A 118,174-nucleotide genomic window follows, 5' to 3' on the forward strand; every position below is an offset into this window, starting at 1 on the left:
ACTACCTTCCCAGTGCCCCAGGCAAGCACCTAGTTTGCCTGCCTTCCCCCCCTCCCGCCGCTACTGCCCCATGCCACCACCGCTGCCGCCACCAGTCCCTCCATTCCCTTCCACGCCCCCGCACCTCTCCCCTCCCTGCCGTGGCTCCGGACCCCCCGTCTCCCCACTCCCCGCCGCACCTCCTCCTCCCCCCTCCCTTCGGACTCTTTCCCACCCACCCCATGCCAATTTCAATGCCAGAGCCGGCTCTAGCGCTGCGTTCCAGCTCTCTAAAGCCCCCCCTCTCCAGCCAAACACTCGAATCACAGGCAAAACCACACCGCGGGGCCGGGACATGCTCACCGTCCCTCAGAAACAGCGTCCTGAAAGGGCGACCCCCACTGCCTCCTCCCTTCCACACTTCCTGGATGGGAGAGGAGGCAGCGGGGGTTGCCCTTTCAGGACACTGCTCCTGAGAGACGGTGAGCGCATCCCGGCCCCACGGCTCAGTTTTACCCACGATTCAAGTGTTCAGCCAGGGGGGCTTTAGAGAGCCAGAACATGGTGCTAGAGCTGGTTCCAGCGTTGAAATTGGCGCAGGGTGGGTGGGAAAGTGTCCGAGGGGAGGGGGGAGGCGCGGTGGGGGGACAGAGCCATGGTGGAGAGGGGGGGCACTTGGGGGGCGCCAGGCAGCGAGTCTGCCTAGGACGCCATAGGGCGTCGGGCTGCCTCTGTGCAGATCACACGTAATCCAATCGAGCTATTGTCATTCATTTGCTATTACAGCTGATAAAGTCACCTTTATAAAGTTTATATCTCCCCTACCTCATGTTACATTTTATGGCATGCATGGTCCAGCCCAAGAAAGTGACATTTTTGTCAGATCTGGCCGTAATAACAAATGAGTTTGACAGCTCTGCACTAGAAGGAGGAGTGAAAGCCAGAGAAGGTCAATGCTGTGACTGAAGGCAAATTTTATCTTGCAGAAAGTATAGAGGGCAGAATCAAGCTTAGACTGTATCATTTCAGAAAACTCTGGGTAATTAAATATTCTTTGGAATCCCTGCTTTGGGTGCCTCTGTCTTCTGAGATTAGCTGGGTGGCAACTCAGGAGAGAGCCTTCCTGGTCATGGCACCAAAACTCTGGAAGTGTCTCTCTGTGGTGATTCATCTGTCCCTTCCTGTTGCTACCTTCCCCCAATGAGTGAAGACTTTTTTGGTTCATTTGGCATTTTCTCAACAGTCCCTCTTTCCTAAGCAGGGTTTTTTTATGTATTCTGTTTTGCATGTATTTTAAGTATTTATAATCCTTTTGAAATTGTTTTAATGATGTATGTTTGGGAGGGGCATTGATTTTAATGGTTTTATAGTGACATTATGTATGTTTTAAATTGATAACCACTTTGGTGGCCCTTGTAAAGGCAGAAAGCCAGGATATTGATTTTTGTAAAAAGAAAAAAGAGGATTCTTTTGTCTAACAAAACATCTGTGAAAATAAAAAATTACTATGCAAAGAGAAATGACCTGTTAATTGTTTTCTGTATGCAATATTTTTTTTAACATGGAAGCGTATCTAAGAATGAGATTCCTTTAACTGCAGTCTGAATTGGTACAATGCAAGAAAGACATGTCATTTTTTTTTGCAAGTAGCCTTGAATAGAGAAGGTCTGAAGGAAGGAAAATGGCTAGTCAGTTCCCTTCCTCTCTATCCCTTTCTATTCCTTCCTCTACTGCTACTTGTTATTCATTTGTCAGTCTGCTGGTTTCCAGTCACAGAGCCCCTACTCTGTTGCAACCTGCAGGAATCCTCTAGGGGAGGGTATGCAAGTTGCTGCAAGCACTTAGGCAAACTGCCTCTGATAACTGTCAACAAATCAGGGGCCTGTATGTGATATCCAACTAGCTCACATGCCCTGTTGAACTCTGGTGTGAAGAACAACACAATAGGGTATTTGTAAAAGCAAGGTAAAATAGTTGCTGTGGGGCACCCATTTATAGTATTTGGCATTAAATCTCTGAGTATCTTTCTATCAGATACATGCCTCATATGCAGATTTGTGTTGGGGAGGTCATTTGAAGTACCTTTTCAGCATTTCTAGTCTTCCATTCATGCTAATATCATAAATAAATGCATCTCTTCTACCTAAACCGAGTGTAAGAAACAGATGGTTTAATGTAGCTTTTGTGGTTTCCTAGCCTCTCTGAAAGTATTGTGAATATTCATATTTCAGTAAACCCTTAGCTTCTGGGATCTTAAAATGACAAAGTGCATTAGTTGATGCATTTTGGCAAGTCAGGTTTCTTCCCACACACACACACTCACACCTTCTCTAAGTCATGTGTATGCTCTGAGGTAGCCTCATAGCACATTTCCAGGCTAAATAAAACGTATTTTATTGTTAGTGCTTCGATCCAGCTCTCGTAGTACAGTATCGCACATTTGGGTTTAGGGTAAGAAGGTATTTTCTCCCTGCTGAGAGAGGAAGGATTGGCATGAACATGTATGTGAAGAAAGAGGGATTTTAAAGTTTGAAAAAAGACACACAGAAACCAAACTGTGAATTGGCTGAAGGTAAATCCCATCAAGACATGAAGTGCTGGTAAAATATAATCCAGATTGAGGTTCCTGCAGGAGTTTACTGTTTTTGAAAAGTAGCAATGGCAATAAACATTTACCTTTTAATATTTGCCTTAATATATAATCCTGAAACAGTGCACCTAGATGAAAATTCTTTTAAAAGAAAGAAAGTCAGTGTCAGCAAGGAAGTTCATGTCAACAATACTTTTCTGAGTGGCAGCTAGACCTTTGAGATCTGGGACAGCCTGGAATCTATGAAGCCCTAACAAAAACAGGGACATCCACAAGTGTGACAGAATAGTTCTTGATGAAGGTGCCTCCATCAAACACCTGGCCAGTGCTGGTATCCATCCATTTCTCACCTTCCCTAGGCAGAAAGATGTCTCTTTGACTTTGTCCTTGTTCTGTTATTGGGGCAACAAGTACCTAAATTTAAAAGGGGGAAAAAATTGAAGTCATATGCCATGATCACTTCTAGGGTTGAACAAGTTTATGGCAGCAGTGAAGTGGAAATCATTTCAGGTCAGAAAACAATTGTACCAGTTTTAATGTTGTGAGAACAAAATTAAAATAAAGAATATTCTTGCTTTCATGTAGTCCCATAGCATGCTAATGGCAGTGGAGTATTTTGAAATAGGGAACTTTATGATTTGTGTAAGGGCCATTCCTTTGTAAATATTTGAAGGAAGGGTCAACGGTCTGGCAAACCAACCTTGTCGTGAATTCATCTATAGACTTAGAAGGCAGTCTTAAGCCCCAAGAATGTCACCTTTCACCTCATTCCTGGAATACACATTTGGGGTAAAAAGCTAAGGTAAACATCTGTTTCCCTACTCTGCATACCTCTAGTAAATGAATAACCACTGTAAAATAAATAGACCACTGTCAGACAGAGACAGACTGGTGCGATGAACCTCAACCCTGAGTTGTGTGACATTCCTACAAGTGGCGCAGCGAGCAGGGACCCCTCTCATCAACGTCTGGCATAGGCCCCTTGAGTGCACTCTGTTCTAAACAACCCCTTTATTGGTGAGTATGGGAGGACAGTTCTCGCAAACCCAGAGCAAATATTTGGAGGAGCTGCGGTTCCTCATCCAAAGTCCAGCGGGTCCATGACTTCTGGCTAACTGAAGACTGTTACAAGAGATCAGTAAGCAATGCCCCTGGTACCTGGAGGGAGGTTCTCTTAAACTTCGGGACTGGGAGAAGATAGGGAAGACCTTTCATACAGAGCCCCGAGCTTCTGTCAAACTGCTGCAGGCCTGGCATCAATGTAGGTATGCAGTAGAGAAAGTTATGCTCGTTTTTAACACAAGCCAGCTCTCCAAAGATTGTCCCCTAAAATACACTGGTGTCCAACTTGTGCCCCCTGCCCCTCCTCTTCTTCCTCCTCCTTTCCCCCCTCCTCTGCCAACGGATCCACTCGAGGGCCCACCACCTAATGCCTCGGGACAAATGGTCTGTGAAGTTTTGGAGAAGGAACTTGATCAGGCTAAATTGGAAAATGTTCCAGAATCGGCAGAAATATTGTCTCTTTGCCCTGTAAATTTGACAGGGAAAGAGTTGCCGGTCCTTTTATCGGTATGCCCAGTAACATATGCACAGAATGAGAATAGGCAACAGGTTGTTAACTATACTGCGTTGCCCCACTCTGTTTTGAGTGAAATTCAAAAGGCTATCAGAGACATGGGCATAAGGGGAACCGATGTGCAAAGTCTTTTAGAAGGAATCTCTAATGGATACACTGTGATTCCTCAAGACTGCAAAAATATGGTGGGGATGATGTTAACTCCTGGACAGTATGAGGTATGGGACCGTGAATATTGTAATTTGGCTAATGCTCAAGGGTGTGGCTCCAATGGGACTTATACTGCTGAACAATTATATGGATCTGGACAGTTCAGTACTATTGAAGCACAAGCTGTGCTCCCTGTTGCAATCCTTGCTATTGTATCTAAATGTGCTTTACAGGCCTTTGCCAAGGTACCTACAGGAGGGCGGCCAGCCCATAGTTTTGCAACTGTCTGTCAAAAGCCACAAGAGCCCTATTTAGACTTTATCAACCATCTTCAGGCAGCAATCAGAAGACAGGTTGATAACCCTGACGCAGCAGGAGAATTGATGATGAAATTGGCCAAGGAAAATGCTAATTTGGATTCAGAAAGAGCCCCGTGGCGCAGAGTGTTAAAGCTGCAGTACTGCAGTCTTAAGCTCTGCTCACAGCCTGAGTTTGATCCTGGTGGAAGCTAATTTCAGGTAGCTGCCTCAAGGTTACTCAGCCTTCCATCCTTCCTAGGTTGGTCAAATGAGTACACAGTTTGCTGTGGGAAAAGTGTAAAAGACACACTTTACTTTGTAACAGCGCTCAGTGCAGCAGGCTGAAAGTGCTAGAAAAATGGCCTTTCAACTCTATTTACAAAGGCCTTTCAACTTAATAGTTGACACCTTATATGCATTGAATTTGATTCATCAACTTCCTGGTGCATGTATCACTCTCCAAATTGACCCTCAAATTTGATTGGCTATATTTTTAATCTTGCAGTTTTTAATTTCTTGCTGTGAGTTACTTTTTTCATTGCTCACATTCGAAGCCATTCTAATCTTCCTGGCTTGATTGCTCAGGGCGATGCATGCTGATAAGGTTTAAAAAGTGTTACCTCTCTATTTACTGATCCCTCTCTCTGTCATAGTTATTTTCACCAGAATGCCAAGGCATTTGTCAAACAGTTCTCATTACCTTTTGATCAGGACAGTGGCCCATCCAGTTCCTGCTGGGTTTTTTCTACAAAAAAAAAAAGTCCTGGTTTTGCCCAAATAACAGAACGTCACCTGGAATTCAGTGGCCTGATGACATAACTTCCTGTGTGATGCCAAGAATGTGGCCTAGGCCTGCTTTTTTCTACTAGTAAGTCCCCCTGCTAGCCAGCCGTTCAGTGGCTGGGGGGTAGGGCCTGGCAGCAGGGGAACCTCACCTCGACAGGGTGGGAGGGTCGGGTCTGGCAACCCTAAATTCATCCTTCAAAACAGCATTTTCCCCCAGAGGAACTGATGTCTGGAAATCAATTGTAGTTCTGGGAGGTCTTCAGGATCCACCTGGAGGTCATACTCCTGAAGGTTATTTATTTCACAGTTCTATCCTGCCCTTCCTGAAATGGGTTCAGGGCAGGTCACGTCAAGAATAAAACAATTACATAAATTATAAAACAACTAACTAAAACATAAAACCAAACAGATCAATTTGCTGGTTAAAAGTTCAGATGGAGGCCATTTCAAAACCTGGTCCCTGGCTGAGCAAATAAAGTTGTCCAGTGGCTGCTGTTTAGGGTTGCCAAGTTCAATTTAAAAAATATCTGAGGCCTTTGGGTGTGGAGCCAGGAGACTTTGGGGGTGCTGTCAGGAGACATTGGGGGTGGAGCCATAAGCAAAGTTGTGACAAGTACAATTGAACTCCAAAGGGAGTTCTGGCCATCACATTTAAGGGCACCACATACCTTTTTAATGCCTTCCCTACATTAGAAATAATGAAGGATGGGGCACCTTCTTTTGAGGCTCATAGAATTGGACCCCCTGGTTCAATCTTTTTGACACTTGGAGAGCATTTTGAGGAGACCCATCAGATGCTATGCTGAACATTTGGTACCTCTACCTCAAAAAAAACGCCCCTTCAGAGCTTCAGATAACCTGGGATTAATTCTCCATTATACCCTATGGTCCAGCAGACATTTCCGTCCCTCCCCCCCCCCCAGTTCTGATGACCCTGAAGCTCCGGAGGGCCTCCAAACTGGGGATCCCCTGCCCCCACCTGGGAATTGGCACCTCTACACACGAGTTGCTGAACTTCCAAGTTTTTCACAGTAACACAGGGCAACCAAAGGTTCAAGTTTACCTTCACACTATGCAAACGACCTTTGCAAAGATGGTGCAACAAACTGAGGGTCTGGGCTCCTTTTACAGCCATGTTGTTCTGCCTGCTCCCCACACCCTGCTCCCCTTGAGCCTTAAAGACGCAGACACACCATCCAAAAAGGAAGGCTTTCCAATAGAGAATGAAGTCTCCGAAGGTGGAAAGTCGCATGATGGCTGTGGAGGCAGGGTTTACCCCTGCCGGCCAGCTGACTGGGGGTGGGAAGGAGCCTGAGAAAGTGGGAGAACCCCCGCTGGGACCTGGAGATTGGCAAGCCTACTGCTGTTGGACCTGACCCCAATGAATGGCAGCTTATCTGTGATGGCTACAACTTGACGCCCCACAATTTGTTTGAGCCCAGTGGTAGCCTCCACTCAACTTGTGCGACTTCACCAGGCCTGACAGTGGCCCTCACAAAACTCACCAGAGTGACTTACTTCTGCATAAGTTTTGCAACTTGGGCAAACATTTCCCAGGGGAAAGCTGACATGCGGAGGGAAACAGGAAGCTGATAGCCAGTGTGATGTAGTGGTTAGAATGCCATTGTATGATTTCAGAGACCAAGGTTGACATCCTCATTTTGCCATTCAGCCTAATTTACTTCACAGTGGCAGAGCAGAGATTTTGGGAAATGGAGGAAAGGAGAATGATGTAAGCTGCTTTGAGTCCCTATAGGGTAGAAAGTTTTTCTATAAATGAAGTAAATAAATCATAAATAAAGTTCCTTTTGTGTGTTTATGTTTGTGGAGGGCAGATGAAAGAAAGCTTGGCTGGTGAGTGAAAAGGAGTGAAGGAATCAGGGGAGAAGAAGAGGGTATGGGAGCTATCAGAAGAAGAGAAAGAAGAAATAATGGGGGGAAGAGGAAAACAAAATGACCGGGCAAATTTTTGTGGGTTTCCTATATATAAATCCAAATGCCACTGAAAAATAATGAATCTCTGTGTTACTGGTCCTTGAAACTAAAACATTCTGAGGTAGAATTTATTTCTTACCTCATCACCTATGAGGAATTCATTGTCAATTGTAAAGCTGACTGGTTCAGTGGGGCTGAGCCACCACACAGGTCGAAAAACAGGATATCCCAAAGACAGCCATTCCTTGCTATATTTAATGAGAAAAGGCACCACAAAATCCAGATGCTTGTTAATGTAATGCCTGGTGAGATTTAGTACCTGAAAAAAGAGAGTTTAGGACATTATCTCAACAAGTAGAAAATGTAATAGAAAAACAGTTTGATTTATGTTCTCTGAAAGAGAGGAAAGATAACCAAATAATAAATCCTGATGCAGTGATTAACAGACACACTAAAAAGGATATGAAAACAGGGGCAGCAAGGAGAGTAGCTAAGCAAATACAAACTGCATGGAATATTGTTTGAGGTCTGTCCAGCTAGATATAGCAGCAAGTATTTACTTGCAGTGTTGCAATCTAATGTGCAATTAAGAAAAAGAGGGAAGGCAATAGTCAAACGGTAGCTTTCAAATGTCTAGGGTTTTAAAAGCTGTGCTGACTCACTATTAAAAATCAGGAAGGGAAAGCAAAGATTTTGGGGTGCATTTTTTAAAGAGAGAAAAAAAGGCAAGGATAGGTGGCAGGAAAAAAGAAAATTCCAAGAACTTATAAAGATAGGAAAGATTGGAAATATAAAAGGAAATGAAAGAGAATGATTGGAACTACTGAACAACTTGAAAGTAAGATGGAGAAAGAAAACACATAAGAGAGGCAAGAAGCCCATAAAGGAAATGGCAGAGTGGTATTATGATAATAAAGGTGAGACATGCAACTGAATTTAGGACTGAGGCTTCAGGGAACTCAGGAACAATAAATCTTGAGTTTGTGGCTGAAGAAGGTAAAAGATAGGAACTAGGACCAGAAGAAAGGGAAAAGTAAATGCTTGCAATACTAAGGACAATCTTGCAAAATCTGACAGCAGAATCTGCCAAGAAAGAATGAAAGCCCTGATACAAATATGACACATGCACACACACAGCCATTCTGTTAAAGGAAGATATTCTTGATGTCCAGTGAAGAGTGAAAAAGAAAGATGAAAGAGGTTATTTTGTAGAGGGCAAATGATAGATTTTGTTTTAGTCATCTTAAGCTTGGTGGTGATGGTGAGTGACTCACCTGAATGGAAAATGTGAAATGACAAAAATGTTAGCAAAAACAGGAAGAAACAAGATAAACACTGTCAGCAATAGCACATACAAAAAAGCAAACAATACTACCTATATGAATAGCTTAAAAACAGCCTAAAACAGAACCTTGAAGTAGTGAAGAGGCTTTTGGTGCTGCTAAACCTCTATTGGTTTTTTTGTGGAGTCTAAAAGTTTCTATAGTGGAAGTCTTAGAATCACAGAGTTGGAAGGGACCTCCAGGGTCATCTAGTCTAACCCCCTGCACAATGCAGGAAACTCACAAACACCTCCCCCTAAATTCACAAAATCTTCATTGTTCTCAGATGGCCATCTAACGTCTGTTTAAAAATCTCCAAGGAAGGAGAGCCCACTACCTCCTGAGGAAGCCTCTTCCACTGACAAACTGGTCTAACGGTCAGGAAGTTCTTCCTAATGTTGAGTCGGAAACTCTTTTGATTTAATTTCAACCCATTGATTCTGGTCCTACCTTCTGGGGCCACAGGAAACAATTCCACAACATCCTCTATATGACAGCCTTTCACGTACTTGAAGATGGTGATCATATCACTTCTCAGCCACCTCTTCTCCAGGTTAAACATGCCCAGCTCCTTCAACCTTTCTTCATAGGACTTGCTTCTGGTGTAGTCTGCTTCATAGTGTTTGGGGAAAGCATGCTTTGCAACACAGACGTTATTTAGAGAATTGTGGAGAAGCAACAGTTCTAAGCTGACATAGTTTGGAGAGGAGACATACCCAATGAATAAAATGATGACTTTAAACTGAACGCAGCTCACTCGTTGCAAACACAAACCGGTGCAAAAATAGCTACCATTTTACACACACAACAGCATCCTCTCAGCAAATAACTGTGGGGCCTGACAAACCAAGGATCAAGGATTCAGGCCAAAACTCTATGGCATTACTGAGTCCCCAGAGAGTTGTATCGACACACAACCTGATGTTAAAGGGACATGTTACTGCTATAAGGTTAGCTGCGTTCAGTTTAAAGTCATCATTTTATCTATTGGGTACGTCTCCTCTCCAAACTATGTCAGCTTAGAACTGTTGCTTCTCCACAATTCTCTAAATAACGTCTGTGTTGCAAAGCATGCTTTCCCCAAACACTATGAAGCAGACTACACCAGAAGCATAGGCTGACCCCTCTTTTTCCCCCACATAGAAAACATCTGGCATTCGTTGGATGGGTGGATCCCTAGCCTCCCATCAGGGACAGTTGCCTCAGTCCCCCATAGGAAACAGCCAGTATTCATTGTGTGTGTGTGTGTGTGTGTGTGTGGGAGGGCAGCTGTCACTTTGGTATGTGGCTTGATGATTATAAGGTACCACTATCTACTACTGTTAGCTCTCCTCACATCCAGCTGGTGACAGCAGCATCATGGGTCTGAGAGGCAATGTGGACCATTTTCTCCCACTGCTGATTGACAAAACCCAAGCCTTTGTACTAGTACTACTGGTGACCTGAAGCAAACTGAGAGTGGGCAGCACCTCCCAACTGTGCTGCTTCAAGATACTCCTTGCATTGGTTTGGTGGAGAACCAGCCCTTCTGAGAACTTTTCTGCAGAATCTGACCCTATGAGGAGTTTCAGTTTATTGACATTATTATTGGATGTGCTTTCAATTTGAATCCTATAGTAGCTCTGTAATAGTCACTCTCAAACTTTTTGAAGCCTGTTGCTCAATAATGCTCTACATGAATACACACATACAAAATAAAAACTAAACATGAAAAATAAATTATAAAGTCGTGGTGTTAACCAAAGTGAGATTACTGCATATTGTATTGGGGAGGGGAAAGCTAGAGGTATATTATTCTTTACTTAGCTTTTTGTACTTTTATATTTTTTTCTAAGACTGAAAAAACACAACCTTTGAAGGGATGCTAACAGAAAAGAAAATACAAAATTGCTTCAAATAATCCAAAGGAATTACCAGTTAAATAAGAGCAAAAACACTGTCATAGAAACCCAAGTAAGAGACAATGCAAAATGCACACTGGTCAGGTTTTGCAAAAACATGATAAGAACAAGGATGGATAGAGAGCAGATCTTGAAGTTTAGATAAAAGAGTTCTTTTATCTTCCTTCCTACTAAACAATGGCAGTGATTGCTTGGTTAGATCATCAGCTACATTTCACGTAATTGTATTCTGTCTCAAAGAGATCCTCCCTTTGTTATGACTTTTGTTCATTGGTTGCACACGCCAGGAATTGTTTTAAATGAAGACAATCTAGCCTTTAACCAAGACTGTCTGTTGGATCCAAAAGAGAACAAATACTTCTAACTGATCACTCCCCCCCCCCCATGGATCTATGGCTGTAAACTCCAAACAGGGAAATTCCTGGAGATTTGGGATGAAGCAGGCCTGTAGCCAGGATTTCTTTTGTTAGGAGGTATTTAAGTTTCTTAGGGGCACCTAGCTTAATGGTGATTAAATTAGTTAATCAGGCTTTTTTAATTTAATTAATGACATCTCATGGAAAACCCCTGTTGCAAAAGTAAAAGCGCCTTCTACTTGTACAAATACAATCTGGTGTCCAAACCTGATAGTGCCAGTAGTGACTGGCAAATATATATAAATCTTTCCAAGTTTATTCATTTGCTGAAGGAATTAGAGTGACAGGGAATCCTTCAGAGATCTCTTAGTAAAAGAAGGATTAATTGGGGGGGGGGGGGAGATTTGCTTGGTTGTGACACTAGCAGAAAATGCATGCTAGAATAAAATATGAAAATGCACTTACCCAGTTATTGCAGCAAACCCATGGGGGTGTGCTGAAGGACATCACTGGAAGGAAAGTCACAATTTGGAGCCACCTAATATACAGTTCTTCATCAGTCAGAAGTTCATTTCCTAGTGTCCCTCCTGTACAGCACATAAACAGGGGGAGGAATTGATGTAGTTATCCTCAAGTGGGTAAATAGCGGCTCTCCGTGGTCATTTCAGGTAGAGAAAACAGTGGGCAAGGTTTATGTCATCTCTCCCCACATGCCATGGTCCTGATCTGAACTGAACCCTACACACCTGACCTGGCATTCTTGGGACTGACCCAGGGACAGACCGAGAAAGTTAAGCCCTCATATAACACTAATGCATATAATAGGAGAAACAAGCCAAATTGGAAATTGGCAACTTGCCAGCTTGGCAGGCTGGAATCTTTTGGCCAAACCAAACAGTTGGGCTCTGAGGAAGCAGTAACAATTACTTGCAGGCAGGCCTCGGATTCAGTGGGAGCTCACAGGAGCACAGCTCCTGAACCTTTCTGAGAGTTCCACCTCCTCCTGCCCACCTTGTCCATTGAATAGTAGGTGCAGCTGCATGACAATCCCTGGATGAGTTCCACCACCTATTTTTCTACAAATCACTATCTGATTACCTTGATTGCAGGTAATCAGATAGTGGGGAGGTTTATAAAGTGTTTGATTTTAATTTTTTTTAACCTCTTAGATTACAGTTGACTAACAAAAATAACAGTTTTTCTAGTGGACTAAGAAAAAGCATTGTGGGTTACTGACTTTTCTAGACATTTGGAAAGGTGCTTTAGCAGCCATCATCTTGATATAATCTTGAAACATCTGGAGCCTTGCATAGCATAGATACAACTTTACAGTCTGTCCACATTCAAATACAACCCTAATAATTTCAAAGCCACTGATATTGCTAGAAACATAAAAGAGTTCAGACACTGAATGTAGCTGTCTTCTACATTCAACAGCGCTGTTGCTTGCAATGCATCCCACTCTTGATGATTTTTGTCATTTAACATTTTTTTTAAATCACTTTGGCATGAAAACTCTTTATCTGGTTTAGTGCATCCATAAGGTGGATGGTGATATTAATACTGTTTAGTTTTATCAGAGCAGAAAAGTGATAGAGAGAACCAAGTAATGTTAACTAGTGTATAAGGAATGCCCACTGTAAATGTGAGCAGATTCCCTGTGAAATACTAGATAATGCCTGGCAGGGTACATGATGCTGGTTTTAAAAGGAGACATTATTAAAAACCTTGCCATAGGCATCAAGAATCCTGCTGAAATGAAAATTGCTTTCCAAAACAGAATATTTTGTTCTGATAACAGCCTTGTGTTTTATTATAAGTGATAGCTCATTGTGGGAACAAGGAACACATGGGCTTTATCTTCTCAGCACGGAAACCACAATTCTGTATCCGGTTCTTATGGTTCATTTAAATTGTTTTGAAAAACTATTAAAATAATTTTCAAGAGGCATTTCCATGTTAGTCTAAGATGACTTTTAGAATGGGTAGGTGGGAATTCGGATATGCGTGCGATGACATTGCCATGGTATCTAGTTGTGCTTCTTGGTGGTACAAAGGGGGAGAAGAATGTCACACAATTTCTCCTTCCCATTTATGGTTTGGGATGGGTGGGGTCAGCACACCGCATAGAACCGGGAATATCGATATATATTTTCCTATAAATCCAGAGGTACTATCCAGCTGAAGTCAAGCAAATGTAAGTTGTATTGATTTCAGTGGGAGAGTTAAGTGTTTACAAGCAAAGCACTTGCTTAACTCTTTTCCTTTGAAACAAATTAGATTTATACTTGCTTAACTGTGAATGGATTGTGGACCCAGGTTTGTTGCTTAGGTATTTGAAAATATACAGTGACCATTAAAGACTTATTCTTTTAAAATGAACTACATGACACTATGGAAAAGGCAGTATGGACACAGAAACTCTTAAGGAACACAGGCTGAAGAACTGGGTCAAATAGGAGTGATGAGAGCTGAAGTTCTAAATCTACTGGGGAAATTAAAATCAGTAAGTGTCCAGGTCCTGATGACATATACCTGAGACATCTTAGGGAACTCAAATGTGAAATTGCTGCTCTACTATTCCACACGTATAATTTAACTAAAACCAGCTAATGTGGAACAGTGCAGAATAGCAAATTATACGTGCAGAATAGCAAATGAAGAGTAGCAAATGTTCTGGTTATTTTTTAAAGGATCCAGAGGGGAACTAGGAAATTACAAGATAGGTAGCCAGAAGACAGCCTGCAGCCAGATAACTTTCACTGGGGAGCACTTCTGATGTCACAAAAATAATTAATATAAATAAAGGGGCAACAGGAACCCTACACTGCCAAGGCCTCAAGGGGTTCCCATTTGGGGACAGATTGGATCTTACTTGTGTTCTTTGTGCTTTGGAAGCCCACAATAAAAAGCAGTTTACAGCTGTCAGTTAGGCTTACACACTCTTTCTTTAGATAGCAAATCTTGTACAATCTTATACCTGCAAGATTCTAAATTTGTTTAAGCATAGCAGCTATGATTTTATATTCTCAACCTTTGTTATAGATCTCTAAATACTATCCACTCAATCTTTTGTTAAAGATCTTTAACCAAGCTTTCGGCTAACCTCCCCAGAACAGCCCATTGGCTTTCTAAGGGGGCAGCAACACCGGGAAATTTTTAAGGCTTATTGCCCCCACCTTCTTTCCTTGCTTTGTGCAGGATGCAACTTCTCTTCAGCCACAGAAGTGGCACTGTTGGAAGGCTCCTAATGGAGCTGGATGGGCTGCCATTTGCAGTGGCCTCACTGTACTTGCGCCAGCCCAGCCACCCCAGGTCACATGATCTGGGATGACTGGGCTAGTGAAGGCAAAGTGCGGTCACTGCTGCAAAGCTGAATCAGTCCTTGTGGTCTGCTCACTGCAGGGGCAGGGCTGGAGTGGGCCATTCCACTTGCTGGTTGCCCCAGGCTCCCAGGGGCAGTGAGCCAGTCCTTGTGGTGTGCTGGCTGCAGGCTGACTTCTGGCTGTGGCGGCAGCACTTCGGAGAGCCAGGCTGTGAAAAAGAGACAGCAGCTCAAGCAGATTCAGGAGGGATGGGGAGAGGAGAGGAAAACTGGGAGGGAGGGAGCAGGGTACATGTGGGAGGGGTCATCACTCACAAATCCCCAGCCCCACGGAGCCTGTTCCAGGAAAATTAGTGGAAATTGTAATCAAACATAGAAATATTAGACATAAAGGAATAAAGCCTGTTGAGGCAAAATCAGTATAGCTTCTGCAAAGGTAACTTCTGTCTCACCTTTTGAAGTTCTTTGAGAAAATGAACAAGCATGTAGATAGCAGTGACCCAGTAGACATTATGACTGATTTCACACTAGGTTTGTTCGGGGTGGAGAGCCCTTTTGCTCCTGGTGCTTCTTTCCATTTTTGCACAAGCTGCCATAGAGCTGTGAGTTGGTGTGCCACTTTTCTGTGGCAAGCAAGATCCTCTTACAAGCAGTTTCTGCTTGCTGCGGAAAAGTGGCATGCCAACTCACAGCTCTGCAGCAGCTTGTGCAAAAACTGAGAGAAGCACCAGGGGTAAAAGGGCTCTCCACCCGGAACAAGCCCTAGTGCAAAATCGATCTATAATCCTCAGCCCCGGCGCATGGGGTTCTGGCACTCGAGGCAGAACCCCAATGCACGCCTCCTCAGGAGAAAAGTTTTCACACATGTGCGGTATGATGACATCACCCAGAGATGATGTCATTGCTCTGGGCACTCGGCGCTTTGCTTCCCCAATGCCCTCAGAGGATGCCGGGGAAGGGAAGCACCACTCTTCCTCGGCTCTGAGGGATTGGGGGAGCTCCGGGACAGCAAGAGTGGGGAGGGGTGCCCGTCCCTGCTGGGAGCTGGAACCCTAGGCAATCACCTAGTTTGCCAACTCCCACGCGCCGGCCCTGTATAGGATATAACATCAGGGGGAGACCTTAGCCTCTATACCATGTTGTTGTCCCTCTTTGTGAAAGAGGATGCTTGACTAGACGGACCACTGGTCTGATCCAGCAGGACTCTTCTTAGGTTTTTAAATCAGGGCTTCCAGTTGTGACAGAACTGGAGAACTTTTAACCTACTGCATGTTGTTCACTGTATCAGTTTCAAAATAATACATATGTAAGAGTGTTTCACTCTTTTGGTACAGTTACAATTAAGTGATCATCAATTACATTTTTAAAAATTAAGTTTTCCTCTTATTCCCCCACTATCCAGGGAGATTTGACTGTCCCTAGAAGCAACTATATGCCAGAAATCAGAATGTAAAGGGTGTGCAAACAACAGCTTAAAAGGACAGAGTGTATATTTTTTAAAATATTTGGTCAAGTTCTGTTTGTACGCAAAGGCCGTGTTCCCACTTACCTTACCCCGGAGCGACGTCCCTCTTCACCGCGCTGCGTCTGCGCGGATTTCGCACAAACTGCTGCGCAGCACCAGGAAGAGCCGCGTAGTCCCAGGGCTTTTGCGTCGCAAATGTAAACTGCTTTTTGGCGGTTTACATTTGCGACGCAAAAGCCCCAGGACTACGCGGCTCTTCCTGGTGCTGCGCAGCAGTTTGTGCGAAATCCACGCAGACGCAGCGCGGTGAAGAGGGACGTCGCTCCGGGGTAAGGTAAGTGGGAAAACGGCCAAAGAGAATGTTCTGATCAACTAACCAAGTTCCCGAAGGTTGAATCACTTCTAAGAACTTTCATTGTTGCCCCTCAACTAATTATTTTGCAAATAGTACTGCTGAGCACAATTTTAGTATCTCTGAAGATGTTCAGGCTCCCATAACTGCCAATAATATTCAAACTTTCTCCACAGTCATGAAGGACAAAAGATTGATTTCTTTTTTTAATGGTGGGGTAGGATGCTAAATTCCTTGCCATAAACTAAATTCTGCACTAGTACAATAAACCTGTTGTTGCAGCTGGGGAAGCAATCTAAAGCTGTCAGGACCTGTTGTTTGTATTAAGGCCATAATCAGTAGTTTAATGCAGCAAAACAGTCTTATCTTACAGACTGGGGTAGATTGAACCACCTAAGAGGCAAATTAATTGCAGCTCAAATATCTTTTTTTCCCTAATAAAATAGATTGTTGGGTATCTATTTGCATTTTAAAAGCTTTTAAAATCTAATTTTTGGCAGCGATGATGGCTTTATTTTTAAAATGTGTTGATTAATCCCTGTTAACTGAATGTTAAATAAACTTAATATGTTATTGAATAGAACTTCAAATGCTGATGTTTCTAAACTTGTGCTTGATGTAGTTAAGGATGTTTTTGAACAGGCAAGCAAATTGTGTACATCCTTCTTTCTGCAGCAACAGAAGAGGTGCAAACTTTATAAAACAGATTCTGATCTGTGAAAGGAAGAGGCCATAAAATAGTATTTACCTACTGCATCTGGAATGAAAAAGTTGTAACCATGAAGACTGTAGTGAAGCACAGATGGAATAATCCCTTTTAAACCAGCGTAGCTCCAGTCAGACTGGAGTGGGTTCATTTGGACAAAGAGTGGTAGGTGGCTAGATCTAAAAGCAACAACAATAACAAAAAGAACAGCAAAACTAGACACACATTCAAATGCTAAGTAACCTTGCCACTTGTAAGGGCATGTCCATATTGCTTCTGGCCCAGCTCTTGCTATAGTGCTGGTGCATGTAACTCAAAGGATGGGCCACATTTCTGAAAAATGAGGGTGTCTTTTCTGGGTGTCCCCCTATGACAACAGGGGGCTACACAGCCCGCAGTGGGTCTGCCACCAGCTGAACAGATGGAAGGGAAACCCTCTCAGACTGAACTACCAGGTGCAGGCAGGCTTGCAAGAAACAGATATCCAAAATTCTTTGCCAAAATAATTTAATTAAGAATAAAAGTGCTGCTGTAGACAGACTACTGGTCATGGAACATGAAGACTCAGATCCATGCACAATGTACTAGGTGACAGTGTGTCTCTCTGTCTCTGTCTAGCTTACTGACAGGTTAATTGTAAAGATAAAATGGGTACAAATTCCAGTAAGGCTGCTGAGCTACCTTATTGCAACACATCATGTGACATAAGCTTTCATGGGCCCATTTTGCCATATGTTGGCGGGGGTGGTGGTGGTTGTTTGTTTGGAAAACAGGATGACACTTTGCAGGCTGCCCTACGGACTTTGAATAACAGATGAGAGACAAATGCAATAAAATATTTTAATTTGTTTGATTTTGATTCTTTTCTTGTTAGGGTACCTAAAAACTGTTCAGATATAATCTAAAGCAGGGGTGTCAAACTCATTTGTCATGAGGGCCAGATCTGACATAAACGAGACCTTGTTGGGCCGAGCCATATCAGCCCGCGCAGCAGAGGTATAAACTTTATAAAGGACATAGACAAACACAATTTAAAAACATTTTTTTTTTCAAAAAAGCCCTTAAAATAAAACCTGCTTAAAGCATTCGCACTTGTTGGTCTTAAAGGTGCTTTCTTTGTATCTCTTCCATGGAATCCAGGGAAGTGGGCAAAGGAAGCTTTGGCTCTTTCCTTCCTTTCCCAGAGGACAAGGAGGGGGAGGAGCCTCAGCCAATAGAAGGAAGAGAGATTTGGCTCAGTAGTTCTGCTGTGGAATTGAGAGAGCCTGGCAAAGCAAGCTCTTCCTCCTCCCCTTCCTCCTCAAGGGAAGAGCCTCAGCCAATGGATAAAATAGAGGTTTTGCTCTGTAGCTCCTGTGCATTTGAGCAAGCTTGGCAAAGCAAATTGTGATGCAGAAGGAAGCAAGAGAGAAGGAAAAGGGAGCAGATGACAGCCAATTGCTCGGGGTCCTGATAGGAGCCCTCTCAGGGCCTGATTTGGCCCTCAGGCTGCATGTTTGACACCCCTGATCTAAAGGCCTGAGCACACCATTAATTGTACTGGCTAAACTGGGATTTTTTTAGTACAATTTCACTCAAAACAGCATGGATGGGGGGAGGGGGGAGCTTTGTGTATTTCAGGTGTGCTGATTCAGCATGCCTGAAACCCTGAAGCCATACAAGAACTGTGCCGGTGATAGTTTGTGTAAATGAGCCTTCTGGATCAGAACAGGTGACACAGTCAAAATTAGCATCTCAAAAACTGACACGATGGGTCAGAACAATGTCAAATAACTTCTCCAACCTATTTCATTAGCCTGCAGCCGTTCAGTTTTGTTCAGTTTGACTGATTTCCTCAGAATACACAGAGAAATCCACATATTTCAATGCAGACTGTGATTTGGCACCAGATGGGGGTGATGTGGATCAGCTGATTCCGCCTGACTGCGCACCTTAATAAGGGATACTCTTGTGCATCTATATATTTTGTAAAAATTGATATTTTGCTAGGGTTCTCTGTTCTTAACATGCCTCTGGTTTTAAAAAAATGATTGTTAAGGGTTATAGGCACTGCAGCTTCAAATTTTTAAAAGCTCTCACATTCTAAAAAGCCCCTCATACAACATATTCTATGAGAACTTTTATTGATCCTCTGTACCCGGTGGAATAGCTGCCTCATGGCGAGGAGGGCATCTGAGGCAGGCAGGAGATGGCAGGTAAGGATGCAGCTCAGCACTGCACGGCTGTACAGCTGCTGACTGGCCAGCCATGTCCTGTAGAGGACACTGTTCTCAATGGACCATGTGAGACACAGCTGGTCAGTCAGCAGCTCTGCACCTGTACAGTATGAGTCCATTGCCTCAGCTATACTGATCAGCCATTTGGTAAAAACATAGACTCCTGCTCTTTGTTTATTGATGTTTTATTAAAATACTCGTATCTCACCTTTCCAGACAAAAAGAAAGAATATGCAAGACAAGTCATATTAAAAATCATATTAGAATCACCCTAAATTAAATTAAACTTTATGAACATATGAACATATGAAGCTGCCTTATACTGAATCAGACCCTCGGTCCATCAAAGTCAGTATTGTCTTCTCAGACTGGCAGCGGCTCTCCAGGGTCTCAAGATGAGGTTTTTCACACTTATTTGCCTGGACCCTTTTTTGGAGATGCCAGGGATTGAACCTGGGACCTTCTGCTTCCCAAGCAGATGCTCTACCACTGAGCCACCATCCCTCCCCTCAACTTTGTTGGTCTTTAAAGTGCCACTGGATTCAAACTTTGTCCTCAAATAAAAGGATTATAGCAAAAGCACAAAATTGGAGTATCATAGAAATATAGAACTGGAAGGGACCTCAGGGATAATCCAGTTCAACCCCTCTGCACAATACAGGAAATTCATGACTACCTCCCACCCACCTGCCCCCCATTCCCTCAGTGACTCCCTGATCTAATATTGATATGTGGTTTTCAATCTTAATACGTTGTTTTTATTGTTGTAAGCTGCCCTGAGCTCACTTGTGGGGTAGGGCGAGATATAAACCGGAAAATTAAATTAAAATCTATGCTCATAGGAAGGTAAAGCCTAGCCAATCTGACCTGGAGGATTCCTTTCTGACCTCAAAATGGCCTTTAGCATTACTTTGAGCCAGTGGAATAACTTGAGAAAAGGCCATGAGAGTCAAGTACTAGCTCATCCCCTCCTGCTCTCTCTCTCTCTCATGATCAGCCTAAATTCACAGACTCAGCATTGCTATCAAATGGCCATCTAGCTTCTGCTCAAAAAACCTTCAAAGAAGGAGAGCCCACAGCCTTCCAAGAAAGCCTGATCCACTAAAGAACTGCTTTGTCAGGAAGTTCTTCATAAGGTTTAGCCAGGGCCAGATCTGGGGAGGGGCAGAGGGGACACCTGCCCAGACACTGTCCAAGGGGGCACTGGGCACCCCCAGAGGGTGGGGGGCAGCAGGACTGTCCTTGCCCCTTTCTCCTTCCCAGGTCCATGCAAGAAGAAAAGTGGGGCAGGGGTGGTATGTTTGCTCCATCCTCGGAGCCTGCCTTCCAAGGTAAGGCAAGCTTTGAGGATAGAGCAAATGCCACGCCGCTCCCCACCCCTTTCTCCTTCCCAAGTCTGTGCACAGACCCAGAAAGAGAAAACTGGGAGGGTGGGCACAACAGCATTTGCTCCATCCTTGGAGCTTGCCTTCTCAAGCTCCGAGGACAGAACAAATGCCACCATGCTGCCCCCCCTGCTCCTTCCTGAGTCTATGCACAGACCCAGGAAGGAGAAAAGGGGCAGGCACCTATGGAGGGGAAGACTGGGTGTGTGTGCTTTGCCCGCTTAGGGGCGGGGGGCACCTTGGCTGAGGCAATGGACACACCACCCACACCATTTTTTGAGTGGGGCACCATTTTTTAGTTTTGCCCTACTAAAAAAAATAGGTAGATCTGGCCCTGGGCTTAGCTGAAAATTCTTTTCATTTCATTTCAAAACGTGGGTTTGGGCCAACTTTCTGGGGCAACAGAAAATAACTGCTCCATCTTCCATATGACAGACCCTCAAGTACTTGAAGATGGCTATCATATCACCTCTTAGTCATCTCTCCAGGTTAAATATACCCAGCTCCTTCAACTTTTCCTCATAGAAGTTGGTCTCCAGACCTCTGACTATCTTCCTTGCCCTCCTCTGGACACGTTCCAGCCTCTCAACATCCTTCTTAGACTGCAGTGCCCACAACTGAACACAATACTCTGTGCGGTCTAATGGGCAGAGTAAAACCATCACTTTGCATGGAAACTATATTTCTCTTAATGCAGCTCAAAATCGTATTTGCCTTTTTAGCTGCTGCATCAGACTGCTGACTCATGTTCAGCATATGGTCTACTAAATCCTAGATCCTTTTTGTAAGTACTGATGCCAATAGTCTCCCTCATCATATAATTATGCATTTTATTTTTTCTACCTAGATGCAGAACTTTACATTTATCTCGGTTGAAATTTTATTTTGTTAGTTTTAGCCCAGTTTTTCAGTCTGTCAGGTTCATCCTATATCTTGATTCTGTCTTCTGCTGCATTTGCTACCCCTCCCAATTTAATATCATCTGAAAATTTAATGAGCAACCCCCCTGCAAATTTAATGAACAACTCAGATCCAAGTCATTAATAAAGATGTTGAACAACACAGGTCCCAGGACAGATCCCTGAGGCACTCCACTTGTCACTCCTCTCCAAGAGGATGAGGAACCATTTACAAGCACTCTTTGGGTGCAGTTTGTCAAACAGTTACAGATCCATCTAACAGCAATAGGATCCAAACCACAGTATATCAACTTGTCAACAAGAACATCATATGGAGCTTTATCAGAAGCCTTACTGAAATCAAGATTAACTATGTCTGCAGCATTCCCCTGATCCAACAAAGTAGTAACTTTCAAAAAAGGAGATAAGGTTAGTCTGACATGATATGACATGTTCTTGAGGAATCTATGCTGGCTCTTAGTAATTACAGACATCCTTTCTAAATGCTCAAGGACTGATTGTTTGATTATTTGTAACCTAAAACCTTACCAGGAATAGACATCAAGCTGATGTGTCAGTAGTTACCTGGATCCTCCTTTTCCCTCTTCTTGAAGATAGATCAATTTTTGCCTGCCTCCAGTCTTCTGGCACCTCACCTGTTCTCTAAGAATTCTCAAAAAGAATGGGCAGAGGCTCTTAAATTACTCCAGCAAGTTTCTTTTGTACCCTCAGGTACAATACATCTGGCCCTGAAAACTTAATTTCATTTAAGGAAATTAGGTGTTTATTTACCATCCCTATGCCTATCCTAGGCTGCAACACCCTTCCGTCATCAGGAATTGAGCTGTTCTGTCCTCTCTTTATCACTTGCCAAAACTTCACTTTCCTCTCCCCATAATGGGCCTACCACTTCCTTTAGCTTTTCTAACACTTCGCCTACAAGCACTGTTTGTATTCATCCTTGTTTATATAGCCCTCCTTCCATTTCCATTCATTTCCTAAATGAGTCTTTTTAAATTCTCTGACCTTTAGAAACCTGGTTATGGAGTCACCCTGGCTTCTTTAGGTTACTCCTGCTTTCCCTTTTGGAATTGTTTGTGATTGAACTTTCAATATCTTGCTTTTGAAACTCCCACTCCTCTTGAACTCCCTTCTCAGGAAGTATTTCAGACCATTGGATTCTACCCAGCATAATTTTTATGTTTGTTAACATTAGCTTTTCTAAAGCTCAACCTATATGTGACTATAAACAGCTTTTCCCTTACCCAAGGATCTTAAATTCAAAAATTACATGGTCACTACTACTTGGGATGCCTACTACTTTCACCTCATCAGCAAGTTCTTCCCTGTTGATGATGATAAAATCCAAGATAGAAGACTTCTAGAAGATGAAGTTGTCAGCAAGACAAGCCAGGAATTTATAAAACCTTTCATTTTTAGCAGAGGACGAATTCCAACAGGTATTCAGGTAATTTAAATTGCCCATGGGCCATGACTACTGTGTGTCATCTCTTTGAGAACTCTGTAATCTGGTCAAGGAGGAATGTCTCATCCAAGTCCTCTGCCTGGTGTGGTGGTCTGTAGCAGACCCGCATCATAATAGCATTATTATTTCTTACCCCTTTTATTTTTACCCAGAGATTCTCAACTGACCTTCCATACTCAGATTCATGTATTTTTTCAAAAGTCTGTATATCCTTGACTTATAATGTAATCCTCCCCCTTCCCTATTTTATCTATTCCTTTTAAACAAGTCATACCCGTCAATCCTATTATTCCAATTTTGAATGTCATCCCACCAAATTTCAGTAATGCTCCATGGTGGATCGAGGCCCTCGGGGTGCTTGTGTGACCTGCTGCTGCTTGCTGCGCTGTCTGGGGGGAGCGCAGGGCCTGGCTGGGCTGAGGAGATGTTGGCATGGTGCCAGGGCCAAGATCCATACAGGATCGAGGCCCTCGGGGTGCTTGTATGGCCTCCTGCCACTTGCTGCACCATCTGGGGGAAGCACAGGGTCTGGCTGGGCCAAGGAGAGAGGTTGGAAGGGCGCTGAGGCCAAGATGGGTGGGTGTGCGGGGCGTAGCTGGAGGTCAGCAGGAAGGGCGCCCTCCCTCCCTGTGGAGTGCAGTGTCAGTAAGAGCAGGGCTGGGCCAGGTGGGGTGGGGGTGGGGGTTACACAGCCATGACAAATGACTAGTTTGCCTGCCTGCCTCTCTCCCCACCACCACCACAGCACCTCTCCTTCCCTTTCTGCCTCCCCCCTTGATCAGTGCCTCTGCACCTTCCTTCCCTTCCCTCCCTTTCTGCCCGCCCCCCATCACCGCCATCGCCCCTTCCCTCCCTTTCTGCATGCTCCCCCAATCACCACCACTGCCCCTTCCCTTCCCTCCCTTTCTGCCCCCCCCCCATTGCTGATGTTCGGCCCTACTGGCTTCAATGCAGCCAGCATCTTATCCCCACGCCTGCTGCCTATTCATGAGTAGCCCAACACCTGCTGCCTACTCACAAGTCGCCCCGAACCTGCCACCTACAGGGCCTACTGTAAGCTCCAGGAGGATTGGCTACATCAGGGGTGTGTGGCCTAATATGGAAAGGAGTTCCTGCTATTAAAAAAGCCATGCCTATAATAACACATCTATACCATTATCCTAGGATCAGATTCAGACAGGCAAAGTTCAAGAAGTAGAAACAATATTATCAACATAAAAAGTTGCAAAATAAACTCCCTACATAGAGAATACATAATGACACGATATACCTCCATGTGATGAAAACCTTCAGTTGCCCGTTTCTACACATTAAGATTCTAATAAAAGGACGTATTCTTCGCCAGGCCAGTTTTCTGGCCTTGCCCACTGTAGCGAAATACAGGGGTGATAAAAAGGCAACTGCTCTGGGATCTTTGCTGAGGGGCACTGGCGCTAATCACCCACCTGTGTGGTGGGGGGAGGTGATTCTAAGGTCCCGTACCATACTTTTGCCCAGGTATCACTGATCACCCCTGGTGAAATAGTAATAACAAGACAGCCTTAGAAATACACATCATTATCAATTGAAAAGAGCAAGAGTCCAGTAGTTCCTTAAAGTCTAACAAGATTTATGGCAGCGTATGAGCTCTCATGATCTTTTGGAAGCTAATGCCCTGCCACAAATTTGGTAGTCTTAAAGGTGCTACTGGGCTTTTGGTCTTTTCTACTGCTACAGATTAATACAGCTACCCTTCCTGACACATCATTATCAGATTTTTTCCTGAGACTCACCTTGCACCAGCACTTATTATTGATGAATTTCCCAATGTAGCCGCTATTAAGGCTAAAATGTAGATATACTTGTCCCCTTTGAGTTCCACAGGGGGTTGAATGGCTTGCTCCATAAACAAGTTGCCCTCGCCACCTTCCAAAACCACATATTCTGCTCCCACTCTCTGTTGCAAGTGTCTCACTCGGTCCATATACCAGAGCACTGCAGCCTGATTGGTTACATTCAGTCGAACGGAAAACTTCCCTTTCCATTTGGTAAGCAATGGTGCCTGCAATTGCAGAGCAGATATCAGAAGAACACAAAAGGAGTACGTTAGCAATTTGTGTACTGATCAGCAAGCAAATTAACACATTATTTTATAATATCACAGTTAGGAATCTTGATAGCAGGAGAGATCTGTCTACTATGTTTTACTTCAACTGATAATTTAACTTGCATTGTAGTTTTGCATCTAAACCATAGTCTTTAGCTGAAATCTCACCTTTTCCATAAAGTCACCTCACAAATCACCTCTAGTTGAGTCACAACTAGACTCAAGGCACTTTAGACATCATGTTAAGCTGAGCCTTTTTATGGACAGGATTCACATTCAGCTTTGTTCCTGCCTCCTCTGTTCTCTCTTTTCACATGGAGCATGATGAAAGAATTGGGGTTTCAAACATGCTCCAGTCACCTGCGACTTACCAATGCAGGTGCCTGGGTTAACCAGAGACTGTCTGTCTCTCTCAAACCAGGATTCTAAACTCAGATTCTAAGCTGTGATTGACAGCACAATCCTAAGGGGGTGGGCTGAAAGTGCTTTGGGAGCAAACTAACTGCTACACCAGCAGAAATGTGAGTTGCACCATTCTAACTCCCTCCCCACCAGCGCAAATGGGACTTGCGCCATTCCCCGGGCATCTCAGCATACGCCCGCCCATGGTTTCTGGTGGAGCAGCACCACGCCGAGTCAGCAGCAGAACTGGGGTGCATGCCACTTCTCCAGCATATGAGGGCAGCCGCAGGGGCATGGCCACCGTTAGTCGGCTCCCTAACGCCTTCCAGCCCAGGAATGCCCCCCGCAAAACATGCAAAGTTACGGCAACGAGAATGCAGGCGTATCCCATAGAAACCCATGGATCCCAAAAACAAAGTTTGCTGCTGCTCCTGGCGCAGCCTTGGAACCCCTTTGGGAGCCAACTAAACGACACAGCAATCCCAGCACGCTCTTGGTGGGACGAGCCTCCTTTGCAGCACCCAATCACAGCACCCACACACACACACACACACACACACAAAGCCTTCCATCCCAGCCCACACAACTCTTTAGGTAGGGCAGGGCATGCAGAATGGGACTCTGCCAGGGAGCTCTGAGTGAATGTCTTAGAGGGCGGGCTTGCATGCTTCTTGGGGAGGGGTGGGGGTAAACTATGAGCCACCTCCGTGAGAGGCTGGACAGGGGAGCCGGAGGGTCTCTTCCTCCCTCGTCCCATGGCACACATCAGAAGGGAGTGCGGGGGGGAAACAATGAAATGGACACTTCGCTAGTGCCTCACACTCTGTGTCCTGCTGCCACTGGGGGAGGAGTTTCTCGCAAGTAGCGGGGGGTGTCAGGGTGAGACTCTGTGTCCATGCCGGGGAGGGCTTCCCTATGGGACTTGATGGCATGCTGAGACTCTGTCTACTTGTTCCAATACATACATTTTTCCTGGTTTCCCTGATTGCAGACTCCTGCACTATGTTTTCCCTGTTTGTTTATGGCTCACAGGGAGGACACATGACTCCCCTCGCCTGCTTGCCATTGACACGAGTCTCTGACAGTGGGTGGGCGCAGCCACAGGAATGGCCAATCCTGCAGCTCCGCACTTCCCCTTCCCTCCCCCCTGCCTCCACCTCAGCAGCGAGCCAGGCTTCTCTCTCTCACGCACACACACCCAGCCTCACATCTGTCCCCTCCCTGTGTTGGTGGGATTTCTCTCCTTTGCCTTTGACCATCTGCCCATGATTGGCTTAGTTCTTTGTCAGGGGGTGGGGTGGGAAAGGCGATCAACCTCTCCGGGGCTGCCTCTTCCCACCCCTGACTGTCATCTGCCACAGCACCTGCACCAGCACTGGCCAATCTGGGGGGGCTGGGCTGGTCCTCCCCTCCTGCTGCATCCACCTCGCCTGTGCACTGGGAGTCCACACTCCAGCAAAGTTGCCACGGCGATGGCCTGACATGCAGTGATCTATGCTTCTTCTCTCCCCCCACCCCTACATCTGAGTGTGCCAAAGCCCTTAGGGAGTCGACAAGCAGCACCTTAGTTACACCACGGCTGGCCACCACAGAAGTCAGGATTGGGCTACCCAAATCCTAGCTGATGAGGTAGGGGATGGGAAACTAATACTAGTGAACCAGGGTGCCTGCATTCATGCATTATGGATAACCAGCAATCCTGTTTTTAACCAGGATCTCTTTATCATGCTCAGCAAAAAGGAGGAAGCAGGAGTGTGGCAAAAGCATGGAGTAATACACAATCAGCACTTTCACACATGCTAAATAATGCAGTTTAATCCATTTAAGTGACTGTTTGCAAGCGGATATTGCCATTTCATGCAGTAAAATCCAGTTGTAAAGCGCACTTGAAAGCACATCATTTAGCGTGTGTGTGGAAGTGCCCAGAGTTGGCTTAATGTTGGTTGAACATGACAACTGAATGCAAAGCTTAGCTTAGCTTCAGGATCTGCACGTGCAAAAATAGCACTGGCCTTTCTTACAGGGATGTGGTAGAGATGACAGCAAGGTAACATATGTAGAGCTCTTTGAACCCTGAGATAATACACTAACTGTTATTATTACACTGGCCATTATTACCTACTTGATTTAAGTGTGTGGCCTCCTGGGACCACACTCGCAGGGCCAGCCTGTGCTGCAGCTCAGCTTCCTGGGTCCTGGCTCGCTGGCTGGGCTTGTGGGGCTGGCTGCACTGTGGCACAGCTTCCTGGAGTTCCTGCTGGGCTTTTTCTAGAAAAAAGTGCCCTGCATAACAGGGACTCTTTATGAGTAAGTGGTCTCAAGATCTTGCTCACTGACAACTCCTCAGATTCTGTTCCATGTGCATAAAATATAATATTTTATAACAAATTTGCATTTTGAAAATAGCTCATAAGGATGCTCCTTAGAACTATCTACATATTATGAGCTATGAACATTTTATTCATAACTGAAAAAATTAAATAAGATAGTCTGCAATATTGCGTTTGGTTATCGATGGCCAAGAGGTTTCTCTTTTTTCAGAACTAGTTCATTGCTACTTTATACTGTACTCAGAGGCCTGAGGCTAGCCAACCACGACCAATGGTTAAGCACAGCAGAGTCTGCTTCACCGATTATTCCTGTCTGTTAAACTTTAACAAACCAAGCAAGCATTATATCTACTGGTTCCTTTTCTCATCAGGAACCTCTAGAAGTAGTCAAGTGAAAGAGACGATATAGGGACTTGTACCGAGTATTCACCAGATTCTGAATGGCGGCTCAGCCAAAAGTGTTCTTTGCTTTCTTGCAGAGACATCTGAAAAGGTTCAGAGTTGATGTTTGCATAAGGAGAGAGAGTTATAGAAAGTTTTAGAGGTTTTAATATGGAGCAGTTCATGGTATGTCTTGGCATATGAAGCCTTCTTCTCATCACTGGTAAATATGTGTGGTCCTGAAAGACGGAAGAAGAGAGCGTACAGTGATTAAGAACTTTCCCACAGGTAATGAGGATGGCAGTATCTGGTAGGTAATACTGAACAGCTAAAGCATCATTACAATGAGCAGACCCTCCTTACGACATAGACATCATGTGCCCAGGGAAGCTATTTCTGCTTGCTACTAGCAGCATTGTATAGTGGGTAGGTTGAATCCTGATTCTGCCAATGAAGCCTGCTGCTTCAATGAAGCTTGAGCAAATCACTCTCAGCCTAATTTGCAGGGATGTTATGAGGCTAAAACAGAGGAGGGAAGAAATTGTATTGGGGTCTCACTGGGGAGAAAAGTGGGATATTAATTAATTAAATAATCTTAACATAAAATCTAACATCAAAAAGCACCAGATTGCTTGAGGTTCTGCACAACATGCATAACTTTAGGTTCTCCTGAAGACTGTTACAGTTGACAGGAGGTCTTTAATTCATGCACTGATCAAGTCCCATCTGTTATTATCAACAATGTAGGAGAGGTATACAATACCAGAGGCTGCAAAAAGGCACAAAGCCATTTGTATTGATAATGGTTACTACACTCATCCAAAAACAGTCAGTTTGTAATTAAAAAATCAACTACAGTGAAAAATCACAAACAGAAACTTAAACAGTGAAATAGTCCGAATAGGTCAATGTAAAAACAATATAAGAGGTCAGACAGCATAAACAGTCCAAAACAGTCAGTTAGGAATCATGGGCATGAACCATGGTTCAAGCACAAAACAGGTGGTTTGTAGTTCATTTTGAAACAGTTCATTTGATTGCATCATTCCTGAACCCCAAAACAAACTGTCTTCCATGGAGGTTCAGGTTGTTCATTAGAGCAGTTCATTCTCCAGACAGCCTGGTGCCAATACAGTCAATTCCTAGGCAACACTAGGGATGGACTTGTGGTGAGCCCTAGAAACACCCAAAGCAGTTGTCCATAGCATGATTGGCAGCTCTGGGAGCCAACCATGGAGCTCCCATTCTGCCCTATGGGAGCAGATGATATACCACATCCTGACTCAGCTGCTTTTGCATTGCAGCACGAAGAGAGAAGAGTTAGTCGTTGTGAGAGCAGGAGAAGAATTGTTTGCTTTGTAGCTGATTTAAGAGAGCTTTGAGGGATTTCCCCCCCCCCCCCGCCGATTTTTTTAAACACCTCTCCTGGCTGGGTTCCTTGCTGTGGTTTCAGGAACCAAACCTAAAGCTAGAGCTGAACTTTCCTGGGGACACTTGCTTTGGTTGCGGCTATAACTCAGATATCCCAAATCCAATCTTTGCCAAACTTGGAGGGTCGATGGAGGAGAGCCTGCTGAAGACTGCCTGTGAGTTTGGCATCCCTAACTCATGAGAAGAAGAAGACTGCAGATTTATACCCTGCTCTTCTCTCTGAATCAGAGACTCAGAGCAGCTTACAATCTCCTATATCTTCTCCCCCCACAACAGACACCCTGTAAGGTGGGTGGGGCTGAGAGGGCTCTCACAGCAGCTGCCTTTTAAAGACAACTCCTTTTAAGGACAACTCCTGTGATAGCTATGGCTAACCCAAGGCCATTCCAGCAGCTGTAAGTGGAGGAGTGGGGAATCAAAACCGGTGCTCCCAGATAAGAGTCCGCGCACTTAACCCCTTCACCAAACTGGCTCTGTTTTCTCACCTCCCAAACCAAACAAACCACAAACCATCAGTGCTGGATTAAACCCTGTGGAGACCCCTAGGCAGTCAAAATCTCATGGGCCCCCTCACAAATTATCTCAGGGTCAGAGCACCCACCCTGCTGCCCATGGCCCCTGCAGCCTGCAGGCACCTTCTTAAAAGCCCCTTTCACTAAGCTGTAGGGGAGAGGCAGAGAGAGGCAAACTTGGTGATGATGCCAGCAGCAGCCACACCAGGCAAGCTGGGCAAAGAGTAGCTCAGTTGCTGGCTGCTCATGCAGACTGGGAGGGCTGCAAGCAGGAGGAAAACTGGGGGGAAATGCCAGCCTGGGGCCCTCAAGGCATGGGGGCTCATAAACCAGTGCCTACTGGGCCTAATTGTTTATCCAACCCTGCAAACCAGTCTGGGAAATGGAAAAGTTTGTGTAAATTCATGGTTCATGCAATCAAATTAACCACAAACCAACACAAACCACCATTTTTCTGGTTTGTACCCCATCCCTATAGTCAATGTATGACCAGTATAAACAGGGACGGTTTGCTGGCTGATTGTCCTGTTTCAATATCTTCTTCTTCAGAACTACTTTGCTATATCTAGTATGCAGCCTTGTTAATCCATAAGAAAGAAAACCAATGACTATAATCAAAATGTTATATACGAATTTACACATTCCACCAAAAGAATTTACTTTTCTATTAGTAACTATAGAAGGAATTACTATGCATAAAACATAAATCTTTAACAAATGCAGTAAAATATAGATCAGTTAGTGAGATTACATATACAAAAAGTGAAATAAATATATGAAAAAATGTACCAGGAAAAGTTAACAAACTCACATATCAGTCCAAAAAGCCACAAATTCAAATTTGCACATGCAATTTGACGACAATGAGGCCAAAATAAGAGCCAGTTGCATCAACCAAACATATTTATGGATTGAGTATCCATTGTTAAAGGGCCAGCAGAACATACAGAAGTAACATATTGCAGTGATATAGGTTGATATGAGGCAGAACCCAAACTAAATACAATGTCCCAAATTATACAAAAGCAGATAGATCCAAGTGGTTATTAAGGCCAGGTGGAGACAGTGACTAAATTCCTTACTAACCTTATGCTGCTCTCATGCTCCTCTTCTCCGTGAGGCTTCCATTGGATTTCACACTATCTGCCCCAGGGCTGAAACTAGCTTCTCCTTTTTCACGCAGCAAACAGAAACTGGTTTTAAGAGGATCTTGTTTGCTGCGCAGAAGAGGTGGAGCGAGTTGCAGCCCTGGGACTGATAATGTGAAATCTGATCGAAGCCCCGCAGAGAAGAGGAGAGAGAGAGCAGGGTAAGCCTAGTGGAAAATCGATCAGTGAGTTCAAAGCCTTTAGCTTTTTGTATATGTAATATGTATATGTTCTATAATGACTGACAGAAACAGCAAGTTTCATAATTCTTTGGGTGGAATGTGTAAACATGTATATAGTACTTTGGCTGTGGTTGCTGGTTTTCTGTTTCTTACCGATTAACCTATTCGGACTGCTTCACTGTTTACACTTTCTGTTTTGGGATTTTTCACTGTAGTTATTTTTTATTTACAAACCGTGTTTGGATTATTGTATTAACCGTTATTGATATGTATGGCTTTGTTCCTTTTTGTAGCCTCTGGTACTGTGTACCCCTTCTTTTTCCAGTTTTCTGAGGTGTTTCCCCCTTCCTCTTTCCATTACCAACAATGTGACAGCATCCTGTGCTGTCTCCAGGGGATGTGGAAAGGATGCATAGAATCTGATCAGTGCCTGGATGAAAAGCCAATGAGAACTCTATATACGGTGCTCCTAGTTTAATTACATGATTCAGAACCAGACAGTTGTTATGGGAAGAGATATTTTCTCACTACAAAGATGGTCACAAGGTTTTGTCCAGTATATGCAGATACTTTATATGATATTTTAAAGTGGAATGTAGGAACTTTGGAACAAATCTGGTAGTATTAAGCGGTGTCAGCTCAGCAATAGTCCTCAATAATCAGTCCTCTCTGTGTAGTTTATTTGATAGACAAAATGCAGCAGCATGACTGTGTGTCAGATCTGTCATCTGACAAGTTAGCCAGATCTTTACACCCTTTCCCCAAACCATTACTTCCTGTCAATGCAAGTTTGCACGCAGGTTTGAATCCCCACCCCTCTACCCCCCGTTAGAATTGGATATCGGCTGTGAGGCCTTCGCGACTCATTTCGCAGATAAAGTCTCAACTCTCTGCCATAATCTCCCAGCAACAAATGACACAGTAGGGGAACTGGAAGTCTGCTGTCTGTCCTCGAGTCCCACATTGGACCACTTCAGCTGTCTCTCTCAGGAGGATGTGGACAGGATCTTGGCTGCAACGAAGCCCACCACCTGTCCTCTGGACCCGTGTCCATCCTGGCTTGTTAAAGCAGGCGGGGATGACATTCACGGGCCTTTAGCTGAGATTGTTAACCTATCCCTGTCATCAGGGGTATTTCCGGCTAAGTTTAAAGAGGCAGTGGTTCACCCACTTCTGAAGAAGCCATCTCTGGACCCACTGGTCCTAGCCAATTATCGCCCAGTCTTGAAATTACTATTTCTGGGCAAGATAATTGAGAAAGCGGTGGCAGAGCAGTTTCAAGCTTTCCTGGAAGATACATCTGTCCTTGATCCCTTTCAGTCTGGCTTCCATCCTGGTCATGGGACAGAAACTGCTCTGGTCACCCTCACAGATGACCTTAGAAGGCATCTGGATCAAGGCAGGTCAGTGCTGCTATTACTTTTTGATCTTTCAGCAACATTTGACGTGGTTGACTATGATCTAATGACCCACCGCCTTACTGACATTGGAGTCCAGGGGGCTGCCTTACAGTGGTTTTCCTCCTTCCTCCGTGGTCGGGGACAAAGGGTGGTGATTGGTGAGCAGACCTCCCTGTGTCACCCACTAGAGTGTGGTGTACTGCAGGGAGCCATTCTCTCGCCAATGATGTTTAACATCTATATGCGCTCCCTTGCCCAGATTGCCAGAGGTTTGGGGCTGGGTTGTCACCAGTATGCAGATGATACCCAGCTGTATCTGTTGATGGATGGTCACCCAGACTCTGTCCCAGACTATCTAACCAGGCCCCTGGAAGCAGTGACCGGTTGGCTGCAACTGAGCCAGCTGAAGCTTAATCCAACTAAGACGGAGGTCCTGTACATAGGTCATGGGGGGCTAAGATCCAGCTCCCCACTCTGGATGGCGCATCTCTTGTGCCAACTCAGAAGGTGAGGAGCTTGGGTGTGATACTGGATGCCACCCTTTCTATGGAGGCCCAGGTCACAGCTGTTGCACGATCTGCCTTTTACCATCTTCGGCAGGCCAAACAACTATCTGGTCCCCCGGGACTTAGCCACAGTGATCCATGCAACAGTCACTTCCAGGATAGACTACTGTAACTCGCTGTATGCAGGCTTGCCCTTGAGGCTGATCCGGAAGCTCCAGCTGGTGCAGAATGCGGCAGCACGATTGCTGTCTGAATCGCCTGTATGACGAGCAGTTGGCCAATTCTGCACAGTTTGCACTGGCTACCAATTGAGTACCGGATCCGCTTCAAGGTTTTAGTACTGACATTTAAAGCCTTGTGTGGCCTGGGACCAGCATACCTGTGGGACCATCTCTCCCCATATGAGCCCTGGAGGTCATTACGATCGGCCAATCAACATATTCTGACCATCCGTGACCCAAGGAACATCCAGCTTGCCTCGACCAGGGCCAGGGCTTTTTTTGGCTCTGGCCCCGACCTGGTGGAATCAGCTCCCTGTGGAGGTTCGGGCCCTCCCAAATTTGTTACCATTCCGGAGGGCCTGTAAGACGGAGCTGTTCCACTGGGCCTATGGCTGAGACAAACAGACATCCTTATCATCTAAACCGCCCCCCCCCCCTGCACTGATTGCTTAAAGCAGATATAGCTGAGATTTTTGAACATCTAGGTTGGGACAAGTATGCCTAATTGATCTGTCCACACTATCCACGCTGCCTTAATTAATGTGAGCTGTGGCTTAATTGTTTTAATTTTAAACTGTTTAAACTATTTTAATTGATTTATTATGTTGGAAGCTGCCCTGAGCTCGCTATGGGAAAGGGCAGCCTATAAATCTGCAGAAATAAATAAATAAATAAATGTCAAGCTGCATGTCAAGCCAGGTGCAAGATAGTCCCTAGAGAGGTTTCCCAAGTCCCCTCCACAGGGCTGAGAGATTACATAAGTGTTACAAACAGTACCATGCAAGCCAAAGCAAAAGCTTCCCTCCTCCCAATTACACAGGGCAGCATAACCCAAGCAGGAAAAGAATGGGGCGGGGGGGGGGGGGAGTTCATGGCAAGGGATCTTGAAAAATGGCCTTGCTGAAATGATTTTGTTGAACTAACCCACTACCTTTTTTATTAATATTTTATTAAGTGTGCATATATCAACATATTTATACATCTCATATTAATACACTTCATTTTTTGCTTATTGTCTTCTACCAATCAAATTGAATACTAACAACAGATAAATAAACTCCTTCCTCTTTATCTTATTTCCTTTCTTTACCTGATCTCACCCAATCCCCATACCACTTATCCTAATTCTTATTTTAATCATAATCATATTCTTTCTTTTTGTTTCCAAAACTTCTTTCCTTCTTTCACGGCCTTCCATCTTTACACACTTAATTTTTTTTAAAACTTTAACTATCTTCTCTCGTGCCTGCATTGGCCCACTACCTTAAGGGTATGTCATCTGTTTTATACATGATGGGGGGATATATAGGAGGAGAGGTGTTCCCTCTAAGCTGAGTTAGCGTGAGCTTGCTCACAGATTTTTAGCCTCCAGTTCACAGTTTTGTCTTAGCTCAGGAAGGAAGACCCCCGAGCACAATAATTTATACAGTAGCTCACAACTTTAATGCCAGTAGCTCACAACTTTAATACCAGTAGCTCACAAAGTAGAATTTTTGCTCACAAGACTCTGAAGCTTAGAGGGAACATTGAGGAAGAAGAGATGAAATTTGATACCACTGTCTGCAGAATTTAAGCTCATTTTTAGAATGCTATATTATTTTTACTATATGAATTAATTGTAACTCTGTATATTTATTGATTGCTGTTACCCACTCTGAGCCCTCTGAAGGAAGGACAGGTTATAAATAAATAATAATAATAAATAATATATTTTAAAAAGGTCAGGGAGCTGCTGTCATGACACTCCTTTTACCTGGTATGGCCCTCAATGAGTCACTTATAAAAGCAACCTGACATTCATGTACATCTTGGAGTGAAGCACATTTGTAAATTTACTTGTTGCCATCCCTGTCTTGCCGTAAACAACTAAGAAGCATTTAATCTATGCAGCCATCACAGTAATAAAAGGAAAGAATACAGTGGCCTAGGAGTTTTAAAGTGGTATCTATAGCCAACAAAAATTTCATGAATAATGTTGGTGGGGGAGGAATTAACATTACTACAGACCTGCAACTGCTTAGGGGTGGCCAAACTTGCTTAATGTAAGAGCCAAATAGGATAAATGTCAGATGTTTGAGAGTCGCAAAACATGAACAAATATTTCACACACATCTTTATTAATACTTTCTTAGCACAGAAAGATATAATACATATGTGTGCACTTTACAACACAACTATGCTAGAAGGAGACTTTTTAAAAAACAAAAGCCGGGAATAACAGGCCCCATAAGACCAGTATAGGGGAAAGGTTAGGGGTTTTTTTGCACTAGTGGGAGAAGTAAGCACAAATGTGCTATATAAATCACTACTATTTGCATCATTATGCACCTCTCTTTGCCTTGACACCTAGGTTAGTAAATACAGCTCCTACAAGAGCTATGAAACTAAGAGAGAACCCTGTGCCTCTTTAAGTCAGTCCCTCCTTCTAGCGGCTCCCTTGGGTCTTGTGCTCTCTTTCCCTGCTCTAGGTCTCCAGGTGACCTCTGTGGTGGAGGAGAAGAGCGTGCAAGCCTGCCTACTTCATTCTCTTTCCCCACTTCATACATAGCAGAAATAATCACCTGCCTGTGGGTCAGTGCTCAGAGGCTGACTGAGGTCTCAATGCTTAGCATGCTTACTTGAGAGTAAGCCTGCATTAAGTTCCTCCTTGGCTTCCAGGAGTCGCACGATATGTGTGAAAGACCTCCTGAGCTGCTGTTTGGTCATTCTGTCCTGCACCAATGGCACATACCTTGTTACATAGTAATGTTGTAAAAGATTCATTGAGCATGATTAGACCCTCCCCCAAATTGTGCCTTTGCAGTTTATTGAAGAAAGATCTTATTCCTCGTTCCATTTTGGCAGCAGACTCCACTGTTCCATGATACCTCCAGACTGGCAGCCTGTATTGGTATAATTAACGAGAGCAGTCTTGTGTTAATAGGTAATAATGTGCTAAGCTGGCAGATTTTGCAAGATGAAGAGAAAAGAATAAACACAAAATTTCTGAATCATACTAGCATTTAACAAATTTCTGTGTAAAATGGGGGGAAAGGGAAGGCAGATAGCCTCTTTTCCTCTAAGAGGATCAGTGATTCCATTTCTTGGGTTCATAGTACAGAAGGTAAAGAAGAATTCGAATCTGAATAAACTGATCAAAAAGGTTCAAATACCTGATCAAAGTCTTCCCACCAGTAGTAAGGGAACTGTCATATTGGACAGCAGACGCTTCTGTTCAGTATTCTATTAACAATGGCAAAGCCAGCTATTTCAAGAAGACTAAGGTGTATAGACCCTGCCTTTCTTATTAATATTAAGCTTTCTGGTAGTCAAAGGCTTTCTAGTTTATAGCCATCTGTTTCTACATGTATCATTTACTATTGCCAATTCTTGCTTTGGAAATTTCTGGAGATTTGAGAGCAGTGCCTCAGGACGGAAGGTAGTTTAGCATTCTACTGTTTCTCCTATACTCTATAGTGTACCATAGAGTCTGTCTTCTGAAGCTGCCATTTCTTCCAGAGTCTGGGAATCAGCTCTAATTCTGGGAGAACTTCAAGCACTATGTAGATCAGAGGTGTCAAACATGCAGTTCGAGGGCCAAATCAGGGCTCCTATCAGGCCCCCAAGCAACTGGCTGTCATCTGCTTCCTTCTCCCTGTATCTTGCTTCCTTCTGCCTAACAGCTTGCTTAGCAAGGCTTGCTCAATTGCACAGGAGCTACAGAGCAAAACCTCTGTTTTCTCCATTGCCTGAGCCTCCTCCCTTGGGGAGGAAGGGGGGGAGAGCTCTTTCAATCACACAGCAGAGCTACTGAGCCAAGCCTCTCTTCCTTCTATATTTCGGATGGCATATAACATCTAATGGGAGAGGGCCGTCACCACATCTGGATCCATAGCGCTTTTATTACTAACTGCCTAGGATCTGTGTGCATGAGAAAGAAAATATTACATGATCTGCCTGAAGTAGCACCATTGCCATTTATCTGATTGTTTTGTTGTTTTATTGTTTTAATATTGTTTTTGTTTACTGACTACTTTATGCTGTTAGCCGCCTTGAGTCTGTACAGAATGGGCGGGATATAAATATAACGTAAATAAATTTTAAAAAATCTCTGCTACCTAATCTTTAACAGGTACACACACGGCCCGGCCCGACATGGCCCAGCCAAACAAGGTCTCATTTATGTCAGATCTGGCCCTCATAACAAACAAGTTCGACACCCCTGATGTAGATGACCCTAGTGTCTCTGGAAGTTCCTCTTTTAACCATTGGTTGTATATACATTTCAGAGTTCTAGCTCTGGCAGTGTGCACACTGCTGTACAGGAAATGAAAGAAGCAGTGATTTATCAGTAGTAGCATTAGTTGTGTATATTTTGCTACTATTGTACAGCTGATGGTTGCACAATGAAATATTCTGCCATGTGCCACAGTAGTTATTACAGTAGTTATTATAGCTACTAATTGTGGTTTTAACTGTATTATGTAAATGTTTTTAAATTGAATCTATGTAAATTACAATGTTGTAAGCCGCCCTGAGACACTTCGGTGAGAAGGGCGGGATATAAGTTCAAATATAAATAAATAAATAAATAAACAAAGAACATGTCAAGAGAGATGTTTAATCACTATTAATTGTTTCAACTAGTGCTAATTACTGTCTCCATTTAGTATAATTAAATTCTTATATTTTTAATATTTAGCAAGAGCTTTATGTAGTAAACTTGTAATGACAGTGCTCACAATGAGGCCCAAACAAGATGATATGCATCGGGTAGTATTACCCCAGCAGTCTTTTAAAAGCAGAAAAAGCAGCTTCAAGAGGTAGACTGGGGCAGGATGGATAATCAACCCTTTGTACTTTTTCTATGTTAACACATCTACTTTTTGTACTTTTTCTCCAGTTCATATCACATACAAATAAACAGTGAAATCACCCCCCCCCCCAAACAGACAGTCACAAAGGGTTTCAAATGTGTGGTGTCTGCAACTCCAAATAGATGCTCAGAACTGCACAAAGGGAAAGTGGCATAAGATGTACAATTTGAAACCGAGAAGCAATGGGTAGGGAAAAGTTACCTATCCCCACCTCTGTTCCTCAAATCCCCTCAAAGTTTTTCTTTTACAAAAATACACTAGAATTGTTACACATTTTACATATAATCATTTCAGTAGCATCTTATATTCTTGAAGCCTCGCCCACAGGGAGCTATTGGGCTGAGTGTTGTCCAGTTATGCCACAAACTTTCTCATCTCTTTCTTACCTCAATAGGTCAGTATCTGGAAGCCCCTGTCGTTGTTTTGAAAGCTGACTTCCCACTTCCTGGTGGGCTGATGTGATGTTTGGACTGACACATACTGTGTATTCCAGGAATGCCACGCTAATGCCAGGGATACTCTCAAGGCAAAAATGTTTGTTCCTCTCTACTGAGAGAGAGATGGGAATATCTGAGGCAATCATAATTGTCACCCCTTTAAAGATAACAAAAGAGAAATGCAACAGTTGAAAGAGTGTTTCTCTTTGTTAGACATTTGACACAAACCATTCCAATTACAATTCCTGATTTACAGTCTGAAAAATTAGGAGGAGGCATAAGCATATGGGTGTTTCTCAAGTAGCTATTTTGTTACAATGTTTTAAATTATAACTATATGTATATGGCTCATCTAATGACCATAATAATAAATATCTATCATCCAAAGTCAGACTCCTCTTTGGGTCATCCTAATTATTTTAGAGAGCAACAAGCTATTAACAGTTAAGCAGATATCTCAGATGAGGCTCAAAGCAGAAATTGGCTCTCTTTTTTCAAAATCACATAAGCCTTGGACACTAGACATATGAACATATGAAGCTGCCTTATACTGAATCAGACCTTTGGTCCATCAAAGTCAGTATTGTCTTCTCAGACTGCCAGTGGCTCTCCAGGGTCTCAAGCTGAGGTTTTTCACACCTATTTGCCTGTTCCACGTGCAGGGCAGGAGAGACAGGCACAAATTAGAAGTCTCAATGTGTGGATGAGACGATGGTGTAAGGAGGAAGGGTTTAAATTTGTTAGGCACTGGGATGCTTTCTGGAACAAGCGGGAGCTGTACAAAAGAGACGGTCTCCACTTGTCCCCGGATGGAACCAGGCTGCTGCCGCTTAAAATCAAAAAGGTGGCAGAGCAGTTTTTAAACTAAATCTTGGGGAAAGCCGACAGGAGATGAAATGTCTCTGGTTCGGGAGGACTCATCTCAAAGAGATGAAGGGTTAGCTGCTATTTTTCTACTGGGTAACGGACCAGAGTTGTCCACTGTGAAAGTGACAAACAATATGGACTGTCTGCCAGAGTCTCGAGGCAGCAGGAGGAAAGTGGCGGGCCTAGCTCGCCTGGGAAATTATAGATGTTTGTATGCAAATGCTAGAAGTGTTTGAAGTAAAACTGGTGAATTGGAATGTTTAGTGTTGGGAGAAAACATAGACATTGTGGGAATTTCAGAAACTTGGTGGAATGAGGAGAATCAATGGGACACGGTGATTCCTAGATATAAGCTATATCGGAAGGATAGGGAGGGAAGGGTTGGAGGCGGGGTGGCTCTGTATGTCAGAGAGGATATACGGTCCAGTAAGACTGAGATCAGAGAATTAGATTCACTTTTAGAAATGCTTTGGGTTGAAATAGAGGGCTCAAAAGGAAATTTAACTATGGGAGTTTGTTATCGCCCACCAAATCAAAAGAGAGAGGACGATTATAATATGATGGAAGGCTTAAAGATAGCAGCTAAACGTAAAAACTGTGTCGTAATAGGTGATTTTAACTACCCGCAGATTGATTGGGTCAATATGTGTTCTGGTCGAGAGAAAGAGATTGAGTTTCTTGATGCTCTCAATGACTGTGCTATGGAGCAGATGGTCTCAGAACCTACCAGGGGTGGGGCGATCCTGGATTTGGTCCTAAGTAATGCCCAAGACTTGGTGAGAGATGTAAAAGTGATTGCGCCACTTGGGAGCAGTGACCATAATGTTATTGATTTCACCGTTTGTATAAATAGGGAGTTGTCCAAAAAGACCGCCACAACCACGTTTAACTTTAAAAGGGGTAAATACACTGAGATGAGGAGGTGTGGAGAAACGCCATCTGAGAGTGTTGGTGCTTCATCCAAAAAGGCAGGGATCAGTAAATCCATTCAGCAGGCTTTGTAGCCTTCCCCTGACTCCCCCCCCTCCCTTCCAGAGCCAAACCAACAACGCTAGGGGGAAAGTCTCCTAGAGAAGCAGGAAGTGCTGTTGTTCTTGCCATGTGCTAGGCAGGAAGAGTTTCTCAGTTGGAAGCCAGCGCTCGAGCGAGCATGTGGTGAGCAATGGAGGCTCCTGCCGGGGAGGCCCCCCAGGCAGGCAGACTAAGTAAGTAATTCAAAAAGGGCAGGGCATGTTTAGATCAGGGCCAACCGGATGCGTTTATAATCAACTTTTCTTTGTTATGCTGTTTGCTGTGCTTTGCTGTGCGGTGCTAACTTTTTAAAGGCAACTGTTTTTGGTTTGTTTTTCTTCCCCTATCCTTTTCCCTTTTAAATAAATGTTTTTTCTGTTTAAAATGCTGGCAGTCAAACTCTGTACCACATAGATCCCCGACCGCTTAGACCACGCTGTTTTTATAAAGGGGGCCCCGGGGAAGGGGGAAGGCATGCAGGTGGATAAGGTGCCAATCCTCCAGGGGTGCCCCAAAGAAGCGCTGAGGTCTCTGTGAAACCCAAGTGCAGGGTGGCAGAGGACCTTGAGGCCTAGCCTCACAGCTGGAGAGGGGGATTGGGAGTCCTGTTCCTCTCAATCTGAACCCCGGGACTGAGCAGGTGGTGGCAGCGAGCCCAAGGGGCAGGAGGAGAGATAGCTCCCTCCAGGAGTTGGCGACTCCATAGGGAGCTGACGGGACCGGGTCTGAAGGCAGAATCGGGCCGGCTCCAGTCTCTTGGCGGCAGCGGTGGGATAAGAACAAACAGAGAACTTGATTGGCCAGGCATTTTTGTTTTTTGATACGTGCAAGCACCCAGAGAAAGCAACAGCGGTTTTGTTTTATTTTCGGGTCAACTGGAGTAGGGAAAGTTTAGTTAGTTGGGATGGAGCGTGCTAAGAAACTGGAAATCCTGAAGATGACAAAGCCACAGCTCCAGGAAGAGTGTGCAAAGCTCGAGCTGGAGTGTGACAACCTGACTGTAGCAGATATGCAAGTCCTCCTGTTGGAGTGTCATCAGCAGGCAGGGGCACCTGCAGAAGGGCACCCCACCCAGTCAGACGCAACCTTGCGGCTACAGATGGAACTGGAGAGAATGCGTATCGAGGCGGACCGAGACCGCAGACGGGAGGAAGCTGAAGTCCGCAGACAGGAGGAACGAGAGAGAGAGGAACGACAAGCAGAGAGGGATGCAGTCCGCAGACGGGAGGAAAGAGAGAGAGAGGAACGACAAGCAGAGAGGGATGCGATCCGCAGACAGGAAGAAGCAGAGATCCGCCGGCAGGAGGAAAGAGAGAAAGCTGAGATCCGCAGACGGGAACAGGAAGAACAACGTCGCCATGAGCTTGAGGTGCTACGTCTGAAAGGTGAACAAAGCAAGAAGGTCAAAGTCACCCCCAAAGACTTTGCAGTGTACAAAGAGGGAGAAGACCCCTCCATATACCTCTCCAACTTTGAGAAGGCAGCCAAACAGTGGGGGATTGCAGAGGAAGAGTATATGTCTTACCTCTGTAGCATCCTGACTGGAGAGCTTTCAGCCATCTATCACAGCATGCCTATGGAAGATGAGGGGATAACTTTTGCAGCCTATAAAGCAACTGTATTTAAAAGGTTTAAGCTGGGGCCAGACCACTTCCGAAAGCAGTTCAGGGGTTTAGCCCCACAGGAATGTAAATCCTATTCTGAATTTGGGGTAAAACTGGGTGATCTGGGGAAGAGATGGGTAGAGGAAGAAAAAGCCCAGGATTTTAAGGCTTTGTTTCAGTTGTTAATTTTAGACCAGTTCTACTTCAAAATTCCCAAAGAGTTGAAATGCCTGGTAAAAGACAGGAAACCTAAAACCATTACAGAGGCCTCAGAACTGGCAGACGAGCTGGTGCAGAACCGAGAGGGGTTGGATTGGATCCCTTCCCAGTTGGGAAGGGGACAAAAGGGGTCCCCAATGGGTGGGAAGGAACACCCGGCACCCAAAAGGGAAGGGAAACCTGCCCAAGAAGAGGGTAGGAAGTCCCCTGATTTGACTAATCAGGATCGGCCCCAGATTCGAACGTGTTACAGCTGTGGCCGGCCTGGGCACCTAAGGTCGGCCTGCCCAGAGCTGCAAGCTGAAACCCCCAGACCCACCACAAAAGCACCAGTCACTCCAAAGGTGAAGGAGGAGTATGTGGCCGTGGTAAGCCATGAATGTCTTTTCACCAGAGTGGAGCCTGCAGAGGCCTGGAGTGATTTTGTTGAACCCATAAGGCTTAAGGACCGGTTGGTTTTGGGATATGCTGACACTGGTTCTTCAGTCACCCTTGTGAGGGCAGATCTGGTGTCAGAAGCTGACATTGTCCCTGATATGGCATTCAGAATCAAGGGGGTTCTGGGACCACCCGCCACGATTCCTGTGGCCCGGATGCCAGTGGAATGGCGAGGATCAGCAGGTCTTATGGAGGTTGGGGTAATGAAGGAACAGACAGTTCCAGTGCTATTGGGTCGGGATTTGTTGGTGGGCCAGTACTCTATCAATGCTGTAACCCACAGCCAAACCCTCAGGGGAAGGTGGGGGGAGGAAGGCAATGTTAGGGAAGCCACCTCACCACCAACCAGGGAGGGGGAGGTAGCCCAGGTTACTGAGGACGAAGAGAGGGCAGTCACCCAGGAGGGGGAGGGCCAGCCTATCTCAAGCCCTGGAGTAGGGTGTTCCCAAGGGGAAGAGGGGTGTAGCTTTCCCCAAGTGCAGCAGGAGGCTGTGGATGTTCCTAGCGAGGAAGGGAACCTGTCTAGCATAGAGGATGTGCAAGCTGAAGAGACCAAGGTGGAGAGTGGAGATTTCACAGGAGGTTCTGAGAGCAGCAAGGCTAATGTGGGCTCAGAGGAGCACATAGCTGAAGGCTTGGGGGAACGGGAGCGGTTCCAGAAGGGGGTCCGGAGCGGCCTTAGGTTGGAACCGGTTCACCAAGTAGCTGTGGATCAGGAAGTGGGATCGTCCGAGACGCTCTCAAAACAGGTCGTCTTGAAGCAGGGCAGACAGGAGTCCTGGGAAGCTGTGGGACCTTCCAGGCAAGAGGGGGGTCAGTTTGGTAGTGCTGAAAAACCAACCGAGGGGACTGAGAACCCAAGCCAAACCCTCAGGGGAAGGTGGGGGGAGGAAGGCAACTTTAGGGAAGCCACCTCACCACCAACCAGGGAGGGGGAGGACCAGCCTGTCTCAAGCCCTGCAGGAGGGTGTGCCCAATGGGAAGAGGGGTGCCAATTTCCGCAAGGGCAGCAGGATGCTGTGGAGTCTTCCAGGCAGGAAGGAGCTCAGTTGGCTGACACTGAAAAACCAACTGAGGGGGCGGAGAACCCAGATCAAACTTTGGCTGAGTGTCCTGGAAACAGTGGGACTAGGGGTGGCTTGAAGGAACAGATGGTAGGAAGTCTGGGGGAGCCAGAAATGTTCCTGTCTGAGGTTCAAAGTGACCCGAGGCTGGAACCACTGTGTGAGTTGGCAAGGGACCAGGAAGTGGAGTTCTCAGAAGTTGAGACAGGGGATAGGGTGATGGTTTCCCTGCCACTTCATACTGGTGAACGGAAAGTGGAATGGGAGGGACCCCATATGATTGTGGATGATCTAGACGATGCTACCTGTGTGGGGGCTATGGAGAGGACAGGAAAGGCAGCTCAAGTGGTGCAGGTGAATATACCACAGCCATTCTCTGAGAGGTCCATGGGGTTGCATATAGGTAGGAAGGAAGGAGACAAAAAGAAGCTGGGACAGCAATTGTTTGGAGCCCCAGAGGTGGTTTTCCGGGAGGTCAGAGTGGACAGAGGGAATATTCCACCAATGAGGGATAAAGAAGAAGCAACTGTGTGGGAACTGGGCAGTTGCCAACCCCATATGTGGGGCCAGGGATTTCCTCCTGTGATGGGCCACTCACCCCAGCAACAGCAGCAACGGAGGGAGAGCACCAAACTCCAGAGGTGGTCCTGGGAGATGGAGGAGTACATCTTAAAGACTGGACATTCCTGCTGCATGCAGCCATGCAACGTTTTGTCCAGAAAGGACATGGGCACCTAGGGTGCGGGACTTTGTGTATTATTGGAGAAATACCTGAATGTTTGTGAAATATTTTGGTTAACGGGTTTCTCCTTGTTTGTTTGGATTCTGCTACGGGGTCACCTCTGTAGGAGGCAACCCCTCCGGCTCAGAATTTAAGGAGGGGGACGTGTGGAGAAACGCCATCTGAGAGTGTTGGTGCTTCATCCAAAAAGGCAGGGATCAGTAAATCCATTCAGCAGGCTTTGTAGCCTTCCCCTGACTCCCCCCCCTCCCTTCCAGAGCCAAACCAACAACGCTAGGGGGAAAGTCTCCTAGAGAAGCAGGAAGTGCTGTTGTTCTTGCCATGTGCTAGGCAGGAAGAGTTTCTCAGTTGGAAGCCAGCGCTCGAGCGAGCATGTGGTGAGCAATGGAGGCTCCTGCCGGGGAGGCCCCCCAGGCAGGCAGACTAAGTAAGTAATTCAAAAAGGGCAGGGCATGTTTAGATCAGGGCCAACCGGATGCGTTTATAATCAACTTTTCTTTGTTATGCTGTTTGCTGTGCTTTGCTGTGCGGTGCTAACTTTTTAAAGGCAACTGTTTTTGGTTTGTTTTTCTTCCCCTATCCTTTTCCCTTTTAAATAAATGTTTTTTCTGTTTAAAATGCTGGCAGTCAAACTCTGTACCACATAGATCCCCGACCGCTTAGACCACGCTGTTTTTATAAAGGGGGCCCCGGGGAAGGGGGAAGGCATGCAGGTGGATAAGGTGCCAATCCTCCAGGGGTGCCCCAAAGAAGCGCTGAGGTCTCTGTGAAACCCAAGTGCAGGGTGGCAGAGGACCTTGAGGCCTAGCCTCACAGCTGGAGAGGGGGATTGGGAGTCCTGTTCCTCTCAATCTGAACCCCGGGACTGAGCAGGTGGTGGCAGCGAGCCCAAGGGGCAGGAGGAGAGATAGCTCCCTCCAGGAGTTGGCGACTCCATAGGGAGCTGACGGGACCGGGTCTGAAGGCAGAATCGGGCCGGTTCCGCCACAGGAGGCATGTGAGGAGGAAACTGAAAGGAAAGGTACATACGGTCAAAACCCTTGGGGAAGCTTGGATGCTATTTAAAACTATAATCCTAGAAGCTCAGATAAAATACATACCACAAGTTAGGAAAGGCACAAACAGGTATAAGAAAAGGCCTGCGTGGTTAACAAACAAAGTAATGGAAGCTGTAAAAGGTAAGAAGGACTCCTTTAAGCGGTGGAAAACCAGTCCAAGTGAGATTAGTAAAAGGGAACACAGGCTGTGGCAAATCAAATGCAAGACTGTGATCAGGCAGGCAAAAAGGGACTATGAGGAGCATATTGCAAAAAACATAAAGACCAACAATAAAACTTTCTTCAAATATATTAGAAGTAGGAAACCAGCCAGGGAGGCAGTGGGGCCCTTGGATGACCATGGGGTAAAAGGATTACTGAAGGAGGATAGGGAAATGGCTGAGAAGCTAAATGAATTTTTTGCCTCCGTCTTCACTGTGGAAGATGAGAACTTTTTGCCCACCCCAGAACCACTAATTTTGGAAGGGGTATTGAAAGACCTGAGTCAGATTGAGGTGACAAAAGAGGAGGTCCTACAACTGATAGACAAATTAAAAACTAATAAGTCACCGGGTCCGGATGGCATACATCCGAGAGTTCTGAAAGAACTCAAAGTTGAACTTGTGGATCTTCTAACAAAAATCTGTAATCTTTCATTGAAATCTGCCTCCATTCCTGAGGACTGGAAGGTAGCAAATGTCACCCCCATCTTTAAAAAAAGCTCCAGAGGAGACCCGGGAAATTACAGGCCAGTCAGTCTGACTTCAATACCGGGAAAGTTGGTAGAAACCATTATCAAGGACAGAATGAGTAGGCATATTGATGAACACGGGTTATTGAGGAAGACTCAGCATGGGTTCTGCAAGGGAAGATCTTGCCTCACTAACCTGTTACATTTCTTTGAGGGGGTGAACAAACATGTGGACAAAGGAGACCCAATAGATGTTGTTTACCTTGACTTCCAGAAAGCTTTTGATAAAGTTCCTCATCAAAGGCTCCTTAGAAAGCTTGAGAGTCATGGAGTAAAAGGACAGGTCCTCTTGTGGATCAAAAACTGGTTGAGTAATAGGAAGCAGAGAGTGAGTATAAGTGGGCAGTCTTCGCAGTGGAGGACGGTAACCAGTGGGGTGCCGCAGGGCTCGGTACTGGGTCCCATGCTCTTTAACTTGTTCATAAATGATTTAGAGTTGGGAGTGAGCAGTGAAGTGGCCAAGTTTGCGGATGACACTAAATTGTTCAGGGTGGTGAGAACCAGAGAGGATTGTGAGGAACTCCAAAGGGATCTGTTGAGGCTGGGTGAGTGGGCGTCAACGTGGCAGATGCGGTTCAATGTGGCCAAGTGCAAAGTAATGCACATTGGGGCCAAGAATCCCAGCTACAAATACAAGTTGATGGGGTGTGAACTGGCAGAGACTGACCAAGAGAGAGATCTTGGGGTCGTGGTAGATAACTCACTGAAAATGTCAAGACAGTGTGCGTTTGCAATAAAAAAGGCCAACGCCATGCTGGGAATTATTAGGAAGGGAATTGAAAACAAATCAGCCAGTATCATAATGCCCCTGTATAAATCGATGGTGCGGTCTCATTTGGAGTACTGTGTGCAGTTCTGGTCGCCGCACCTCAAAAAGGATATTATAGCATTGGAGAAAGTCCAGAGAAGGGCAACTAGAATGATTAAAGGGCTGGAGCACTTTCCCTATGAAGAAAGGTTGAAACGCTTGGGACTGTTTAGCTTGGAGAAACGTCGACTGCGGGGTGACATGATAGAGGTTTACAAGATAATGCATGGGATGGAGAAAGTAGAGAAAGAAGTACTTTTCTCCCTTTCTCACAATACAAGAACTCGTGGGCATTCGATGAAATTGCTGAGCAGACAGGTTAAAATGGATAAAAGGAAGTACTTCTTCACCCAAAGGGTGATTAACATGTGGAATTCACTGCCACAGGAGGTGGTGGCGGCCACAAGTATAGCCACCTTCAAGAAGGGTTTAGATAAAAATATGGAGCACAGGTCCATCAGTGGCTATTAGCCACAGTGTATGTGTGTATATAAAATTTTTTGCCACTGTGTGACACAGAGTGTTGGACTTGATGGGCCGTTGGCCTGATCCAACATGGCTTCTCTTATGTTCTTATGTTCTTATGACCCTTTTTTGGAGTGCCAGGGATTGAACCTGGGACCTTCTGCTTCCCAAGCAGATGCTCTACCACTGAGCCACAGTCCCTCCCCATATAGACATATTAAGAACATAAGAACATAAGAGAAGCCATGTTAGATCAGGCCAATGGCCCATCCAGTCCAACATTCTGTGTCACACAGTGGCCAAATACACACACACACACACACACACACACACACACTGTGGCTAATATTGCTCTTGACTGAGATCACCTAAACATTCTGACTGAAGGAATAATAGGTGTGATCAGGACTTTTCTTGTAGCAGGAACTCCTCTGCATTCCGCCATCATCATACACCATACAATATTTCTTCTGCTTGCTTAGGGGACTAGATCATACACAGTTGCTTCTGCTTGCTTAGGGGTTGGAAGAATTCTCATACCCCTCAGCAAGCAGAAACAACAGGGCACTTTTAGCTCCCAGGATTGAAAGTTAAGCTCAGTTTTACTAATTTTATTGTCTATTAATGTTTTGTGCTATCTAATGTAATTTTTAATTCTTAATGTTTTTATTCATTGTATTTTATTGCTTTGTATTGTTGTAAACCACCCTGAGAGCTTTAGTTATGGGTGATATAGAAATTTGATAAATAATAATAATCTGACCGAGGGGAACACATCAGTACTTTATGCAAAGCTACAAAGGTAGAGGGAGCAAGATGAGGAAAAGCCCATGTTATCTCTGAGTAATCCAGTGCTTTTTTATGCCTCTTCCTTGCCATGCATAAGAAAGAAAGAAAGAAAGAAAGAAAGAAAGAAAGAAAGAAAGAAAGAAAGAAAGAAAGAAAGAAAGAAAGAAAGAAAGAAAGAAAGAACTATTCCTCAAAATGAAAAGAAGCCAACAGACATGTGACATCCAAAGCTTGGATTGTTAGGGATGCCAGCCTTTGCATCGAACCTGAGGATTCCACAGAAGTACAGCTGATCTCTAGACTACAGAGATCAGTTCACCTGGAGAAAATGGATGCTTTGGGGGGGTTGGCTCTGTGGCATTGTATCCCACTGAGGTCCCTGTTTTCCCCAGGCTCCATCTCTAAATCTCCAGAAGTTTCCCAATCTAGATCTAGCAGCCCTACCTCCGCAGGTGGCCATGGAGGACCTGGCAACCCTAATTGCACTTAAAACTGTCACTGCATTGTACTATAGACATACAAGAGTCCCGTTTTAGCTCATTCTGCAGAGCAGTAGCCACTGTGTCCAGAGAAAATTAAATTGTTCTGGTTTTCTTCTTAGCCTTTCATTCAATTGGACTATATTCAAATATTGATTGCCATGACTTAGCTACTTAGGGTTTACAGTGTTCGTAAATCAAATGAGAAAAAGGAGCCTTACCAGTTGATCCCAAAAAATATCGTTCTAAGACAGATCCATAGCCAGTGGGGGTTTGGGTAAGGCTGCTGATAATGAATGGTTGAGCCTCCACATTCACATTGTTCAAAGGCCAATGCTGGGCACTGACACTTGCTCCTCCATACCAGGAAATATTTGTCATGGAAAAACAGTCCTGCCAAATGAATACACGAGAGAAAGGAGGATATACTTTTTAGGAATACTTTCATTTTGCACAAATGAGGGCAAGCCTAGCATTGCCAGTTTGTGATAGTAACCAAAGAGCACTCAAAATACAGCAGCTGGATTCTAAACATTATCTTCTGTGTCAGAACCATAACACTGCTTCGTCTCCATAGGTGATAGTAGTAGATAGGGGTACCCTATCATCATCAAGCCGCATACCAAAGTGACAGCTGCCCTCCCACACACACAAAAAATGAATACCGGCTGTTTCCTATGGGGACTGAGGCAACTGTCCCTGATGGGAGGCTAGTGATCCACTCATCCAACGAATGCCAGATGTTTTCTATGGGGGGAAAAGAGGGGATCAGCCTATGCTTTGGGTGTAGCCTGCTTCATATTGTTTGGGGAAACATCCTAAAATCCAACCCTGGTGGCACCACGGAAACTGGGAAAACACAGAAGAGAAAACTCTACCAGACGTGAAATTATAAAGGGTTGCTGAAGGCAGTGGAATTATCCCAGTCTGAACCAGCTAAGCTCTAATCCTTTTTGATTAAGTCACCAAGAGTTGCTAATCTTGCCATTAAAAAAATCAAGTAGGTAGTACAGAACAATAAATTACTTGAGGGATAATCCATCATTTGAAAATAGCCTTTCTAAATGAAAAGCTCTTTTGGTTCTCTGGGGAATCCTAAATGCTACAACATGGATGCCAAAGTCTGTTGGCAGAGTTGAAAGTTCATCTCTGCATGATTTTAGGATGGAATAGGTTGGCTAAGGCAGGGGTGTCAAATTCATTTGGTACAAGGGCCAGATCTGACACAAATGGGACTTTCTGGGGCCAGGCCATGCATATCATAAAATGTAATGCCAGTTAGTCGAGACATGAACTTTATAAAGGATACAAAGAAGCACAACTAAAGATATTATTTTTACTTAAAATATCAATATGCGTCAAACTCTTGTGATGTTTTGTTTAAAATGGAAAGGTGAGGGAATTGTGGGATTTGGCAATCCAATTTTTAAAATAAAACATCAAAAAAAAGCACAAGGATCATAGCAGAAACTAAAAATATAAACCAAAAATATAAAAACATGAAATGGCTGGGCATTGCAAGCTTCTCACCCTGCCCCCATGTCTACTCAGATTGGCAATGTCTCTTCAGTGTAACATCCCCCTCTTGGCTGTGGGTTCCCAGGTTAGAGTACTCACTAGGCACCAGTTCTAAGGTCCATTCAGCAGAGGCATGCTGGCTCAAAGCATCAACCCTTAATTTGCAGGGTCACACAACTCCAGCAAGGAACGTAAGAACATAAGAGAAGCCATGTTGGATCAGGCCAATGGCCCATCCAGTCCAACACTCTGTGTCACACAGTGGCCAAAAAAATTATATATATTATAATTTTGGCTAATAGCTACTGTGGCTAATAGCTACTGATGGACCTCTGCTCCATATTTTTATCTAACCCCCTCTTGAAGCTGGCCATGCTTGTAGCCATCACCACCTCCTGTGGCAATGAATTCCACATGTTAATCACCCTTTGGGTGAAGAAGTACTTCCTTTTATCCGTTTTAACCCGACTGCTCAGCAATTTCATCAACTGCCCACGAGTTCTTGTATTGTGAGAAATGGAGAAAAGTACTTCTTTCTCTACTTTCTCCATCCCATGCATAATCTTGTAAACCTCTATCATGTCACCCCGCAGTTGACGTTTCTCCAAGCCCCAAGTGTTTTAACCTTTCTTCATAGGGAAAGTGTTCCAATGAACAGCTTCTAACTGGCCATATAAACGCTGAAAAGTGAAACTGAGCTCCACTCCATTAAAATGCATTGCAGCATAGACAAAGCTGCAGGGAGAACACGGAATGGATTTTCCATTAAGGCATCTGTGCCCAGATAGACTACTACCAGAGTCAGGGTCGACCCTAGACTATCTGGCACCCTAGGCAAGGCTAACTTCTGCCCCCCCCCCCCAATAACCAATTTTCAAAAACAGGTGAATTGTGGGGAAAATGAAAAGCATGCCACTTTTCGTACTTGGCATCTTAAATAGCTGTGTCTGCCATGGCTAATCCCACAAACACCTATTGGACTAGTAGCGATTTGGGAAGGACAGGCATCTCTGACAATTTTCAGGTCCTGTGGTGCAAAGTAAAAATCCAATAGATTCAGCAGCCTCTCCCTCTCCAAGTTGACGAAAGGGCATCCCTGAGCATGTGCAGAGTACCTCATGGGTGACCATTGCTGCAGCCGGTCCCAACACATTCAGGATTAAGGGGCAGCATTGGGTCACAGTTAGAGGTGACTATTCAATAGAGGGTAGCTCTCTTAGGGCAGTGAGCTATCTGCTGGTTTCTTTTACACATGTATTCAAGGGAGAGGGAAGGCTTGGAATACCTTTCTTCATGAAAGATGGATGAGGGATGGGGGGGTTGGGATCACAGGCAGAGCTCCAGAGCTCCTCTCTTCTCCCCAGCCATGTGCAAAAAAAGTTTTAAAACTCTTAAACACTTTCTCCCAGCTACACAATAGGAGGATTTCTGTCTTGCAAAACTTAAATGACTTTCTCAAGAGTAAATCTTCCTGGGATCCAGTTGCAGCTGCAGCAAGGCTTTTGTCTAATGTTGCATCCCTGAACACCCCCCCCCTTTATTCATTCAGAAGCAACCCCCCCCCCTTGCCTGGCCTCTCAGCTGCTTTAACCCTTGCAGAGCTGCAGACGAAAGAAAGAAGAGGCTTTTCCTGCCCTCCTGTTTCAGAGCAATGCCCAGAAGACCTCGGTGGACTGGACTTCAGCATGGCTGCTGCCATGGCAGGTGGGAGGGCTTGGGACACCTTTCTTTGCCTGGTAACAACTAACAAGCAGTAGCAATCCTACCTACTCGATCTGTTGGCTATGCTATGCAAATCAATGAAGGACCATGAACAACCACCCCCCTCCAGCTTTTAAAGGGCTATCCCGCCCCTTGCAAATTTTTCAGGAGGGGAAGTGTAATGTACTGAGTGATGAGAGGTGTTGAAGGCAACATGCTTCATTAGCGAGTACGTCACAAGGCAAGGCAACATGGGCCAGGTCCCGATTATATACATACCCCAGAGCAACCCTCGGTCTGGCCAGGTCCAATCCTGGCCAGTTAAACTTCCCACCACAGATCTTGATTGGCGGACTTTTCTGAATAAACATATTTAAGATTGGGCTGTAAATTATTATTTTTATTATTAATTCCATTTATATTGTTGTTGTTTTTTCTCAAAGCAGCTCATATAGGATATCTAGGAGGTCTCCCATCCAGATACTGAGGTGCATACCTGCTTAGCTTCAGCACAGTCCCTGTCAGTCCAGTGGTCATTAAATTGACGTAAACCCATCATGATTCAAGCCTTCTTTGGACTATTTTAATATCTACTCATTTATCTTCAGCAAGGACAGTGTTAAAGAGGATATATTTGATCCCAAGAAGATCATTATCTACCACTCTGGGACTAAAACAAGCTATTTGGGAAATAAGGATTAAAATTTGGAACTAACTACAACTTTCTAAAGTTAAGAAAAAGGGAAGGGGGTAATTTTGGGACTATTACGATCTAAGAAGCCAAGTTAAAAGTAAAAAAAAAAAAACCACTTATGTTTGGAATACTTGTGGTTTCTACAAAAAACCCCATCGTCACAGAGTTGCTGCACTGGAAGACCTCACAGGAAGTGGCGTAAACATGGCGAGAATACCTGATCATAGAGAACAGGACTTCGTGGCAAGAAAAGCAGGAAGTAAAACAGGAAGAAAAGCAGGAGGGAGCCATTGAAAGAAGGTAAGTCTTCAACTTCCTGGATCCCTCTAGGACTAATTAACCATAAAAAAACTTCAACGGCCATTAGAGAAAGGTCAAAAATTGAAAAAATTTTAAGGAAGAATGGGACTTTAAAACTTGGTGGAGCCGGCAGATATTGTTATAATAAGGTGAAACACATTGGACTATATAATTAGAATTAATTTTGGTGGGCCCAAAGAGAAAAGGAAAAAAAGTTTTAAAAAGGAGCCAGGAAAAATCGCAGACACCATTTTGAATAAATTGAAACTTTTAAAATTAATATCTGGAGCTAGGAAGCTCCTATAACGGCAATTTTGGGCTCATTGGAAAGGGCGTGTTTCAAGCTATCAGAATCTGTGTTTCAATTTTGATTTGAAGAGACCAACATTGGAACCTATATTTATAATGGGAGGACAGTAATGTCTGAACATAAGGGGGGAGTGAAGCTTTGTCCGAGGGCCAGGTCTTTGGAAGAGATAAAGATGGCCAAAGTAAATGAACAACTTGAAGCCATGGAGGCCAGATTGGTCAAAGTGCTGAAAGAATTAATAACTGAAAATATTAAAGAATTAAGACATTAAATCAAGTGCAGAAGCAGTGAAGACAGAAATTAAAAAAGAAATTGAGGATCTCCGAAAAGACTCACAAGCAACATTAAATAAAGTGCATATAGTTGAAAATAAAGTAAAAGATCAAGATTCCATGATTACTAAGTTGTAGGAGAAAGTAGTTCTACAAGACTGTAAGATAATGGAGAACCAGGTACGTCTGAGAGGAGTTCCTGAAAATGAGGAATTTGAGTTGAAGACATATATAATAGGAATAATTGCTGAATTTTTGGAGATGGCGCCTGACCAATCTAGCTATTCCTATGACTATATATATAGGGTCAATTCAATGAATGCCCCCCCCCCCCAAAAAAAGCTACCAAGAGATGTGGCAGTAAGATTTGTATCAAGAGACATGGTTGGAAAACTTCTAAGTAAACAATTCGAAAAAGCAATGGAGGTAGAAGGAAGCAGAGTAAGAATTATGAAAGAGTGGCCAAGAAAGGTCATAAATGACAGAAGATTGTACAAGAAACTAACTGATAAACTACGAGACAAAGGTTTGAGATACAGATGGCTATTACCAGAAGGTCTAAGCTTTGAATTGGAAGGAAAGAGGATTGCAATTAACAATGTCCAAGACGAGAGGAGATTTTTTGAGGAACATAGGGACTTTGGGGATACAGAATAAGTGAAGAATCATTATGGATTACAAATTATTATTTTGGAATGTAAATGGACTAAATTCACCACAAAAAAGAAAGGCTACATTTCATTGGATTAAAAAGCAAAAATGTAATATAATTTGTTTACAAGAAGTGCATATCAAACAAATGGATTACAAATTTTTATGGAACAAGCAATTGGGTACAGAATTTTTTTCATTGGCTAAAGAAAAAAAAAGGGGAGTGATTTTTTACATAAAACAAGAACTTAACCCAAAACTGGTTTTTAAAGATGATAATGGAAGATATGTAGCAGTGGCAGTGTCATTAAATGACAAAAAGACATTGTTAGTGGGATTGTATGCCTCAAATGGGGCAAAGGACTCTTTAAAGAAATTATACAGCAATTGGACCAAGTGGTATATGAACAAATAATGGTGATGGGAGATTTTAATGGAACAGTTAAAATATTTTAGACAGATCTAGAAAAAGAAACAAAGAAAAGAAATTACCAAAGTCTTTTTTTGACTTAGTGAATCAAAAAAGTTTGGAAGACATTTGGAGGAAATTTAATCCTAAGGAGCATGATTACACCTTTTTTTCAGCAAGACATAATTCTTTCTCAAGGATTGATATGTTATGGGCTACAAAAGATCTTGGACTTATGATGAAAAAAATAGAAATTCTTCCTAAAGTGGGGGCAGAACATAACCCAATAATGTGGTCGGCAAAGTATGCCAAAAAGACTAGGAGGTGGAGGATAAGTGAAGATTTACTACAGAAAGTAGATATAGTGGTATCTCTAGAAAAAGAAACTAAAGCTTTCTTCCAAATAAATGAAAAAGAGGACATACAATTTCAAATGGTGTGGGATGTGTATAAAGCTGTAATAAGAGGCATTTTAATTACATTGAATAATAAAGACAAAAGAGCAAAAGAGAAACAAATGTTGGATATCCAAAAAGAGATTGCTAACAAGGAAAAGGAACTTAGAAAGTGACCAAGGAAAAAGAAAATTATAAGGGAGATTACAATATTACAGAACCAGCTAAGACATCTGCTAAATAAAGAAATAGAATGGAATCTTAAAAGATTGCAACAGAAATCTTTTGAAGGAGCAAATAAACCTACAAAATACCTGGCTTGGCAAATGAAAAAAAAGAGAGTAAATTTATTAACAAAATTGTATCAGATGGCAAAAATATTGTGGACCAGGCAGGAATTAAAAGGGAATTTTATAAATATTATGCTAAGTTGTTCCAATGTCAAAAGGTGGAGCAGAGTAAAATAAATGTTTATTTACAGAAAATACAAGTAAATCCCTTAACAGAAAACATGCAAAAGGTATTAAATGAACCAATTGGAAAAATAGAAGTTGAAGCAGCAATAAACTCAATGAAGCTGGGAAAAGCACTGGGTCCAGATGGCTTTACAGCAAAATTTTACAAAGTCCTTGCAGAGTACCAAAACTGCAAAAAACTGATGAATATAATAAGAACTGATGGGAAAGTGCCAAATACATGGAAGGAAGCAGTAATTTCATTGATACCGAAAGAAGATAGAGATGCCACGAATGTAAAAAACTACAGACCAATTTCATTACTCAATAATGACTATAAAATATATGCTAGGATACTAGCAAAAAGACTCAAACAGCATTTGAATAATTTCATTAAAGATGAGCAAGCAGGATTTCTTCTCAGGAGACAAATTAGAGACAATATTAGAACAGTTATAGATGTTGTTGAATATTATGAGAAGCACCCTGAAAAAGAAGTGGCATTATTCTTTGCTGATGCAGAGAAGGCCTTTGATAATGTGAATTGGGATTTTGTTTGCAGTGATGGAGAAATTGGGACTAGGGGAAAATTTTATAAGAATGGTCAAGGCGATATATACTGAACAACAAGCAAGACTTTGTATAAATGCAGATTTGATGGAAAAAATGATAATCAGCAAAGGTACGAAACAAGGTTGCCCTTTATCTCCAATGATATTTATAATGACTTTAGAGATTTTGCTCATGCAAATAAGAGAAAATAAGGAGATAGAGGGATTGAAATTGGAAGGTATTTCTTATAAATACAGAGCATTTGCTGATGATGTAAGGTTTATCAATGAAAATCCTATTTGTGTAATACCATTGCTGCTTCATAAGATACAAGAATATATAGAGTTGGCAGGTTTTTATATAAACAAAGAAAAATCGAAAATTTTATGAAAAATATGACAAAGAATCAACAGGAAGAATTACAACGTGTAGCTGAGTGTGGAGTTGTTCCAAAAGTAAAGTATCTGGGTGTGGAAATTACTATGAAAAATATAGATTTGTATAAAAACAACTACGAGAAGCTTTGGTGCAAGATTGATGGAGATTTGTTAAAATGGAATAAATTGAACTTGTCTTTACGGGGCAGAATTTCTGCAATCAAAATGAATGTTCTACCAAGAATTATGTTTTTATTTCAGACAATTCCAATTGTGAAGGATTACAAACAATTTAGTAAATGGCAAAAGAAGATCTCAGAATTTGTGTGGGCTGGGAAAAAACCAAGAAATAAAATGAAAATTTTGACTGATGGAAAAGAAAGGGGAGGTTTCCAATTGCCTGATTTCGTGTAAAAACAATTTTTATTATTCTACAACATATTATATCACTATTTCATTTACTTCTCTCAAATAAAAGTCAATATGTTGCATCACATTTTCCACCTCCCCTCCTCCCTTTCAAGACTTCCCCAGTGTTACTTACAATATAAAAGCAATAAAGGTAATTTAACATTTTAAGAAAAACTATTTAAAAAGAAAAAAGGAACTTATACTTCTTTATGGTTATTACCTCATTCGATTAATGATCCAATATATTACTAAATTAAGTCATATTATCTATCTTATTATAATCTTTTAAGAAAGAACAAAATATTTTCTCATACTCTCATTTTAACTATCATTCTTTTCCCAGTAAATTAAAAATAGCTAATAACTTATCCATTATCAAATATCACCAAGTGTCCTTTCACTCTGCAATTGCCTGATTTAAAGCTATACCACGATGCAGTGTGCTTGGTGTGGATTAAAGAATGGATGACGTTATTAAACAGAAAACTACTGACACTTGAAGGTCAAGGAAATATTTTTGGTTGGCATGCTTATATGTATTATGGGAAAAATAATATGGACGGGTTTTTTCACATCATTATATAAAAAGAAACTTGTTGAATACATGGTTAAAATACAAAAGATATGGGGATGAGAGAAAACGGCTCTGGATTGTGCCAACGGAAGTAATAAAGTTATTTTCAGATATCTCTGAAGTGAAGTGGTTGTCATATAAACAATTGTTAAAGATGCATGATGAGAAAGTTGAACTAAAATCGGTAGAAGAATTGGACTATAAATATAATTGGTTTCAAATGCAACAAATTAAGAGCTTGGTGGAACAGGACATTAAAAATGAAAGTATAAGACAAGAACAAACAATTGGAAAGAATGCTGTTTGGTGGTAATGACAAATTGAAATCAAGAATTTATAAACTGTTATTGAAATGGTCTACGGAAGATGAAATAGTTAAATCTCAAATGATAAAATGGGCAATTAATATAAACAAAGAAATACAAATGGAGTCATGGGAACACTTGTGGAAGAACTCTATGAAGATATCTACATGTTATAACATTAAAGAGAACTGCTTTAAAATGCTATATAGATGGTATATGACACCTAAGAAATTGGCAAAAATGAGTAATCAGATGTCAGACAGATGTTGGAAATGTAAAAAGCATTAAGGTTCTTTTTACCACACGTGGTGGACATGTGAAAAGGCAAGACAATATTGGCAAATGATTCAGAAAGAAATATCAAAGATTTTAGGTTATGATGTTAAGAAATCTCCAGACGTATTTTTGTTGGGATTACAAATGGAAAGTTTTCCGAAATCAGATAGAACTATTGTGCGGTATCCACTTTCAGCTGCAAGGATATTATATGCACAGCTATGGAAGCAAGATAAAAAACTAGAAAAATGGGACTGGATTTTAAAAGTTATGTCTTGGAGTGAAATGGACAAACTTACAAGAATCTTAAAGGACTATGGTATGGAGAAGTTTAAGATGGATTGGGAGAAATTTCAAATATATGTTGAAAAACATTGGAAAGTAAAGGGACACTTAGTGATGTTTGAAAACATTTGAATGGTTATAAAGAAAAGAAGAAATGGTTTTTCTTTTGGTTTTTGGTTTTTTACTGGATTAATAGTATCTTTTTCTTTTGATAAAGGTTAAGAGATTAGAGTATAAGGTTTTTTAAGAGTTATTGTATTTTAGCAATTTAAGTAAACACCAGCGGGAGTCAAAAAAAGGGGGATGGAAGGGGTGAAAAGTAATGTATTGGTATTATTCTTGCATAAGTGCTTTCTTTGATGGTTTTTCTTTATATAAATATTATTACAATACATTGCAATAATAAAAGTGATTTTTACAAAAAAAAAAGGCATTTTCGTCTCCTAAGTAGCAGGATCAACAAAGGGTTTACCTCCCACATGATTGCACAATCACTAGAGAATCGCTTGAGGCCATTTATGTGAAAGCCCAGAAACATTTCAAAGGGGATTTGGGAATGTTTGAAGATATAAGCATTAGCAGTTATTCATCTCCTTTGCCTAGTAAAGCTTGTCAGCTCCTAGTCCCATTTCTGTGATGACTGTCACACAATTGAACAAAAGTAAAAGTGAGGATAGAGAGAAGGATTTAGTCTCAAAGGGCTAATTTCAGGTTTCCTTTTTCTAATAGCTAAAATGAGTTACTGAAACATACTATTGGTCTGAAGCAGCAGAACATTATATTTGAGGAAGTGTGCATGCAAACGAAAGCTCAGTTGGTCTTAAACAGGGCTGGTGCATCTGAGTAGCCCAGGTAGGCACCTGTCTAGGGCGCCACCTGGCCATGGGAGTGGGGCAGCCCTGCCATGCATGCCTTGGAGTGCCCATGCCACCCCACCATTCTCGGGAAGGTGAAAGCAGCAGGGCAGTGTGGGCCGTGGCGGTGCATGCACTCCTCAGGGCTGAGTGGAGGCTCCTGGGAGGCTCTGCAGAGGGCATTGCATATGCACCACGCATCCACTCTTGCCTTCTCCGGGTCTGTGCTTGGAAGCACAGACCCGGGGAAGGCAAGAGTGACTGGGCAGTGTGTGCGCTCCCTGGAACTTGTCTTTCCCAGGGAAGCCAGGCTTCATGAAGGGCACACACTGCCTAGCTGCTTTTGCCTTTCCCGGGTCTGTGCTTCCAAAGCACAGACCCAGGGAAGGCCAGAGTGGTGGGCCAACGCATGGTGCACTTGGAGGCACCTCCCTTGCCATGCCTCCCGCACCGCCTCACCCTGGCACCGGGCCTGGTCTTAAAGGTGCCACTGGACTCAAACTTTGTTCTGAAAAAATACTATATACTACTGGACTCAATCAGTGATTGATTTCTAATACAAAAATACTACCTTCTTTTCTAAGGCGTCAGATGGAAACACTGGAACTCTCTGAGCTTGTGTTGCTTACATATAAAGATCAACAGTGGAACACCATCAAAGGAATGCAGAGGCTGAACATACAAGAGTCTTTCAAAGCATACCACAGAGCCAATACAAATTGCTATGTGGATGCCCTGAGGGCAGGCCTCATTTTGGATAGGTGCTCACAGGAGCGGAGCTCTGGAACCTCTAAATTTCATTATGCTCTTTCTTTCTCCCCGCCCCCCAAATACTTGCTTCTGGGCTCCATTGTTCAAACCCCCTGTGAGAATTTTGCTGAACTCTAAGATCTGACAAACTTTCTAATATTTCCCCCTACAAAAATGGGGAAATAACCAAAACATATAAAGTAGACAGGTGGAAATCTTCATCATGCCACTGTGGGCCACATAGGAGAAAGTCATTTTAAAAGTATGGTGGGAGTAAGGTTTTATTATGACAATTAGAATTCAAGCAGCATTTTAAAGTAGATGCTGAGCTGATATAATTTAGTACACCTTCCAATTATGTCAGGGGTGGGTGGCATATGCAAATAAGTTGTGCTAGAGTTCTGGCACATCTTTTTCTATTAAATAACCCCTGGGTGTATGTCCCTGCAGGGCTTAAGGGGACAGACATTTATTTAGTACATACTTATCTCACCCACTATGGTGTCCTCTGCTTCTCCATTGTAATCTGTATGCGCACTAAACAGTGTAGTTATACTAGATGTCTGCTGTCCCTAATGTTTTAAATGGTTTAAATGTCTTAAAATTTTAAATGTATTAATTATTTTAACTGTTTTTATGCTTAAATTCTATTTATGTGAAACTTTGTGTTGTGAGCCGCCCTGAGCCACTTGTTGGGAAGGGCGGGATATAAATCATTAAATAAATAAACAAACAAACAAATAAATAAATAAATAAATAAATAAATAAATAAATAAGTAAGTAAGTAAGTAAATAAGTAAGAGCACAGACATGCTTTGCACGTCTACACTGCAGCACAGAAGGGTTTAACGGAGGATGCCATCTACTGTCAGCATGAATCAGATGCAAACTCACCTCAAACGTCCAATTCAGTGCTAAATTACATGCTGTGTGGAAACAGCTTAGCATCCATTAAATGTATCTTTTAGAAAAGGAGATATGGTTTCCTAAGCAGATGCAGATGTACGGCCCGGAATTCAAGAAAAATACTAATTTTTGAAACTACTTTTACACAGCTTAATTTCTTTCCTTCCCACTTTTTGACCAAAGCTTGAGATAGACAATAGTTTGTTCAGTTAGTTTAGTTTAGTTTATTGCTATCACAGACATTGACCAGAACATTTTAGTCATTTAAAAGTACCTTATTAAAATCCCTCCAAGAATCTGCATGTTAACATTTGATAGTTTGTTCAGAGTTTTGGAGCCAGTATGAGTCTATGTTATGGAGTATTTAATGAACACTCAACCTGTTACTGCTTCAGGTAAACATGTTTTGCAGGTTTTTGAAACCTGAGGGATGGGATGCCAGGAACCATATGAGTGGGGAGTTGGAGATCTGCCACAGGAGGAGAAAATCAGTGAAAATCTTTCCTTTTGAGCAAGTAGAAATTTTCTAGTGGATTCAAATTATTATGTGTCTCCAGTGTTATTTTCCCTTTCCTGATATAACATTCTTTTATATGGATGTTGCTCTTCATTCTGAGCCTGCTAATGTAGTAAGAGAAAAGAATAGTAGGTAATTGGCATCATAAAGCAAAATTTTATTTTGCTTATTTTAATCAATCAACACCATATACTGGAGTGCTCTTTTATTTTCAGTTATTAGTCTCTGTGGCAGGGCTGTCACTAGGCAAGGACTATGGGGGTGGCACCCTCTCCCAAATCTGCCAGTCATACCCTCTCCTTGTCCTCCTACCACCTTATCCTCTGGATTAAACTTTGTTAATTAAATTAGCATCCCCTGATGCACCCTCCAGAAACAAATCCTAGATACAAGTCTGGGGCCTAAAAATGCTTTCCCATAATAATACTAAGTTCAGCAAGTTCCTTTCAAGTGTCTGGGACTTGCGTTTGAAAACTTAAAAGGGATTTTCGAAACCCTGACCTATGAAGAAGTCTGGCCTCAGTACGGGACTTGGATTTGGACATGGTGTAATAATGCCTTATGCTTCTAAAAACCCAGGCAAACTCTAGCCTTTGTTATCGTGGAAGAATTTGACCCAATGTCATCGTTATGCTTAAAAGTATAGATTTAATTTGAGTTGTTCATAGTATCCTTGTCTACTGTGTGGCTTCTTTTTTTCTGTATCTGGTTTTTACAGGATCATCAAATGGGAAATGATCACTTATGGAAAACATATTGACTATGCAGATTTTGCATTTATTTCAAGTATTCCAGCATATCAGTGAATTCAAATAAATCAGACATATGCAATACATATAGAGGCACAATAGATAGGCAAGAAAGATGGGCAGACTTCCCATTGATTCAAAAGCTACTTTAGTGAAAGATGCTTATATTAGTTTACATTTCCCATGTTTACAATTCAGATGAGACCTACATTCACTGGAATGCTAATTTCATTTTCATTTTCTTTTTTCTATTACTCCTAGTTTATGAATCCTGGACTGAAGGGAATTCTTTGGTGTAATTGGTGAAAACAACCTTATGTCCAAGTTCTTTTGGGGTCACAGTCTTAAATAGGATTCCAATTTGTTACCTGTCAGTATGACTGGTTTTTATTATGTGAACCTCTCCAAGCACTGAAGTAGGCAATGCTAAAAATCCAGATAGTAGACAAGTTTATATGCCTCCCTGTACAGTTATTCCTGTCAAATATTTTCATACTGATGAAAATCATCAGTATGAAATCATAAAGCATTTACCAAAGATCCCCTTGATTTCAATTGAAAGCTTCCAAATATGTAGTTAAGATTGCAGTTCAAATTTTACGCCCTAAAGATAATGCTGCTGCAGAGAGATTTGTTATTTCCATAGTTACGTCAAAGCAATTTTTAAACCTCAGGAAATAGGCTTGTGACGGAACTGCCGTCATCTCACAAGTAACTGGGAGAACAGCATGGCAAATGACCTGTTATTTTTGGATACCATTGTGATTTTATATATTTATTTAGTTTTCTTTAAATGATGTGGATCTTCCACTGTATGGTTAACCACTCAACACTGCCACACTGCAGCTACAGTTGAACTATCATTTAATTGTGGATCTCTTGTTTTATTGTTTTATTTATTCCTGTATGAGAAAACAATCTCATAGTTACCATTACACCCTGGAGATGCTCAGAGAAGTTATGTAGGAAAATTCCACTGTATTGTCTTTAACAGGATTTTCACAAAATGGGAACACAAATATCTCAGTCTTCTAGAATTACTGCAAAAGCTACATTTAATATGTTTGTTATAATTAGCATATCCAAAGTCTATTTGCAAGATATTTATTTTGCTTGTATCAGCATCAGCACAGCATTTAATAAAAGTTCTGTCCTTTAGAGCTTTCAGATTGTTTTGTGAAATAAACAAAGGCTGCATTTACTTACCTTTAATTTAACCTGGCAATGCTGAGGGGTCCAGTTTATGCTGTAGCACTCTGTGTTGGAAGAAAGGCTGGACTCCAAGGAAATCTTCAGGTTCGCTGTCCCATCCCAGGTATAGCAGAATTCTGTTTTGTTTAGCCCACACAAATTCTTCACAAAAGGCACCTCTACATCCTGGAAGCTGCGCACATTAATCTCCAACAAGTTTTTCTCACCTTTCAGAGTCTGCAAGATGAGGGAGTGTGTTTTTCGCTCCCATATGAGACCGCTCGTGTTTCCTCTTAGAATCCAGTTCTTGTTTGGCTGATCCACCACTTGCCAGTAAATAATCCCAATGGTCATCATAAAGAATACAGCCACCCCAAGGCAGGCAACCCCTCCTTTCCAGGTCTCGTTCATTTCTTTCAGCCTGGCATCCCAAGCCACCTCTGGGATTGCACTTGGGTGCCTGGGACGATTGTGAGGCATTTTATCGCATGCAGGACTAAAGAGGATTTAGCAAAGAATGTTAGGGCACAAAGCCCTCCCTTTACGAGCTTTGCAGGAAGTTTTGTTCAAAATTTATTTTTTCTCCCCCTGCTGTCCATGAAGTCCTTCATACTGTCCCACCCATGGGGAAAAGAAAAAGGAGGAGGAGGAGGAGAAAGGTAACAATATTCAATGTTTTTTTCTAGCACTTCTCACTGTATTATTCAAAAAGAAACTTAAGTCTGGGAAAGCTATTCCAGCCAACTCTGTGCTGGAAACATAAAGAGAGAGCGCCTGCAAAATATAGCTGCAGCTATGTGGTGTCAGATGCATTTGCCCCTACCAGATTTGTCTCAGGTGCTTGAGCTGTGACATTCCTCTGGCATATCAGACTGTGCCTAATCAGGAATTCTGTCAGTTGCATAACATTTTCTAGGGATGCCAGCCTCCAGGTGGAACTTGGGGATTCCCCAGAATTACAGCTCATCTCCAGACTACAGAGATCAGTTCCCCTGAAGAAAAAGGATGCTTTGGAGGGTGGCATTGTACCCATTTGAATTCCCTGTCCTTCCCAGGCTCTATCCTCAAATTACCAGGAGTTTCCCAACCTGGATCTGGCAACCTTACCTGTCTATCCTCCACCAGTGGCAGGGGACCTGGGAACTCTATTAGGGATAACCAGAATACTATGCAGCAGAGAGTCTGCTCACAGGACAGGTAAGTGGTGGCAACTGAGTTAAAACCTACAAGCTTCGTGTAAGGTTTTAATTTAACCCTTTGAGGCACAAAAGGAGCCCAGCAGAGTTCCCCTTCACTTAAAAAGTATTGCCATTTGTTGACTAAGTTGTTAAATCCAAATTTAAAAATCAACAACACAGTTCTAAATAGAGTTAGTCTTCTATTACCACTGAAATCAATAGGCTTAGAAATGTGTAATTCTATTTAGAACTGCACTGTTAGTAGGGCTTTTTTTCTGGGGGAAACATGGCAGAATGGAGTTCCAGAACCTCTTTGTGAAAACAAAACTCTCAAAAACTGTTTAAAAGTTCATGAAGAGCACCCATATGTTTCTCCTTCATTTTCCTCTTGAGAGCTCCAGCACCTCTTTCTCCAGGTTTAAAAGAAAAGAAAAGGGGGGGGGAGCCCTGACTGTAAGAGAACCCAGATTGCGGTGAGCTGGGTTTGAGCTCTCTGATCCAGCTCGCCTTTGCTGCAATCACACAGCTGCTGCAGAGTGAAAAGCATTTTTAAAGTCCCCAGGAGTCCAGTTCAGCGTGGAATTGTGATGAAAGGCAAGGAAAGACTCCTGCCTTCTCCCCCATGGCATTTTCTCAAACTGAAATGGCCCCTGTGGGGAGTCAGCCGCATTGTACACTGCATAAGGAAACAGCACATTTTACATGTAATAATGATCTGAAAGTTTTGCGTCAATATTTCAAACAGGGATTAAGGAAATCTGAGAACGCATTTTATAACCAAAGACAATGCCAAAAAAAAAAAAAAAGTACATACATGACCCAAAGCCCAGTTAAGACTTCAGAAAATCTCATTGGCCTAACTGCTATTGATCCACTGGGGAATCTGAGTTATTTATAAAATTAAGAAAGTTCTCTGGGTCATCATGGTTACAAAAGAATGCTAGAAGAAAGAAGCCTCCTCTCCTGGGTCCTTTCTGTGTGATTCTCTAGTAAAAGATTCTGTGGTGCACACCATGGTGCATACAGGCTGCAGAATCAGCTTTCCTTGGCAGATTCACTCTTTTATTAAAGCACTGGATACCTCCAATCTGTAGTTGGGGGCCTCAATCCTCAGAATTCTCTTCCACTAAAAATAACTGGCAACAATACCAAAAAGGGTGATTATCAAACCCATTTCTAACTATGGGGGGGGCTCTTTCTGTGCAACCTGTGCTCCAATGAAAAGGTTGGGAAGGAAATTTATTACTAGATACAGTAAACCTAATTTCATTTTCATGGACATGTGGTGAGGGAAGTCTTACCTTGTTATATGCAGTCGTGGTCTGTAATCTGTAGTGGCATTTCACAGAAGGTAGCGGTAATGCTAAAAAGTCCAATGAAAAGCATCGGCAGTTCCTCAGGCAGATTGATCCTGTGTAATCCAAGGCTTCTAAAATACTGCTAGCAAAAACTTGGAAAGCCTCTTGCTGAAAATCAGGAAGCTTAGTGCTGATCTATCAACAACATTTGTGGGTGGATGCCCTTGAACAATCATGCTGCTGTAAGTGGCTTTTCAAAAGTGACGAGAAGCCTTCTGGTGACATCCTAAAGCATGCAGTGATACACAGTGCCAATCTAAGCAGAGTTATACCCTTCTAAATCCATTGAAGTCAATGGGCTTGGAAGGGTATGGTTCTGTTTAGGAGGCACTGACAGACCAGACTCATCAGACACCAGAACAGCAGATTTAAGGTTCTCAGCATCTGGTCAGGTTTGATATAATCCTTATGTTATGTGTAACCCATAACACTACTTTATTTCCATTTTTTAAAGTTACTGTTTAGGGAAATGGCTCCAGTCATTGTGTACCCAGAGAGCAAATGTTCACTAAGTTTGATTTGAAGACACTGCTAATTTCTTTGCAGGTATATGGTGGGCCCCAAACAAGAAGAAGCTTAAAATTAGAATATTACCCAGGGATAATAACAGCACATAGTTTTGTGCATGTATACTTGAAAGTCTCCGGAAGCTGATTAAATATTCATCCAAACATATGTTTGAATTGTTAAGTTTGGGGTTAATTGGCTTGTCCACTCCCAGTGGAAACATAGGTATATTTTCAGAAGTGAAATTTTACTTTTACTTCAGATGATAGCATAATTTCTCAACTGGAAAAAAATACACATATGTAGCGATTTTATTAATAGGTCAAACACATTTATTGATAGGTCAAACGCAGTTATCTGCATTTTATATAATTTATTTTATTTGGTATATGTATGTATATCCTCCCACATCAAGATCCAAAGTAGGTTAAGAACAAATATAGTACAAAATAATAGTTCATTAAATTGTTAAAACATACCATTAAAGCAGATAAACTAGGACCCACATGTATAACATTCAAGATGCCCCATAACTGTCCTCCATAGCTCTATTTGATACAGTCTCTCTTGCCAGGAGACTGTAAAGGTAGGTGCCTGAACTGCCCCTTCTAGGAAGCTGTTCCACAGCACTGGGACAGCTACAGCAAAGGCCCAAGTCTGGACTGAAACTACTTGTGTTCTTGAGAAAGATCCAGGTGAGCAACCGTGTTGGTCTGAAGCAGTAGGGCAGAGCAAGAATCAAGTTGCACCTTTAAGATCAACAAAGTTTTATTCAGAATGTAAGCTTTCATGTGCTCTAAGCACATTTCATCAGACAATAGTATGGAATGGCAAGCAATCCCAGTTTGGTGTAGTGGTTAAGTATGCGGGCTCTTATCTGGGAGAACTGGGTTTGATTCTCCACTCCTCCACTTGCAGCTGCTGGAATGGCCTTGGGTCAGCCATAGCTCTGGCAGAGGTTGTCCTTGAAAGGGCAGCTTCTAGAAGAGCTCTCTCAGCCCCACCTACCTCATAGGGTGTCTGTCGTGGGGGAGGAAGATAAAAGAGATTGTAAGCTGCTCTGATTCACAGAGAAGGGCGGGGTATAGATCTGCAATTCTTCTTTTTCTTCTTCTAAATATAGAGAAAGTGGGCAAAGAGTTAGTATACAGAGTCATGGCAAAGTTTTTTAGCAGATTAAAAGAATCACAAGTTGGGGTCTGGTGTTTGTTTGTTTTAGTTTTAACTGGACTGAAACAACAATGAAGGGTACTATAAAGCAGATTGATGTCCATGTACTAAATCCATTTAGTATCCTGGGTGTGAAGTGCAATAAATGAGAGTCTGTTGTAATGTTTTTGTTGTTCAGTCTCTGGGTTAAAATGAGGGCATAGGTTTCTCAGAGGTTTGATTTAAACATGTAACACACACACAAATGTAATTCCAGTTTGCCATTAGAAAAAAGAATACATTAAAATATAGTGGAAGATGGGTTAGTATATATAATGAGATAAACAGCCAGTATCCCTATTTGAATATGTCAATACAAAGGGTGTTTTCGCACTCACCTTCAGCCGGCGCCGCGACCCTCTTGACGACGGAGGATCTGTGCTGATTTCCCACACGAAGCGCTGGAGCAACCAGAAGAGCCGCCAATTTCCGGCGCGAAGCCCGCTCAAACGTAAATCGCCAAGAAGCAGGAAAACGCTTGAGCGGGCTTCGCGCCGGAAATTGGCGGCTCTTCTGGTTGCTCCAGCGCTTCGTGTGGGAAATCAGCACAGATCCTCCGTCGTCAAGAGGGTCGCGGCGCCGGCTGAAGGTGAGTGCGAAAACACCCAAAGAACATTATTCAGATACACTGGTCTAAAAGAGAAATACATTGGAATACTGTGAATATATAGCTATTCTTGCAGGGCTGTATTAACAATTAGGCCAAGTAGGCACCGGTCTATGGCCCCAAACTGGTTTGCCTCTCTCTGCCTCTCTCCCACAGCTTTGTCAAAGGGGCTTTTGAGAAGGTACCTGAAGGAGATATTAGGAGATAATTTGCGAGGGGGCCCCTGAGATTTCAACTGCCTAGGGGCCTCCACAGAGTTTAATCTGGCACTGTATACTTGGTGAAAATGGGGTTGGTATATGTAATGAGATTAAAAAAACCAATATCCCTGTTCAGTCCTAGGGAGGTGTTTGTTCCAAGTTTCATAATAATTTGTAATTCAGCAATTTCAGACACCAGTTTGGTGCAGTGGTTAAGTGTGCGGACTCTTATCTGGGAGAACCGGGTTTGATTCCCCACTCCTCCACTTACATCTGCTGGGATGGCCTTGGGCCAGCCATAGCTCTGGCAGAGGTTGTCCTTGAAAGGGCAGCTGCTGTGAGAGCCCTCTCAGCCCCACTCACCTCACAGGGTGTCTGTTGTGGAGGAGGAAGATAAAGGAGATTGTGAGCCGCTCTGAGATTCGGAGAGGAGGGCAGGATATAAATCCAATGTCTTCTTCTCCCATTCCTTTCCTCTTGTGCCCCTCATCATTGATTCACGAATCTTGAGCAGCAGAAAACATGTATTTCTTATATTTTGATGCAAAGGCTAAAAGGACTGAGACAAATGTTGCAATTGCTAGAGTGATCGTAGGATCCTTATCACTGAGTGAAAGGCCCAGGGTTTCTGGAGTATAGGGGTGTGACGGACTAAAACAAAAGGGTGATTTTGCAAAATGGCAGAATCATTTGAAGAGGGGCAGAGAGAAAAGAGTGGCTATGATTGACAGCTCTTTTCCTAGCTTTCCCATTAGTTGGAACACGGTCACAAAGTTCTAAAGGGTGAGTTGGGTTTTGACAGTTGTGGCGGTTTTTAAAAAAAGATATATTCCTGGGAGAGAGACACTTGGGAGGTGTCTCACGGAAGATCTTGAGGGGAGTGCCAAAGAGAGTGTGGTGCCAAAACACAATATTCACCTGAATGTCCAAAAGGTATTTGCTTATTTCCACCCGGCTATTTCCAATAAATGCTGTTATTTCATTTAATTTTCTAATTAACGTCTCCAGTGCCTTTTCTGCTATTCCTGGAGAAAGTGACAGGAAAACCCTTCCTGAACAGGGGTAATTAATAGGGGTCAGTCATAAGGGGCATGATTGGTTGAATAAAGGCTTAATATAGTAATCCCTCATAACCTAAAAAAAATCTGTATTTCAGCAGAGCGTGAAAGGATGTATCAATCCTGTTAAGGTCACAAGGGCAGACTCTATCAGTGTAGGACCTATTCAAAAATCTCCCTTGCAAAACAATTGTAGGTATAATGCACAATCTTGCTAACAAAAAAGCTCTTCAATAACGTGGGATGGTGGGATAGTCAATATAGGAGCGAGGGTAAAGATTTTGGCTAAAATAGACCAAAAAATATGGATGAGCATACTCTGTGGGCTCTCAGGTTCAAAGTACCACAGTTGCTTTTACTGTTTTTTATCCGAGTAGTTTGGTTTTGCCAATCTCAAAAATATCATAAATTAACATTTTGACTTTCATCAGTTTCTCATCCAGGGCTTTCATCCAAGTTGCTCTGTAGGCATCCCAATTTAAAGCAGCTAACAAACGATCTTCAGGAAAGAGCTGTTTTAACCTCAGTTTGAAGGCAAAAAGCCATGCTGTTGCTTCCAAGGATATCTGTCCAAATACTGCTTGTAATACAAAGTTTGACGCACAACAGGGAATATTCAATATTTTCCTTAAGAACTGGGCTAGTGGTTGGTCAATATTATCAGAGATAGCTTTAATCCAAATAGCTGAACCATAAAAAATGAGGGGAACCACTTTAAGATTAAAGACGTGCACTGCTCCAGGAATATACTTCTCTCCCTTATTAGGGTTTGTAGAATCTTTCGGGCTCAAGTGCCATGTTCTACTGGAGAAAGTTTTTCTTCCAAACATTTCGTTCTCAGCTGCGGAGAACATCCTCAGTGGCGTTGCAGCTGGAGCAGGCGCTCTGACCTTCTTGGGGCCAGGGCTGCTGGAGAGCTGCTATTTCTAGGCTGGAGGGGGTGTGGTGAAAGGGCAATTGGTTTGTGGATGTGTCCATTGTTTAATCTCCCTTATTGTGGAAAAATCTACCTATGGCATTACACAAGGCTTTGCTTTATTAAGCGTTGCTCTAAATGGGGGGGGGGGGTGTTTCTAAGGTCTTCTGAGAACAGAATCCCCAAATAGGAAAAGGCCTTGACTTGCTCAATATTGGAACCATTTAATTTAATTTTAATTTAATCTTTCGATTTATACCCCGCCCTATCCCACCAAGCAGGCTCAGGGCAGCTTACAACATTAAAACAGCATTAAACAAACCATATCAAATTAAACAGAATCGTAAGTACAAAATGTCACATAAAATCCAAAGACCATAATCCACACAATTGGCAGCAAACCAAACAACAGCATATAGGCTGGAAGCTTTCAGCAAAAACATGAGCACCTTGATAGTAGGGTTGCTAGACCATTGAGATCAGTTCCATTTTCTGGTCTTGGCGAAAACAAGGATAATAGATTTTGGGTAGTTAATCACCAGACTTTCTTGACAATAACTGGAGAAAGATTGCAAGGCCCTTTTTAGTCCGACCTTGGTTCAGGACAAAATAACGGCATCATCTGCATAAAGCAAAATAGGTAAACCAATCTCAGCTAATTTTGGTGGAATGACGATAATAATCAAAAACTGATGCTATGCCATTTAAATATAAATTGAACAAGAAAGGTGCCAGCAAGCATCTCTAACAACCCCCCTTTTCCAAATTAAATGGATTTGTTAAATTCCCATTGTACCTAGTTTGTACTTGAGCAGTCACATCCAAGTATAAATGCTGAATAAGTCCTTGGGAGCCTTCTGTCCATGGTAGTTTAAGTTTGTTCCATAATCTAGGGCAAATTATGAAGTCAAAGGCCCCCTTGAGGTCAACAAAAGCCGCATATAATCTTCCCCCCTTAAAAGATGAATATTTCTCTCACTCAGGCCAAAAGGTTATATCAAAACTCCCACTCAAGCCAAAAGGTTATATCTGAGGAGGAGGAGGAGAATTCCTGCCCTGTTATACAGAGGGTTTTGTTCTGAGGAGGCCCCAGTCTGTTGTGAAAGAAATCGGATTTAAAGACCTTGGGATATTGAAATGAGCTGTGGATGTCAAAAGAGGGAGAGTTTAGGTACGCAAAGAGAGCATCTCCGGGAAACCTGAAGAGTAATGGGAAACAATATGAAGAAACTACTCAAACACCTCTCACTGTTAAGATCCACAAATAAAAATAAGCTTAAACACCACTATTTTTATTGTTAAAAGAAGTATAGGCTGCATTAACAACAATTTTTAGCTCAGCACTTCTGACTACACCTATTCAACTCCTTCCTGATAAATAAAATTGTTATTTCTGTTTGAATGTTATACTGTCTCAAGTGCCACTTGAAAGGGAAAAAAAACAAGAGCCCTGCTTATCCAGTCAAGTTTCTAGGCTGGGCTAAAAGACAAATTAGATCTTCATGATGGATGAGACAATAACTAAAATCAATAAAAAAATAATTAAATCCACACTACTTGGGGCTGCTTGATCACAGTTGGGAGCTAATTTTTGGTGGGAAAACCTGCCTGATAGTGGGGAAGTGCCAGAGGTCCATCATAGAGGGTGTCATGGACTTCCGGTTTCGGTGACGCGATGGTAGAAGCGGCTCGGACCGGCGTGTCCTGAGCCGCTTCTAGATTGGGCATCCAAGGGGTCTCCCAGAAGGGGGACTCGACTCTAGGACCCAAGAAGGGTCCTAGAAGGCTGGGAGCTTGAGTGGTTGAACGGGGATGCAGTGGAGGCAGCTGCACCCTGATCCCACTCGCTTCTAGCCTCGCTGCTCTGATCGCCATTTTTAAATGGCCAGAGAGTCGACTGCCAGCTTCTTTTTCCCCATTCTGACTTAAGAGATTCTTCAATGGCAACACAAGTTGCATCACTATTAGCAGAACTGTAAGTGTCTTTTCTTTCTTATGCTGACCTTTAAGGCATCTTCGCTGACAAGCAGGAAAAGGGAGAACTGAGGCTGAAGCAGAATTCAAGCGGAGGCAAAAGTTAGAGAGAGCGGGGTGGGGGGGAAACCCTCTCTCCCTCTCCTTCAAGGCTTTCAAAAGTTTCTGCTATTTTGGTGTTCTTATAATACTTGCATGAGGAGAAGCACACCAATTTCTGGATACAGAAGAGACTTGATGACTAAACTTAATTAAGCTGTTTTAAACTTACGTCTGGGGAAAAGATTTGACTTTGGAAAAGTTGTGTATAAACATATGTGGATGTGAAGGGCAGTTGGCTTAAGAAGTAATTTGCAGCCTAAATTGAAGTGCTCTGAATAAACTTATACGAGCCCCAATTTGACTCTTAAACTCTAGTGCATATTGCATATTAACCTATAAAACATAAAAGGATTCTTGGTTGAAAGAAGAACATCTATACCATTTTTAAAGTGGTTTATAATTCCTTGCTATTGGATCTTATCGATATAACCTTTTAATTTTTTTGGGTTTTTTCTTTTCTTAATTTTTGGTTTGAATATTTTTGTTATGTTTTGAATATCTTTGGTCTCGGATTTAATTTTTAATTTTCCCTTTTTTTGCCCATCAAAGTTGGAGTCTTTTTTATTTTTACTGTTTTTTCCTCCTTTTTTGCTGGGATTGTTTGGTTTTATCTTCCCCTTGAATTACTGGTTTAATTTTTAACCTTTGATCTTATTTTTGGGATTACAAATAGGGCATTCAGCCCTGGATTATAAATTTATACTCTGAAGCTGCTGAAAGACCTGACAGTGACTTGGACTGTAAGTGCACTTCCATTGGCAGAGGACTGGCTATAGCGAAGTGTGTTTGTTGTAGTGAACTGAATTGTTGTGGTTTGGTCGTATTAACTGTGTTTTCCTAAAAAGTCTTTGTTTATTATCAGTTAGACTATTATTTGGGGTATGACAAATTGTTGATAGAAACTAATTGTTGATAGAAACTAGAAGGCTGTTTTCCTTTCAAAACTATTTCATAATAAGGACACTGTCTGGCAGAGTTTAGCTTATCTGTTATAAACAGGATTACTGCGTTCCAAAACAAATTTTGAAGAGGCAGCATATATATCAGGTGGCTGTGAGTGTATTTGATTTAATAAGAATGGAAATAAAGCTGCGATTGGTTTAAAAGAAACAGTAAAGAAAAAAGAAAATCGAGGAGGAAAGCCACCAATACCTTCACCTAGCGCTCCATCTGAACCAGGAAAATTTACAACTATGCAAGGAGACATGAAAGAGATGCAAAATACCTTATTGACTGCCATTGCACAACTAACTAGTAAAGTAGAAAATACTGGTGAACAGATGGCAGAGATCAAACAAGAGCTTTTGGAGAATAGCAAGCAGACAGCAGAGACCAACAAAGCCTTAAAAGTATTAGATGTCCAGGTGACCGAGAATATACAAAAGGTGGAACAACTGGAAAAAGAACAGAACATACGAGAATCTAGACTTTTGCAGTTGGAAGTAGAGAAAGCTGCCTATATGTTGAGGTTTCAAAACATACCAGAAGAGAAAAACTGAAGATTTGCAGAAAATACTAAGTGAAGCCTTGGCTGAAATTCTACAGGTGACTCCTCAAAGGATGGAAGAAGAGTTTGATCATGTCAGACGAGTGCCATCAAGTTATACAAGACGGAACAAATTACCTAGCAAAGTGCACTTGAAACTAACAAGAAAGAAGACCAGAGAGGATATTTTGAAGCAAGCAAGAGACAAACCTATGATGATAGCTGGAAACATGGTGAAAATTTTAAGAGAAATACCTTGGCCTATGAGACAAACGAGGAGAGAATACCAACCACTAACAGATTTTCTGAGAGAAAGAGAAATACCCTACACATGGCTTACTTATCAGGAGAATAGGTACAGGATAAATTCTATTTTTAAAGCCCAGAATTTTTTTGTTAGGGTGAAGGAAAAAGAGGGCAAGAAAAAGAAAGATGATGAAGAAGAGCAAGAAAGTTCTGGTGAAGAGAATCCAAATGAAGCATGGAGATACTGGACAAGGCAGCATATCAAAAAAGATAAAAAAAGATAGTGATAATTTCTATTAATGTGAATGGACTCAACTCTCCTGCCAAAAGGAGAAAGGCTTTCAGATATTTGACAAAATTAGAAATGGATATAATTTGTTTGCAAGAAATCCATATTTTGATTAAAGATCAACATCTTTTGAAAAATAAGAAATTTGGTAGCCTATTTACAGCAACAGACAAGAATAAAAAGAAAAGAGGTGCGGCAATATATATATAGGATAAATTCAACCCACAACTTCAGTACGCTTCTGAAGATGGAAGAATTCTATTAGTAGAAATTATAGTGGATAATAAAAAAAAATTATTGGCAAATATTTATGCGCCAAATGATCAACAGGAGAAATTTTTTCTTGTGGATACAGTTACTGATTCTATGCATGCAGATTATCTCACCTACATAATGGTCTTATAAAAATGACAGCCTAGGTGGAAACTGTGCTCCAGAAAAAGATGCTCATTCCAGTCCCCAAAGTGAGAAATTGGAGGAAGCACAAACTCACACATAAACAATTCTGCATAAACCCTAGTTAACCATTATATTCAAAATATGAGATACAGAGCATCAAGGCCGGGGATCAATAGAATCAGTCATAATCAGGCCTCATTTTGGGCAGGCGCTCACAGGAGCAGAGCTCTAGAACCTCTACATTTTATTGTGCTCTGTCTTTCTTCCCCTGCCCACAAATACATGTTTCTGGGCTCCAGAACAAACTTTCTAATATTTTCCCCTACAAAAAAATGGGAAAATAATCAAAACGTATAAAGCAGATAGATAGAAATCTTCATCATGCCATTTGGCCACATAGGAGAAAGTACAGTTTTATTATGACAATTTTAATTCAAGAAGCATTTTAAGATAGATGCTGAACTGTTATAATTTAGTAAACCTTCTGGTGATGCCAGGGGTGTGTGGCATATGCAAATAAGTTGTACTAATGAGCTCTGGCACCTCTTTTCCTATGAAATGACTCCTGGTCACCAATACTTCCTCTAAGCTGTGGAGTCTTGTGAGCAAAAATTCTACTTTGTGAACTACTGGCATTAAAGTTGTAAGCTGCTGCATAAACTAGTTTGCTCTGGGGCCATTTTTCCTGAGCTGAGACAAAAACATTTGAGCTGGAGGCTAAAAAACTGTGAACTAGCTCACACTAATTCACTTTAGAGGGAACACTGCTGGTCACAATCAGGGATCATTTTGTAGAAAAAGAGGTGCCAGAGCTCATTAGCACAACTCATTTGCATATGCCACACACTCCTGAATTACTAAATTATATCAGCTCAGCATCTACCTTAAAATGCTTCTTGAATTATCATTGCCATAATAAAAACTTACTCCCCTTAATACTTTTAAAATTACTTTCTCCTATGTGACTACAGTGGCATGATGATTTCCATCTGTCTGCTTCATATGTTTTGGTTATTTTCCCATTTTTTTGTGGGGGAAAATATTAGAAAGTTTGTCAAATCTTGGAGTTCAGCAAAATTCTCACAGGGGTTTAAACAATGGAGCCCAGAAGCAAGTATTGGGGGAGAGGGGGGTAAGAAAGAATTTGGATTTTTCTTTAGACCCATGGAGTCCCCTAAGTCTGTAGAAAAACCTGTTGGGAGAGAGCATGCCCTCTGTTTGAGGAAATAAGTGTCTGCATGCAGAGGGGACTATTGAGAATTAGATACAAAGATATGGAGAAACATAATGGTTTCCAATTGGTAAAGGTGTCTGACAAAGATTTATTTTATTTTCCTGTCTCTTCAATCTCTATGCAGAACATATCACAAGGAAAGCTCACTTAGATTTAGAGTGAAAATTGGGAGAAGGCACATGAACAATTTGCAACATGTAGATGACACCCACATTACTGGCAGAAAATAGTAAAGACCTGAAATAACTACTGCTGAAAATTAAAGTAGAAAGTTCCGGCTGGATTGGCATCAGGGTGTGTGGCCTAATATACAAATGATTTCCTGTTGGGCTTTCTATAAAAATAACCCCTGTGTAAGCAATGCTGATGTTAGGGGTGTGGCCTAATATGCAAATGAATTCCTGCTGGACTTTTTCTACCAAAAAGCCCTGATTTATACCATAGTATTTCCAATTAGGAATGGGCATGAACCAGCTCACAACTCAAAATTCAGGTTGAACTTGAGCCAGTGCAGGGCTTGGGAACTGAAATTCAGGGTAGACATGCTCCCTAAACATTTACCAGCCTTTGGCCAGTTCAGCTGTTCAGGGCTTCTGTCTCTGTCTGCTGGCTCAGCTGTCTTGGGTTTCCTCATGCAGCCCCTTTAAATGGGGCTATATCATCAATATGTTGATATAGCCCTAGATGAGGGAAAGATTAAAAAGGTAGGTTGGTTGAAGCAGGGAAAAGTAAGAATATGGGGGTTGGCAGAAGGCAGGGGGAAATAAAATTGTTTAAGGAGGGGTATACGGGAGAAAGTGAAGTGCCCCCTGCAAGTCCTTGTGGGGCTCCCACCAGGCAACTGGGCCTGGTGACCACCACTATAAAACTAGACCATAGTTTTTCTGGGCAGAGGCTGCTGAGGGTGGGAAATCTGAAGGGGGGGCAGATTACAATAGGTTTGGTGCCAGGTGGGATGGAGTTAAGGAAGCGGGGAAAGAAGTAGTTGGAAGGAGGAAATAAGATGCCTCCTGCAACTCCTTGCAGGAGAACAAATTTGGAGGAGAGCCAGTTTGGTGTAGTGGCTAAGAGCAGCAGGCTTTAAGCTGGAGACAGGGCCAGCCCTAGACTATCTGGCACCCTAGGCAAGGCTAACCTCCGGTGCCCCCCGCCTCGCTGCCCTGATAACATCACTGGGTCATATGGGGGGGAACCCAATTTGGTGCCCCCAGAAGTCCAGTGCCCTAGGCAATTGCCTAGTTTGCCTAGTGGCAGGGCCCACCCTGGGTGGAGAATGAGGTTTGATTCCCCACTGCTCCATCTACACCTGCTGGTTTGACCTTGGGTCAGTCATAATTCTTTTAGAGCTGTTATCTCAAGAGAAGTTCTTGAAAGAGTCTCAGCCCCACCTACCTCACAGAGTGTTTGTTGTGGGGAGAGGAAGGGAAAGGAGATTGTAAGCCACTCTGAAACTCCCAAGTGAAGGGCGGGGTATAAATCCAATTTCTTCTTCTTGTGGGTCTCCTGCTTGTACTTATGAATAGTCACATTAAGTGATAGAGAGCTAAAGGTATATTTTCTTTGTTCAGTCATTGGTTTGGGTTTGAGAAAACAATTCAATCAGTGCTGCTTATTTTCAGATTGCAAAGCTGATTCCGGATTCCTGAAACCTTTTATTTGAAATTCCTCCAGAGTCTGGAAGATAAGTAAAATATTGTATCCTACCCCAATGTATAATTTGTGAAACACCTTCCTTAGTTGAACATGTTAATGTTTTTCTTGCCTGTCATAAAACAGAGCATATTTATTTAGGAAAGAATTTTCCAAATTTCATTTTATTTTGTTAATTTTTCTTTGAATGGTCCTCAGCATTTAGCTTTTGCTGCCAAGAAAAATGGCTTTCATTTGATCTGATTGAGGAAAAACATTTGGTGGATTTCTCTTATTTTTCACAATTGGGCTGGCCTTTCCCTTCAATCTCATCTCCTGTTTATCTTGGGCAAAATCAGACATATTTTCTTTAAGATGTGATAATTGTTTTTGCTCCCTTCTTGCTTCACAGTGATTTTTTAAATGCAATGAGCAGAGAAGGGAGTTGTAAGCTCCAGACTTTGGATTTTTTCCTGAGGTACACACTCGAATCCAGCAAATCAGATAAAATACTTTTATTATCAATGAGAAGGCAAAATAACCTGGATTAGCAATAATTAGCCAGGCAAGCAAACTTCAACATCTTGTGAAAAACAACAAGGTAATACAATAAAAGCAATAAAATCAGCCAAGACTTACTTAAACTCAAAAGGCAAGGGTGTATCTTGCCCAAAAGATGTGCAATAAGAAAACTTTTCCCCTCTTGGCTTTTATCCTTGGATCAAACTATTAACAGGCTGCGCCCTCCCTCTGTCCAGTCCAGCGGTTAATTAAGATGACTCAGTTATGCAGCTCTTAGGAAGATGAAAGTCAGTTTGCTCCTGCACAGACTTGCAAGGTCATTTAGCTCTTTGCAAGGTCATTTAGCTTTTATCCCTCATTTAGCTCTTTTGAGTTGCTGTTTTGGACTTGAGCCAGTTTGTTCCTTACAGGAGTTCTGGCTGCATAAGCATGGATGATCCTCAGTATGGTGAAAACTCATTTATGGCATATATTTATTTCTCAAATGCCCCCCCCCCCCCGTGATGAGCTCCTACTCTTTTCTCCTGTTTCATTAATTATGTTCACTGTTTCATACCATGTACAAATTATAAATTAGTCAGGTTGGAACTATATCTGCCATGATGCACTTGGGCTTTCTGATAGGCATGTCTTATATGTCTTGACAAGTCTTAAATGATAACCAGGTTCTGAGCTTTTTAAAAAGTTCACATTGGTTAAGTTCAGTGGTTTCCACCAATAAACGGATGGTGAATTATGGCTTCCATAGTGCAGAAGAAAGAGAGACTTAATAAATACCATGGTTTTGCTTAATGATATGGCTGACTAGGGATAGTTGAGGATATTTGTGAGCCCTCATGCACACTGTGTCCATGGGTCTTTCATTATACGTCCCTTCTTTCCTTCCTCTCTTGTGCCTTCCTTCTTTCTATCCATCTGCCATCTTCTCCCCATCTCTCATGCTGGCTGGTTCCATATGGATGTTTCTCCTATAGCTACCAAATTGGAATGCTTTCCTGAGGAGCATCCACACAGTATCCTACCTATGCTATGATCATCCATTCTCCATCCTTACTATGCCGTTTTCCAAACTAGCTTTTCTCCAATCCTTTTGGGAAGAACCAGACCCGTAGCTACAGGAGACCTGGGGGGGCCAGGCAGGTCCACCCAGCCCCCCTTCCACCTGTAGGGCCCCTCTTTTCCCCGCTGCTCTTGCCACCCCACTCTCGCTGCCACGCACTGGCCACCACTGCTCTCCCCACCACTCTTGCTGACCCATTCTCGCCACCACCGCTTTCCCTGCTGCTCTTGCTACCCCACTCTTGCCACCCCGCTCTCCCTGTGCTCTTGTTGCCCTGCTCTCACCACCCCCACTGCTCTCGCAGCACCACTCTCGCCGCCATTGCTCTTGCTGCCACCGCCACTCTCCTTTTTTATTTATATTTTTTTAAAGTGTGTGACATCATTTTGGGCCCCGGGCCCCTCCACCTAAAATTTTATTCCCTGGGCCCTCCCACCTAAAATTTTCTGGCTACAGGCCTTGGAAAAACAGAGTCCAAGTGCATTATCACACTGTCTAGACAAGGAAGGTGCACGTTTTCAGAGGTCCCATACACATCAGCACCATATTTCTTCCATCAGCCCCTTGTGGTCACCGTTTTCCTCACCATGCAACTGGAGGGCTGTGGGGGACTTTTTTTACATTAACTGCTATATCATTGTAGCACTATTTACTTATTTAAAAGACCCTCTAAAAGCCTTCTTGTGCCGCACTAGAGAAAAAGACAACAATAGGTAGTTCCATTGCCACTGTGTATGCCTCTATATTTGCAGCAGCACTGAATACAAAACAGATAATCTTCACTTTCACCATCCTAACACATTGATAAACATTGTAATTTTCTGTCTTCACACTTGACAATGTTTGTGCTGGCTAGCTAAAATGAGTATGAGCTTTCAATAGTCACTGCTCACTTTGCAGTGACTCACAAAAGCTCATACCCAGTTGCAAATTTTGGTAGTCTTTAAGGTGCTACTGGATTCTTGCTTTTTTCTACTGCTACAGACAGATTAACACGGCTACCCATCTTGATCTAAAATGGGTATGAAAGAGTTGTTGCACTTCTTGGAAAATAAAGATCTAGCCACAGTTATCCATGCCCTGATCACATCCAGATGATTACAGCAATGTGCTGTACACAGAATTTGCCTTTGAAAACTATCCAGAAACTTTGTTTCCTGCAAAATGTAGCAGCATAGTAGTTGAAAGATACATCTGTGCAATAAAATATCTTGCCAGTGCTGAAGAAGTGGTATTGGCTGCCAACTCACTTCCAAACACAATTAGAAGTGCTAATTTTGTTGTTGTTCAGTCACATAGTCGAGTCCGACTCTTTGCGACCCCATGGACAAAGTCACGCCAGGCCCTCCTGTCTTCCACCATCCTCCGAAGTCTGCTCAAATTCGTGTTTGTTACATCAGTAACGCTGTCCAGCCATCTCATCTTTTGCCGTCCCCTTCTTCTTTTGCCTTCTGTCTTTCCCAGCATCAGGATCTTCTCAGTGAGTGCTCCTTTCTCATTTGGTGGCTGAAGTATTTGAACTTCAGCTTCAGCATCTGACCTTCCAAGGAACAGCCTGGGTTGATTTCCCTTAGGACTGACTGATTTGATCTTCTTGCAGTCCAAGGGGCTCTCAAGATTCTTCTCCAGCACCACATCTCAAAAGCATCTATTCTTCTGTGCTCTGCCTTCCTTATGGTCCAGCTCTCACAGCCATACATTACTACTGGGAACACTATCGCTTTGACTATACGGACTTTTGTTGGCAGGGTGATGTCTCTACTTTTTATTATACTGCCCAGGTGTCAGAACAGGATATGGAACAACTGAAAAATAGAAAAAGGAGTTCAACAAGTATGTATATTGTCACCCAGCTTATGTAATTTATATGCAGAGTACATCATACGGAATGCTGGACTGGATGAAGCAGAAGCTGGAATTAAGATTGCCGGGAAAAACATCAACAACCTCAGATTTGCAGATGACACCACTCTAATGGCAGAAAGTGAGGAGGACCTAAAGAACCTCTTGTTGAGGGTGAAAGAGGAGAGCACAAAAGTAGGTTTGAAACTCAACATCAAAAAAACTAAGATCACGGCATCTGGCCCCATCGCACCTTGGCAAATAGAAGGGGAAGACATGGAAGTAGTGACAGACTTCACATTTCTGGGATCCAAGATCACTGCAGATGGTGACTGTAGCCATGAAATCAAAAGACGTTTGTTCCTTGGGAGGACAGCTATGGTGAACCTGTGCTGATACCTTTAAAACCTTGTGGACTGGTACCAAGGTACCTGAAGGACTGCCTCCCCCCATATCAATTTGCTTAAACATTAAGATCTGTACTTGAGGCTCTGTTAAATGTGCCCCCATTTACTGAAGTGAGGTTGGCTGCTACAAGGTACAGAGTCTTTTCTTTAGTGACACCTGTTAGCCCTGGACCACCTCTTCCAGCATTAATGGACAGTGTTCAATCTGGCCCTTGGTGTCTGATCCACTGGGACTCTTGGTTATTATTGACTTGTATTATTAAACCCAAATGCATCCTGACTTATTGGATATTTAGGTCGTTTTCGCACTTACCTTATTCCGGAGCGACGTCCCTCTTCACCGCGCAGCTTCTGCACGGATTTCGCGCTACTTGCTCCGCAGAACCCGGAAGTCCCGCGGCTTTTGCGTCGCAAATGTAAACCGCCAAAAACCAGTTTACATTTGCGACGCAAAAGCCGCGGGACCTCCGGGTTCTGCGGAGCAAGTAGTGCAAAATCCATGCAGACGCTGCGCGGTGAAGAGGGACGTTGCTCCGGAATAAGGTCAGTGCGAAAACAACCTTAGTCTTGTTGGACTCTAAGTACTGAGCGAGTGTGCCAGCCCAATATGGACTTTTATCCTGTGTGAACCATGCAGCAGTGCTTTCCAGCCAGACTTCAGACAGTTCCGTTGCCTGCCCCTGCTATTGCTGTGACTGTTTGAGCTTCTCATGTCAAGAAGGACTCCAAATCGCACTTCCCCAGAGAGCTGCCCATTCCTGCAGACTGCAACTGCATTCTTGTCATCCAAAGCCGGCGTCAAGCAGCAGCACTCATAGAAGCCACATTCCTGTGATGTCCTAAAACAACCCAGAGCCCCCGGGCGCAGAGTGTTAAAGCTGCAGTACTGCAGTCCTAAGCTCTGCTCATGACCTGAGTTCGATCCCCAGCTGAAGCTGGGTTTTCAGGTAGCCGGCTTGAGGTTGACTCAGCCTTCCATCCTTCCGAGGTCGGTAAAATGAGTACCCAGCTTGCTGAGGGGAAAGTGTAGATGACTGGGGAAGGCATTGGCAAACCACCCCGTAAAAAGTCTGCCGTGAAAACGCTGTGAAAGCAACGTCATCCCAGAGTTGGAAACAACTGGTGCTTGCACAGGGGACCTTTCCTTCCTAAAACAACAACTCTTGATCCTGCCAAACGCCATTAGGGCAAGGCAAGAGCCACATGTACTCCAGTCATACCATGGAGATGTAAATGAAGAAGCCAGTGGTCAATAATGAGCTCGCTGTCACATCTTCATACCCAACAAAAGACTGTTCCTGCCAATCATCAAAGCAAGCATCTAGCACAATGAAAACACCCCAAAAGATTATTACTGTTGAGGACTTAATCCAGTCATATAGACCTTCTCCAGTGTGTTTGCTCTGGTGTCACAATAGATAGCAATTTGGTGCTAAATTCACCATTCATATTTCTTTGTTTTAGCAATGGTTTGCAATAGGTAAAACCATCAACACCCATTAATCCTGTTGTCAATTTCCTTGGGAGCCATTTCTGGGAATGATGTCAGGAGTCAATTGATAGTGCCCCAGGATACAAATTTGGCTTCAAGAAGGCTGGTTTTCAGCCAATCAGGTGTGTCTCTTGCAGTACCCCTACCTTTCCTGCTTGAGTCACCCCCATATACCTGATCAGTATTGGGTCCATTATTGGCAAGATACACTGGTCGTTTCTTGCTCCCCTTCCCTTATCGTCATTGCTATTGGAAGGTGCTTTCGAATTCTTTGAAAGGCAAAGTATCTCTTTGTCGGTATGATCATCCTACGTGTTTCTCTATCCAATTTTCCTGCTATTTTTCCTAGGACTGTATGATTATTATTCTAGTATGTTTGCAGTATTTTTCTAATAAAAATCCTTTAGTTTACCAGAAAATCTTCTCATTATTTAGAAGGGTTCCTAGGCAGACTGCCTCCTGTATACACAGATTATTGACACCATGCAGTTGCCATCTTTGTCCAACTAACTAAAAATTCCCCCATATCTCATTCAAGGGCAATTTGGCTATCACACTTCACCTATGGAACATCCTCTTTTTTGTTTTTACTAGTTTTTGGTGGAAAGTGTCATAAAGTAGAGCCAACTTATGGTGACACTGTAGGTCAAAGTCAAGAGACATTCAGAGGTGGTATGCCATTGCCTGCCTCTGCATAGTGACCTCAGACTTTCTTGGTAATCTCCCATCTAGAAATGGGCATGAACCTAATCATGAACCAAAATTCATTACAAACTGGATTCGGTTTGTGGTTCATGAACCTCGATTCTTGCCATCCTGCCCTCACAAGCCCCCACAAACATCCCATTAACCTCCCAGCTGGGTTCATGTTGGCAGACATGCTGGCGCAAGCGATGATACTGCTGCCACCGCACAACTCACAAATGAACGGAGAATGCATTTAAGCATTCCCTTAAGGGAGAGCCAGTTTGGTGTAGTGGTTAAGTGCGCAGACTCTTATCTGGGAGAACCGGGTTTGATTCCCCACTCCTCCACTTGCACCTGCTGGAATGGCCTTGGGTCAGCCATAGCTCTGGCAGAGGTTGTCCTTGAAAGGGCAGCTGCTGTGAGAGCCCTCTCCAGCCCCACCCACCTCACAGGGTGTCTGTTATGGGGGAGGAAGGTAAAGGAGATTGTGAGCCGCTCTGAGACTCTTCGGAGTGGAGGGCGGGCTATAAATCCAATATCTTCTTCTTCTTCTAAATGGGTTCTGACAGTGGGGGCAGTGCAGGAATGGAGTCCAAGGGGCAAATTCACCTGGACATGGTGAATTTGCCCCTTAGATCCACTCCTGCATGGTTCCTGCTTGCAAAAACCATTTAAAAAGAACATTTCCTTTAAATGGGTTTTGAAAGATCTCCCCCTGTTCCCCGGCCTCCATTCTGCTGGCCTTGGAAAGTGGTCCTCAGCAGAAAGGAGGGAGGGAAGATCCATGCACCCCACAAACCTGAACTGGTTTGTGACATGGGGGAGGTTCGTCATAGTTCGTGGGATCTCAAAACCATGAACCTAGACAAGCCTCCATTTTCCCAGTTCATGCCCATCACTACTCCCATCCAAGTACTAACCCAGACCAACCCTATTTAGCTCCCAAGATCTGACAAGACTGGACTAGCCTGGGCCAGGTCAGGGTTATTTTGGTTTTTAACTTATTTATTTAATTTATTGGAATTTGTAGGTCTAGGTTTTAAATTGTGTCTGTCTCGAATTGTATATTCTGTTATTTGGTTATATTGCATATGTTGTTATGCTATGCCATGTTATGCTATAAATATTTATTTAATTAATGAATTGAATTTTTGACTGCCCTTCCTGAAACCAGGCTCTGGGCGGTTCTCAGCGATGGAAAGTTATAACAGATAAAAACAGAATAAATTCCATTAAAAGCCACTAGGAAAAACAAGATGGCATCAGATCCTGCAGGTACTGCTATCACACGGAAGGAATGAAGCAGAAGTGGGAGTGCCAAGACGGAGCTGTCACTGCCCTCATCTGAATGCCTAGAATATCTCTGCCTTACAGGTTCTGCAGAATGGTAATAAGTCCTGCAGGGTCCAGACAGACGTTGGCAGAGAGTTCCACCAGGCTGGAGTCAGGGCAGTGAAGGCCCTGGCCTTACTTGAGGACAGTCTTAAATAATCCCACGTGCTACAATAAAGGTACTCATGGTCTAAAAATAAATAATTTTTATCAAATAAAATGCATGTAATATCGTCTTTTTCTAAGATAAACCTACAACCATCCAATGTGAACATCAAACAATATAATATACCAAATGATATAATATAAAGTCATATCATGAAATAGTGGCAAATAGAAGAGCTGACAACCACATATACTACCACAGTCTTCATAAACCCCAATGGCTTGCTGAACCTGTGCCAGTATCTCCTGGAAAGTTTGCTTGGCATTCTGTAGCTTCCCCAGGGAATGCTGGTAAATTCTGTTATGGAGCTTGGTCAAAAGGGAGCCCAGCTGTATGCAGTAGCTTTGCTACTATTTCTGTTTCTTGACAGGAGCTATTCCAGAACCTTCCAACTGCAGGGAAGCTGCAAGGGAAGATAGCTTTTTATCAGTGATTGGGAGGAAGTGATCCCCACCATCAGCCATGGCCAGACTGGTCTCCATCATGGTGTTCACACCACTATTCACTGCTAATTTGGTCATCTCCATGCTTTCCTGGGCAGTCTCTTTGGCCACATCTACCATACTTGACATCACAACTTTCACTTCAGTGATTTTTGAACAAATAGAGCAACAAGTTCTTTGGTATCCAACACCACCTTTTCCTCCATCTGCTGCAGGACAAGCAGTGTCTTCTGTAGCTTATCAAGGCCTTTACAGGCATAAGAATTTGCTGCAGCAATCTGGGGTTTGTCAAGAAGAGGCTGTACACTGCTTACAACCAATGTTGCCATCATCTTCACTCCTGTCTCAGCCATATCACAGTCTGCTTGGATAGCTGGGTGAGACTCCTCCCATTCCTGCCGTCACCCTTTGAAGCTCCTTCTGCCTTGTCTTTGCCAGTTGCAGCAGGAAGCTCTTCTGGGTTTGCGAAGCTGCAAAGAAAATGCAGAATGAATTTTTTCATTAAGGTTTCTGTGCTCAGATTGGGCCCACAGACCTTAATGGACAATCAATTCCACATTTTCATTGCAACTTGCAACATTTTCCTTGCAACATGTTGCAATGTGTTTCAATGGAGTGGAGCTCAGTTTTACCTCCCAGCATTCCTCTGCCCCCTGAAGCTGTTGCTTCTTGGAGTTGTGTCCTTGTAAATAAAGGGTTGATGCTTTGAGCCAGCTTGTCTCTGCTGAATAGATCTGAGAACTGGTACCTAGTGGGGAGAAGCTTGCAATGCACAGCCATTTCATGTTTTCCTAGGCTCAAAGCATTTTTAGTTTCTGCTGTGATCCTTGTGTTTTTTTTGATGTTTTATTTTTAAAATGGCATTGCAAAATCCCACTATTCCCCACTATTTTAAACAAAATATTGCAAGAGTTTTAAGCAAGTTTGTATTTTAAGTTTTTTAAAATAATACCTTTAATTGTGTTTGTGTCCTTTCTAAAGTGTATATCTCCACTACCTGTCATTACATTTTATGACATGCATGGCCTGGCCCCACAAAATCCCATTTATATCAGATCCATCCCTTGTAACAAATGAGTTTGACACCCCTGCTCTAACCCTTGAGAGACATATCTGAGAGCAATTGTGTGTCAATGACCTGGATAACTTCCTCATTCCAGAGGTCAACCAGGGTATCAGAAGCACCAACCATATCAAAAGGAAAATCCATTGGAGCCATCATGAAGCCATTTGGATTCATCGGGCTCTGGGGATTGATTATTTTAAATAAATCCCTCCACCCCTATAGTGTCTTGGTATCACTGTAAGTCCAAACATGACCCCATAAGGATCTGTTCATGACAAAAGAACTACCATCAATTCCTCCACCCTCAGATTGCATTTAAATGGTTTTTTTGTTTGTTTTTGCTGGCATGCAGTGTAGAGTGTCACAGTGAACAGCTGCTGTTCTTGGTTTTGTGTTCTGAGTGTGTAATGAATCATGTTACTCTGCCCAGCATTACTCTTCTATTAAGAAAAGGGTTGAGGAAGTTTCTTTCTGTAGCGCCTGTATTCCAGCAGGGGGTGTTGCTAAACCAAGAGGTTTGAAGTCTGGTGATCCATCTCTTTCTTCAGTGAAATACTGGACTGGACAGTATAAGTTTCACAAGGAACAAGGGAGAAAATTTCTGCACAGAAATCACTTTCTTGTTAGACTGTTCCTAAATCTGGTAGAGAAATCCTAATGTGCAGCAAACTGACGTATGAAGAAACAGCTTTCTACATGCTATGACTAATTGTAGATTCTCAGTATATGCACATAATATACGTGAATGGCGTTTCTTCTCCTTACAAAAATGAACTATGGGCAAACTTTGTGCCACAGCTTATGAAGATTAGACAAAATTGCTTAGCGCCCAAAATTTTCCAGTTGCCTATCCCCAATCCTGATAGTTCACACAAATGTGTATAAAAGGATGGTAGAGCAGCAACACAAGTAATGCTGATTTGTACTCTTTAAGCCTGTGGAACAGTATTTTTTGCACCAGTTGGTCAAATATCAAGGGCAACACCTTTAAACTATTTACAATGTCTTTAAACTGTCTTTTCACTTATTGTTGTCAACCTTGCTACATTTTCTGAGATGGGAAGGGGATTTGGAAATAGATGCAAATTGTTCATCCTCCCCTTCTATTTTTTATTTGAAACTGATAGGAATGAAGATCCTTTTAGCCAGTTTGGTGTAGTGGTTAAGTGTGCGGACTCTTATCTGGGAGAACCGGGTTTGATTCCCCACTCCTCCACTTGTACCTGCTAGCATGGCCTTGGGTCAGCCATAGCTTTGGCAAAGGTTGTCCTTGAAAGGGCAGCTGCTGTGAGAGCCCTCTCCAGCCCCACCCACCTCACAGGGTGTCTGTTGTGGGGGAGGAAGGTAAAGGAGATTGTGAGCCGCTCTGAGACTCTTCAGAGTGGAGGGCAGGATATAAATCCAATATCATCTTCATCTTCTTCTTTTAAACTAGATTAGCTTTACTAGGTAGACATGTGTCTTCTGAGACATGGGCATTTACAGGTGAACAGCCATCATTTATTAGTGCTTTTTATTTAAGGCCAAGCATCACACTAATTTTGATGGCATAATTATTATAGAAGTCTTATGAAATGGATGCGGACTGGATCTTGACTCCCCCTCCTGTTTCCACAATTGAGGTATTTCAAAGGGCAGTTAGGCACCTGCTGTATAGGGCGCTGGACTAGGGGAAGGGACAGAGCCTAACTTTATTATTTATTATTATTCTTTTCATTTATAGTCCATCTTTCTCACTGAGATCCAATGTGTGTTCTGTGTGTGTCATAGGATGTGTGCTGCCCTCCCATGGCTTCAGTCTTCTTGTACCTGAAGGAGGCTGTGACGGAACCAGCCCGATTTGGCCTTCAGATCCAGTCCCGTCAAGTTCCTTTTGGGTTGCCAACTCCTGGAGGGAACTAATCTTCTTCCTACCACTTCGGCGTGCTGCCACCACCTTCTCAATTTAGGGGTTCCTGACTGAGAGGAACAGGCCTCCCAATCCCCCTTTCCAGTTCTGATGCCTGGCCTCAAGGTCCTCTGTCAACCCATCACCTGTTTATTTACAACATACACTATTTACAGGCATTTTAAAAAAGTGAATAGAAGCAACAAATCATAGTAGGAAAAAAAACCTGCTCCTTCTCTCCCTATTATACTACTTGCCCTGACCATACCTTCTCATCTAACTGATCTCCAGGACTGAACTCAAAGTCAAACAACTGTCAGCTTCCCCTGACAACTTTAACTGACGGTTTCCTGCCCAAAATCTCTTAATATAAAATCCAGTTCCCACCCAGGAACTGGTTTACCTCTCTTGCAGCATTCTGGGAGGCAGGCCTCAAAGACTTCCTGTCTCTCTAGGGGACTCCCCCCAGAATTGCTGGATCTTCTTCATGGTCTCTGTGCTTCACACTCATGGGATGAAACGCCAGTGCTGATCCCCGATCAGTAATACAAAAGTCCAGGATTTTTCACTGCTCGACCCCAGTGGTCATGTGCGACAGCCCCAGTGTGCATGCTCACCCGGTGGGCGCGAACATCCCACCAGTTCCTTCTTTACCGCCGTGTTGAATAGACACGTTCGAGGTTGCTCTGGTTGGTAGTTACTTACCTTTTGCTCTCCGGGTTTCTCTTCATTTTTTCTTCATTCTTGTTCTTGTTATTAGGGGGGGAGAGAGAGACTGGAACATGCCGGCTTCCTGACCAACATCAGGGTCAAAGTCAGCATCAATGAATCCCATCGACCCGGTGGAGAATGCACTGAGACTCTGGAGTAGTGTGAGGCTTCAGAATGCTGATCCCAGTCTGGGTTCTGAGGAGGGTACCGAGGGTATGGTGAATAGCCCCCAAACTTAGAGAAGCTTCGGACACAGCAACCACCAACCAATCATCTATATAAGGAAAAAGGATGATACCCTGGAGAAGAAGGTAAGCCACCACAACAACCATGGTCTTTATGAAGACCCTGGGGGCCGTAGAGAGACTAGGCCTACTGTAGACACCCCAGGCTTACCATCTGAGAAGAACGCCCCTTCCTCTCCGTCGACCTCTGATAACGATGAGGAGGACAAGTCGGGTCATCCCCGGAATCCAGGATAACTGAAGATCTCCCAATCTCCCCTTCTGAGGATTTAAAATCCTATGGAGAGCTGATTAAAAGGATGGTGAACTCCTTGTCTCTGCCAGTGGTCCAGCCTCAACCGGTCATTGACAACACAGTCTTTGACATTATGCAAAAGGACACTTCAACAGCTGTAGCCCTTCCTATCACTAAGGTGATCTTGCAAGCCATCAAAGACCCTTGGTCGAAGCCTGCCTCACCCCCAATCTCTCCCAAACGTATGGATCATATGTACAGAGTCCAGGAACAGGGCACAGAATTTCTTTTTAACCATCACGCCCCAACTCTGTGGTGATGTCATCCTCTTCCAAGGCTAAGAAGATCCACTCCTCACCTCCAGATAAAGAGGGGAAGAGGATTGATACTTTCGGCAGACGCTTTTATTCTGCAGGCATGCTGGGAATAAAAATTTCAAACTACTCTGCCTGCATGGTGAGATACCAGTATTCCCTCTGGGAGCAACTCTCACTGCTGTTAGCCGCTCTGCCTGAGGATAAACATAATCTGACCAAAAAGGCTCAGAGGGAGGGGATGCTCCTGGCAAAACAACAGCTACAGGCCTCAAAACACATGGTGGACACTGCAGCTAAAACACTTACCTTGGCTATTATGTTGTGTCGTCACTCCAGGCTTCATGCCACGGCCGACCAGTTAGACACCAGATCCTGGGTTGAGGATCTCCCCTTTGAAGGTGAAGATCTCTTTAGCTCCACTACGGATGCAATCCTACAGAAAATGGACAAGAGCATTAAGACATCACGAAACCTCAGAGTTCCTGCATCTTCCTCTCGCTCTGGCAGGCTGCGTCCATGGTCCAAGCAATGGTCTAAGAAGCCCAACCTGACCAAATCCCCTGAGTCTTTGTGTGCGGGACAGCATGACGCCAAGAGTTCTTTCGCTGCAGGAGGAAAAGCCAAGTTTTCTTCCTTCTCCTCTCACATGGGAAAGTCCAAGACCAACTGGAACCCTAAGCAGGGACTTTGACTTTGGCACCCCCCTTCTTCCCCCCCTTCCTCTGGGCCCACCCGCCTCCACAGTTTTCTGCAAGCATGGCAGCGGATTACCACCGACCAGTGGGTCTTGTCCATCATACAGGAGGGTTATGCGATAGAATTTGTTTAGCCCCCTTCTCATCCGAGATTGGTGATCACACACCCTACAGCCATTCTACTGGAGGAAGTTCAAAATCTTCTCAGCAAGCAAGCAATAGAACCTGTTTCCGACCATCTCAGGGGTCAGGGGTTTTACTCCAGATACTTCATGGTTCCCAAGCCGGACGGGGAACTTTGTCCAATTATGGATCTGAGGGGACTGAACGAATTCATTACCTATCAGAAGTTCAGAAGCTCTACAGAGCATCCTTCCACTCATCAACAAAGGGGATTGGATGGTTACCCTGGACTTGAAGGATGCCTATTCCACATCAGCACCCTCCCCAGTCACAGGAGGTTTCTTCGTTTTGCCATTGGGATGGACCATTTCCAATACCATGTGCTCCCCTTTGGGCTCTCTACGGCCCCCAGGGTCTTCATAAAGACCATGGTTGTTGTGGTGGCTTACCTTCGTCTCCAGGGTATCATCCTTTTTCCTTATATAGATGATTGGTTGGTGGTTGCTGTGTCCGAAGCTTCTCTAAGAGCTCATCTACAAATTATTCTCAACCTCTTGAGTGCATTGGGGCTTCTAGTAAATGAGAAAAAGTCTCACCTGGTTCCAGCTCAAAGAGTTCAATTTATAGGCGTGATTCTGGACACTACCCGGCACCTAGAGTTTCTTCTAGAGTCACGAGCGCTGAATATCATCTCCCTGGTTCAACTCCCTCAAACGGTGACATGTGCTTCTGTTCTGCAGATCCAACGTCTCTTGGGCCTCATGGCAGCTACTATCAATGTCCTGCGGTTCACGAGATTGAGGATGTGAATCCTTCAGCTCTGGTTCATCAGGAATTACAATCCTGTGAGAGATCTCCCATCCAAGATTCTGCAATTTCCTTTGCTAGTGCTAAATTCTCTGGATTAGTGGAGGATGAAGTCCAATCTTTGCGGAGGAGCTCCATTTCATGTTCCACTCCCCTCAGTCAGGGTAACAACAGATGCCTCACTGTGGGGATGGGGATCACACCTAGGCGATCTCTGCATAGGCAGCTCATGGCAGTTCATTTGGCCTTGAGGTCGTTCCTACCCCTAATCAATGGTCAGACTGTAGCTGTGATGTCAGACAACATGACAGCTGTAAGTTATATAAACTATCAAGGGGGAACTGTGTCCAGAAAGCTGTCTGCATAGCCTCCCAGACCTTCGTTGTAGCCACCCAACTGCCAGGAGAACTCAATGTACAAGCAGACTCCATGAGCAGGGGGGTGGTTTCCCATCACAAATGGGAGCTGAATTGGAGATACCTCGAACCCCTGTTCCGGGCTTGGGGTCATCCCAGGATAGACGTATTTGCCTCGGCAACCAATCGGAAATGCAAACAGTTCTGTTCCAGAGGATGACAGACCTAAGGTCCCTAGGGGATGGTCTTCTACTCCCGTGAGCGAACAAGTTCCTCTACCTGTTTCCACCCTTGCCTCTACTCACCAGAGTGCTTCACAAATTGGTCCAGGAGCATCCAGAGTGCATTCTAATTGCTCCATGGTGGCTGAGGCAGAACTGGTTTCCTATCCTTCTAGCCATGCCAGGAGGGTATCACTACAAGTTTCCGTCGGAACCAGATCTCCTTTTGGCTCAAGGAGACCGCTTGTTTCACCATGATATCCCTCATCTCAAACTGATGGCTTGGAGGGTCAGCTTCCGGAATTCTCTGACAGAGTGAGACATGTGATGTTGAACAGTAGAAAGCTGTCAACTCGCCGCTCCTATGAGGGAAAGTGGTCTAAGTTCCTGACTTTTCTGGGCAACAGGGGAATCATGCCCGTAAGGCTAGTCTTGAACTTGTGTTTGAGTTCTTACTGACTCTTATTGATGCTGGGCTTAATCATTCCTCGATTTGAGTGTATCTGGCTGCAATCTTGGCTCATCACAATCCTGTGGATGGCGTATCGGTTTTCACGCACCAGCATACAAAACGTTTTTTGAAGGGTCTTATATGGCTCCACCCGCCGTCTAAGGTTCCTCCTCTGCTTGGGATCTGTCGTTGGTTCTAGATCGGCTCTCGAGGCAGCCTTTTGAACCCTTGGCTACCTGCCCATTGCATCTTCTCGCCTGGAAGACTACCTTCTTAGTGGCTGTCACTATGGCCAGGAGGGCAGGTGACTTAGTGGCTCTGCGGTGTGATGCTCTATACATCTCATTTCAGGACAATGGGGTATCCTTGGCCCCGGACATCTTGTTCCTCCTTAAAGTGGTGTCTCGTTTCCACCTCAATTTGGAAGTGTTTTTGCCTACATTTTACCCTTCTCCTTCTTCTGTGGAAGAGAGGCATCTGCATGCCCTGGACATGAAGAGGGCGTTGTTGTTTTTTGTGCATTGCACCAAGCCATTTCAAAAGGATTCCAATCTATTTGTCTCCTATGCGGCCCCTAGATTGAGTTTCAAGATCTCTGCACAGAGGCTTTCTAAGTGGATCATGGAAGCCATTAAACTCTGCCACCTGTTGGCTAAGTGTCCCTTGCCAGGGCCGCTCCATGCGCATTCCACTAGGGCTATGGCTACGTCCATAGCATTTCTGAAGGGTGCTTCCTTGGCGGACATCTGTTCGGCTGCGACCTGGGCATCTCCTCATGTCTTCATGCGATGTTCGGAAGCATTGCAGAGCACAGCTGGGTACCCTGGTCCTTCAAGCCGCTACTTCTGTATAACTGCCAGCTCCCTCCTCCAGGTAAGCCTAGCTTGCTAATCTCCCATGAGTGTGAAGCACAGAGACCACGAAAAAGATAAACAGGTTTCCTACCCGTAACTGATGATCTTCAAGTGGTCATCTGTGCATTCACACTACCCGCCTTCCTTCCCCTCTGCTGCCGGTCATGGTATCCTAGATAGGCAGCGGTGGGAAGGAACTGGCAGGATGTTTGCGCCCACCAAGTGAGCATGCGCATTGGGGCTGTCACGCATGCCCACTGAGATCGGGCGGCAAAAAATCCCAGACTTTTGTATTACCGATCAAGGATCGGCGCTGGTGCTTCATCCCATGAGTGTGAATGCACAGATGACCACTCGAAGATCATCAGTTACAGGTAGGAAACCTGTTTTTCCAGACAGGAGGGGAGGAGGAAGAGACTAGGCTGTTTGACAGACTCCTCTAGCCAACTCCCAGACAAACCCTAACCTAACCTAAACCCTAACCTAAAATGGTGTTTCTCCACAGAGGCCAATGGGAGAGGGAGGTTGTAGGGAGTGGCACATGCAGGGAAAGGAGGGTTGAGTGGGACATTAGCATTCACTATAGCCTTCACTGATCATCCAGTGTGCAATGAGGAAAAAGTCTTCCATCATATCAGGTAACAGGCTAGGCATTTTTAATTATACCCTTTCTTCTACAGTATAATGTACAACTCAGTTGCCTGAGACATCCTGTTGCATTTTACTATAGTAAACTGCTTTGAGTGTGTTGTGAAACAGCCTAATTTTGACTTGAGGCTTTGTTCCATCCTGCTCTGCAAGGAGTCTGGGTACCAGTGGCTGTCCAAGGTCTGCCTGGCACATGGCACCCACCTGGCTTTCACAATTCCCAGAGGGGCTTTTCTCTCCCTCTCTTAGTTCAACCACTGTCACCACCCGACCTTCATAGGAACCACCTGCTGTAAGGACCAGGGCTTCCTTTCCCTGTATTGCTGTTCTAAAGCCTCACTTCATGCCTGTGTTTCCCACTACCCAGAATCTGGTTTCCACAGGGACAAGCTTACTGCATTTGTATACCACTGGGGGAGAAGTCACTTGCACTAAGTGTTAAGTGATGCACATTGGAACAAAAAATCCCAAGCATATGTTAATAGAGTTGGAACCTGCTGAGACTGAGACAGAAAAAGATCTTGGGGTCATAAAAGGTAGCTCAATGAAAATGTGAAGCCAGTATGCTGCAGTGATGGAAAAGGCTTTATGTTAGGAATTAATTCACTCTTTTGTTAGGGATTGTTAGGGAAAGGATTGCAAATAAAATGTTCAATCTTATTACTCTTGTGCAATGTCTATTACTCTTGTATCTATGGTATTACCTCATTTGGAATTCTGTGTACAGTTCTGGTCACCATATATTAAAAGGGAAAGTGCAAAGCTGGAAAAAGTACAAAAGAGGGCAACCAAGATGATTAGTAGGTTGGAGCACCTTCCCTGTGACGAAGGGCTGAGAGGAGGCTGGGACTTTTCAGTTAAGAAATGGGAGGACTCAAAGGAGACATAATAGAGGTTTATACAATGATGCCAAGGTGGAGACAACTGACAAACAGAATTTTTTCTCCTCTTCCCAAAAGATTAGACCTTGAAGGCATCCAATGAAGATGATGGGCAATAGATTCAGGATGGACAAAAGGAAATACTTCTTTACACAGAAGAATGTGGAATTCACTGCCAGAGGATGTGGGTTTTAAAAGTAGATTAGACAGATGGGTGGAGGCTATGGCTGGATGGTTGCAGCAGAGCTGTTTGAAACTTAATCCAATAAAGACAGAGGTCCTGTACCTAAGCTGGGGGGTGAATTTAATTGGGAATCAGGCTGCCCATCTTGGATGGCACACCATTTGTGCCAGCCCAGAAGGTGAGGAGCCCGGCAGTGATCCTGGATGCCTCGCTTACTATGGAGGCCCAGGTCACCACAGTTGCCAGGTCTACAGTTGCCAGGTCTGCCTTTTATCATCTTCAGCAAATCAGGCAGCTGGCTCCCTATCTCTCTCCCCAGGACTTGGCTACAGTGACCTATGCAATGGTCATTTCCAGGCTTGATTACTGTAACTTGGTCTATGCGGGCTGGCCTAGGATGCCAAATGCCCTAGGGCTGCCCCTGCCAGAGAGCCTTGCGCTCAATTGATCAGGATCTATTGGTTGTCACTGGCCCCAATGATGTCTGTTTATCCTTGACCAGGGCCAGGACTTTTTCAGCCCTGGCTCCAACCTGGTGGAACATGCTCTCATAATAGGAGCTTGAATTAAAGTTCTATCAAAAGCTATGGAGTCATACCGAGGATGAAAGGTAGTGGGTCAGATGCTATAATGGTTCCAGCATAGTTCTTTTATTAGCAAAAACCCAACTGAAAATGCATACGGCTAGCCACAATTATATAAACAGAAACTTCACCCAAAACACACCTCCAGCAATAAACAAACCAATATAAAAACAAGTGCTTGGAACTCTCATTTGCATGGACTTTGTGCAAATGGATATTACCTAATTTGCTGGCTTCCCAAGGGTGGCCAATCTGAATGCAACTGCAAGGAGCCTCTTCAACAAAGGGTCTTCGTTTGAAGCTCCCAGAACACCATAGGAAGAAAGAAACACAGGGCAGCTCCTGAATAAATCATGTGTAAGAGAGACTCAAAGACAATTTCCATCAGTTACAATTTTAAGATAATAAAACTAAATACTAACAGTTTAAAACTCAATATTTGGTGCTATGCAAGAATTTCGACATAGGCGGATTGGATTATTTTTGATGTCCCAGTTCTCATTATCTGTTAGTGGTCCTTTTGATGGTATAGCTCAGCAGCATAGAAGAGGCAGCCTTCTCCCACTTAGTTTTTATAGGCCTGTCAAAAAACTTCAGTTTTACAGGCCCTGCGGAATTGGGAGAGATCCCGCAGGGCTCTTACAACCTCTGGGAGAGCATTCCGCAGCATTGGTTCTGCCACTGAGAAGGCCCTAGCCTGTGTACAGCTTAGTCTGGCTTCCCTTGGTCCGGGGACGGATAGCAGATTTTGAGCTCCCGAACACAGTGCTCTCTGGGGAACATATGGGGAAAGGCGGTCCCATAGATAGACAGGTCCTCGGCCATATAGGACTTTAAAGGTCAGTACCAGCACTTTGAAATGGACTTGGTACACAATAGGCAGCCAGTGCAGCTCTCTCAGCACTGGTTAAATGTGCTCCCATCGAAGGAGCCCCATTAACAACCACGCTGTTCTGCACTAACTGCAGTTTCCGAGTCAGAGTCAAGGCAGCCCCATTTAGAGGGCATCACAGAAGTCTATTCTTGCGGTGACTATAGCATGGATCACCATTGATAAGTTGCTGTGCTCCAAGAAAGGGGCCAGCTGCCGTACCTGCCACAGATGGAAAAAGGTGGACTTGGCAGTGGCTGCTACCTGAGCCTCCATAGTCAGAGAGGATTCCAGGAGCACTGACTTTTGGGACCAGCATTAGTGGCACCCCATCAAAAGCTGGCAAGGGATCCCCTTTTCCGGGCCACCGTGACTCAAATAGAGAACTTTCATCTTTGTCAGATTCAACTTCAGTCGACTCAGTCTCAGCCAAGATGCCACAGCTTATGCCACCCTCAGTCAAGGCAGCATCACAAACAGCATTAGGCCTAGAAGCATATTTTCATTCTAACCATCCCACACATCAGACTGTAATACATTCCTGTTTATGTTTATCACATCACTGTGCTGAGAACCAGCTTAAAAACTTGGAAGAGATTTATATTATACCCTACTCTTAACTGATTCACCAGGGAGTGGGTAGAGAGCAGTTCAACCCACCAATTGCTTCCTGCAGAACTCAATGCCAGCTGCTTGTTTCTCTGCAGCCCTCCACAATGATGATGCCTCTTGGTTTTCAAGGCTCTTGAAAATTGTTTAGAAGGCCCAGAACACTTGTGCTGCTAAGCAACCTTTGGTTCCCCATTACCTTTCAGTTAATTCCATTATATCTTTTGATGTGACTGGCAAAAGTGGACAGCATTAATGTGGTGGGCATGTTTAATATGCTAGGCCAACTTTAGTTTTTAGCTGAAATCACTGGAAAAGGAGAGAGCAGATCAGAGTGGGATGGTGAAGGAAGTGACCATGAAGCATGTATCTTTGACCATGGGAAAGAAATCAGGTAAATGTTAGCACCTGCTCATAGTAGCCCATAACACAGTTCTATACAGGGAGGAGAGGTTAAAAAATGTGTATGTTGGTATCTCTGGGGAGAAATTCCCAAATGTGTATTGTTGCTGTTTCTCTGGACCCACTGTGTGCATACATATGAGACTTCATGTGCACCCAGTCTCCTGGATCCCAGCAAGAACCCTTCAGTAGAAGCTGCCACCACTTAGAGGTTTTATAATATTAAAAGGCTGTTTTAGGACAGTGAATAGTTCTCCTCTTGACTGCAATTTTCATGTGTATGTGAAGGAAGGGAAAGGATTTACGTTCCCCCTTTTCTCTCTTCTGATAGAGTGAATTTAAAGCAACCAGTATGTGAGGGAAGTAACAGAAAGTTTTTCAGGAGCTGAAACCCAAATTGTAAAAAAAATAAAATAAACTTCTGCACATACACATACAAGATAATGAGAAAATTAAGATGTGAAACTACAGGATATAGAAACCAAAAATAAAACAAATTTCTTGCTACTTGAAGCAGCCAGGCTGCTGTCAGGAATTTCTTACAGGGATCATATCCTTCCCCCTTTTCCCTGTGCTGAAAGATCCACACAAGTTACCTGTCTGTTTCCAGGCACAATTCAAAGTGGTGGTTCTTACTTTTAAGACCCTAAATGGCCAGGGTATCTGAAGAACTGTTCCCTCCCATACTATCCTGCCCACCAGTTAAGTGTTTCCTCTCAAGCCCTGTTTCAGCCGTGAGGTGGGTGGCAGGTAGAAATAGGGCTTTTTTTTTTTTTGTAGTGGCCTCTTGCCCTTCCTTTTGAGACTCAACCTGGCACCTACTTCACTTTCTTTTAGGCTCCAGGCTAAAAAATATTTTTTACCCAAGCTTTTATTCAACGGTTTTAATCATTTTAATGGTCTGCTTCTGTTTTATGGATATTTTATGTAAATTATATCCAGTGACTTGTTTTTGATACTGTAGTTATTTTAATTGTAAAGCACCTTGAATAGAAGTATGAAAAGGTGGCATAAGAATATCCTAAATAAATAAAAAATAATACAGAGTGTACTGGAAGTAATGGGAGGCAGAGATTAATGGATATAAGAAAAGTGGAAATTCTCCATTGATCTCCCCAGGTTGCCAGTTATCAAGTCACTGGGGCAGATGCCCAGTTAGGCGTGGCATATGTATGCTGATTTCCCACCCACCCCTCAAAAAACAAACATAACAAAACTGGAATGCTTCCTGAAGCGGCCAGGCTCAAGTAACAGGCTCATACAAAAATCACATAGGATGTTGGGCTGTTTTCAGCCCCAAACATGATTATTCCATAACACATACAAGTCTCTAAGAAAAAATGGTGCTGAATAAAAAGGTCTGATTCAAATTATGAAATAAATAATAGAAGAATGAAATGTAGTTGTAAGTTTGCTTCTCTGAAATCCCATCAATTAATTTAAAAACATGAGACAAGTACATAAATCTTCATTTCTGTCTGCTGTATATGTATACTAACACCAGGAGAGAGATTTAAGAGTGCTTGAAGTGGCACATGGAAATCTGTCCTGGAATATTAATTAATTAATTTTGCATCATTTATACCCCACTTTTCTCTCCAGTGACAATTCAAGGTGGCTTACATCATTATCAGTCCACTGTTGTCTCTCCCTTTTTATCTTCACAACAACCTCAGAGTAATTGACTGACCCATGGTCAACCAGGAAGCTTCCATGGCAGAGTGGGGATTTGAACCTGAGTCCCACAGATCTGAGTCCAATATCTAGCCACTACTTTTCTTTTTGAAAAAGTACATGCATCTTTAACAGTTGCAGGACCGGCTTAATTTAACAAGGGATGGGGGGAAGCATATTCTAAATTTCTATTTGTGATGAAGCTATCAGAAAAAGAGGAGCCCTGCCAGAAAATTAGGTTGGCAATTCTGTCTGTGGTTGAAAGGATCTTTCCGACTTGTTAGTGATGCAGAAGGTTGTGGGTGACCAACAGGCCTTTAGCTTGAACAACAGTCCTTCCCCTACTCCTCTGGAGAGTTTCAGAGTTTAGCTGGCATAGTCTATCGAAATCTTACTAGTTGCAATGAGCCTGCTTCAGCTGGAGAGAAAGGCTTTTTTGGCCAGAGCTGCCTTCTCATAGGCCACTCTCCTGTTGGAGGCTATTAGTCCTGATTCTGAACACACAGCCCAGCCAATCACCTTAATCTCCTCTCCCTTTGTTGACTTTCCTGGCAGAGTCCCCTTGGGAATGCTCTGCCTGTAGACGGCCTCTGGCTGTTTCCCATTCTTACAGTGACAGGAAGGCATTGTGGAGCAGGTAAGTCTCACAGTGTTGAAACCACAACAAATTAGACTGATTAATTCAATAGAGCTGGTCAGAAACATCTCTGATCTTGAGGGAAAGCTGGCAAAGGTCTTGTAAACAGCACCCATGTACAGGCCAATATTTCCTGCAAAAGCTTCCTTTGATGAACAAACCAGTTTGGCAAATGTTATAGAAGTTTTTCAGCCAGCTGCTTATAAAATTAACAATACTCCCCCCCCCCTTGGGTTGTTAATATCTGCATTATTGGAGAATAACATCCTGTCTCCAAAGCAGATGCTAACATCAAGAGGTAAGCCACATTCAGCTAAGACCAAAGGAGTGCTGGGCTGGTGATATCTGAGCAAGCACTGAGCAAATGCATTCCATTTGGCCCGTGCAGGGTCCTATTCACATTCAGATAGCAGAATAGACAGGTTAATAACATACTGAGGTTGGTGGAAATACCAGGCCTCAAATTCAGCAGGAGCTCACAGGAGTGCAGCTCCTGAACCTTTCTGAGGGTTCCCCCTCTTCCTTCCCACCTACCTTGTCCATTGAATAGTAGGTGCAGCGGCATAACAATCTCTGGATTAGGAGAGTGGGCAGCCAGCCAGCCACCAGGGGCTTTACCACACCCCCAGCAGCCCTCATTAACCCCTGGAGAAGCCTGCACCACCCTTTCTTCACTTCTTATGTGATTTTGGAAGGCAGGTGGCTTACTGGCCTTTTGACTGGGAAGAGGGGCAGCTCAGGAGAACCCCAAGTGAGCAAGACCTGCTTGAGCTGGCTGGATTTCTAGCCAGCCCAAGCAGGCCTCGCTCGCCCAGGGCTCTCCTTTCTTGCATCGGGTTGGTTTTGGCTGGGGGGGTGGGGGGCGGCATATGCTAATGAGTTGTGCTAATGAGCTCTGACACCTATTTTTCTACAAAACGACCCCTGAGAAATACAAATATACCATCTGTTTTTCTCACATTTTGAGTTTAATTACAGTTTAGCAAAGCAGGTAATTAAGTACCTTTAGGAACTGATATGTGTTAAAACCTTAAGATAGTTTGGCTGCAGAAATTTCTGTGCTCATTATGCAGGTGAACAAAATTAGCAGATGAACATTTGAAATATTAGCAGACAGAAGAACCCCATTAGTAAATGTGGATTAAAATATGGGATTACAAGGAGTTTACCAGTCATCATTCTAATTGTACTTAGAAGACAAACAATCTCCTGACATTTGGGAGTAGCTGGAGTAACTGGTTAAAAATTAGGAAGAATACTTTCACTAGGAAAAACAATGTAAAGGGCAGGTGCAAAAGGAGGAAGCCTAAATCAAGGAAAAACAAATCTCCTTTTTGACTTGTGAAACTGCCCTGTGCCCCTGTAAACTGGACCCAACACTTTTGTGTGTTTTTGAAGGTTAAAACAGACAGTATTGTGCAGTAGTAGAGTGTTAAACTAGCACATGGGAGACACCCAGGTTCAAATCCCCATTTTGCCATGGAAACTTGCTGAGTGACTTTGGGCCAGTCACTCTCTCAGACTGTACCTCACAGGGTTATTGTGAAGATAAAATGGGAAAGGGGGGGATGTTGTGATCCATTTTGAATCCCCATGGTGGAGAAAAATTGCATATAAAATTGCATAAAAATGAAGTACATAAATGGAGTACTTTGAAATTTCAACCCACAAGAGACAAGATGTGAAGAAGTGCTTTCCCTTGGGTTCCTGCTGCCAGGAGTAGTTTCATAGTAGAAATGAATGCAGATTTCTAGAGGTTGATAGTTTGGGCTGGTCCATGGCTTGGATTTCATGATGCCTCCCTCCTAAAATACAGGGAAAATATTTAAAAGGGGAAAAAAATAAAAAATCCCAGCAGCATGTTCCTGTCCTTAAAAAGTTTGAAAAGCAGGGTCATTGTTCCCTGAGAAATATATACATAAAATGCAAGGCTGCTGGAGTGAGGGAGGAATGGAAAATCTTTATGCTATTCAGCTCTCATCCTTTCCAAGCCTGAAGGTGATTTTGGAAAGATTAACTGATACAAGAGTGAAAGAAGCTGTTCCACATCTGGACTAGCAATCTGGTTCTTTCAGCTTCCTTGCAAGGACAGATCAAAACAATGGGGGCACTGGCATGGTTTCATATCCAACTGGGGAGACAGGCAGCAGCATAGCAGAGAGGCTATGATAGGAAGAAGAAGAAGAAGAAGATATTGGATTTATATCCTGCCCTCCACTCCGAAGAGTCTCAGAGTGGCTCACAATCTCCTTTACCTTCCTCCCCCACAACAGACACCCTGTGAGGTGGATGGGGCTGGAGAGGGCTCTCACAGAATGTTCCCACCACACAGGGTTAAATAAAAGGTTCTCTTAGGACAATCAGCAGCTGATCTCCATTAGAACAATCAGCAGCTGATCTCTATTTGCATGTGTAGGCAAGGCCAAGTACATTTTTGCTCTCCAGCCATACCTTATTGGTGCGTTTGCACATGTTGAACAATACACTTTCAATCCACTTTGCAACTAGACTTTAATGTGTAAATTGGCAAAATCCACTTGCAAATGATTGCTAAAGTGCATTGAAAATAAATTGAAAGTGTGTTATGCAGTGTGTATGAAAGTGCCATTTACTCAGGGCCAGCTCTCCCATTAAGCAAACTAGGTGGTTGCCTAGGCTGCCAGGAGGTTGGGGTTAGAAAATTTGGCTCCCCATCCCCTCTTGGTGCCCCAGGCAAGCATCTAGTTTGCCTGCCTCCTTGCCCCACCACCGCCCCTCCCTTCCCTTTGCCTCCACGCCTTGCCATCCCCCTCCCCGCTGCGCCTCCTGCTCCTCCCTCCCTTCCCCACGTGTCAACTGCAATGCCGGAACTGGCTCTAACGCCGCATTCCGGTGATCTAAAGTCCCCCCCCCCCCGCCAGTGATGACTCACTCGCTGGGTAAAACCACGCTGCGGGGCCTCACTTGCACTCTGTCAGGACCGGTGGTGTCCTGAAAGGGCGACCTCACTGTCGCTGACTCCTCCCCTCCCCGCTTCCTGGATGGGAGAGGAGTCAGCGACAGTAAGGCCGCCCTTTCAGGATGCCGGTCCGCTGGACAGAGTGCAAGTGAGGCCCCGCAGTGTGGTTTTACCCGAGCGAGTCATCGCCGGTGGGCGGGCTTTAGATCGCTGGAACGTGGCGTTAGAGCTGGTACCGGCATTGCAATTGACACATGGGGAAGGGAGTGGGGAGGAGAAGGCACGGCGGGGAGGGGGGAGGTGCGGAGCTGCAGGGGGAGAGGAGCTGTGGGGGACGCTTTGAGAGGGGGGGGCGCCAGGCAGCAAGTCTGCCTAGAGCACCCTAGGGCATCGGGCCGGCCCTGCATTTACTGGCATGATCATAGCAGCACACTGACCATCTTATTATGAACAGTCTGATGGGATCCTGATTGGCCAAATTCACCTCTCTTTTCCATCCTGCAAGGGCAAATGCCTCTTCATTATTTTTAAGTGAATATTTTCCATTACAGACAATGATAGGTCCCCAGAACATACCTTAATGCATCTTCCTGATTGGTTTCAAACTACATTCCTGGTCAGGCAGATTACAGAATGTAATTCAGTGGAATCAGTAGAATAAGACATCTGATAAGCAAAGTAATAGGACTGGGATTTCAGAACTCTGACACCAAGCCATAAGTATTAGTCTTGTGTTGACAATGCCAAAAGGTGGAATTACATACGTAGATAAGAATGTAGTGAGAGCAATACATATAGCACAAAGATTTTGAATTTCTTTTTTTTTAAATTAAGCACAAAGATGACATATGCTATACACGGCAGCATAGCCCACAGTCCTGTTCTATATATTGCACCACTTTCTTGAACCATTCCATCACAACACAGTCCTATTGCCCTTATTAAAATGCACTCCTAAAAACCCTGTTTGCAGAACATTTGAAGTATGGGGGCCTTCTTGACCCTCTCAGGCAGGCCATTCCACAAGGGGGGGGGGGGCACAACAGATGGCTCATAAGTACAGGCAGTTGTTGATCTCACCCTTTTTTAGGTTAATACTGCAGAAGGCAGATGAGCGAAGCTGTTGTGCTTGGAAATAGAAGTAAAGGTGAGCCTGCAGGTATGAGGGATCCAAGGCCATGATGGACTTTGTATGTGATTGCCAACACGTTCAGTTGAGCCCAGTAACTGATGGCCAGCCAATTGAGTAATTGCAGAATGTGTGTACTATGCATACTCTGCCTAGCTCCTGATAGTAGCTGAGCTGTGGCATTTTATACCAACTAGAAGCTCCTACTTGACATCAAAGGCAGACCTGTGTAGATTGCATTACATTACTGTAGTCTCAGTTAGGGTTGCCAAGTCCAATTAAAGAAAAATCTGGGGACTTTGGGAGCGGAGCCAGGAGACTTTGGGGGTGGAGCCAGGAACAAGGATGTGACAAGCATAATTGAACTCCAAGGGAGTTCTGGCCATCACATTTAAAGGGACAGCTCACCTTTTTAAATGCCTTTCTTCCATAGGAAATAATTAAGGATAGGGGCACCATCTTTTGGGGCTCATAGAATTGGACCCTCTAGTCCAATCGTTTTGAAACTTGGGGGGTATTTTGGGGAGAGGCACTAGATGCTATACTAAAAATTTGGTGCCTCTACCTCAAAAAATAGCCCCCCCAGAGCCCCCAATACCCACGGATCAATTCCCTATTATGCCCTTTGGGAATTGTTCTCCATAGGGAATAATAGAGTGCCTAGTAGACATTTCCCCCCCACACACATGCTTTCTAAAGGGGGGGAGGGCCTCCATACCAGGGAATCCCCCCCTCCCTGCCCCCTCCCTCTCTCACACACACAAATACTTACCAGATCTTCTTCCAGAGAACTCTTGCTGTGAAAACGAAAGCAAAGAAAGGGAGGGGCCGTTCTCCGAAGCCCTTCCTGTTTCCTCCTTCCTGCCCAGCCTTAAAGGGGCAGACGTTTTACAAACTGCTCAGGAGCTCTACACCAACATGAACCCTACAGATATGTTCTCCCCCCCTCCCCCCAACCCCCCCCAACCCCCCGCTTCCCAATTTCTGGAGACCGGGGGATGAAGCTGCGAACCCAGAAGTCTCCCGGCAAAGTGGGGGGGTTGGGAAGCCTAGTCTCAGTGTTACCATGGCATGGATCCAGGTGACCAGATCAACTAAATCTAGAGGGGTGTGCAGAGAAACATCATTTTGGCTGGTCTTTCACTGGGAGTTGGCTGGAGGAGTCTATTAAACTCTAGGCAGGCTTTGGGCCTAGTCTCTTCCCTCCCCCCCCCCTCCTGTCTGGAACCAGCAATTCTGGCGGTAGCCTCCTAGAGAGACAGGAAGTCCTCCCAGAATGCTGCAAGAGAGGTAAACCAGATCCTGGGCAGGAACTGGATTTTATATAGGAGATTTTGGGCGGGAAGCAGACAGTTAAAGTTAGCAGTCAGTCAGTTGAGTTCAGTCTTAGAGTTCAGACAGACTCAGAAAGGCATGGTCAGGCTTGCAACAATCTAAGTGAAGTGCCTGCCTGCACGACATCCAGTCAGGGCAAGTATTAGAACAGGGAGAGAAGGAGTGTTTTTTCTTCCTATGATTTGTTTCTTCTGTTCACTTTTTTGAAATGCCTGTAAATAGTTATATAATGTAAATAAATATTTTGTTTGTTATAATCTGGTGCCTCTGTGCCACATAGTTCCCCCAGCCGCTTGAAATGCTAGAAGTGGGTTGCGGAATCCCTAGGGTGGAGAGAAGTTGTGAAAGAGCTCATTGCCAACTCTCCAGGGGAGCCCCAACATTCCACAGGAAGCCCTGAGCCGGGTTCCTAGTGAGTCCAGAGGAAGGTTTGGAGGCTGTCCCACCTAACTAGAGCCCCGGACAGGGACAGTGGTGGCAGTGAATACCCTGAGACAGCATAGTGGAACGGCCCTTTCAGGTCAGTATACCAGGAAGGGCTGGGCAGGATCAGGACCAGCTAGCAGACGCAGGACTGGTCCACCACAGGGGGCATCATCTGTATTAAACAGAGTTGAAAGAAAGCTTTTTTTTCTTTGCAGCTGCTTCTCCAGGAGTTAAGCTGCATCTAGTGTAATTCTTGCACTCTTAAGTGAGTCAGCAAGCATCAGTTGAACTGCCCCAAAAGTGGGAAGCACAGTGTCCTTCAAGAACTCAGTTTCTCCAGCCAGCATAAATAGTCCATATGGGATAAAAGGCGGGAAAATAGAGCATTCCAGAATCAAGGAGAGGAATGCATCAGGTTGTGTGTGAAGCAATTCTCAGAAGCAGCATCCACGAGCACAAATGTAACAGAAATCATTAGTATTTTTGCCAAGTTTTAATTTTAAAAAAGTCAGACTCCTAAAAATCCCAAAAACAGAGCTTTAAATTTGAGAATTTGCCCATAAATTCAAAAGACGGTGATTTTAAATTAAACTTTCACAAACATCAGGTTTGTTTTGTGTACAGTGTGATTTTTGAGGCTGTTACTGAATAGAAACCTTCAAGATTTTCTTCACAATTGTGGAGGTATAACCAGGTATATAACTAGGTCTGTGATATGTATAGGAACAATGGTTGGGAAGAAAATCTATAAATTTACACCTTCTTTGTTCTTTTTTGGCTTCTCTCTGATTTGCAGGTAAGTGATTGTAGATTTTTTGGCACAGATAATGTAAAAAAAAAAACACTATCAACTACAGAGAAACAGCTAATGTGTGCATTTATGCAATTATGGAAAACACTGGAAAAGAAAAAGGGGACATGCTTCGTATTGACATTGGAATGTTTGAAAGTCTTTGAAAATACTAGCAGCAACCCACCCCCAGCACTATTGGTACCAGTAGATGCTGGTATTTCAGATATTCCAAACTGACTAATGCTTCCAAATCCATTAAACTGATTGAACAAAACCATGCTTTCGAAACAAAATAAATATGGATGCTGTAGTGCAGTAGCCATGCAAAAATATTTTCTGATGTTAACAAGGATCAAGTTTTGGCCTGCTTTTTCAAAAAGAATCTTAAGTTGTGTTTCTTTGCAGAGGTCTGCTCAGTGTAAAAGAATGTGGTTGCTTGCAGTGATAAAAAAACACCTGCAAGGTCATACTAGTTTGATTTTCTTTTAATTGGCTTGTTAAGTGTTTCTGCCCAGTTACCACCAGGTGAACTTAATTATTGCTGAAACTGCAGATCAGCCCTAATTGGTTACATCACGAGGGTCTTTGAGGCATAAAAATAACTATACCCATGCAACACTTTGCCCAGCCTGGAGACTAGAGCCTAGAGTATGGTCTGAGTCTTATGCTCCGGTGATAAGACTCTCTCCTTTTGATGCTATACTGGAAAACCTCCTGACTTGATTCCTGTGTATAACTATTGGATTTCATCTGGACATTGGACTCTGTTTGATGGTAATATCTGGAAGACTAAGCTGCACTAAGTTAGCTACGTATAATTTACAGTGTCTTTATTTTCTATGGCTCACTTATCGTGCTATTGTTATGCTTATTCTTTAAAATAAACTGTCTTATAAATCTACCTTTTGTTGTTTGCTTTTAAAGTCACAGCAACTTTGCCAAAGCTTGCCCATTAGCCTTGGAAGTGCCTACTACCAGTTCTTGAAAAAATACTTTGGGAACCCCTTGCTGCAAGAGAGTGGCTTGGTTTTCCCTATTGTGTCTCGGTTAGGCAGAGGTTTGACTGGAGCCTCTGTGCTAGAAAGCTACCCAATCTGGTGGCAGCCTACCTTCCTGGTGTTTCTGGGGAGAAATATCAGGCTTTGTTTATGTTTTGTGCTATCAGTTAACAGCTCTGCCGGCAAAACTCGGCCTGAAAGTTGGCAGACACTGTTACAAACGTCATGCCCCCATTTTCATCATTGCTTCCTGGGTTTTCTCTTTCTTCTATGAGTGCTATGTTACGGTGATGTCATGTCTTAATTGTTTTATTTACTTATCTTTGCGACTTGGATTAGAAAAACCATACCAAGATACCAATTAAAAAAATACCAATCAACACTTGATCTTAGCCAAAAAGCTGAGAAGCAATTTAAAACAAAGAATGAGAGTAAACAGAAATGGATGCAAGTCCTACAATGACGCAGTTTATATGGCACTTAGCTGGCTTTTCTTGCGAACAGTACAATGAACAATGCAAATACAGATAGCAAAGAGAACCCCCTCACTTGGAGAGAAGTGAACACAGGCTTCACTTGTTAAGGAAATAGGGGAAATTGTTGTTCACATTCTTGGAAGAGAACCCAATTATACAATTGTTTAAAAGCTGACTATAGCTACTTCATCTGAAACTGCAAGTCATGTTTATCTATATCACAAATGTCAAAGCTATAAACTGAAGGAATTCTTCTGTAACCAGCTAGGAACAATAATTTAACAAGAAAGGTCTCTTTCTGGTTTCTGGTGTCAGACATGTAATGACCATGTACAGTGCAATCCTAAATGGAGTTAAACCCTTCTAAGTCCATTGACTACAATGGATTCAGAAGCATGGAACTCTGGTTTGTACTGCACTGTTAGTTAGAATCATAGAGTTGGAAGGGACTTCCAGGATCATCTAGCCTAACCCCCTGCACAATGCAGGAAATTCACAAATACCCCCTCCCCCCCCCCCCCCAAATTCACAGGATCCGCGTTGCTGTCAGATGGCCATCCAGCCTCTGTTTAAAAATCTCCAAAGAAGGAGAGTCTACCACCTCCCGAGGAAGCCTGTTGCACTGAGGAACCACTCTGTCAGGAAGTTTATTTATTTATTTTATTCCACTTATATCCCACCCTCTCCGCCGAGGCGGGCTCAGGGCGGCTTACATAGACATGCATATGCATGATTAAACATAGTAGTGCGACATTAAAACCATAAAACATAACATAATATAAAACAAATACATAAAAATATTTTGGTGCTATGATCTTAAATTTTTCAGATTTATAATTCTCTATACAGCAGATCTTCTCTGTCCTTTCTGCAGCTGCTGTACAGCATATTGTTGGTGGTGGTGGTTTGTATGTTGCTTAGAGCTGTAGTGGCCAGCAGTGTAGTTCACAAATGCCTGGTGGAAGAGTGCTGTCTTACAGGCCCAGCGGAACTGTATGAACTCTCGCAGGGCCCTGACCTCTTCCGGCAACTCATTCCACCAGCGCGGGGCCACTACAGAGAAGGCTCTGGCTCTAGTTGTCATGAGCCTGGCCTCCTTAGGGCCGGGGATTGTAAGTAGATGTTGTGATCCAGACCAAAGTGCTCTCTGGGGAACATGTGGGGAAAGGCGGTCCCTAAGGTATGCAGGCCCCTGGTCATATAGGGCCTTAAAGGTGAGAACCAATACCTTGAAACTAACCCGGTATGCGTTAGGCAACCAGTGCAGCGCTTTCAGCACAGGTTAAATGTGTTCTTGTAAAGGAAGGCCCATTAACAACCTGGCTGCTGTGTTCTGCACTAATTGAAGCTTCCAGGTTTGAGACAAGGGTAGGCCCATATAGAGGGCATTGCAGTAATCCGATCTTGAGGTGAACGAGGCATGGATCACTCACCAAGTTGTTGCGTTCGAGGTAGGGGACCAACTGCCTTATCAGCCGTAGATGATAGAAGGCTGATCTGGTGGTGGCTGCCACCTGGGCCTCCATATTTAAAGAGGGATCCAGGAGCACCCCTAAGCTTTTAACCTTGGGTGCCAGTGTAAGTTTTGCCCCATCTAAAGTCGGTAATAAGACCTCAGTTCCCAGACCGCTACTATTTAGGTACAGGACCTCCATCTTCGTTGGATTCAACTTCAGTCGACTCAGCCTGAGCCACCCTGCCACAGCTTGAAGTGCCATGGTCAGATCTTCTATGGAGGAGTTGGACTGGCCGCCCATCAGTAGATAAACCTGGGTGTCATCCGCATACTGATGACATCCCAGCCCAAACCTCTGGGCAAGGGGGCGCATGTAGATGTTGAATAACATCGGGGATAGAACAGCACCTTGTGGCACACCACACACAAGTGGTTGCTATCGAGACAGTTCCTAATGTTGAAACAGAAACTCTTTTAATTTAATTTCAACCCACTAGTTCTGGTCCTACCCTCTGGGGCCACAGAAAACAATTCTGCCCCATCCTATATATGACAGCCCTTCAAGTACTTGAAGATGGTGATCATATCACCTCTCAGCTGCCTCCTCTCCAGGCTAAACATGCCCAGCTCCTTCAACCTTTCGTCATAGGATTTGGTCTCCAGACCCCTCACCATCTTTGTTGCCCTCCTCTGGACCTGTTCCAGCTTGTCTATATCCTTCTTAAAATGTGGTGCCCAAAACAGAACACAATACTCCAGGTGAGGTCTTACCAGAGCTGAGTAAAGTTAATGGAGTGAAAGTATATGAATTCTTCTGGGCTGGTAAAAAAGCCAAAATTAAATTTGATATGCTGTGCCAATCAACATCAGATGTGGTTTGTGTATGCCTGATTTGGAATCTTATTATGCTGCATCGAATTTGGCTAGCATAGTCAGAGTCATTTTGGGTAGAGCATATCTGACATGGCAAGTTGTGGAGGAATCCTATTCAGATCACTTTTCATTGCAGGAGTTATTCTGGAGCCCTAAAAATTATAGACCTGTAAACATTAATAAGAACATCTTTTTAGACAATTCATTACAAATATGGGATAAATATGGGAAGCTCTTACTCCTTGTGCGCTCACGCTTTACTACTTTCTTAAATCAACATTGGTTTACCCCTGAGCAGGAATTTACGCTTTTAGAGACTGGAGAGGAAAAGATATATACAGAATTATAGAATTATTGACCTTGTTATATATATATATATATATAATGTAAAAAACATGTTTTTTACAAACAACTTCAGTGCAATTATTAAGGTTCTTCTTACTCCTTTTGAACAGCTGTTGCATAAATATGAGGGCAAAGTCAAAGGTCTTATCTCAAGCATTTATAAAATTCTGATTTCAGTTATGTCACCAAAGCCTATATAAACTCAATTATTTTAGCAGGATATTTGTAAGCAGAATATTCAAGAGGAGGATTGGCACTCGATTTATAATTTATAAGAGTTTCTGTCTAATGTGTTTAATATTCATTTTAATTCTTTTAAGGCGTTACATCAATGGTATCTTACTCCTTGCAGATTACACAGTTTCGAACTGCTGTGAGTGTAAAATGTTGGAAGGGATGTATGTTGGAAGGGTTTGGTGTATGTTAAAAATAAAGATTATTTCAAAAATAAAAAAAATAATGAAAGTGAAATGCTGGAAGAGAAATTAAATGACTGCTTGTAAGTACAAATGCAGCACACTAAACCAAATGCGCCCCTTCAAGCCTGCAGTTGCAGGATGCTCTGAGAAGAAAACATCCTCGATTTTATAACTTGTAATTAGTAAACAGACTAATTTGAATTATGTATAGCAAAACACTGGCATTAGGATCCAGCAAAGGAGATCCATATAGACAAGCAGTTTTTCACTTGTACTGATGATGATGATGTGCAACTGGAAACACAGTCCCATCAGCATCACAATGGCTCATTTGGGCCCTACTGAGCTGGCTTCATATGCATTTGGATGTGTATGGAGATCCTGATCTGTGAAAGAGGAGAGCACAAAAGTAGGCTTGAAACTCAGCATCAAAAAAACTAAGATCATGGCATCTGGCCCTATCACACCTTGGCAAATAGAAGGGGAAGACATGGAAGTAGTGACAGACTTCACTTTTCTGGGATCCAAGATCACTGCAGATGGTGACTGTAGCCATGAAATCAAAAGACGTTTGCTCCTTGGGAAGACAGCTATGGTGAACCTGGGCAGTATAATAAAAAGTAGAGACATCACCCTGCCAACAAAAGTCCATATAGTCAAAGCGATGGTATTCCCAGTAGTAATGTATGGCTGTGAGAGCTGGACCATAAGGAAGGCTGAGCGCAGAAGAATAGATGCTTTTGATATGTGGTGCTGGAGAAGTCTCTTGAGAGTCCCTTGAACTGCAAGATCAAATCAGTCAGTCCTAAGGGAAATCAACCTTGACTGTTCCCTGGAAGATCAGATGCTGAAGCTGAAGCTCAAATACTTTGGCCACCAAATGAGAAGGGAGCACTTCCTGGAGAAGATCCTGATGCTAGGAAAGACAGAAGGCAAAAGAAGAAGGGGACAACAAAAGATGAGATGGCTGGACAGTGTTACTGATGTAACAAGCACGAATTTGAGCAGACTTCGGAGGATGGTGGAAGACAGGCGGGCCTGGCGTGACTTTGTCCGTGGGGTTGCAAAGAGTCAAAATTGACTGTGCGACTGAACAACAACAACAAAGGTTGTGAGTGTGAGATTGTCAGCTAACGGCTGAGGGAGTCAGTTAGTGCCTAACAGAGCCGGAGAGAGTTGGTGCCTGACAGAATCTGAGAGAGTTGGTCTTTGAGGGAGCTGGGGCAGTAGCTAAGGGGAGTCTTCGTGAGAAGAAAAGCTGACTGCTAGCTCTATAAAAACAGCCAAGGGGCTGTGTGTGTGACAACGGAAGTGTCACAGTGAAGACCTGAACAGTCACAGACACATATACATCTCTTAAGAACTAGAGAGGTGGTTGAGGGAATATATGTGGGTCTAGGAGTCTGAAGGGCTGGGAGTAGAGGCTCCAGTTGACTAGAGAGACTTGGCACATCATACCCAAGAGGCCAGCCTTTGCTAGTGTTGGAGAGTGTACGATATAGGAACTGTGAACCTGAGAGACCTAAGAGTAAGAAGAAAGATATTTTAAAGCCAGAAACTACTGAGCAACTTGTTAACAGCTTGAGACATAATATAGCCTGTGTAAATACCTCCCATATCCCCAGGTTAAGTCTTTGTGTTATAATAAATATCTGTGGTTTACGTTAAAGTTCTCTGGTGCCTATATTTTGGGAAAACTATTCAAACTGCTGTGGTCCCCTACGAGTTGAACTAATTATCTATCTGAAAACAAAACCCCCGAAGAGACTAGAAGAGTGAAATCCATATCATACCCACCCCTTTGAGTTATATAGTCCTGAGGAAAAAGTTTTAAAGGAAGAACTGAGGAGAAAGAGGGGCTGGGGTAGCCATAAACAGCACATAGAAGTGACCCAGTGGGACCGTGAGGCGGGCGCTGTCATAGTTGTATTGGAAGCTTGGGGAACAAAAGCCATTAAATGAAACTGCAATAAAGCACAAACTTATGAGAAAGTTTATTTTCCAGTGCTACAGTGGTTTTCAAGCTGTGTTCTTTGGAAGTTTATCAGTTTAACTTCCACCAGAAGTTTACCAGGGATTTTTTAACAAAGTAGTATTTAGTGACAACTAATCTCTGAAAGATAATTTGTCCTCCATTACTGACCTTTCCCTGCAATGTGCAGGCACAGAAGAGCTGAAAATGGTCTAAGTCACATTCCAATTTGTGTGGATCAGTAGAGTGCACTAATAAGTACCCTGCATTAACCAAGTATGTATGAATACATGACACCATCTTATATTAAATCAGACACTAATCCATCAAAGTCAGTATTGCCTACTCAAACTAGACTCCCTAGACTTCAGGCAGAGGATCACCTACTATCTGACCTTTTAACTGAAGATAGGAGGGACCAGGGCTTTTTTTGAGCTGGAATGCACCGGAACACCATTCCGGCTGGCCCAGGCAGTGTTCCAGCTCAGCCTAAGCAGCTTCCCCAGCTGGCTGGCAGAGTTCAGGGTGCCCAGCCATGCTTGTGTGGTGGCCTCCCAACATCCCGCTAGCCGGCGGAGCTCAGGAAGTCCAGCTGCTCTTGCGTGGGGGCCTCCTGATATCCCACTGGTTGGCAGGGCTCAGGACCAAGATGCAGAGTGCAGGCTTCCTGAGAGTCAGCAGTTTTGCAGGTGAGTTGCTCTCATTCCCTTTATGTTTATTTCTTTTCTTTTCTTTTTTTCTTTTCTTTTCCTTTCCTTTCTATTTCTTTCTTTTTTCCCTCCTTTCTTTCACTCCTTCCTTCCTTCCCTCCCTTTTCTTTTCTGTTTAATTTTTTCCTTTTTTCTATTTGTTTTCAACTGTCTCCCCCTCCCTCCCTCCCTCCCTTTCATTCATTCATATTCATTCACTATTTGCTTTATTTCCCACTCCCCCACTCTCTCTGTGTCAATCATTCAGCTTTCTTTCTTTCTTTCTTTCTTTCTTTCTTTCTTTCTTTCTTTCTTTCTTTCTTTCTTTCTTTCTTTCTTTCTTCCTTTCTTTCTTCCTTCTTTCCTTCTTTCCTTCCTTCCTTCCTGGAATTGTGTCCTTGTAAATTGAGCGTTGATGCTCTGAGTCAGCTTTGTCTCTTAATGGACATGAGGACTAGTGCCTGCTGAGTACTCTAACTTGGAAACCCACAGCCAAAAAGGGATATTATACTGGAGAATCATTGCTAATCAGAGTAGATGGGGAAGTGTGGGGAGAAGCTTGAAATGCGCTGCCATTTCATGTTTTTCCAGGCTGAGAGCATTTTATATGCTGTGTGATCCTTGTGCTTTTTCTTGATGTTTTATTTTTAAAATTGCATTGCAAAACCCCACTATTCTCCTAGGTTTCCTAAATGAAATATTGCAAGAGTTTTAAGTATGTTTGTATTTTAAGTTAAATTGTGTTTGCCTGTGTCCTTTATAAAGTCTATATCTCCTCTATCTGGCATTACATTTTAGGACACGCATGGCTCGGCCTCACGAAATCCCATTTATGTCATATCTGGCCCTCCTAACAAATGAGTTTGACACCCCTGATAGAATGATGTATCAATTGTATGCTGATGAGACCCAGATCTTTCTCTTTTGCATCTAAATTAGGATGAGGCCACAGATATTCTGAACAAGTATCTGATTCTGTAACTGATTAGAAAAGGACCAATAATGTGAGTCCAGATAAGATGGAGGTTTTGTTAGTAGGTGGAAAGACTTATGTGGAAGTTAGCCTATTATGAATTTTGAGTCCATTGGTACCTTTTAGACCAGGGGTGGCCAAACTGTGGCTTGGGAGCCTTATGTGGCTATTTCACATATATATATTATGTGGATCTCAAAGCCACCAACACCCCATTGGCTGGCTTGCAGAAGGCATTTCTCTCTTGAAATTACTTCTCCAAGTCAAGCCAGCCAGCAGCTTGGAGAATGCATTTAAAGTTAGTTGCTTTCTTTCCACCTCTTCCTCCCTTCTCCCTCCCTCATCTATTTCCCTCCCTCCCTCCCTCCTTTCCTTCGCTGAGTGGTGGGCATTGTCTTCTGAAAGACTGCTGCTGGCGTATGTGGGTGCCTTTAAAGGTCTGGTGGGAGCAGCTGCAGCTTCTGCAGGGAGGGAGGGAGGGGTGGCAGGTGGGGAGCGGGAGCCAGCTACCACCAGTTCCACGTGCGCTTGATTATTCCAGCTGGTGTGGCCTAATATGCTAATGAGTGTCTGGCCTTATATGCAAATGAGCTAATATGCTAATGATAGGGGTGTCTAATATGCTAATGAGTTCCTGCTGGGCTTTTTCTACCAAAAAAGCCCTGGGAGGGATTGAAGTTGGGATCTTCTGCATGCCAAGCTAACACTGAGCCATGTATGTGCCTATAAGACCCTGAGGAGCTCCACAATGCCTGAGGTTATATGGCATTTGAATAGATGCAGAGACAGTTCAGAATGAAGGAAGCTGAAAAGTCACTGCAAAAGTGTACAGCTTAATTTTCCAAAAACAATTAGTCATTTTAAATAGGGTTGCCAACCTCCAGGTGTGGCCTGGAGATCTCCCACTTTTACAGCTGATCCTCAGCTGGCAGAGATCAGCTCCCCCAAAGAAAATGGCTGCCTTGAAGGGTGGACTCAATGGCATTGTACCGTGCTGAGGCTTCTCCCCTCACCAAATCCTGCACCCTCTCAGATCCACCCCTCCACCAAGTCTCCAGGTATTTTTCAATCCAGACCTGGCAACCCTATAAGAAAGGTTGCTTCCATATGGGAGATTATTTCCCATGTGAATAGCAGGAAGCTTCTGCCTGTATTTGGAAATACCAACAAGATGTCATGCTCAATCCAGGCCCAGTGATTGTAGCTCCATATTTTTCCCTGAAGAACTGGATAAAATAGAAAGTTCCTTAAAGCTGGTTCATTGTGGAAATTAACCATTTAACAGGTGCCTTTTTCAGGTTCATGACTGAAATACTGGCAAGTTAGAAAGGGAGGGCAGTTTCTGAGCCATGCTGAGGCAGCACAATTGCTGTAACATTGACACTTGTGCACTGGTGTGATGGAGAAAAGGAGGGGTAGCCATAGCAGGGAGTACAGTGGGAACAGGGTATATGTTCCACACTTGTCACTTTTGCTACCACAGCAGGGACACATTTTTGCACCTCCATGTAGAAGCAGCTAAGATGAGTAAGTGAATGGAAAATTTTAAAGAGAACACCCCTTTCCCAAACAACTGCAGGCTATGCCTTTTTAAGCACTCACAATGTAGCATCACAGAGCAGTAGCATAGCTAGTAACACAATACTGAATTATTAACATGCTGACGGGGCAAGCACTGGTATTGGACCATATTTTGGCAAACCTTGAAATGTTCAGAATTTTAAAAATGATAGCATTTACTTGAGGAAAACACTGTGTGTCATTTCCAGGGGTGATTTTATTTACTGAAACTCTGGATTTCATTAGTATATGGTTTATTTATTTATTTATTTAGTGAGTTGTAAGAGAGAGGGCCAAGATCAGGATTTCTTTTCCTTAAATATAAATTCTGAAAAGCAGATAAATATTACAGTTACATTGCATGTGAACATTTACAATGGAATGGCCAAATTCTATAAACTAACCAATGTTTTATTCACAATACAGTCACCATCACCACTCATACAAACAACAGCAATTATGACCATTTTTCTTTATCTTCAACCCATTAAAATTTCTGCCATCAGTTTTACAGGTACAATATAAACAAATACAGTATGTAGAGTTAAATAACAAAAATGTGTATTTAAAAAAAAATACAGCAATCTAATGCCTTGGGATTTCAAAGAGAATGCATTAGGGAAATAGTCCAAGTTCACATTTCTCCAAATATATTCTCTTTGAAATCTCAAGTCATTTCAATTCTATCATATTTTACCCAGTCCTTCCTCTAAGGAGATTGGGGGAGCACACAGAACTATCCTTGCCATGTTTTACCTTTGCAATAGTTCTGTGAGGTAGGTCAGGCTGAGTGTGACTGGCCCAAGATCATACAGTGTTGCCATGACAGAGTGGAGATTCAAACCTGGCTCTCCCTAGTTCTAGCTGGATGCTCTAACACCTGCACTGCACTGGCTCATGAATCCCTATTTGAATCATCTTGTATGTACATGCAGCTAAAGCAGCAGATCATTACAGTGCCTCTGTGGGCTTCAGTCTTTTGCGTGGATGGATACGCTCATTTACTAATCTATATTTAAGAATCTATATTTAAAAAAATTATTCTGTGGGTGGTATGGTTGCTTCATGTTGCATGTGAGAGTCAATGTAACAGTCATGTGATATAAAATTGGCATTAGTAGGAATTACTGCACTGTCTGAGAAGAAATGGGATTAGTGAGAAATTAAGTAAGATTTGTCCACTGAAAATAGTGATCAAATTACTGTAATTTAGCAAGGTACATTATGAGAAATACCGCTGTGCATGCTGGATTGTAAACTATTCTTTATCCACATGAATTTGTGAAAACTGCAGTTGTAACATTTTCAGAGGCATTATAGGGTGGAACTTTGTGGTTTTAATGCTTTAAATCTAGGTGAAGGGAGCATGAGTACTAATAAAAAGCAAGATTGGTTTAATTGTCATTGTACAAGAATCATCATTACTAGAAAGAAAATCTTTCAGCTTGTACTCTTAGAACATATTTGCAATTTTCCAGCAAGTGTTCATGGTCTGCATGAGGAAAGGAATCTCTTAGAAGAAAAGAGAAATATGATGCATTTAAGTTTCTGTTATCTATCTATCTATCTATCTATCTATCTATCTATCTATCTATCTATCTATCTATCTATCTATCTATCCATCCATCCTGTTCCTAGGCCTCT

General features: G+C 43.3%; 1 protein-coding gene across 2 annotated transcripts; it reads right to left on the reverse strand.

The window, feature by feature from the left end:
* Window positions 1–2,538: 2,538 nt before the first annotated feature.
* LOC132590039 (SITS-binding protein-like) lies at window positions 2,539–63,926 on the reverse strand. Of its 2 annotated transcripts, none has more exons than XM_060262874.1 (10): window positions 63,362–63,926; window positions 49,116–49,287; window positions 38,570–38,729; window positions 36,059–36,209; window positions 27,966–28,166; window positions 24,501–24,769; window positions 16,785–16,921; window positions 11,360–11,481; window positions 7,455–7,634; window positions 2,539–2,983 (listed from the first exon to the last, which is right to left on the reverse strand). In XM_060262874.1, the coding sequence occupies exons 1-10, from the start codon at window positions 63,824–63,826 to the stop codon at window positions 2,810–2,812; spliced, it is 2,031 nt and encodes a 676-aa protein (XP_060118857.1). In that variant the 5' UTR covers window positions 63,827–63,926; the 3' UTR covers window positions 2,539–2,809. The 2 variants fall into 2 exon arrangements, with proteins under 2 accessions (XP_060118857.1, XP_060118856.1); XM_060262873.1 differs by having other exon boundaries at window positions 38,570–38,777.
* Between the last annotated feature and the right edge of the window lie 54,248 nt (window positions 63,927–118,174).

This window comes from Heteronotia binoei, chromosome 21 (assembly GCF_032191835.1).
Source record: "Heteronotia binoei isolate CCM8104 ecotype False Entrance Well chromosome 21, APGP_CSIRO_Hbin_v1, whole genome shotgun sequence".
Lineage (NCBI taxonomy): Eukaryota > Metazoa > Chordata > Lepidosauria > Squamata > Gekkonidae > Heteronotia > Heteronotia binoei.

Excerpts from the sequence above, each read along its gene's own strand:
- LOC132590039 (XM_060262873.1), bottom strand. The coding sequence starts at position 63,826 with ATGCCTCACAATCGTCCCAGGCACCCAAGTGCAATCCCAGAGGTGGCT. Across the intron at positions 24,770-27,965 it reads CAGAATCTGGTGAATACTCG|GCACCATTGCTTACCAAATG; the intron begins GTACAAGTCCCT and ends CTGCAATTGCAG. Across the intron at positions 16,922-24,500 it reads ATAATAAGTGCTGGTGCAAG|ATCTAGCCACCTACCACTCT; the intron begins GTGAGTCTCAGG and ends TGTTGCTTTTAG.